The 121,896-nt window shown below is 34.3% G+C and overlaps 2 protein-coding genes across 5 annotated transcripts; one reads left to right on the forward strand and one right to left on the reverse strand.

Annotated features, from left to right (window-relative positions):
• Window positions 1-22,146: 22,146 nt before the first annotated feature.
• Window positions 22,147-39,728, forward strand: LOC143229991 (transmembrane protein 47-like). 2 transcript variants are annotated; one of them, XM_076462930.1, is made up of 4 exons: window positions 22,147-22,468; window positions 31,033-31,219; window positions 36,711-36,860; window positions 37,131-39,728. In XM_076462930.1, the coding sequence occupies exons 1-4, from the start codon at window positions 22,343-22,345 to the stop codon at window positions 37,346-37,348; spliced, it is 681 nt and encodes a 226-aa protein (XP_076319045.1). In that variant the 5' UTR covers window positions 22,147-22,342; the 3' UTR covers window positions 37,349-39,728. The 2 variants fall into 2 exon arrangements, with proteins under 2 accessions (XP_076319045.1, XP_076319046.1); XM_076462931.1 differs by having other exon boundaries at window positions 31,033-31,195.
• A 5,321-nt stretch (window positions 39,729-45,049) lies between these two features.
• LOC143229990 (tumor protein p63-regulated gene 1-like protein) lies at window positions 45,050-110,115 on the reverse strand. 3 transcript variants are annotated; one of them, XM_076462928.1, is made up of 6 exons: window positions 110,007-110,115; window positions 76,147-76,253; window positions 69,500-69,591; window positions 62,368-62,544; window positions 54,849-54,947; window positions 45,050-51,158 (listed from the first exon to the last, which is right to left on the reverse strand). In XM_076462928.1, exons 1-6 carry the CDS (start codon window positions 110,098-110,100, stop codon window positions 50,837-50,839), a joined length of 891 nt encoding a protein of 296 aa, XP_076319043.1. In that variant the 5' UTR covers window positions 110,101-110,115; the 3' UTR covers window positions 45,050-50,836. The 3 variants fall into 3 exon arrangements, with proteins under 3 accessions (XP_076319043.1, XP_076319042.1, XP_076319044.1); XM_076462927.1 differs by lacking the exon at window positions 110,007-110,115 and adding an exon at window positions 90,227-90,617; XM_076462929.1 differs by lacking the exons at window positions 54,849-54,947; window positions 110,007-110,115 and adding an exon at window positions 90,227-90,609.
• Window positions 110,116-121,896: the final 11,781 nt, after the last annotated feature.

Raw genomic sequence — 121,896 nt, forward strand, 5'->3', positions numbered from 1 at the left:
GTCCTCTTGTAACCAGACTAAACTATAAAGTTGTCTCGATATCACACATAATACCGTCCTCTTGTAACCAGACTAAACTATAAAGTTGTCTCGATATCACACATAATACCGTCCTCTTGTAACCAGACTAAACTATAAAGTTGTCTCGATATCACACATAATACCGTCCTCTTGTAACCAGACTAAACTATAAAGTTGTCTCGATATCACACATAATACCGTCCTCTTGTAACCAGACTAAACTATAAAGTTGTCTCGATATCACACATAATACCGTCCTCTTGTAACCAGACTAAACTATAAAGTTGTCTCGATATCACACATAATACCGTCCTCTTGTAACCAGACTAAACTATAAAGTTGTCTCGATATCACACATAATACCGTCCTCTTGTAACCAGACTAAACTATAAAGTTGTCTCGATATCACACATAATACCGTCCTCTTGTAACCAGACTAAACTATAAAGTTGTCTCGATATCACACATAATACCGTCCTCTTGTAACCAGACTAAACTATAAAGTTGTCTCGATATCACACATAATAATGTCCTCTTGTAACCAGACTAAACTATAAAGTTGTCTCGATATCACACATAATACCGTCCTCTTGTAACCAGACTAAACTATAAAGTTGTCTCGATATCACACATAATACCGTCCTCTTGTAACCTGACTAAACTATAAAGTTGTCTCGATATCACACATAATACCGTCCTCTTGTAACCAGACTAAACTATAAAGTTGTCTCGATATCACACATAATACCGTCCTCTTGTAACCAGACTAAACTATAAAGTTGTCTCGATATCACACATAATACCGTCCTCTTGTAACCAGACTAAACTATAAAGTTGTCTCGATATCACACATAATACCGTCCTCTTGTAACCTGACTAAACTATAAAGTTGTCTCGATATCACACATAATACCGTCCTCTTGTAACCAGACTAAACTATAAAGTTGTCTCGATATCACACATAATACCGTCCTCTTGTAACCAGACTAAACTATAAAGTTGTCTCGATATCACACATAATACCGTCCTCTTGTAACCAGACTAAACTATAAAGTTGTCTCGATATCACACATAATACCGTCCTCTTGTAACCAGACTAAACTATAAAGTTGTCTCGATATCACACATAATACCGTCCTCTTGTAACCAGACTAAACTATAAAGTTGTCTCGATATCACACATAATACCGTCCTCTTGTAACCAGACTAAACTATAAAGTTGTCTCGATATCACACATAATACCGTCCTCTTGTAACCAGACTAAACTATAAAGTTGTCTCGATATCACACATAATACCGTCCTCTTGTAACCAGACTAAACTATAAAGTTGTCTCGATATCACACATAATACCGTCCTCTTGTAACCAGACTAAACTATAAAGTTGTCTCGATATCACACATAATACCGTCCTCTTGTAACCTGACTAAACTATAAAGTTGTCTCGATATCACACATAATACCGTCCTCTTGTAACCTGACTAAACTATAAAGTTGTCTCGATATCACACATAATACCGTCCTCTTGTAACCTGACTAAACTATAAAGTTGTCTCGATATCACACATAATACCGTCCTCTTGTAACCTGACTAAACTATAAAGTTGTCTCGATATCACACATAATACCGTCCTCTTGTAACCAGACTAAACTATAAAGTATATCACACATAATACCGTCCTCTTGTAACCAGACTAAACTATAAAGTTGTCTCGATATCACACATAATACCGTCCTCTTGTAACCTGACTAAACTATAAAGTTGTCTCGATATCACACATAATACCGTCCTCTTGTAACCAGACTAAACTATAAAGTTGTCTCGATATCACACATAATACCGTCCTCTTGTAACCAGACTAAACTATAAAGTTGTCTCGATATCACACATAATACCGTCCTCTTGTAACCAGACTAAACTATAAAGTTGTCTCGATATCACACATAATACCGTCCTCTTGTAACCAGACTAAACTATAAAGTTGTCTCGATATCACACATAATACCGTCCTCTTGTAACCAGACTAAACTATAAAGTTGTCTCGATATCACACATAATACCGTCCTCTTGTAACCAGACTAAACTATAAAGTTGTCTCGATATCACACATAATACCGTCCTCTTGTAACCAGACTAAACTATAAAGTTGTCTCGATATCACACATAATACCGTCCTCTTGTAACCAGACTAAACTATAAAGTTGTCTCGATATCACACATAATACCGTCCTCTTGTAACCAGACTAAACTATAAAGTTGTCTCGATATCACACATAATACCGTCCTCTTGTAACCAGACTAAACTATAAAGTTGTCTCGATATCACACATAATACCGTCCTCTTGTAACCAGACTAAACTATAAAGTTGTCTCGATATCACACATAATACCGTCCTCTTGTAACCAGACTAAACTATAAAGTTGTCTCGATATCACACATAATACCGTCCTCTTGTAACCAGACTAAACTATAAAGTTGTCTCGATATCACACATAATACCGTCCTCTTGTAACCAGACTAAACTATAAAGTTGTCTCGATATCACACATAATACCGTCCTCTTGTAACCAGACTAAACTATAAAGTTGTCTCGATATCACACATAATACCGTCCTCTTGTAACCAGACTAAACTATAAAGTTGTCTCGATATCACACATAATACCGTCCTCTTGTAACCAGACTAAACTATAAAGTTGTCTCGATATCACACATAATACCGTCCTCTTGTAACCTGACTAAACTATAAAGTTGTCTCGATATCACACATAATACCGTCCTCTTGTAACCTGACTAAACTATAAAGTTGTCTCGATATCACACATAATACCGTCCTCTTGTAACCAGACTAAACTATAAAGTTGTCTCGATATCACACATAATACCGTCCTCTTGTAACCAGACTAAACTATAAAGTTGTCTCGATATCACACATAATACCGTCCTCTTGTAACCAGACTAAACTATAAAGTTGTCTCGATATCACACATAATACCGTCCTCTTGTAACCTGACTAAACTATAAAGTTGTCTCGATATCACACATAATACCGTCCTCTTGTAACCAGACTAAACTATAAAGTTGTCTCGATATCACACATAATACCGTCCTCTTGTAACCAGACTAAACTATAAAGTTGTCTCGATATCACACATAATACCGTCCTCTTGTAACCTGACTAAACTATAAAGTTGTCTCGATATCACACATAATACCGTCCTCTTGTAACCAGACTAAACTATAAAGTTGTCTCGATATCACACATAATACCGTCCTCTTGTAACCAGACTAAACTATAAAGTTGTCTCGATATCACACATAATACCGTCCTCTTGTAACCTGACTAAACTATAAAGTTGTCTCGATATCACACATAATACCGTCCTCTTGTAACCAGACTAAACTATAAAGTTGTCTCGATATCACACATAATACCGTCCTCTTGTAACCAGACTAAACTATAAAGTTGTCTCGATATCACACATAATACCGTCCTCTTGTAACCAGACTAAACTATAAAGTTGTCTCGATATCACACATAATACCGTCCTCTTGTAACCTGACTAAACTATAAAGTTGTCTCGATATCACACATAATACCGTCCTCTTGTAACCAGACTAAACTATAAAGTTGTCTCGATATCACACATAATACCGTCCTCTTGTAACCAGACTAAACTATAAAGTTGTCTCGATATCACACATAATACCGTCCTCTTGTAACCAGACTAAACTATAAAGTTGTCTCGATATCACACATAATACCGTCCTCTTGTAACCTGACTAAACTATAAAGTTGTCTCGATATCACACATAATACCGTCCTCTTGTAACCTGACTAAACTATAAAGTTGTCTCGATATCACACATAATACCGTCCTCTTGTAACCTGACTAAACTATAAAGTTGTCTCGATATCACACATAATACCGTCCTCTTGTAACCTGACTAAACTATAAAGTTGTCTCGATATCACACATAATACCGTCCTCTTGTAACCAGACTAAACTATAAAGTTGTCTCGATATCACACATAATACCGTCCTCTTGTAACCAGACTAAACTATAAAGTTGTCTCGATATCACACATAATACCGTCCTCTTGTAACCAGACTAAACTATAAAGTTGTCTCGATATCACACATAATACCGTCCTCTTGTAACCAGACTAAACTATAAAGTTGTCTCGATATCACACATAATACCGTCCTCTTGTAACCAGACTAAACTATAAAGTTGTCTCGATATCACACATAATACCGTCCTCTTGTAACCTGACTAAACTATAAAGTTGTCTCGATATCACACATAATACCGTCCTCTTGTAACCTGACTAAACTATAAAGTTGTCTCGATATCACACATAATACCGTCCTCTTGTAACCAGACTAAACTATAAAGTTGTCTCGATATCACACATAATACCGTCCTCTTGTAACCAGACTAAACTATAAAGTTGTCTCGATATCACACATAATACCGTCCTCTTGTAACCTGACTAAACTATAAAGTTGTCTCGATATCACACATAATACCGTCCTCTTGTAACCTGACTAAACTATAAAGTTGTCTCGATATCACACATAATACCGTCCTCTTGTAACCAGACTAAACTATAAAGTTGTCTCGATATCACACATAATACCGTCCTCTTGTAACCAGACTAAACTATAAAGTTGTCTCGATATCACACATAATACCGTCCTCTTGTAACCTGACTAAACTATAAAGTTGTCTCGATATCACACATAATACCGTCCTCTTGTAACCTGACTAAACTATAAAGTTGTCTCGATATCACACATAATACCGTCCTCTTGTAACCAGACTAAACTATAAAGTTGTCTCGATATCACACATAATACCGTCCTCTTGTAACCTGACTAAACTATAAAGTTGTCTCGATATCACACATAATACCGTCCTCTTGTAACCAGACTAAACTATAAAGTTGTCTCGATATCACACATAATACCGTCCTCTTGTAACCAGACTAAACTATAAAGTTGTCTCGATATCACACATAATACCGTCCTCTTGTAACCTGACTAAACTATAAAGTTGTCTCGATATCACACATAATACCGTCCTCTTGTAACCTGACTAAACTATAAAGTTGTCTCGATATCACACATAATACCGTCCTCTTGTAACCAGACTAAACTATAAAGTTGTCTCGATATCACACATAATACCGTCCTCTTGTAACCAGACTAAACTATAAAGTTGTCTCGATATCACACATAATACCGTCCTCTTGTAACCAGACTAAACTATAAAGTTGTCTCGATATCACACATAATACCGTCCTCTTGTAACCAGACTAAACTATAAAGTTGTCTCGATATCACACATAATACCGTCCTCTTGTAACCTGACTAAACTATAAAGTTGTCTCGATATCACACATAATACCGTCCTCTTGTAACCAGACTAAACTATAAAGTTGTCTCGATATCACACATAATACCGTCCTCTTGTAACCTGACTAAACTATAAAGTTGTCTCGATATCACACATAATACCGTCCTCTTGTAACCAGACTAAACTATAAAGTTGTCTCGATATCACACATAATACCGTCCTCTTGTAACCAGACTAAACTATAAAGTTGTCTCGATATCACACATAATACCGTCCTCTTGTAACCTGACTAAACTATAAAGTTGTCTCGATATCACACATAATACCGTCCTCTTGTAACCTGACTAAACTATAAAGTTGTCTCGATATCACACATAATACCGTCCTCTTGTAACCTGACTAAACTATAAAGTTGTCTCGATATCACACATAATACCGTCCTCTTGTAACCAGACTAAACTATAAAGTTGTCTCGATATCACACATAATACCGTCCTCTTGTAACCAGACTAAACTATAAAGTTGTCTCGATATCACACATAATACCGTCCTCTTGTAACCAGACTAAACTATAAAGTTGTCTCGATATCACACATAATACCGTCCTCTTGTAACCTGACTAAACTATAAAGTTGTCTCGATATCACACATAATACCGTCCTCTTGTAACCTGACTAAACTATAAAGTTGTCTCGATATCACACATAATACCGTCCTCTTGTAACCTGACTAAACTATAAAGTTGTCTCGATATCACACATAATACCGTCCTCTTGTAACCAGACTAAACTATAAAGTTGTCTCGATATCACACATAATACCGTCCTCTTGTAACCAGACTAAACTATAAAGTTGTCTCGATATCACACATAATACCGTCCTCTTGTAACCAGACTAAACTATAAAGTTGTCTCGATATCACACATAATACCGTCCTCTTGTAACCAGACTAAACTATAAAGTTGTCTCGATATCACACATAATACCGTCCTCTTGTAACCAGACTAAACTATAAAGTTGTCTCGATATCACACATAATACCGTCCTCTTGTAACCTGACTAAACTATAAAGTTGTCTCGATATCACACATAATACCGTCCTCTTGTAACCAGACTAAACTATAAAGTTGTCTCGATATCACACATAATACCGTCCTCTTGTAACCAGACTAAACTATAAAGTTGTCTCGATATCACACATAATACCGTCCTCTTGTACAGACCAGACTAAACTATAAAGTTGTCTCGATATCACACATAATACCGTCCTCTTGTAACCAGACTAAACTATAAAGTTGTCTCGATATCACACATAATACCGTCCTCTTGTAACCAGACTAAACTATAAAGTTGTCTCGATATCACACATAATACCGTCCTCTTGTAACCTGACTAAACTATAAAGTTGTCTCGATATCACACATAATACCGTCCTCTTGTAACCAGACTAAACTATAAAGTTGTCTCGATATCACACATAATACCGTCCTCTTGTAACCAGACTAAACTATAAAGTTGTCTCGATATCACACATAATACCGTCCTCTTGTAACCTGACTAAACTATAAAGTTGTCTCGATATCACACATAATACCGTCCTCTTGTAACCTGACTAAACTATAAAGTTGTCTCGATATCACACATAATACCGTCCTCTTGTAACCAGACTAAACTATAAAGTTGTCTCGATATCACACATAATACCGTCCTCTTGTAACCAGACTAAACTATAAAGTTGTCTCGATATCACACATAATACCGTCCTCTTGTAACCTGACTAAACTATAAAGTTGTCTCGATATCACACATAATACCGTCCTCTTGTAACCAGACTAAACTATAAAGTTGTCTCGATATCACACATAATACCGTCCTCTTGTAACCAGACTAAACTATAAAGTTGTCTCGATATCACACATAATACCGTCCTCTTGTAACCAGACTAAACTATAAAGTTGTCTCGATATCACACATAATACCGTCCTCTTGTAACCAGACTAAACTATAAAGTTGTCTCGATATCACACATAATACCGTCCTCTTGTAACCAGACTAAACTATAAAGTTGTCTCGATATCACACATAATACCGTCCTCTTGTAACCAGACTAAACTATAAAGTTGTCTCGATATCACACATAATACCGTCCTCTTGTAACCTGACTAAACTATAAAGTTGTCTCGATATCACACATAATACCGTCCTCTTGTAACCAGACTAAACTATAAAGTTGTCTCGATATCACACATAATACCGTCCTCTTGTAACCAGACTAAACTATAAAGTTGTCTCGATATCACACATAATACCGTCCTCTTGTAACCAGACTAAACTATAAAGTTGTCTCGATATCACACATAATACCGTCCTCTTGTAACCAGACTAAACTATAAAGTTGTCTCGATATCACACATAATACCGTCCTCTTGTAACCAGACTAAACTATAAAGTTGTCTCGATATCACACATAATACCGTCCTCTTGTAACCAGACTAAACTATAAAGTTGTCTCGATATCACACATAATACCGTCCTCTTGTAACCAGACTAAACTATAAAGTTGTCTCGATATCACACATAATACCGTCCTCTTGTAACCAGACTAAACTATAAAGTTGTCTCGATATCACACATAATACCGTCCTCTTGTAACCAGACTAAACTATAAAGTTGTCTCGATATCACACATAATACCGATATCACACATAATACCGTCCTCTTGTAACCAGACTAAACTATAAAGTTGTCTCGATATCACACATAATACCGTCCTCTTGTAACCAGACTAAACTATAAAGTTGTCTCGATATCACACATAATACCGTCCTCTTGTAACCAGACTAAACTATAAAGTTGTCTCGATATCACACATAATACCGTCCTCTTGTAACCAGACTAAACTATAAAGTTGTCTCGATATCACACATAATACCGTCCTCTTGTAACCAGACTAAACTATAAAGTTGTCTCGATATCACACATAATACCGTCCTCTTGTAACCAGACTAAACTATAAAGTTGTCTCGATATCACACATAATACCGTCCTCTTGTAACCTGACTAAACTATAAAGTTGTCTCGATATCACACATAATACCGTCCTCTTGTAACCAGACTAAACTATAAAGTTGTCTCGATATCACACATAATACCGTCCTCTTGTAACCAGACTAAACTATAAAGTTGTCTCGATATCACACATAATACCGTCCTCTTGTAACCAGACTAAACTATAAAGTTGTCTCGATATCACACATAATACCGTCCTCTTGTAACCAGACTAAACTATAAAGTTGTCTCGATATCACACATAATACCGTCCTCTTGTAACCTGACTAAACTATAAAGTTGTCTCGATATCACACATAATACCGTCCTCTTGTAACCAGACTAAACTATAAAGTTGTCTCGATATCACACATAATACCGTCCTCTTGTAACCTGACTAAACTATAAAGTTGTCTCGATATCACACATAATACCGTCCTCTTGTAACCTGACTAAACTATAAAGTTGTCTCGATATCACACATAATACCGTCCTCTTGTAACCTGACTAAACTATAAAGTTGTCTCGATATCACACATAATACCGTCCTCTTGTAACCTGACTAAACTATAAAGTTGTCTCGATATCACACATAATACCGTCCTCTTGTAACGTAAACTATAAAGTTGTCTTATCACACATAATACCGTCCTCTTGTAACCAGACTAAACTATAAAGTTGTCTCGATATCACACATAATACCGTCCTCTTGTAACCAGACTAAACTATAAAGTTGTCTCGATATCACACATAATACCGTCCTCTTGTAACCTGACTAAACTATAAAGTTGTCTCGATATCACACATAATACCGTCCTCTTGTAACCTGACTAAACTATAAAGTTGTCTCGATATCACACATAATACCGTCCTCTTGTAACCAGACTAAACTATAAAGTTGTCTCGATATCACACATAATACCGTCCTCTTGTAACCTGACTAAACTATAAAGTTGTCTCGATATCACACATAATACCGTCCTCTTGTAACCTGACTAAACTATAAAGTTGTCTCGATATCACACATAATACCGTCCTCTTGTAACCAGACTAAACTATAAAGTTGTCTCGATATCACACATAATACCGTCCTCTTGTAACCAGACTAAACTATAAAGTTGTCTCGATATCACACATAATACCGTCCTCTTGTAACCAGACTAAACTATAAAGTTGTCTCGATATCACACATAATACCGTCCTCTTGTAACCAGACTAAACTATAAAGTTGTCTCGATATCACACATAATACCGTCCTCTTGTAACCAGACTAAACTATAAAGTTGTCTCGATATCACACATAATACCGTCCTCTTGTAACCAGACTAAACTATAAAGTTGTCTCGATATCACACATAATACCGTCCTCTTGTAACCAGACTAAACTATAAAGTTGTCTCGATATCACACATAATACCGTCCTCTTGTAACCAGACTAAACTATAAAGTTGTCTCGATATCACACATAATACCGTCCTCTTGTAACCAGACTAAACTATAAAGTTGTCTCGATATCACACATAATACCGTCCTCTTGTAACCTGACTAAACTATAAAGTTGTCTCGATATCACACATAATACCGTCCTCTTGTAACCAGACTAAACTATAAAGTTGTCTCGATATCACACATAATACCGTCCTCTTGTAACCAGACTAAACTATAAAGTTGTCTCGATATCACACATAATACCGTCCTCTTGTAACCTGACTAAACTATAAAGTTGTCTCGATATCACACATAATACCGTCCTCTTGTAACCAGACTAAACTATAAAGTTGTCTCGATATCACACATAATACCGTCCTCTTGTAACCAGACTAAACTATAAAGTTGTCTCGATATCACACATAATACCGTCCTCTTGTAACCAGACTAAACTATAAAGTTGTCTCGATATCACACATAATACCGTCCTCTTGTAACCAGACTAAACTATAAAGTTGTCTCGATATCACACATAATACCGTCCTCTTGTAACCAGACTAAACTATAAAGTTGTCTCGATATCACACATAATACCGTCCTCTTGTAACCAGACTAAACTATAAAGTTGTCTCGATATCACACATAATACCGTCCTCTTGTAACCAGACTAAACTATAAAGTTGTCTCGATATCACACATAATACCGTCCTCTTGTAACCAGACTAAACTATAAAGTTGTCTCGATATCACACATAATACCGTCCTCTTGTAACCAGACTAAACTATAAAGTTGTCTCGATATCACACATAATACCGTCCTCTTGTAACCTGACTAAACTATAAAGTTGTCTCGATATCACACATAATACCGTCCTCTTGTAACCAGACTAAACTATAAAGTTGTCTCGATATCACACATAATACCGTCCTCTTGTAACCAGACTAAACTATAAAGTTGTCTCGATATCACACATAATACCGTCCTCTTGTAACCAGACTAAACTATAAAGTTGTCTCGATATCACACATAATACCGTCCTCTTGTAACCTGACTAAACTATAAAGTTGTCTCGATATCACACATAATACCGTCCTCTTGTAACCAGACTAAACTATAAAGTTGTCTCGATATCACACATAATACCGTCCTCTTGTAACCAGACTAAACTATAAAGTTGTCTCGATATCACACATAATACCGTCCTCTTGTAACCAGACTAAACTATAAAGTTGTCTCGATATCACACATAATACCGTCCTCTTGTAACCAGACTAAACTATAAAGTTGTCTCGATATCACACATAATACCGTCCTCTTGTAACCAGACTAAACTATAAAGTTGTCTCGATATCACACATAATACCGTCCTCTTGTAACCTGACTAAACTATAAAGTTGTCTCGATATCACACATAATACCGTCCTCTTGTAACCTGACTAAACTATAAAGTTGTCTCGATATCACACATAATACCGTCCTCTTGTAACCAGACTAAACTATAAAGTTGTCTCGATATCACACATAATACCGTCCTCTTGTAACCAGACTAAACTATAAAGTTGTCTCGATATCACACATAATACCGTCCTCTTGTAACCTGACTAAACTATAAAGTTGTCTCGATATCACACATAATACCGTCCTTTTGTAACCTGACTAAACTATAAAGTTGTCTCGATATCACACATAATACCGTCCTCTTGTAACCAGACTAATATATAAAGGTGTCTCGATATCACACATAATACCGTCCTCTTGTAACCTGACTAAACTATAAAGTTTTCTCGATACCACACATAATACCGTCCTCTTGTAACCAGACTAAACTATAAAGTTGTCTCGATATCACACATAATACCGTCGTCTTGTAACCAGACTAAACTATAAAGTTGTCTCGATATCACACATAATACCGTCGTCTTGTAACCAGACTAAACTATAAAGTTGTCTCGATACCACACATAATACCGTCCTCTTGTAACCAGACTAAACTACAAAGTTGTCTCGATTCCACACATAACACCGTCCTCTTGTAACCTGACTAAACTACAAAGTTGTCTCGATATCACACATAATACCGTCCTCTTTTAACCTGACTAAACTATAAAGTTGTCTCGATATCATACATAATACCGTCCTTTTGTAACCAGACTGAACTATAAAGTTGTTTCATGCATTCCTATCTTTATAATTCCCAAATTGTAACGTATTTATTAGTGAAACTTTTATTTTCGAATCTCATATCTGTTTAGAGTTTCAAAATTAATTTAGATGATACGTCTAACTTGTAAGTAAATCTATTGGATGAAGTTTTCATTGTCAAATGTTGAAAAGAAAAACACATCCCACGAATTCAGAAACTACTGTTTCTGTAGAGCTCTGAAACATTGTTTTTTGAACTGCTGAATGTTGCTATAAATGGAATTTTTCCAGTAATAGTTCATTATAGAACATTTTAAGATAAATGAGAAAATATTTCAAAGAGTAATTATATAAATGTAAATAAATAAATATATATACAACAATTCATCATCGCCTCTATATCTGCATCTTTTCCTTCAGAACACATTTCGTTCATAAACTATTCATAATTCTGATAAGCAACTTTTGCAAATTCACACCCTCAAAAAGCTTTAGATGAAAAATACCTTTTGATCAATCAACTCTTATGTGTTACGACTTTACTTGCAAGACAATTGATTGTATAATTAAACTCTTATGTCAGGAAAGATATAATTGTTTTAAATTATATTACAACTTTCAAATATGCTTATCTTCCATTTGTTTACAATCAATTTAATATGTGTGTTCAGAGAAAAACAACTGATTATCAACTGACGGTATGTAACATTCTTGATACAGAGAATGGAAATTATAACTAAATAAAGGAAAATTAAGTTAAAATTACATCGTTCTAGATCTGCAACTTATATTTACCGTTAACAACACATTTTTTTTTACCAAATTACAGTGAATTATCGAAACACTATTAATTATAACACAACTAATACCAACTCAATCTGACTTGTCTTTACGAATATGTTCAGCGTAATTTCTCAATTCGTTCTACATTCAGGGGCCCGGCATAGACAGGTGGTTAAGACACTCGACTCGTAATCCAAAGGTCAAGGGTTCAAATCCCCCGTCGCACCAAACATGCTCACCCTTTTAGCCGTGGGGGTGTTATAATATTCAGTCAATCCCACTATTCGTTAGTAAAAGAGTAGTCCAACAGTTGGCGGTGATGACTAGATGCCTTCCCTCTAGTTTTATACTGCTAAATTAGGGACGACTAGTACAGATAGCCCTGGAGTAGCTTTGCACGAAATTCAAAACGAACCAAACTTTCTTCTATACTTTCTGTTTCATCATTTATAGAAAAGTAGAAAAGTTTCAATTTCACTTCTTGGCCTGTTTGTTATCTTGGAATTTAGTCACAGCATTATATTATATTTTGCAAAATAATCTAATTTCTGAAAACAGTGTTGTAACGTATTGTCTAATTGGGCGGGTTCTTTTGGATTATTCGGTAAAAATAATGTCCATGTAACAAGTTACTTTATTTCTTCAATATCATTTGTTACAGACACTTGTAGAACCTAATTTCGAATACATAAAATTTCCAAAATAAACTCTGAAACGAGTGTAGGCCTAACTTGGTTATAAAATTATTTGTAGAATTCCACTGCTAATCGATGAAATAACTAAATAACAGAATAGCTTGATTATAACACTGAAATACTTTTCCCACTGAAATTTTACAATGCTAAAATCAGGGGTTCGATTCTCCTCGGTGGGCTGAGCAGATAGCCCTTTGTGGCTTTGCTATAAGAAAAACACACAAAAACTCAATAACTCGCTCATAAATGATTACTTATTGAATCCTTCACTGATACCTCATTCATTTCAATGATTATTCGTATTTACAATACATCTACTAATCGTGAGATGTAGAAACTTCCTACAGTAAGGGAACTTTCAACTTCAATTTTGATAGAGCTTTACATCTACCTGCTATTTGCATCAAGCCTTCTATTTTCTTCATCTTTCGAGACAAATTCCCACCCTTCATTAATTTATAAAGTCGAACAACTCTAGCTGCAGAACCATAGTGCAAGAGTTTCCATCAATAGATTCATGAACTTGTAGACGATCTTCCTCAATCATTAAGTGTAAAAAAGGTACTTACAACTATGTTTCGTCCCACAAATTCAGTTAGCTCATGTCTTTTTTATGTTTGGTTAGCTCTTTGTTGTTTCTTTGATTTGGATGTATTCTTAATCGGTATTGTTTCCTTGGTATATTAACAACCACTGATTCTTTAGGGTTAATAATGGTTGGGCTTCCTACATTTATAAAAGTTTCTTCTTTCTAGTATCCTTTAAGAAGAGCTTTTATTCCATACAGACTTTTGTCTGCAGTTGTGGACAATCTATAATTTCAAGTTATACTTTTAAACATCTATTGTTTTGTAGTTTGTTGGTTCCATTTTTTGTCATTAGTCATTTCAGCTCCTCTGTACTATTGTTAGAGGATGCTAATGTTTTAATACTGCTTCCTCTAGGCCCGGCATGGCCAAGCGTGTTAAGGCTTGCGACTTGTAATCTGAGGGTCGTGGGTTCGCATCCCTGTCGCGCCAAACATGCTCGCCCTTTCAGCGTGTCGGTCAATCCCACTATTCGTTGATAAAAGAGTAGCCCAAGAGTTGGCGGTGGGTGGTGATGACTAGCTGCCTTCCCACTAGTCTTACACTGCTAAATTAGGGACGGCTAGTACAGATAGCTCTAAAGTAGCTTTGTGCGAAATTCAAAAACAAACAAACAAACAATGCTTCCTCTAATGAACCCGTAACTTATAGATTAGTTATGTTCAGTTATTTGGCTGCAACTTAAATTAATTGACGTTCCATCACTATCTGGAGAGCTTCCTTATTTTACCTCACCATAATTATCGCATCCTCATCTATTGTGACATCTATAAACTGCTCAATGGCTTTGGATTCATCATTTCATGTAAAGAATGTGGTAAAATAACCGGGCAAGTCATTCCTAGTCTTCTACAAGTTCGGCCAAGATTTCTTCTTTCCTACATACTATGTTCTAGAACTTTGCTTTGGGTACTTCTTTCTGATGATCCTCTAGTGGAACAATAGTATATCTGGGGAACTACACTGCTAGAAACAAGGATTCGATATCCGTGGTGGGTAGAGCACAGGTAGCCTGTTGTGCAGTTTTGTGTTTAACTTAAGAAACAGAACAGTCTTTCTGATGTGCCACTCTGGATCATTTAGATGAGGCAAAAACAATGTTTTATAATTGCTGAAGTTATCATCTGAAAATTTGCTTCATGTAATTAAAGTTTGTCCTTTTAAATAGTCAGCAGGTTATTAATAGCTTTTTTACTATTCTTATAGTGTTTGCTCTGGAAAGTATTTCTGTTGCATATTGCAATTTAAGATAGTCTGAAATTGAGTTAAATGATAATTTAAATATATAAGTTAATTAAATGTGAATATGTATCAAATTTATTATATTTGCCAAGATTGATGTAGATAGTTTTCTTTCTTAAAACAAATATATTTTAATATGCAAATAATAATACAATTTATGATAACAGTTATTAAAACGTTTTTACAAACAATGATTTGTATACAACAGTTTTACAATCTTACAAACAATATCAAGTCTTCTATCCAATCCGAAACTTCCTCGATGTTTTATCGAGGGTTAATGATGAGCGAATTAATTCTGAATTGATATGTAGGTGAAATTCATTTAACGAGGAGCTATTTAATTCTTCGCTGATCACACGTGAGTTTTGAGCAGCTGAAGATATATAATGTCGTCTTTAAAATAGTAACGCTTGATGTTAATCCGCCAGAGTTAATTGGTTTCAAATGGCCTAAGCATGGGCAATTCAGTATCACCAGTTTTAACCAATATTTTTATGAAACAAGTTGAAACACAAGCAATTAACATCCACCACTATACTGGTACAGAAATGTAGACGACACGATTGCGGGATTCACATCTACAGAACACACACTTAATTTTTTCAATCACATTAACGCTATACATCCCAAGATCAACTTCATATGTGAACTAGAAGAAAGCAATCAAATATTATTTCTTAACCTCAAAATTACAAGAACCGATACACAATTTAAAACAGAAATCCACTGAAAAATCACCCATACTGGACTATACATTCCTTGGGACTCAGCACATGAAACAAAACAAAAACTCAACATACTAAGAAACCAAATAAACACAACCACAAAACTATGCTCACAGATAAAATTAACGATGAATTAGACAAAATAAAACAATACTTCATCAACATCAATAAGTTACCTCCACAAACCGTAGAAAACATTATACGCACACATCTAGACAGAAAGCAAAATCAACCAACTAAAGTAAATATATCTCACGAATCAAAAAATCACGAAACCATATACTGCTGCATACCATATATTCCTGACATCAGCAAACAAATAACCAACATTTGGCAAAAATTAGTAACAAAATATGACATTCCAGTTGATGCCAAATTTATTCAAAACCAGGCACAAAACTGACGTCTACACTATGTAAAAACTACACTGACAAACACCACACCAACATTATTTATAAAATACAATGTGATAACTGCCACGACTTCTATATTGGAGAAACAAGTAGAAAAATGGAAACCAGATTCAAAGAACATAAAAAGTCACCTTCACACGTTTTCGAACACTGCAAGTCAAATAAACACAACATAACCATAGAAAACACTCAAATACTAAATAAAGAAACAAACATAAACAAACGCAAAATTAAAGAAACCTTACTTATACAAAAACTCAAGCCCAAAATAAACCAATACAAAGGAACACCTTTATACCTATATTAAAATAATATAATAAATAATAATGATAAAAAATAATAATATAAAATTATATATTCAAACAACTCAGCACGCCCTTTACATTCCGACACTCAGTTACACAACCCTTTTCAAACATGTGGTCAGCTTTCGGTCAATTACCTCTTTCTTTCTTTGTGCACCTGACGGTGACCGAAGAAGGTCGAAACGTTGTTCGCTTCTCTACGTAAAAAAAATTCTCAACCCAAACGAGCCGTTTTATATATATATATTTTTCTCTACAAGTGGGTTTTCTCGACATCACTGATTATACAGTAATACTTTTTTTTTTTTTTTTTTGACAAACAGTAACTACAGCTTAAGTAAGTTATCATGTTATGAAAAGCCATCCAAGTTATCTTGTTATGATAAGGCATCTAGAGTTACTATAATAAGACATCAAAAGCTGTCATGTTATGTGATAAGGCCTTTAAATTTACTATGTTGTGATAAGACGTTTAAAGCTATACTATTATAATAATAGATCTAAAGGTATTGGACGATTCGTATAACCATTCTGCAGTCGTTAAAGAATCGCCTACGACGCACGAGACTCTTGTTGGTCACCCCTGGTCTGGAATGTTTAAATACAGGGTGTTCGGAAAGTCACTGTGCACTTATATATTTATTAACAGACATGTTTCAATATAGAATAGAGGAGGAAAATATGAATGACAATTATAAACAATGTTGAAAGTGACTCCCGTTGGCATCAATATAGGCCTGGATCCTTCTTATTTTGTTTCTAAACACCGCTGTCAGTTGCTGGCTTGAAATAGACTGAATAAAATATGAATACAAAACTGCACAGCGACTTTCCGAACACCCTGTAGTAACCATTTTTGTTTTCATTTGGTGCTTCAGTCCCAACTCAAACACAACACACCTTATTATTTTACTGTTGAAGCAATACATTTTGAGTTATATTAATCAGGAGATTCTCCCCACACGCAGGCAAGACCCGATGTTATTAAGTGTCATGACTCATCAGACTCTATCTAGTACGTTCTTTTCTATTATCACAGTATTAGAGTATTAGCAAACTTTTGTATCATTCTATTAGGTTTCAGAGGTTGTTCAAACGTCATCTTATACTTTTCTCGAATATTGGTTTTTCCAATGAAACATTTATTTCCACTGAAATATTAGTATCTCTAATCGTCCGTGTTTTATTTGCTAAACCTGTTTGTACTCTGTTACTGAGTCGCCTATAATAACGTTTTCTCCCAATACTTTCATACTGGCGTTACTCCAGCGTTGTTTCTGTAAACAAAGTCTTTGCTACACTGTAGACCCTACAAAAGGAATTTCATTTATATATATTTCCAAGCACTACATGGATATACACTGGTACAATTAATATTTGAAGTATGCACTGGTACAATTAATGCTTGAAGTCATTGCTGCTAGTTCATAACTTCGTAAATACAAAATTGTGGAAAACAAAGACAGTTGTACGTTTCGTAAATACTTAATTTAAACTACCATGGTTTCAGTAGTTAAAGAATCGTTAAATATACTATTAGTAATAAACGAAACTTTTTTGGTATCAATTAAATTTGATATTCTTCTTTGTATAGACTTTCTCTTTACAGAAACTTCCTTGATTTCGACATAAGCAGTCACTTACAATTAATTCGGTTTAGCTCTCTGGCTGAACTATAGATTTCGGAACTGTGTAGTCGGGTTCAAGTTCGTGTGATAACAAAAATCTTTGGGCTTGATATGGCCTGATGGTTAGCGTGTCCGGTTTTCAAGCTTCGGGCTTGAATCCCGTCATCGAACATTCCCGCTCTTTCAGTCATGGAAGAGTTATAATGTAACAATATATCGTATTTTCGATTTGGCGATAGATGATGTTGACTAACTGCCTTTCATCTAGTCTACCACCTCTAAATTGGAACGCCTACGGCAGATGATTTTCGCGTAGCTTTGCGCGAAATTTAAGAGACGTACAAACAAACTCAAAATTTTCTAATCGCTGTACAACTTGACGAATTGATTTTATGTATGAAAAATATACCTTTTCATTTTCTGACAGCGTAATTGATTAATCGAGATTTTTTGCTGCAGACGCCAAACTCCCATGGTTACGCATCAAACGACTGCAAGAGTCACGTTATGGTAATATGCCGTTATTACGATAATAATACACGCGATGCGTGTTTGAACAGAAAAGGGCACAAAGACCGAACTCGCTAGACTAATAAGATTACTAGTCGTCAGCTACTGCAATCTTCCCCACCAAATTACTAATTTGGTACAGAGCACTGTGTACCTGGAATATTGTTTGGAAAACAGAATTACCTCATACATGGATCACCGATGTCCTGTTTCTGTTTTGTTTAAGAAATATGGCGTCCACCCGTTGGGATAGCACTAAGTCTACGGATTTACAATATTAAAATCAGAGGTTTGATTATTTTCAGTGGTCACAGCAAATAGCAGAATGTGGCTTTGCTATAAGCCAAACGTACGATTAAAGATATTTGGCAGCTCAATAAAATAATGATATCAGTAATACTTTGTTTAAGTGGATTCACTGAAAACTGTTACAAATGTATATACACCATTACACCAACATCAGAAAACCGTTATAACAGCTGTATGTGTGTATGAAACATTTAAATAGTCCGAGATAGTGTGTCTGGTCATAGCCCAGTAAGTAGTTAAGGTGCCGGAGAGTAAAACCGAATATCCTTGAGTCGTGGCCCGTTGCCGCAAAACCGCGTTTTTCACCTTGCCATAGTGTGTGCATTAAAAGAGCTACTGTCGAATCCCGCTATTCGATTAGAGTAACACAATGGTTGGTTGTGGGTGTTGTTGACTAGCTGCCTTCACTCTGTGACCTTAAAATTAGGAAGAGCTGTAGCGTGGTTGGTCCTTGGGTAGTTCTGTAATAATATCACATACAAAAGTATATGCTTGAACAAAATCTGTTTCGCATTGTTAGCCTACTGGTAAGGCTTAGCTTTCAGCCAGAGTAAAGTATAATTAAACAAATACAAATTACATAGAGACATCCACGGGGGATCTTTAACTCATCGTAACTTGTCATGTTTGCTATGTATCTAGTATAATTTCACGATGTCAACAAAAGTAAACGAAGAAAGTAAAAACACGATGTCGTAGAAACACTTTCAGATGATGGTCTAGAGAAAAGCAGCCTAGAAGTTTATAAGACTAAAAATCTGGTTTCTATACCCTCAACTACACAGCACAAATTGCCCATTGTATAGCTTTGTGCTTAAAAACAAAATACTAATTAATTTATGAAGTACATATCGGTGTGTAGATATTAGTGTGAAGACATTAATACTAGAAATAAATGACTTTTTCAACTGAAAAGCGAAACGTTGTGTCGAATTAAATAAAAACATTTTGATGTTATAAAGTAGTTTATTTGTAGTGTTAAAAGCAAAACGAAAATTAACAGAACAATTGTGTAACAATTCCTTAAAATAATTTAGAATCCAAAAATAGAGAAATTGGGATCGTATCATCCTAAAAACATTCTAAATCTAAAGGTACTGTAAAATGTATAATGATAATTTAGAAACATTCTAAATCTAATGATACTTTAACTTGTATAGTGATAACTTAGAAATATTAAGTCTACGGGTAGTGTAACTTTTATAACAACTTATAAACATTCTAAGTTTAAAAGATTGTATAACTTGGATGATTGAAATTTATATATATTCTATTCCAAAAGGTAGTGTAACCTTTATAGTAAGGTCTTAGAAATATTTTAAACCAAAAGATCAGTAACTTTTGTAATGAGATGTTAGAAACATTTGTAATGAAAAAAAAAAGTTTATTTGAAAATTTACACAGTGGAAGGCATGTAACAATTGTGGTACAGTGTGGAAATATGTAACAGCTGCTTCACAATGTGAGAATATGTAGCAATTTTTACACAATCTAAAATGTGCAGTAATTATTACGCATTGTTAGATTTAAACGACTTTTTTATTTAAATACAGTACGAATGCTACGATGTAGATAGTTTTATGTTATTGTTAGAACCGATAGTTATATGAAGTTTGCTTATGTAAATAAATAATTTGTTGTGAATTAACTTCATGTTGCTCGAACCTTATGAAGATTTCTCGTTGAGTATTTTAAATTGTTTTGAAGTTAAGTTTGTTTGTTTTGGAATTTCGCACAAAGCTACTCGAGGGCTATCTGTGCTAGCCGTCCCTAATTTAGCAGTGTAAGACTAGATGGAAGGCAGCTAGTCATCACCACCCACCGCCAACTCTTGGGCTACTCTTTTACCAACGAATAGTGGGATTGACCGTCACATTATACACCCCCACGGCTGGGAGGGCGGCTTGTTTAGCGTGACGCGGGCGCGAACCCGCGACCCTCAGATTACGAGTCGCACGCCTTACGCGCTTGGCCATGCCAGGCCTTGAAGTTAAGCATAAACATCCAGAATGGTTATTAAAATCCACTTTCTAGTGTCGTAAGCAGCCACACCACTGTGCTACTGGAGAGCAAGAGTATGGTTGCATCATAATGTCTAGTAGTTTGTAGAAAGATCCAGGCCTCAGTCGGCGATTCTGACATATAGGCGACCAAGTTAGTGGAAGTAAGGACGTTATTAAAAGTGCAGTTATTTTGCATGTGAGTTTCGCCGTTACGGACGATTTTTAAAGTGAGTTTCAGAGCGTGTATTGTAATAACAGAAATATAAAAGAAGAATTTGTCTTAACACAGAGTGTTCTGAAGTGTTTGAACCCAGTTGTGTGGACTTCAACGTTAAATATATAATTATTGATAGCTCTGGATATAACTGTGATAATTGATAATGTAACGATTTTTTTTTACATACGTTTGACTTGTTATTAGTATATTGTTTTAATACAAATGGATTATGTGTTGTCTGTTTATTATTGAAATTTATCGCCAACTAGTCATAGGCACCTATCGTAAAAAGTCCCGGCTTTATAAAACCTGACACACGATGTTAGGATGTGTAGCGACTTTTACCTAACCTGGATTATTAAAATTTCTAGTGAATGTTACACAATATGAAAAATGTGTAGCACTTGTTAGACGGTGTGAGAATGTGTAGAAAATGCAGCACATCATTAATGTGGTCAAATTATTAATCTTGCAATTGTAGAAGTGTTTCAAGATTGTATTGTAGTTTACCGAAACCTTAGTTCATATTTTCGAACTTTACATTTTTGTAACTCTAAAAACATGGTTAAGTTATTTGATAATCATAACTTCATAGGTTAATAAAAAGCTTACAAAATGCAAACCGATGGTAACAAAAGAGAGAGGCCAAACTAAATCGATTTTCAGGTGCAATTTTACAGTTTTATTTCTCTACAAGTTTTCTACGGCTTCATTATGTGAGATGGATAAGTACAGTCTCATGAAGAGCTCTCAAGCACGATGTATCCTGTCAGCAAATACCAACATGTCAGACTGAACACGTTCCTCTAGACTACAAGGCTTCATGTATAGATGTGCATGAGTACACTGCTGGGACGAGAGATGGTGTGTAGTTGTTTGGCGGGAAAACCGAGAAAGAGTGCTGGCATAATCGGGGAATGATGACTGAACGAGGGCATCAAGACGCCAGAACGTCAATGATGACCACTGTCCACTATTTCCAAGAAGAAGAGTCGGAATGTTGTTTTACGTCGAAGCTGTGTCGTTACTGTGATCTCATTCAGGTATGCCTATTATTTACTACACGAACAGCAATCAGACAAGTGTTAAATCAAACTACAGCAGTCGTAGTGTGGATAAAATAACACCTTGCAGTTAGCTGATTTTGAATCACAATTAATTTTACTCTTATGTTCTAAGTTAAAACGCAGGGTGAAAACATTTAGACTTCAAATGTAATGATTATTTCTACAGGTAGAAATCATTGTACAGTGTGTTTTTCTTATAGCAAAGCCACATCGAGCTATCCGCTGAGTCCACCGAGATGAATCAATCCCCTGATTTTAGTGTTGTCCGTAGACATACCGCTGTACTAGCGAAGGGCTCGTTGTACAGAAATTGAGTTTTGTATTTTTTTTGTTAAAGATAGCCAAAATATTAATTGTACAGACAAAAATAAGCAACGTGCAGAGTAGAAAATTTCTCCAAAATTGATAATCGTACAGGTACGATTATTCTGAACATGATAATATTATCGTAACTTTTGGGATACAACATAAAACCACGCCATATTCCAAGTATGTTTTGCACAGACAATTATTACCTATACATTTAGTACTGAAATAAAATAGATAAAACATAAGGTGTTAGAGAAGTCTGGACCCATAGGAACAATACAGAATGTGTTTTTAATTCATTTGTTACTAGTTGGAGTACCGGGAGTTATGTAAATTCATGATTATTGAAAGGTTATTTTGGTCTTAGGACATGAAAAGTTGCTTCACTTATGTGTAATTGTAAAAAACAAACACCCATTACAACTGAGAAACATAAAATATGAAATTGCAAGTTTGCAATTTCCCCGTATGGAACCAACAAGTCGTTTTGCCAAATTTAGCGAAAATCCATCGAAAGGGAGCGAACTAATGGTAAATAACACAAAACCGTCTATAAAAACCGCAAAACTAAAAATTTGAATATACCCGGCATGAATCTAATAACACTTCATACCAATTGTGATGAAGATCCATCCACACCCTGTAAAGTAGTTATATGGACATACAACAGACAATACTATTATATTTATATAGATAAGTAGTTATATGGATATACAACATACAATACTATCGTACTTATATAGATAAAGATTCCAGTTGAATATTATTTATTGCTACACACATATTCTTGGTAACCTGTACAGTTTGTATGTTTGTAATTAAGCACAAAGCTACCAAAAGGGTTGTCTTTGCTTTGCCCACCACGGGTATCGAAACGCGGCTTCTATCGTTATAAGTCTGTAGTCATTTCTAACTAGCAGGTTTAATCGGTAAGCGTGTTTTAATATTTAGTGAAGTATTTGGATCTGTATCAGCTGTCGTGCATATTGAGTTCGTTTGCACAAATAAACCGATTTTTCACATTAGTGTAGTAAAGTTTGTTAGCCTATAAGCTAAGGCCTACATGTAACAAAGTATAAATGCCTGTAGAATCGCAAAGAAATAAATAAACTATATTGTTATCGTTTACATGGACTGGACTGAATTCTTTTCCTCAGATAATCTCAAAGTACGCGTCTAATAAAAGAACAACGATACATCACTGTTACAAGAAGTGAGAATGTTTCATTTAAAATACAACAGGGCATCAACTATGGAGATAGTGACCATGTGGTTGGTCGAGGGTTAACAGTGAAACGTTGCTTGAAATGATGAAGTTACTTAAAGATATGAAGAGAAGGCCAGAAAGAATAGGACAAAACCTTTGATGAAATAGATAGAAAACTAAAAGAAGAATAAGACAGAAAACTACAAGAATGGGAGAAAATATTAAGAGGAAACCAGGGAAGACTAAACGAAAGAGATAGAGAATCAAATATATCAGGAAGAGTGGGACAGAAAATTAGAAGTTAAAATAAAGAAACTTTATAAAAAATAATTAAAATAATAAATAAATATGATTGGTGACAACATCGTGAGACTATAGGGAACGTAAAGAGGAATTACTACAAATTCGAAGAAATGCAAAAGTAAAAAAGTCACACATAAAGTTAAGAGTGAATTATAAAAACACGATTGAAATACAGAAAGGCTGTGATGATAAAATTGATGAAGTAATGAAAGGCATCACTGAAGTAGAAAATAACATCAATGAGAGAATGAATAATTAAACTAGCCACATCTCTTTATGTATCAGCTCAGAAGTTCTATCCTGAAATGTCATCAGCTATAAAATATGGAATATGAGAACTTATTTGATCTACGCTCAGGATCGTTACTGCTAGTTCCCTGCTGGAGCAGCTGTAAGTCTACGGATTTACAACGTTAAAATGAAAGGTTCGAGTCCCCTCGGTGGACACAGGAGAGAGCCCGATGTGGCTTTGCTATAAGAAAACACATACATACTACTGCTATGTCATTTGTTGCTGAGAGATATTCCTCTAACTACGGAACTACCGCATAAAGTTCCAGAACTTATCTGGCCTAGGAATCTCGGAGATGACTGCTATTTTCGCTCATGTGATGTGCAAGGTTATAGCGCCCGAAATAAAAAAGAAATTTCCTATCCTAACCTGAAGATACAGTTTCATCTGATGTTAATATAAATGATGATAGGGATTGTTTTCAAACTGAAACGTCTGGTGAACCACATATTATCACCCATGGTGAATATAATGATTTGGTGAGAAATCTGGGACTCTGCAAATATGTTAGGACAAAGTAAAAAATAAGTTTTCAGGCTACTTTCAAAGAACAATAGTAAATTACAGGCGAAACATCAAATGTTATTAATATTCGTATTTGGAACAAGAGGAACTTAGTGGAAGTGCTTGATTTCAACCAACAGTTAATATTTTGAGATCGGAGCTTTGTAGGAGCCATTAGATCATTTGAATGACTTTAGCAGCTTCCTTCTAAGCTAAATAGCTTCTGCATAGGTTGGATAAGATTTAGGAGTCTTTATATTTTTTGGTAGTAGAATTCCTTACCAATAATATGCAAACTTAGGTATATCATGAAAGATCAGTACTTGTGCTGGTCAATTATTCCATCTATTTTGCAAATATCTCCTGTCGCTTCAGAAAAAAAAAAAAAACACCTTTAAACCATCATCACCATGCTTCACGGTGGGTACTATGCGTTGAGGTAAGTATCTTTCATCTTTCTTCAGCCAGATGTACAACCAGTGTTTCGAGCCAAATATTTCAAACTTGGAATCATCTATCCATAACACCCTTTTCCAATAATGAACAGTCTTGTAGATAATTTCAGTCTCTTGACAATATTTGGAAATCAAGGTAAAGGTTTTTAACTGCTGCACGACCAAATATTCTATTCTTGTTGATATTGTATATTTGGACATTTTCTGTCATTTGTTACATGGTCATTTATCTTATGCTTTAGATCAGTTGCAGTCTTCTTTCTGTCCCGGAGGCTGCATAAACGAAGATACTTAACATCAGTATCATTGAATTTAGGTGTTTTATCTCTTCCATTCCTATTTTCAGATTTACCTATCTTAGTCTCATGATTTAGGGTATATTTTTTAGTGTTTTGGGAGAGTTTCATATCCGCAGCAATTTGTTAGAGTCCAACCACCATCACGTAAAGCTTTTATGCAAACTCTAAGTTCTACTAACAATTCTCTACACTTTTTACCCGTGGAATGACAATGAAAGTTAATATATAGTGTTAAACTGTTTTTTAAATTAAAGTTTATTTGTGGAGTGCTATTAAATCGATTTCTTTTAGCATATACATACTAACTCTTTGCTAACTTCTTTCTGTGTAGTTAAGACACTTCATGGGGTTATTTCAGACCCTAGATTTGATTAGTGTGCTCATGCTTGTCAAGCAGAACCATTATGGCGTGCTCTCAGTACAAGTATATAGGAATTCTAGAAATAATAAGCATTCTCATCCTGGCTCATTCATTTATCAACAGGGATCAGTGAAACATTACCATAGTGTTGAGTTTTACATTTATCAACAGGGATCAGTGAAACATTACCACAGTGTTGAGTTTTACATTTATCAACAGGGATCAGTGAAACATTACCACAGTGTTGAGTTTTACATTTATCAACAGGGATCAGTGAAACATTACCACAGTGTTGAGTTTTACATTTATCAACAGGGATCAGTAAAACATTACCATAGTGTTGAGTTTTACATTTATCAACAGAGATCAGTGAAACATTACCATAGTGTTGAGTTTTACATTCACAATGGTACACATTTATCAACAGGGATCAGTGAAACATTACCACAGTGTTGAGTTTTACATTCACAATGGTACACATTTATCAACAGGGATCAGTGAAACATTACCACAGTGTTGAGTTTTACATTTATCAACAGGGATCAGTGAAACATTACCATAGTGTTGAGTTTTACATTTATCAACAGGGATCAGTGAAACATTACCATAGTGTTGAGTTTTACATTTATCAACAGGGATCAGTGAAACATTACCATAGTGTTGAGTTTTACATTTATCAACAGGGATCAGTGAAACATTACCATAGTGTTGAGTTTTACATTCACAATGGTACACATTTATCAACAGGGATCAGTGAAACATTACCATAGTGTTGAGTTTTACATTCACAATGGTACACATTTATCAACAGGGATCAGTGAAACATTACCACAGTGTTGAGTTTTACATTCACAATGGTACACATTTATCAACAGGGATCAGTGAAACATTACCATAGTGTTGAGTTTTACATTTATCAACAGGGATCAGTGAAACATTACCATAGTGTTGAGTTTTACATTCACAATGGTACACATTTATCAACAGGGATCAGTGAAACATTACCACAGTGTTGAGTTTTACATTCACAATGGTACACATTTATCAACAGGGATCAGTGAAACATTACCACAGTGTTGAGTTTTACATTTATCAACAGGGATCAGTGAAACATCACCATAGTGTTGAGTTTTACATTCACAATGGTACACATTTATCAACAGGGATCAGTGAAACATTACCATAGTGTTGAGTTTTACATTCACAATGGTACACATTTATCAACAGGGATCAGTGAAACATTACCATAGTGTTGAGTTTTACATTCACAATGGTACACATTTATCAACAGGGATCAGTGAAACATTACCACAGTGTTGAGTTTTACATTTATCAACAGGGATCAGTGAAACATTACCATAGTGTTGAGTTTTACATTCACAATGGTACACATTTATCAACAGGGATCAGTGAAACATTACCACAGTGTTGAGTTTTACATTCACAATGGTACACATTTATCAACAGGGATCAGTGAAACATTACCATAGTGTTGAGTTTTACATTCACAATGGTACACATTTATCAACAGGGATCAGTGAAACATTACCATAGTGTTGAGTTTTACATTCACAATGGTACACATTTATCAACAGGGATCAGTGAAACATTACCACAGTGTTGAGTTTTACATTTATCAACAGGGATCAGTGAAACATTACCATAGTGTTGAGTTTTACATTCACAATGGTACACATTTATCAACAGGGATCAGTGAAACATTACCACAGTGTTGAGTTTTACATTTATCAACAGGGATCAGTGAAACATTACCATAGTGTTGAGTTTTACATTCACAATGGTACACATTTATCAACAGGGATCAGTGAAACATTACCATAGTGTTGAGTTTTACATTCACAATGGTACACATTTATCAACAGGGATCAGTGAAACATTACCATAGTGTTGAGTTTTACATTCACAATGGTACACATTTATCAACAGGGATCAGTGAAACATTACCATAGTGTTGAGTTTTACATTTATCAACAGGGATCAGTGAAACATTACCATAGTGTTGAGTTTTACATTCACAATGGTACACATTTATCAACAGGGATCAGTGAAACATTACCATAGTGTTGAGTTTTACATTCACAATGGTACACATTTATCAACAGGGATCAGTGAAACATTACCATAGTGTTGAGTTTTACATTCACAATGGTACACATTTATCAACAGGGATCAGTGAAACATTACCATAGTGTTGAGTTTTACATTCACAATGGTACACATTTATCAACAGGGATCAGTGAAACATTACCATAGTGTTGAGTTTTACATTCACAATGGTACACATTTATCAACAGGGATCTGTGAAACATTACCACAGTGTTGAGTTTTACATTCACAATGGTACATAAGAATGAGCCCCATAAAATGAAAAGAATGACAAAATATTTTCATGTCTTAACACTTTTGCACAGTGCTGTATAAAGTTTATATGTTTCTTGTGTAAATGGGACAGCAGAACACAAAATCAGCACCAGAAAGAGAAGTAGTGGTCACACAATGTCAGCCTGATACCAAAATTGAATGTGAAAATGTAGTTGATACAAAGAAAGTCCTCCACTTCATATAAAACTGGGCTTGATGAAGCAGTTTGTAGAGGCCTTAGACAAAGACGGCAACTACTTAAAGTATCTATTTGGGCAATTCCCAGCTTTTCAGAAGCAAAACTTAAACAATGGATTTTTTGTTGGGCTTAAGATTAGGAAATTGATTACGGACGAACAGTTCAAAAGAACGAAAAAGAGGCATGGAATGCTTTGAGGGATGTTACAAGAGTCCAAATTATAAAAATATTGTCAATAATATGCTCAATAAGTTCAGAGTTAGTTTGTAATATGAACATAAATTTCATTTCCTACACTTATATACTGATAATTCCTTGAAATCTTTTTGTCTTCAGCATGGAACAAAGGGAAAGGTTTCATCAAGACATTAGGGAAACGAACAGGAGGTATCAGGAACAGTAGAACATCAGCATGATGACCGATTATTGCTGGTTATTAAAACGAGATGATCCAGACACGATGCATAAAAGAAAGACCACAACACTTAGTTTTGAATTTTAAAGACGTAGATTTCATACAAAAGGAGTCAGGATGAATGAGCATGCATATTTGTTTGACATGAATGTTTTTCCATTTTATTCTGTTTGTTTTTATTTCTGTTTACAAACATAATAATAATAAATGTTTATTGTGGTAAGCGAAATAGTAATTTGATGTAATTAATAGTTTCTCCTGCAGATTTGTAAAAATCTTTATGCGATAAAAATAATAATATTATTTTCGAAATCTGCGTAGCAAAATTATGGAAAATTCGTTATTAAAACCAAAATAACTTTTATGAAGTTTAAGTTCGCAGGCCTGTGAAATTATTTAGTGTATTACTACAATTAGTCTTAAAAGCGCGTTAGGCGTGCGACTCGTAATCCGAGGGTCGCGGGTTCGCGCCCGCGTCGCGCTAAACATGCTCGCCCTCCCAGCCGTGGGGGCATATAATGTGACGGTCAATCCCACTATTCGTTGGTAAAGAGTAGCCCAAGAGTTGGCGGTGGGTGGTGATGACTAGCTGCCTTCCCTCTAGTCTTACACTGCTAAATTAGGGACGGCTAGCACAGATAGCCCTCGAGTAGCTTTGTGCGAAATTCCAAAACAAACAAACAAACAAACTTAAAAGAATATGGATAAGATTATTCGACAACTAAAAAAAAAGATCTGGTGAAGTATTTTATTTCATGTTTATTCTTTATTTATTATTATAAAAGTACCTGAAACGTAAGAAAGCAAACAAACATGGATCTTTTAGGTTATTAAAGGTTAGATTAGATAAAATAAATGATAATAATAATTTAATTTAAATATTTCACGATCACGCACGTAAGTAGTTGGAGTAGCTCGTGAGTAATATAATTCGATAGCGTAACGTGACCTCATGACTTCCCTGATATAGTAATAAGGCACGGTTCAAAGGGCAATAAATTTCAAGTGTAAATATATGTATACTGTTACGACTTTAAAGCTAGTTAGGATAAATTATTGTAGTTTCATGTTACATTTTAAATACATTCTAGAAATAAAGAAAAACGGTAATTTAGATTTATTTCGATATCCGTTTGTGTCGTTATGAGATCTGTCAAATTGACCGACCTCGTATAGAGTTAGGGTAGAGAAAATAACAGATGAAATATAAAGTTTTACTGAATACAAACATTTAGAAGGTTTTAGAGATTACGCAAACGTTATTTGGGATTTAGGAGATGATGGAAAGTATTTTTAAGCTGAAGATGAAAATGACTTTGCACTCGGACTAGTAAAAAAATACTCGATATATTCATGGATAAATTTACAGTTTATTAAAAATACGTCACTAAAAATTTGAGTTTGTGTGTTAATGACTTATAATGTTTACAGAAGGTTCTAAACTTTGTGAAGATGTGCATATATTAAAAGTTAGTTGTATCAAACTATAAAGATTTCAAACGAGTATAAAGTAGTCACGTAGTCAGTCATATTCATGGTTTTGTCATTCATCTGTCGCTGAGTTGTGATAATGTTCATGATATGTTGTCTTCTTATCTTACTAGTAACATTTTTCTTTCGTCTATGACTTGATTTTATATTTGTTAATGGTGTATGTTGCCTTTTCTTACTACATATGGTTTTATCATTCATCTGTGGCTGTATTGCCATACTGTTCATGATATCACTCTCTTTTCTTATTGGCCAGGATTTTATTGTCTCCTAATTACAAACCTGGTCATGATATTATGTTGTTTTCTTTTCTTACTGTTCAGGTTATATCGTTCATCTGCGGCTTGATTGTGATCCTGTTGATGCTGTTATGTTTGGCATCATCTAACTGGTTAACAGCCGACAAATTTAGACAAGGACTTTGGGAACACTGTGTGGATGAAGATGCTCCTTTGCCCCTTCCATTTCATCTCAAGGCCAAACCAGGTTGTTATGCAGCACGTTCTGTTTGTAAGTTTGTTGTGGTGTAAATATTTCAGACTAAGTGAACAACAAATCGAAATGAGTAAAATACAGAATGGTCATAATGCATCTTATTAAACGCTGACTGGATCATTTATATTGATTTGTTTGTTTGTTTTTGAATTTCGCACAAAGCTACTCGAGGGCTATCTGTGCTAGCCGTCCCTAATTTAGTAGTGTAAGACTAGAGGGAAGGCAGCTAGTCATCACCACCCACCGCCAACTCTTGGGCTACTCTTTTACCAACGAATAGTGGGATTGACCATCACATTATAACGCTCACACAGCTAAAATGGTGAGCATATTTGGTGTGTCGGGGATTCAAACTATTGATTCTCGGATTAAGAGTCGAGTGCCTTCACCACTTGGCCGTGCCGGCCCTCAATCTAATAAGGTGAAGGGGTTAGAAACTGCTTCCTGAATTTTAGTCTTAGTTGTACGGTTGGTGATAAAACGGGATATCCAGCAAACCTAATGAATCGGTAGATAAATAGTAGGTAAATTACAAGTCGCACGCCTTAACGCGCTTGGCGATGCCGGGCCTGTATATTGATAGATAAAGGCTCATTATTGTGTGTATAAATATAATACTGGTTATTACATATTTAAATATATTGAGTGGTTATTAAGTAGCTAAATATAATGACTGGTTATTAAGTAGCTAAATATAATGACTGGTTATTGTGCATCTAGATATATTGACATGCTATTCCATATCTAAACATATATTGAATAGTTATTATGTATCTAAATATTTTGACTTGCTATTACATGAATTGACTTAACTTTGAAACTCTGAATGTAGCATAGGGATTCAACAACATTTTGCTAATTTGTAAAATAGCAACGTTTTTTTTCTACAACCTACTTATCTACTTGTTCACGTCGGCGGGGTTAACCCTCAGACAGCTCGAACTATCACGTCGGCGGGGTTAACCCTCAGACAGCTCGAACTATCACATCGGCGGGGTTAACCCTCAGACAGCTCGAACTATCACGTCGGCGGGGTTAACCCTCAGACAGCTCGAACTATCACGTCGGCGGGGTTAACCCTCAGACAGCTCGAACTATCACCACGATTCTTCAGCTCACTTGACTGATCTGTGGGTGCCTTGTTTTGATATTGAGATAAAAATCCATATATGTACAAGTATGACATAAATTATAAACATATCATGCATGTGTTTAAGTATCTTTTCAACACAATAGATGGCACTGTATATGAATCGATAGACGCGTGACAGTTTCTAAAGATAAAATACATACTTGATGGGGTCGGCATGGCCAGGTAATTAAAACGTTCGACTCGTAATCCAGGGTCACGGGTTCGAATCCCCGTCGCACCAAACATGCTTGCCCTTTCATCCGAAGAGGGTGTTATAATGTGACGGTCAATCCCACTATTCGTTGGTAAAAGAGTAGCCCAAGAGTTGGCGGTAGGTGATAATGGCTAGCTTCCTTCTCGCTAGTCTTTCACTGCTAAATTAGGGACGGATAACACAGATAGCCCTCGTGTAGCTTTGTGCGAAATTTAAAACAAACCAAACTCTCGTGTAGCTTCACGCGAAATTCAAAAACAAAGATACTTGACGCAGGTATAACATAAAAAGTAAACAAACAAGAGTATTAAAATTATGAATTTTACAATGAAATAAAAAGATGTCGCTACAAAAAGTGGTGAAAGAATTAAACTCCAATCACAAACTTGTCAAATTTAATCGTTACTTTATATTGTTATCTGTAGACCAAGTGAACGTTACAAATCTGTGATTGTAGTTTAAATTCTTGTTTTATTAGAACGGGATCCTTACTTCATTTTAAAATTCATAAAGGTAAATAACTGATTATTATTTCTCTATATAATGACCGATTATTACATATCTAAACATGATTATGGATTTTTATGTATAGGAATATCGTAACTGGTTTTTTGATATACAAATGTACTCGCTGTTTATTACATATATATTGACAGGTCTTTAAGCATCTAAACATACTGACTGGTTACCATATATATGAATATGAGTGATTATCACATATCTAAATATATAATAACAGGTTAATACGTATATAACTATACCTTTATTGATGATTGCATGACTAATTACACCATGTAACAAAATTTTTACTTTTTCCTGGACAGAAAGTGTTATTTTTCAACTGCTTATGTCTAAAGTAAATGGAAAAGACCTATTTTCCTCTTCAAACTTTGCTTTTGTGACCTAGGAGCGTTTTTTTGTGTGTTTTTTTTTTAATTTCGCTCAAAGCTACACGAAGGTTATCTGTGCTATCCATCCCTAATTTAGCAGTGTAAGATTAAACAGAAGGCAGGTAGTTATCACCACCCACCGCCGACTCTTGGGCTACTCTCTTACCAAAGATTTGTGGGATTGACCGTCACATTATAACGCCCCCTGGATGAAAGGGCAAGCATGTTTGGTGCGACGGGGATTCGAACCCGCGACCCTGGATTATGACTTGTACGACTTAACCCACTTGGCCATGCCGAGAAGCGTATAACGAAAACATGATGGGAGACTATATCTGGGGGCTAACGTGAAAGTGATTTACATTACAATCACAAACCTCAGAAAACTACTCACTTTAAACATTTTTGTATAACTTTAGTATAAATACATGTAAATCTTGATTCATATGTTGTTTTATTCAGATCTTATGTAAATGAAAATGTACAAATTTGCCCATTTTTACACAGAAAATAAGTTAATTTCTAAATTTCTTTATCCAGATTACGAAAGCAAAGTTTGAAGGGAATAATGGTCATTTTCTGTACTTTTACAACATAAGCAATTAAGAAATAACACATACTATCCAGAAACAAATTTGTGTTACATAGTGTTAATGCATAACTAAGTATATTGACTTTTTGTGTACACATATAAATACATATTGACTGGTTATTGTATGTATAAATATTAATTGGTTATTGTCTATAAAAATATATGTTGACTGTTTATTATCCATATAAATATAACGAATGGTTATTATATGCCCAAGTATACTGATTGTTTGTTAAGTATCTAACTATATTGCTTGGTTGTTACGTAACTTAAAATATTGATTGTTATTATGTACATAAATATAATTACTGGTTATTTTATGTTTGTTTATTTTAATTGTTTCTGGTTTGGTCAGAAAAAGTTGGCACAACTCTTTAATTTTACCAGTCACTCTTGAGGCCAGAACGAGAGAGAATTGTTGAAATACATTGTCCTATAATCTAAATACGTAGAGAACTAGTTTTTAAACTGATTTTATCCAATGAAACCAACTTTGAGTTCTTGATTAGATATCAGTTTGAGTTTTATTTAAATTGTATTTGCTTTTAACATTTCAAACAAATATGATGGTTTATGTTAGACAAAAATATACATTGATGTTGTTAGTTGTTATAAGTAAGAAAACCTTTCAGAAGGTTTAAATGGAGAAAACTTAACACATCACTGAAACGTGTTCTCAAGACGGCTGGTATGGGATTAAAACTTTAATTAAGATAAAGTACAGAACAACATTTCAACCTTCTTAAGTCATCTTCAGGTTAATTGGACATCATGACATCACTGATATGATATAATCTAAAGTTAACTAATATCACTGCAAAACAGGTTTTTTTTTTAAGTTTTTGAAAACTCCCAATTTTATGTGAAGAGGAGGCAAAAATATCTTTGGCGGGTCGACAAGCGGTTCATGCATCACATTTTTCTGTCCTGGAACTAACTTTTTACGGAGTGGCCAGCTCTGTCTAGAATAATATGACTCTTTGACACGACTGTCCCATTCACAGATGAAACAACAGTACTTTGTATAGCCGAGCTGCAGTCCCAGTAACAGAGCAACGACTTTCAGATCTCCACAGATATTCCAGTTGTACTTGCTGTATTGGATGTGCTTCAGCAACATTTCCATGCTTTCGTAGGTTTCTTTCATGTGTGCTGCATAGCCAACAGGCATTGAATGGTGAACGTTGTCATTGTGTAACAGAACAGCTTTGAGGCTTAACATTGAATCAATAAAGAGATGCCACTTTTGCGGGTCATGGTCACAACTCAAAGCAGAGAACAATTCTTCGATGTCAACACAGAAACAGAGACTGTCAACTTGTGCAAAGAATTTGGTTATATTATCTTGGTGGATTCGAAAAACAAAAATATTCGTACCTGGTGACAGCAAACACCATTCCTGCAGTCTCGAACCCAGCAATTCGGTTATTGCTTTTAACAGACCCAAATCTCTGACCAGATCGTTTAATTCTGTGTTATGAGATGTGGATTGCCTGAAGAGCACGGTTCCGGATCAATGTCACTGCCAGTTCCCTACATTGCAGTTTCTTCATCTGGTTCGTCTATGGTTCATTCCTCTGGTGGTTTCGGAATTGGAAGACTGTCGTCATGTGGCAAGGGTCTCATTGCTGAAGACAGATTAGGGTATTCAATTGACTTCTTTTTTTTGGCAGAGAAATCAGACACATTAGTCAAACAGAAGTAACAGTCCATCACATGGTCTTTCTGTTCTCGCCATATCATCGGGACAGCAAATGGCATTGTCTTTCGAGTGCCTCTGAGCCAAGCTCTCAGACAGACAGCACATGTCGCACAACAAATGTGAGGCGCCTATTCCTGGTCTTGATCACCAATTTTACAGCTGAAGTAGAGATGATATGCTTTCTTCACAAGAGCAGTCATTGAGCGTCTCTGATGAACAAGCGTATACTCGCCACAAATATAGTAGAATGTATAGCAGCCGTTACGACATTAACGAAACATATTAACCGACACCAGTCGTCCTGTAAAACGTCTATAACACCTAATTTAATTGTTACTGTGCTACTGAGGCAATGCTATATTCTGAAAAAATACGTACATACTAGAAGGTCTATATTAATCCAATGAGCAGCATCTGTGTATGGAAGCCACTTTTATAGCCAGCTGAGACAGTGTCAAGCTGGTTCCGGGCTGCATACTTCCACAGAACATCTTCCAACCTTGCCTGATTGTACATGCCCAGACTGCACAAAACATTGTTCATAGGTCTCTTATATAAACAAAAAAATTTTAGACACAAATATAAGAAGAAACGTGACAAAACTGAAGATTTCGATGAAACGGTACGTGATGGTTAAATTTCGATGTGATTTTCGTGATCAGCAGCCAAAAATCTATAACGAACATAAAAGTGTTCAAGAAGCAAAAACATTGTTGTGCAGGGTATTTATACAGAAAACACAAAGTAGCCTAGCTGTACATACATAGCTGAAGCAATGCATAATAAACCACATAATGAAACGTTAATAGAAATAGTAGATTAAACATACATTTATAAAAAAATGGATGAACTGATGATATTGTCTGAGGGTCATATAAGACCATAAGAATAGCTTATATGTTTATACACTACAAGTATTATAGTTAAAGTAATTTAGAATTAGTGTGCTTGGATTAATGCCCTTTCTCGTTATCAGTATACATCCAAGGGTCTGCTGCCCTGTGTGTAGTCACCCTTCTGTGTGACGTTTGTGCCACCATGCTGACTGGAATTGGCCTTTGTATCAAAGAACCTGCTCGCAAGTGCAAGTTGTATCGTGTGTCACTTTATGTTATGGTTTGTTCACGTAAGTTAGGAATATTGTATATTTCAACAGATGTTTCTTTTTAAATGGTATCTTAAATAATAATGCAATTTGTATCTGTGTCACAAAGTTTGTATTTAATGTAACATATTTTTTGCTGTTGCTTTGTTTCTCAGCTATATGTATTAAGAATTTTATTTTATAGTAATATTAATGTCTTACATTCATTGCATCGTGCAAAACATTAAGCTTTTGTTTTCTGATACTACAGTACAGCTTTCCTAGAATTATCTAGTTTCTATATTTTTGCAGTGTCTTGCATTCTTATTGCCTTGGTGGTCTATCCAGCATCTTTTGCATCAGAAATTGAAGAAAGTAATCGCCAGGTGTGGGAGTTTGGATGGGCGTACGGTGTTGGATGGGGAGCAGCTATATTCCTTTTTGGTACCATCATCTTGTTATTGTGTGATAAGGAAGCAGGAGGCATGTACCACATGCAGAGGAGTATCCACAACGAATCCAGGGCCTAGAGAGACTAACCACTGTATTTATGATTCACAATCATTATTTCATCATTACGTTTAAAATGATATGTTTGGTGCATCCTAAAGACCGCTCAGAATACAGCTTTACCCTTACATTTAGTTATTTAATAAAGATGCTGAGAGCCATTTATGATCAATGCTAATGAAAAGTTCAAATGTTTTGTTTAAATATTCGACTGAAGATCTTTGCTCAGGTTTATGATGGGAGATTTATTCATTAAGGCTATACTTTAATATCTCCATATGAGTGGTAACTGTTCTTCTTGACGGATATCATCCACCATTATACAGGTTACCTGGAATGATTCTAGCTAGTTCTCCAAAGTCCGGATTTATTTTATGGTTACACTAAAAACAAGTCAGTTCAGCTTATGTTGCACTATTCTTAAGACAATGGTTAATAGCTTTTAAGGAAAGAGTATTAATGATAGTGCAATCCATTTAAAGACCTTTAGAACCAAGTAGTCAGTAACACTAGATGTTGTATCAGAACAAAAACCCTGAATATGCTCATACTTTTTCTGGTAATGTGAGGAAATTTTAGTCTAAAATTACACATTTCAAAATACACTCAATGTTATACCATCTCCAAAAATGATTGTTTACCTACTGGAACATGTTTGTAAAGTATGTTTATAACCATGATCAACATAAGATGTCTGTTCAAAATATACGCAAACTGACGTCATAAAACAAAATGTACTTTATTTAGAAGTTACAGGTCTGGGACCTCTTCAAAGTACTCTCCTCCCCAACGCACACACTTATCCCAACGGCGTTTCCACTTGTTGAAACAGTCCTGGTACGCTTCTTTTGTAATGTCCTCCAGCTCCTTCGTCGCATTTGCCTTAATATCGGGAATCGTCTCAAATCTTCTTCCTTTCAAGGGTCTTTTGAGTTTAGGGAACAAGAAAAAATCGCAAGGAACAAGGTCAGGTGAGTAGGGGGAGTGGGGAAGAACAGTGATCGAGTGTTTGGCCAAAAACTCACGAGTTCTGAGGCACAAATTTCGCAGCAACGCGGTGCATCTTTAATTTTTCGGTCAAAATCTCGTAACAAGATCCAACTGATATCTCACACTCTTCAGCAAGCTCCCTGACAGTCAGACGTCGACTTGCCCGCACCAGGGTGTTGATTTTGTCGACGTGTGGGTCGTCAGTTGACGTGGAAGGACGTCCAGGACGCTCATCATCTTCAATGGACTGTCGACCATCCTTAAAACGTTCATGCCACTTGAAACATGCCGTACGCTTCATAGCAACATCACCATAAGCCGTGTTAAGCATAGTTAAAGTTTCAGTCGCAGCTTTTCCAAGTTTAACACAAAATTTTACAGCAAGTCGTTGCTCCTTCAGGTCATTCATTCTGAAATCCGCCAAACGAAAAAATCGCACTCCACTTAAAACCGCGTAGCTAATACACAAATAAGGATATCTGCAATCGGGAAATTGCGTCGTAATCAGCTGATCTGTGCAAACCTAACGACACCAAGCGGATTCCCCTGGAACCAAATGGAGCCGCGCAATTCAAATAGTCCGCGTATTTTTTGAACAGCCCTCGTATACTATTTTCGTTCTTATATGTTGCTCACATAGACAATTGCTACATTGCTAATGTACAGAGAAAATGCTGAAACTATGAGATAATGGTGTCTTTTCAATACAACAGTATTATTTAGCTTTTTTATATTTTGCTCATAGTTTTAATAAAATATAACATGCTGAAATTTAGGTGGACTAAATTTCAAAGGTTTAGCATTCTTGCAATTTGTTTATTTTTATCTATATACTATATTTAACAAAGAAGTTTTACTAAAGAATAGTGATTATTTAAAAAAGTACGTCAAGGTCACAAGAATGTCAGCATGTGATATTACATAGTTCTTCTAATTATTACTGTTAAAATAGTATTCTTATTTTTATGTCCAGTTATACCTTTTAGTTTCTAAATGTGGATATCAAGTATTTTTCTGCAGGTTTTGTCTTAAGCTTCACTATAAAGAGTTATCAGTCTTACATTTGTGTGAAAAAAATGTGTATATATATATATATATATATTTTAACGTTAAAGATTCTTTCTGTTGTCGTTTTGTGGGTACAGAGTATTTTTAACACAGTGGTAAGAAATATTGATAATAGTCTGTAAGCCTTAAGATGAGTAACCACAGTATGCAAATTAAATGTATATATTTATTTAATTTTGTTGTATTATACACCTTACAACACATTTCACTTATCTGAAAATTGAAGAAATTAAAAGTTCCAAATGAATACATGTTGAGGTTTAATTTTTTATATTTCAATTTGTCTATCTATGCTGACTTATCATTTGGATATAAAGAAATTAAAATATCTCTAAAACATTCATTTTAATGAGATCAAGTTATAAGTGCCAAAAAGATGTTAACTTCCAATGCTTTACTCACCTTACAACACATTCTATTTACCTGAAAAATAATTATTGTTTTAAATTTGTTTTGCATATTTGATTTTATCTATTATTGCTAACTTATTGCTTGGATGTCAAGAAATTAACAATTCCCTAAAAAAGTCATTTTAATAAGGTCAAATTAAAATGCAAAAAAAATGTTAATTTTAAAGAAGGTACTAATCGCATCATTTATCATTATATAAAGCTTTGAATAGAATCAGAAATGTGTCACCACTTAATGATTCAACTTAGCAACATAAGATATCTATGTATCATTAGATTAAACTCTCAGTAGAACAAGAAGTGTGATACTATTTGGTAAAGAAATATGACATATCTTGGTATTATTAGATTTAGATCTTGAAATTGTTTTAACAATTGTAGATTCCTTAAAAGCTTTAGTCACAAGAGGTCTATATTTTTTATCTTTAGATGTTTGTGCAGTCAACTTAGGTAAACAGTATAATGACAAAACAGTATGTATTCTGTTGTTGTGATTAGAGCAAATAAAATAATTAAGGTATTTTTCTTCTCTGAACAAAGAATGGTTGTTTCAGTATCAAAACACACTAATATGTAACTAAGCAAACACTGCATTGTTTCAGTATGAAAACGCACTAATGTGTAACTAAGCAAACACTGCATTGTTTCAGTATGAAAACACACTAATGTGTAACTAAGCAAACACTGCATTGTTTCAGTATGAAAACACACTAATGTGTAACTAAGCAAACACTGCATTGTTTCAGTATCAAAACACACTAATGTGTAACTAAGCAAACACTGCAAACCATTTTAGTTAAACGTTTTTTAAAAATGACAACATGTCTATACACACTCTCTCAAACTTGCAGGTTATGACGACTTTTAGGTTAAAAAACAAACAATTTCACAAGTAATTTGCACCCTATTTGAAAGTTAGTTAAATTTGTGGTTCTCAGTGGTATATTTATTTAAGTATATTGCTTTATAATGTAATATAAAAATATTGTCAAAGTTAATATTGTACTCATCTCTCTATGAAATTCTGGGATCAGACCTACCTTGTCCTCACTTGGGAACCAACAAGTTACAAAAACTGTTTGTTAATAAAACAGATGGTATTTCATGGTGTCCATTAATGTTGAATTCATTATAAAGTATCTCATATACAGAATGATTGCTTCAACTTTAGGGTGGTGTGGGATACTTTCCACTATATGTATACATGTGTGTTTCAGTTTTGAAGTCACATGTTGAGTTAGGGTGTCATATTACAGTCTGTGTTTTAAAGACTGTCTCTTCAAATGTTGCAATGACTGCTTTGAGATTTTCAAAACTGTTCTGAAATAGACTTGATAATGATTGTCTGTATGTACTTCTGATTACGCTGTCTTCAGTAATTTTTTGTTGTAATACTGCCTTCATGTGTTGATGACTGAAATATTATTTGGTATTTTATTTCACTATTGGGTCTTTTGTTTTCAAGATGAATGCATCTTGAAATACTTGATATTGTAGTATCTGGTATTTCATGTCCTAATTAGAGTGTTATCTGGTGTTTTGTTATAATTACTGTGTTAACTGGTGTTTTATGTCATAATTACAGAGCATTATCTTATATCATAATATTACTATGTAGAGTACAAATTAATATTTAATGTAATAATGTTAGGTTTAGAACCATTCTGTCAGGTGGCTATGACACTCTACTGAGTTATTCTAAGTCCATAATTTGCTACAGTAATATTATAAACTTCATCTTCATTGAGCTTTAAAACCACAAATTGACAAAACATGAGAACTATACAATATCAGAGATAATAGCTGAAGACCTTAGGAGTACAACTGTGTAAACAAAACAATGAGCTTGTATATCACTATTATTAATTTACATTCTTCTACAAACCGAGTCAAATCAGAAAACTGATATCATCAATGAGTACAATAATATATTAAATAATTTAAATACACTATTTTAAAACTACTAAATTATATACTACAGGCAAGAACTGACAAGAGAGCAAACAACTACTAAAGTTTGCATAGCAAACAGGTTCTGCTAGTAATTTTGGTGAAATAGTGAAGTCACTCTCACTCAAAGATTTACATGAACTATTAAAGAGTCTAACAAATGTAACACCTTTGTTTGATTTTTCAATTTTGATCAAAGCTATACAAGGGCTATCTGTCCTTAATTTAGCATTGAAAAATTAGGAAGGAAGCAGTTAGTCATCACTACCTACTGTCAACTATTTTACTAATGAATAGTGGAATTTAATTAACCATAAAAGTATAATGCTTCAACAGCTGAAAGGAGAGCATGTTTGATGTGATGGGATTTGAATCCTTTCTGCTCAGATCACAAATCAAGTGCCCCAACCACCAGTGTTAAGATCTCCTGTTTCGCAGTATAGTCAATTGTATGATAGTGTGGGAATTGATGTTAAAAAGCCACTTCAGTACAAACTGATAAACATCGAATTCTTGTCAGCACAATTCATTTATATTTATTTGACACACCTGACTGAATTATTCATAACATTGATGGAGGTGAAATGTCCTTATGATACAAGGAATGAAGATGTCACATCTTGTGTAAACTTAGGTCTGAAGAGTATATTACATTGTGGTTAGATCAGAACTATCGTTACTACTTCCAAGTTCAAGGTCAAATAGTGTGTTCCAAAATAACATCATACACTATTTTAGTGTCTACCACAAAAGATTTCTCCACTTTTATAAAAAAACAACAACAAACTATTTAGATCGTCTCTTCTTGCAGAGCAATTTTTCAAAAGATATGAGTATAATTTTGTCTTACATTAAATAAAGAAAAATTAATTATAATATCATTACACGGTGTGAAAGTTCAGAAAGAAATGTGAAAATTCCACCCAGTACTTCTCTTTTTCAAACTCATATTTTTAAGAATTTTTTCTGCCACAATACCCTAACTGTTGAAAATTACCTAACATTTATCATAATGTTAACATTTCAAGGTAAAGTTCAAATTCACAATTGTTTGGGAGTGCATTTTTCTTTCCCTTATCAAATGCTTCACATTTGAATCCAAAATTTCACTCATCTTTTGTTCAATCTTTGAAAAATTTGTCTACTGAAAGTGTACTTTTATGGATTCTTAATATTAATTAAATATAGTAACAATGCAATATATATATATATATATGAGCGTGTATGCAAGTCTATTCAACTCCTATGATTGGGCTTGGGGCAGATAAATCAACCCACTAATTGCCTGACCACAACAATACAAAATAATATCAACTTCAATACTCAAAGTTCAAAAGCTCAACAGTACAGGAAAAAATGCTTGTAATCTCAAATAACTCAATTGGATAGACTATCAACTCTGTTATCCAAAGGTTCAGGGGTATACTGGTAAAGAAGTAACTTTACTTGTCTTTTTTGTCAATTTCTACTTTTGAAATAACATTTATATTTTCAAACACTTTTACTCAACCAATTTTTCAGAGAATTTCTTGCACTTTTACTTCACTACCTTTCATGTTATACATTTTGTTATTATTCTTGAAACTCAAATTTGTGTCAGACAGTCAAAATGCAAGGCACAGGAACTTAAATCAGCCAATCATGTGTGTTGTATACATCAGTAGTTGCTATCCTCCAAGTGGCTGGCTAAGTCATAAACATCACTCTTTCCAGCAGTAGGTCATGTGTGCAGTATGTCCAATGTCATTTTTCTTTAAAATAATAGTTATCCTTGGCCACACTTTCATATGCTGTTTAATGTATTGTAATTCTGTGTCCATATATTGTATACTACGTTTCATTTCTAGGCCTCAACACATGTGGGATTTGAGAGAACTCTGATGTACGTTTTACTTCCGTTACCCGAGTATTTATTCAGTAGATACTTTTCGACTTTAACTTGATGCTGCAGTAACAACCTCTAAAAATAAGATGTCATCTGGTATCTGGTGTCACACTGGTTACTTTATTTGAATATTGTAGTGTCTAATAATATTGATGTTGTAGTAACTACCATTAAAAATAAGATGTCATCTGGTGTCACAGTGGTTACTTTATCTGAATGTTGGAGTGTCTAATAATATTGATGTTCTAGCAACTACTTTTAAACATGTCATCTGGTATTTCATGTCACAGTGATTATCTGAATGTTATAATGTCTACTAATATTAATGTTGCAGTAATGATCTTTAAAAGATATTTGATGGTTGTGCCATAAGAGTATTATCTGATATTTAACATTGTATTGACTATGATGTTGAAGATCGGGATATAGTTTGGTGTTTGATACTGTAATTACTATTTCTACATACTTGTTAAGCATAAAACCTAACAAAATTTTAATGTTTACAAATATTAAAATCTAGGTTTTTCATCTTCAAACCTTTGCTACAGATTTGTCTTCCATTAATTCCAAGTATACCAGTTATAATGTTAAACACTTTTCATACACAGATGTGCATTGTTTGATAGAACAGGTTTCACGATCAACAAGAAATATCTGAAATGGTTTTGTACACAGATTCTAATTAATTATGATGCTAATTCCTGCTTATAGGCAACTGGTTATATCAATTAAGTCAACAGGGTACTGAACAGAAAGCCACTTTTCAACCTCCTTCAAGCAGCCAGCTTCAACATGAGATGTTTGCATGTGTTGGGTACATCTTCTGAGATTGCTACTTAGTGCACATTGGACTCTACCCCTAATCCAATGGTGGTTTGAAATGGTTCAGATTTACTTTAACAACTCATAGTTCCAACCTGGATCAAAATAAACCATTACAGGACATTTTGATATGATATCTAAGTAGCAGAAAGAACAGATTACAGAATACCACTACATTTTAATATGTTCTGCATGGAAAGTTGCAGTCTGTTCCAAAACATGTACCGGCACTTATTTGTAAGTTTTAGTAACAATCTGAACAGCAACTAATCCAAAGATGAACTCATATGATTAGTAAAATGGGATCAGCAAAACTTTGAATGACTTATTTCAAGGTGTGATGTTCCCAAACTTCAGGTATGATCTCTTCTACATCATTTTAATTATGTATATCAATTAAAAGATTGTTTTAGCACAAAAAAAAAGTGCTTTATGTAGGTATATATTACTGAAGTCCTTTATATCATATATCTTCTTATGGAATGTTTTATGTCAAACACTTATTGAAAGATTGCTTTTAGAATTCAGTTACTAACACAGAACTATATAAAATGTTCTTACTAACTTCCAAATAGCTTGAAAACAATAAAACAAACTAGCATGAAGAAATTGGTTTTAATATCTTTTAATATACAGTAAGGGTTGCATCTATGGCTATTACAAGTTACTGGTTTCAAAAAATATGCATAATAAATTAACATTATGCTAGGAAGATCTCCAGTTTAAACATAAGCTAGATATGTGCATGCACTGTGTGCTATTTTATCGTAAGTAGAACAAGTTATACGTTAAACGAGAACAGGACCTTCATATTTATGTGATAAAACATAACATTTTCTTACTTCACTTATATTAACTACCTACCTATATATAATATATAGATATATAAGCTATAGATGAGTGCATGCTGTTTCAATATATGTTTGATTGTTTTGTTACATGGCTATATCTGATATCACATTTAATGCTATATAAATGATTGCCCTATCTGATGAACACAGATATAACACTAATGTCTAAGTTAAACTTTTGATAATTTTGGCAAATATGAGTCATACAGGCTTCTTGTCTTGTGGGTAAATATCCTTTTCTAAACCTTTTCAAAACAAAAAAAATTATTCCCTAATCTTCCCAAGAATTTCACTAAAAAGAAATAATTTCTCACACACTCATGTTCAATTCTACTGGTTTTCCCTTGCCATATTTATAGGTTTTTAGAACAATAAAAATACTAGGTAAAAGCTCAGTTCTAAAAATATACTACTTACTGGTGTTCAACCTTATTGCCATTACTGAAGCCCATCAAACTTTGAATGAACTCTCTATCCTACCTGTCACTAACTAAAATAAAATCCTGGCTTATTTTATATCAGTCACTCCACAGCCTTGTACTTACTAAAGAAAAACTCTGTCCTACATTAGTTCCTAGTATTTATACTCACTAAAGCTAGGCCTTATCCTATGTAAGGTTTAATGATATTTACACTTATTAGAGCAAAATCCTGTCTAATGCTAGGTTTTATAATATTTACACTTATTGGAGCAAATTCCTGTCTAATGTTAGGTATTATAATCTTTATAATTAGAATAGCAAAACCCCATTGAAGTTAAGTCCTTCCACAGTATTTATACTTACTAAAGTTAGGTCCTTCCACAGTATTTATACTTACTAAAGTTAGGTCCTTCCACAGTATTTATACTTACTAAAGTTAAGTTCTTCCACAGTATTTATACTTACTAAAGTTAGGTCCTTCCACAGTATTTATACTTACTAAAGTTAGGTCCTTTCACAGTATTTATACTTACTAAAGTTAGGTCCTTCCACAGTATTTATACTTACTAAAGTTAGGTCCTTCCACAGTATTTATACTTACTAAAGTTAGGTCCTTCCACAGTATTTATACTTACTAAAGTTAGGTCCTTCCACAGTATTTATACTTACTAAAGTTAGGTCCTTTCACAGTATTTATACTTACTAAAGTTAGGTCCTTCCACAGTATTTATACTTACTAAAGTTAGGTCCTTCCACAGTATTTATACTTACTAAAGTTAGGTCCTTCCACAGTATTTATACTTACTAAAGTTAGGTCCTTCCACAGTATTTATGCTTACTAAAGTTAAGTCCTTCCACAGTATTTATACTTACTAAAGTTAAGTTCTTCCATAGTATTTATACTTACTAAAGTTAAGTCCTTCCACAGTATTTATACTTACTAAAGTTAGGTCCTTCCACAGTATTTATACTTACTAAAGTTAAGTCCTTCCACAGTATTTATACTTACTAAAGTTAAGTCCTTCCACAGTATTTACACTTACTAAAGTTAAGTCCTTCCACAGTATTTATACTTACTAAAGTTAAGTCCTTCCACAGTATTTATACTTACTAAAGTTAGGTCCTTCCACAGTATTTATACTTACTAAAGTTAAGTCCTTCCACAGTATTTATACTTACTAAAGTTAAGTTCTTCCACAGTATTTATACTTACTAAAGTTAGGTCCTTCCACAGTATTTATACTTACTAAAGTTAGGTCCTTCCACAGTATTTATACTTACTAAAGTTAAGTCCTTCCACAGTATTTATGCTTACTAAAGTTAAGTCCTTCCACAGTATTTATACTTACTAAAGTTAGGTCCTTCCACAGTATTTATACTTACTAAAGGAAAACCTTGCCCCACTTCAGTTCACTTTGTAGTATTTACACTTAAAAGAAAATCCTATTTTACTTTACGTACTTCTACTGTCTTTATAGTTACTAAAGGAAAACCCTGTCCTACATTACGTTTTTCCAGTCTATATACTTACTAGAGCAAAACCCTGTTTTACTTTAGGTCCTTCCACAATCTTTATACCTATTACAGCAAAACCCTTTCCTACAATTTGTTATTCCATGGTTATTTATATGTAAGAAAGGGAAATCCTGTTCGATTTTGTCCTTCTATAAATTTTACATTTAGTGAAGGAGAATCTTAGTTTTACATTTAATATCTTAATGTCCTCTTCCTGTGAATAGTAAGTTACAAATGATTCACAAGAACGTTATGGTATTTTTCTCCAATGATATGATACAGGTACAGAAGTGCCCCATCATGATTCATTGAATACATTTCTGAGTAGAAAAAGAAAATAATCCTTTTTATAAAATTGTCAATTTTATATATATATATCCAGTGGACCAAAAGTTTAATTTCTATAATTCAAAGATGATTAATAAAACAATTAAAGACGTCTTGCTTGCACCAGTTGTACAAGCATACACTGAAGGTACAATTTTTATTGCAGAATTATTTTACCTATAACAGAGCTATACTGGTAATGGTAAACCACACTAGATTAAAAACAATCTTAAATTCTTAATAGTCTGATTATGTGTTACTTTAAGATTATAGAGGTTTGTTGTTGTGGAGTGTATCATTCTGTAAGTAATATATCATGGCCTACTCATATTGTGTCACTCCTAATAAAACATTTAAAAACTGTTATTGTCAACTGTTGCTAGTCCCTTTACTTTTAACTAAAGAAAGCTGTCCAAATTAGTAATTTTAAGTTTTTTTATATTTACCTTAGTCAAAATAAACAGTGTCCCACCTACTGATTTTCAGTACTTATAATCTTCATATTTACTGATAAAAAAATAAAACTCCACTTGTTCATGACAAGCTTTTCTTGTTTTCATAATTACCATCCCATCATACTTAGTGAAGTTCAGTTTATATTCCTCTTAATAATTACTAATGAAACAGTCAGAAGTACATAACTGTATTGTCTTCCTTTTGTTTATCTTGTGTAACATAACAAGTCCTTCAACCATTTGTTCTAATTTCCCTGATCTAAAGTATTTTAGATCATCCATATTTCTTGCTCTTCATAATTTTAACTTAAAATTGAATCTTACTACATATTTAGTAAACTTTAAATCACAAATACTTCAGAGTCACAGTTATGAAACCTAAAATAATTAGCACTCTGTGGTCACTACAACAGTTATAAAACCTAACATAACTAACACTCTGGTCACAATGTCAGTTATACATTTCCACATGACTGGCACTCTGTGGTCACTACAACAGTTATAAAACCTAACATAACTAACACTCTGGTCACAATGTCAGTTATACATTTCCACATGACTAACACTTTGTGGTCACAATGTCAGTTATACATTTCCACATGACTAACACTTTGTGGTCATTATAGCAGTTATAAATTCCAACATGACTAACACTTTGTGGTCACTATAGCAGTTATAAATTCCAACATGACTAACACTTTGTGGTCACTATAGCAGTTATACATTTCCACATGACTAACACTTTGTGGTCACTATAGCAGTTATAAATTCCAACATGACTAACACTTTGTGGTCATTATAGCAGTTATAAATTCCAACATGACTAACACTTTGTGGTCATTATAGCAGTTATAAATTCCAACATGACTAACACTTTGTGGTCATTATAGCAGTTATAAATTCCAACATGACTAACACTTTGTGGTCACTATAGCAGTTATAAATTCCAACATGACTAACACTTTGTGGTCACTATAGCAGTTATACATTTCCACATGACTAACACTTTGTGGTCATTATAGCAGTTATAAATTCCAACATGACTAACACTTTGTGGTCATTATAGCAGTTATAAATTCCAACATGACTAACACTTTGTGATCATTATAGCAGTTATACATTTCCACATGACTAACACTTTGTGGTCACTATAGCAGTTATAAATTCCAACATGACTAACACTTTGTGGTCACTATAGCAGTTATAAATTCCAACATGACTAACACTTTGTGGTCATTATAGCAGTTATACATTTCCACATGACTAACACTTTGTGGTCACTATAGCAGTTATAAATTCCAACATAACTAACACTTTGTGGTCACTATAGCAGTTATAAATTCCAACATGACTAACACTTTGTGGTCATTATAGCAGTTATACATTTCCACATGACTAACACTTTGTGTTCACTATAATAGTTATAAATTCCAACATGACTAACACTTTGTGGTCATTATAACAGTTATAAAACCTAACATAACTAACACTTTGTGGTCACTATAGCGATTATAAAATCTAACACAACTAACATTCTGTGGTCACTAGTTATTATTGTTTGCTATTTAATTTTCATGCAAAACTATAAGAGAGCTATCTGCACTAGCCATCCCTAACTTAGCAGTGTAAGATTAGATAGAAAGGAGCTAGTCATCATCATCCACTTCCAACTCTCGGACCACTATTTCACCAATGAACAGTGGAATTGACCATGACATTATAGTGCCCCCAGATTACAAGTCAAGTGCCATAACCAACAGACCATGCTGGGCTTTGTGGTCACTGTAACAGTTGAAAATCCCAACATATCTAACACTTTGAAGTTACTATAACAATTGTAATGCATCAGATCATTAATATTTACAAGACCTAAGATTACAAAACTGCTTGGTCAAAATACAATGTTGAAGCCTATAACATTCTTTAAGACATTAAACTTTTACTTTATTTCAGGTAAATAATATTCCTGTTCAACACATATTTACCAATTCTCAGACAACTAGCTCCCCCTGCCTCTCAGTCTCTAAACTAGTATTACACTTTTAGTTACTAATGTTCCTGTTCAACATATATTCACGAAACTCCCTAGTTGCTAAACCATTACCACATCTAAAGTTAATGTTCCTGTTCAATACATTTATACCAAACTCAGACCACTAATCCCACCCAGTCTTTGCACTTTAAACAAATCTTAGATTATTAACATTTCTAGTTATTAGGTATTCAACACAATTTTATTTTGTAATCAATAATACGTCACAGTCAGTATTCAATCACAAAACTCAGATAACCAATATTTCCTGTTCACTATCTATTTTCCAATCTTTATGTTTTTTTGTTTAATCAAACTTGAGTTCATTAACAGTTAAAACAGGTAATCTTGGTTTAACCACATACCTTTAATTAACATCACTTGTAAATAACTTCTGTTTATTGAATAATGATGTGGATAAACTGAATTGTAACTAACTAATAAAGTACCATGAATTTCTTTAACAGGAAACTAACAGTTCACAAGTGTTTACTGTTTTGTTTACCTATACTTTAATCTTCAGCAGTTACTGGTTCCATTGCAAGAAAGTACATACTTAAAACATTCATAGTTTTTATCATCTTACAATGATAATTTACTATATACATGAATACGGACCATAAACATTCCATGTGGTTCAAGCTAGATACTTTTCATAAAAGCATGCACACTATTAGAAATTCCAAAACTGGTACAGGTTTGACACTTATACTTACTGAACAACACAGTGACTACGTGCATGACTGTCTACACAGGTGAACAACTACATTTAATAAAGTGCTTAGAAACTAACTTTTCCATGGGACTTAAAGTAACCAAAATGATTTGCATTGTGAAAAGCAGAGACAAGGCCGAGGTAATTTTCAATAATCACGGGCTGATACTTTATCTCGCACATTTTCTTACTCTCCAGAAGCTCCACTAAGGTTTTAGAAAAGTTATCAATGTCGTAGTTAGTCTTTCTGTGACCATCTTGCTGAACAAGAGGATGTGAAGTTAAAGTAATCCAGGGGATATCTCGAGACCAAGGATTCCACTTCTTCAGGAAAGGCAACTGTTCTCTCGAATTCCAAAAACAGCACACTCCATTCTGGTTTCTTTTACTGAAAAAAAAATTACTTAGAAACGATATCATAAAACAACAAATAGAGGATGTAATAGTGCCCTCCAAGAAAACAGTTTTACTTTGTCTTACCTAAAACAATACAATATAACAAGAGACTACAACAGTGTCCCCCAAGAAAACAGATTTACTCTGTCACAGTTAAAACAACATAAGACACTGTAACAGTCTTTAAAAAAAAAAAAAAATTTTTTTTTACTTAGTCACATGCTGTCATTAGCACGTTTTGTGAGGCTGCACCATTGTTCATATGCACTTATGGGCATAGTTCATGACATAAGGAAAACCCACTGTCATGAATATGTGTTATGACATTGTAAGACTATTTAGGTTCACCTGATGGCTGTAGTTCATGACACCAAAAACACAAACTGTCACAAGTCTCATATGTGGTTCATCTATAGCAGAATACAAACTGTATAATTTATTTGTATAACTATAGGTCTAAATTGTATTTCCTTGTGGTACTGTTTAGTGTAATACTGAATCACTTTAGTATCTACCTATTATTTTTTCAATTTTACTAAAACCTAATTACTTAGCACTGTCCCATAATATACTTAGCTTACATCTACATGTAGACCTTTAAAATTTAACATTTCTTTGAAAATTTTGTTCTCATTTTAAAAATCAATGATTAATCATCAAGATTTAGAAATGGTTAATTTTTAAAATGTAACAACTCATTATTAGTATGGTCACATGTGAGAAAACACATCTGTTTAGTTTCAAAGTGCTGGAAAAATTTCTAATGTTGTTTGTAAATTAGGTCTAAATGAAATGATTTTTTTTATTGTGAAGCAAATACTATCTTCAGCAAGGTTCTTCTGATTAAAAGACTGCAACTTTTCATCTGTAAGGAACTGAAATCTACACCATACATCCATATCATAATTAAGCCTAACTAAATCAGCACGTTTTAACTATGCTGAAAAAAAAAATTGTTTTTAGTTATGCTGTGGCATCATGCATGCATGGCAATGCCTTTGATAAATGAGTAACATTAATGCAATCTGTTGACCAGTTTCTCAAGGTAGCATGAAACCTTAAATACCACATGATGAAAACTCAGCCAATCACAGCATAAAGTTCATACTAGGGTAGAATATTTAACTTCCTGTAGTCAGCTCAATCTGTTTATTAGAGGTTAGTTAGAGTGCTAGTGTTAGATGCATTATATATTTTCCTCAACATGTTGTTGTTCTCTGTATTTCATTTTTTTATTTCTCACTTTGTATCTTTTTACACATTATGTTTGGTTATATTTTAATAATAAGGAGAATGTGAGAAAAATCAGGCACATGATACTAAGGTTCAAATATAGTTATGTCTAAAACAGTAGCTGAAACCCACAGCTAATGTTCTGTTACATAAATAAGATATACTATATCTTTTATTTATTGTTACTTTCATTAAAAGTTTTCTGTAAACAGTTAAAATATACTGAATGTTATTATTGTTATTGTACTTTTATTATAAAATTAGATTGGCATTGTTATTTAATATATGTAATCAGAACAATCTTAAATTTCCTAAACTGGTTGAACCTCATGTTCTTGAGATTATGATAGAAAATGTTGTCAACGGATGTCCACTTGAATAAATAATGCTTTCTATTCATTATCACTAGAAATAAGACAAATATGTTCAAGTAGTTATACTGACTGCTAAGTTAATTTATAGTTTTATTCTAAGTACGTAGCTTCTTCTAATTGGAAATTAATTTCTACTATTTACTACTATTAGCGATGGTGGTGGTAGTAGTAGTACCAGTAATATCTAAAAATAGAAATACCTGCAGCTAAATTACAATTATTCTTAAGTGTTCTGTATTTTGATTCAATAGTTCAGAAGCTAATAAAAATATGGGTCACTGTTGTGTTGGAAAGCAAGAGGATGATTATTCACATGGTAATAGAGTTGTGGAATAAACCAATGTAATGTGAAGGAAGGGAGAAAGTAAAAAACTCTCACTGTATAATACCAGTGAGACTAAAAAACTCTCACTGTATAATGCGACTTCAGAGAGATAAGTGACATCTTCAGGAAAATGAAAAACATTTAACATATCAGAGTAAAAAAGTAAGACACCACAAAACCTATGATACCAAAATTCAAAAGTTATGACCAACAAAGTGATCTTATTTTACTTAAAATAAACAAATCATACTTATTTATGTACAGTGCAATACCAATAACATGAAAACCAAGGAAAAGGCAACAACATTGTATTATGTAGTATGCCAGGGTTTACCTAGATAACTTTTAGAACTATCAAAACAGTCACCATTTTATCTAGAGTTGGTTTTCATTACACTTCCAAGAACATTATTGTAATTAATGTGTAGAGGTAAAAACATTCCATTTAAAAATCATCACAAGTTTATGTGTTAAAGTTAATACTTAATCCTGACATTATTTAACAGCACTTGATGGTTTGGTATTACAGCAGAAACAGCACACATCAGTGCAATTTTAACAGTTTACTAATCTGAAAATGTATTTCAGATTAGTACTTCTTAGGTTTACTGCACATTAGGTATGTGTTGTCCTCTGATTGGTGGAGAACTACAGTCATAACACCATAGGCTGGTGCAATCCATATTAATACATGTAGAGATGGGAGTTTTCTTTAAAACTTACAAAATTTTCAAAGATATTATCAGCAGTTAGCAGTGCAAGCTTGTTGTTCTGCTGTGAGGTGAGTCATGTTCCTGAATTTTAGAAATTAATTATCAGTAATGACATAATAACATGTTAAGAGTTTGGATACGAGATCTAGTAATAATATTAATGTAGTTCTCACTTGTAATACACAGCTTTCTAACCTTTTTATTTCTGCATAGTTTCAGCATATCTTATATATCTTCAACAGTTATAGCTTTTAAACTACATTTAGTACTTGGGGTTTGTTCAACTTGTGACAAAATTGTGACACATAAACATGTTCTCTTGTTTAATAACAAATCCTACACTAATTTTAAGCAAACATTTCATATTACCATTCATGTCGCAATAACATAAAAGAAACTTTCAGTTAAATGTAGCTAAACATACAAACATGCTGGTCCAATTATAAACTGTAGAAACTAAAAATATATTACCTTTTCTAATGATACAAAACATTGTCAAATAACATTTCATAACTGTCAACACAAGACCTAATACTGATTAGAACTGGAGATTTCATTCACTGTCTTGTACTGTTATTGGAAGACCATTGTCTTGTACTGTTATTGGAAGACCATTGTCTTGTACTGTTATTGGAAGACCATTGTCTTGTACTGTTATTGGAAGACCACTGTCTTGTACTGTTATTGGAAGACCACTGTCTTGTACTGTTATTGGAAGACCACTGTCTTGTACTGTTATTGGAAGACCACTGTCTTGTACTGTTATTGGAAGACTACTGCCTTACTCCATAGTATAAAAGTTCAGTCCAAGTTTAACATAACATTTTTGTACTACTGTGGCTCTAAGAGTTTCAATTTGAGAGCAAAATTTCTCAGACCAGTTTGGAAAACAAAGATGGAAGTCCTTCATAATACGAGAGTAAATTTAGAATAATAAATGTACATATCAGAATAACCTAGAAGAAAACTGTTTTTTTACAGTGCTGTTACACCAAATCATCACAATATTTGAATATATTTACAGCACATTTTCACACCTGAACATGTCTGTATCTGCCTGGCTTTCAGCTTGTGGTGAAGATCGGAAATGATAACTGAATCTGTCACGCAGGTAGTGAACTGCCTTGTGTATCTTCCTATAGGAGGCAACCACAGATTGACAGAGAAAGGGAACCATTACAATGTAAACATCAGCAGTTGCTTACTAGTTTGCCAAAAAATTATATTTACAAAATACTCTTATTTTCTTAAAATATAAGCAACAGTAAGAAGTACCTTACATAATAGAGGATAAATGTGAAGACTTTTGGAAACGGTAATAATAACAATAAGACTGTTTGTTATTCAAATATTCCCATGGAGTTAAAACAACACCATACAGATGTATTTAAGATACACAGCAAGAAGCATGTGAAATGGTTTATTCTAAAACTTGTTGAAGAAACAGTCTTCAAACCATATAACTAATAACAACAGCTTTCAACTTATATTAAGACCTTGATAGATTTATGTGAACCACTTTACAAATATGAAGTCAAAAAAATGGATCAATCGGCCCTTGAATCCAACACTAAATGAATCAACTCTGGTGCTACTTTAATATATATCTTACCTGACTTACATGGACTTATTCTACAATCTACTACAAAATGATGGTGTTTGTTTTCTGATCTCACATCAATGATCCAACCAAACAACTTGTTTATGATGTTTTGGTAATCCAATATTAAATAGATCAGTCATTTTGACCTAATACCAGATGTGTTAATCATGGTAATTATTCATTACAACAACACTGAGTGAGACAGTAACAGTGGTTGTTATTTGATATATACTTACCAGACTTGATCTAATACTATATATATTTCATAGAGCAAAAAATTTAAAGTTTGATTATACATATGCATAAATAGAAAACATTCTGAAACTATGATATTCTTTTTTTATAGAAAATAATGAATATTAAAGATTAATACTGTTTTGGATGTGTTTAAAACTCTAGAATATTCATAACACTAGACAACATACTGTATCATAAGGGGCTAAGAACTCTGAAGTACACAAGAATTATAGATGATGGTCATAAAAAAACAAAGTTGATTTTAATATCTGTTTTATCCTGTTGTCAAAACCCTTTGGTATCCTCCCATAATTCCCAAATGTAAAAAGAGTAGAGTATTGAATTCCAATTTAATACCATGGTTATGATTCCAAAAATGACACTACACATTGCTTGAGAAAAGGTTTAGATAGAGGGAAGGAAACTTATGGCATTTGAGCTATTTACTGAGTCTACAGTAGATAACTGAACCCCAAGTTTTAGCATTGCAGATCCAATGACTTACTGCTGTCCCACAGGTGGATGCATTGTTATTGGACTTCATACGTTTAAAATGTTTTGGATATGCTTTGAGCAAACAATGATTTGTGCTAGCAGCTTGAAATATCATCCAAAACTTCCTAGACAGATACAATCCATTAATGATGCATATCAAGGATGCTATACACATACCACAGTGTTTAGGTTGTATCTCAATACTGAGGTGAAAACCAAGTCATCTCATACCCCTCATCAACCTGGGTCTCATTCCCTTCTGCTCAATACCCACCTTGGATTGAAGTTTACACAGAATGGGCCTAATCCCATATTGCCAACTTTGTGTTGGAGCTCACATAGCCCAGGCCTAGATGCATGCTGCCCTTGTCTACCTTGAATTGGAGCATGCACAACCTGGGCCTAGTCCTATACTGGTCACCTCAGGTTTCAGCTGTAATTATAAAGTTCATCTCACACCCCTGCAAACTCTACAAAAACAAGGTTGGTAGTTTGAGACCTGACACAAAGATATATCCTCAATACCTGCTATAAGCATGACACTTTCAGCAATCCAGATCTAAATTCAGACCATAAAGAAAGTAAAAACATGCAGTGAGAATTACAAACTTGAAAGATAATCACACGATATACTAAATTTTATTATCAACCACATCTAAACTACTGAAAGATCTGTCCATAAATTGTGACCCTCTCTCTTGGTATGCACGTATTCTAATATAAACCAGGAACACTTTTTAATGTAGTTATACCACTTGAAAATGAATTTCTGTATTGAATGAGCAAACATATGTGATTAAAGTTGGTGGGAATAATGATGAGTGACTGACAAGACAAAATATTCAGCAGATAATGAATATAACAGAAAATGAAAGTACAATGTGAGGATATTTTCTAAATTTTGATCTATAGAATACATTACACAACTTCAACATGTAAGTGGCACATCTGGCAAAAGAAAGTTTGGAAAATAAGAGAATCAACATCAAGAGAAACACCAAGAACATGTGGAACAACATAATATTAATGTAGTCAAATCTAGGAAAGATGGAAATAAAGATTCCCTTTAGGCTTTTCAGTCATTTGCAGAATGAACTTTTTTCATGTGCACCACTATCAAGACAATGTACAGATGTGTACTACCAGTTTTTTTCTTTTTTCAGGGTGGTGTTTTTCTTAGACCAACAACCTTACTGGATCATTAGGCTGCTTTGCAATGCTACCAGTTGGTTATTTGAGCTTTAAGCCTATAAATTACCAGGGTCATTAAGGCCATGAATGTGTTGAGATTCCTCACCATTACTGAGAATGTGTGCAGCACTTAACTAGTTGTTGTGTGACCATGCAACTTATAGGGAAAACTGACAGAAATATTTATTCTCTCCATCTCAAGTACCATGTCTGGATAGAATGCTAGGGATCATGTCCTTCCACAGGTTCTTACCCTTTGTGTTTTTCAATACTTTTGCTATTAACAAATACTGAAAAAGTTTGAGATAAAGTAATATAGCACTTTCTGGTCCTCATCATGAACAAGAGATGATCAGGACCTGAAAAATGGTGAGGTAAAACAATAGGAGGAAACCAACATTATCCTCCTCCAGTGAAGAAAGTCTTTAACATAAAACAAACAAAACACTTACACATGAATATCCTAATACACCAGTGAGATGAAACATACAACAGTAAAAAAATAAGTATTTTGTGAAATAAATCATAAGACAGAAGAGTTTCAAAATTCCTTGGTGTAATGTTACAGTTTAAGATAAAAAAACATAAAACATTGTATAAAAGAAAAGATTTTAGAATGTTCTATTACAGGTAGAAGGTATGTATATCTCAGGATGGCTGGTATAGGTATTAATACTTTTACCAAAATAAAGCAGAGAACAACATTTTGACCTTCTTAGGTCATCTTCACGTGAAGACAGAGCACCCAAAAAGAGACAAATCCCATTTTTACAACAAGTTCAATGTCTCAAAGATGTAAAGACTAAGACCCACTCCCACAAATGAATCGATAAAGAAACCCCCAGATGAATAAGATATGTGATGGGTGGGGATTGAGACTAAAAAAATACATTTCCATAACTAACCCAAAGAGAAGAGATGTGAACAGAATATTCCTCCATCATATGTGAATTGAAGAGAAAGATGAACATACAAATTAAGATGTATAAACTACATCAATCTTGGGACAATACTCTTCTCAGTGTGTTTGAAAACTGATCACCTTAAAATGAGAAAAAAACAAAGTTGGTTCAAGTAGAAGAGATATATAACAAGTTACTCACCACTTGTTTTTGTGGTATGGAAAAAAGTATGAGCAAAACCCCAGACTGAGGTTGAGATATTATTCAATGGTATTATAATCAAATAAGATGGAGAGTGGAAAGCCAAGAAGAACCTCTGAGAAAGTACACAAGTAATCCAGTAGTCTGCAGCAAAAGGATTCCACTGGTATATTAATAAAAGGGGGGAGTTCAGCTCCAACAAGGCTGAAGCAGTGAAATGGGTTCACAAACAAGTTGCTTCCAAGACCAAAGATGGCCCACAAGCCTTTGAAGGAAGATAAACCTGGTGGTCCCTTGGTCCAAAAGAGCAAAAAAACCAGTCCAAAGAAATAACCACTGAGAAGATGTATCAGTATAAGATTTCAAAGTAAAAGAAACAACATAAAAAATGTGTCATAAAGAAAGAATGAAAGAGACCTCTGGGGACCTCTGTGAAAGGAGCAAATGTCAGCAAATAAGACATCTCAATGAAATTCATCCCAGAAACAAAGGAATGAAGTAAACTGGAACAAAGTGAAAGAAGAAAAATTGATGACATGATGAAAAACAAGCATGTGCAAGTTTCTCTAAAAAAGCTGAATGGGTCATGATGTAAAGCATCTAAAAGGATGAGAGGAATAGATAGATAAAGAAGCTGAGTAAGTAAAAAATGAATATAAGCAAGATACAAAAAAAATATCTAAATAGACAGAAAAGATTAAAGTGAGTGAGAATCATGCAAAAAGGTTGACAGCAAAATAGAACTGGTGAAACAGAAAACAGAACATGAATACCTGAGTAATCTAAGAAATGAAGAATAAAGATGAGGCTGCTTGATCATTGTTGGGAAGATGGACCCAGAAGCACAATTAACCAAGAAAACATCAGCCAAACTCAAACAAGTAGGGGAACACTCAGCTGTTGCAACAGAAGTAGGTATGAAAGATGAATGGAACAAACCATCTGGTAATAAATGGTAGTATTATCACAGATCATCAGAGTACCTCCAGTTGGCCTTAGACTACTGCGTGACTTCTGTTCAGGAGTGTCAGAACCTCAAGAGATGGCAGAAATGTGGAAACATGAAGTGCTGATCTATATAATCTACAAAAGTTGGTCATAGTAACTGGTGTAGTGACAAAATTGAAACACATTGAACAAAACCCATACACTGGTTTATAATGACAGGTAAACATACTTTGAAAGAAACCTTATCAGAGACACTGGAACACATTCCAAAATTAAAGATTTGAATAAAAGAAAAATTCAATTTGGAGATAATTCAAATCAAAGTTCTCATTTTGTTTAAAATTTGGTATATTTCATTCTTAAAGTAAATTTCAACAAATAAAAGGAAGGACTACATCACAAGTGGTAATGAAAGTTTAGTATGATATGTGAAAATGTAACATTAATTCTGAAATAAATAAATAAAAACATTAAAACAAAGCAATTGCAAAGAAAAGACAGTTTTTGTGGGGTTCACTGTGCATGGAGCATGTGACACTGTCATACTAGTGGAGGGCTCTGTAGCAATAATTGCATTATGGATTTGCACAGTGTACATTAATATAGGTAAGAGTGAGAGATTTATTCAAGGTATGTGGCATGTACAAAAATATTCTTGGCAAATGCAAAAGATAGTAGCTGTTAGTTCTTTGAAAAAGAGTCTAGTATTTCTGAATTGGACTATTTATTTTAGTGTGTGAAAGTTAGTGTTAAAATAAATAAATAATTTGATGTTAATAAAAATCATACACTTAATTTTGGTGTTTAAAAATTTCAATAAAATTGATAAAAAAGACTAACATTTACCAACTAAACCTAGTTCACACCAAAACAGTTAAATAATTGGTGATATCAATAGTGTCTCAAACACTAATATATCTGTCTTATCCCAGCTGGCAGATATGGTGTTGTTAATGTACTAATTATTACCTTTGTCTTTACTTTTTAAAAGTTTTTATAATTAACTGTGATCATCAGTACAGTACGAGGTCTGTTAAAAAAATACGTGGACTGTTTGAATTGCGCAGCTCTAGTCAGTTCCAGGGGAATCTGCTTGGTGTCACTAGGTTCGCACAGATCAGCTGATTATGACGCCATGTCCCGACTGCAGCTATCTTCATTTGTGTATTAGCTACGCGGTCTTAAGTAAAGTGCGATTTTTTCGTTTGGCGAATTTCAGAATGAATGACCTGAAGGAGCAACGACTTGCTGTGAAATTTTGTGTTAAACTTGGAAAATCTGCGACTGAAACTTTTGCTATGCTTAACACGGCTTATGGTGATGTTGCTATGAATCATACGGCATGTTTCAAGTGGCATGAATGTTTTAAGGATGGTCGACAGTCCATTGAAGATGATGAGCGTCCTGGATGTCCTTCCACGTCGACAAAATCAACACTCTGGTGCGGGCAAATCAACGTCTGACTGTCAGGGAGCTTGCTGAAGAGTGTGGGATATCAGTTTGATCTTGTTACGAGATTTTGACCGAAAAATTGAAGATGCACCGCGTTGCTGCGAAATTTGTGCCACGCCTGATGACGGATGAACACAAAGCCCATCACGTCCAGGTTTGTCAGGAACTGCTTGATTGTTCAGAAGAAGATGAAAACTTCTTGTCAAGGATCATAACAGGTGATGAATCATGGGTTTATGGTTATGACATTGAAACGAAGGTCCAATCATCCCAGTGGATGGGTGAAATCCCCCAGACCCAAAAAAGCTTGCCAAGTTCGATCCAAGGTCAAGGTGATGCTGATAGTTTTCTTCGATGCTAAGGGTGTTGTTCACCATGAGTACCTCCCTGAAGGCTCCATAGGGAACCAGACTTACTACATTAAAGTTCTGACAGGTCTGAGGGACGCCATCCATCGCAAAAGGCCAGAAATGTGGAGGAGTGGCGACTGGTTTTTCCACTACCACAACGCTCGTGAGTTTTTGGTCAAACACTCGATCACTGTTCTTCCCCACCCCCCCTACTCACCTGACCTTGCTCCTTGTGATTTTTTCTTGTTCCCCAAACTCAAAAGACCCTTGAAAGAAAGAAGATTTGAGACGATTCCCGAGATTAAGGCAAATGCGACGAAGGAGCTGGAGGACATTACAAAAGAAGCGTACCAGGACTGTTTCAACAAGTGGAAACACCGTTGGGATAAGTGTGTGCATTGGGGAGGAGACCTGTAACTTCTAAATAAAGTACATTTTGTTTTATGACGTCAGTCTGCGTATTTTTTTAACAGGCCTCGTATATAACAACTTGTAGATTTATAAAAACAAAACAAAAACCATTTCTTAGCCATGATGATGAAGCACTATTATGAATCTCTTAAATGTTTATGTGGTATCTTGGTAACACACTAATTTTAATAAATGCTATTGAAAGAACTGACTTGTATACAGTGACATTAAGTTTCATAGCAAACTGTGTACTTTATTCATACAGTTAAAGATACAAATTCTGCTCTCTGAAAACAGTAATTTTTTCAGAATTTTACAAATAATTAAAACAGGGATACTTCTCCACACACAGTGAGAGACCAAATATTTTCAATTCATGTATATATTTTAGGTTGTTCTCTAACAGTGGAGATAAACTTCATTTCAGTTTCCATTAAAATTCACTCAAAATTTCATAATATACAAACAACTCAACACTAAAACCATCACTCTCACAAACTCAGCTAACAATTTCTACTAAAATTCAATGAAAGTGGTGCCTGAACAACCAAGCACTAAAATATTCTAGTTTCTGGGACATGGTAGCTATATTTGGTACTTATGTATAACTTGATGTGCCATTTACATATCTCACAACAAATGTAGTAATAAAAACTATGTTCTATATCACAGGAGTAAGAAAAAGAAATCCCTTGCCCCTGAAATTTCATGTAAAAACATTTACACTCATAAAAAAATATAAGGATATAATTACCAAGATACTTACGGCATGAAAGAATTTTCAGGGTATTCAATCTTTCCAGTAATAACACCATCAAGTTGTTTAAGAGAAATCCGACAGTAGTCCAGTAGGCGAAGAGAAATGAAATCATACTTCAAACTAATGATGCTGTGTTCAGTTAGGAAAATCAAACGTTCCTTCTCACTGTCCCAGTGATCAATTCTGATCAACAAATAGAAATAAAATACGAGTAATTACATTATTTTAAATTAAGTTTAAATGGTTGTTAGCCACAACTGTGTTAATATTAAGTAGGTTGGATGTTTTACATTTCACTAATAAAACAGTTTGATGCATTCTGAAACCAAAACTTAAAAGCTTATTTTTAAACTGTACTTTATATAGTTTTGTTTACTGTTAGATAGCATACTACACTGTTTTAAATTGAAAATTATGGCAAAATGGAAGAAAGATAAAAACAGGCAAGCTGGAAGCATTTTACTCTGCACATTTTTAAGAAACAAAATATTACACAAAAATACATTAACAATGAACAAAGTAGTGTCATATTCACATTGTTCTGTGAGATAAAAAAATAAGGCACACATATCACAACAGATTGATTGATTCATTTTTTTCCAATATTTATTTTAGTTTGTTTTTTTTCCAACTTTTGTCTACTGTTGGCAGACCACTTGTTGTCCCTTATATGAGGTACATGTGGTCAGTCATTTAAAGAGCTCTGTATTACTAAATCATCAGAATTATGCAAAAGATAATGGGTTCAAATAAAGGGCAAATGAAGTATCTTTCCTCTCCACAAACTAACAAGAACATTTCAGTTCAGTCAATTCTTAAAGGTGAATTTTACAGAAAAAAGAAAACTTTGCAGTCAAAAGAACTACTCATACTGATTAATTTTGCAGATTCATATTTTTTATAAAAAATATGTGCTAATAAATGAAACATAGAACTTGGAGCAGAAAGAGCCCTTTCTGAGCGGCAATCTGAACGTTTTAGTTTTTACATTTGCTGCTAGGAAAAGTACTGTGACGTAATAGTTACCAAAAAAACCGCCAACGCTAGCGCGTTGAATGAAACATAAACATGACCAGTGGATACGGAGAAACAGAGGTGGAGTCTGTTTTGACTCTGTGTTCTGAACAATGTCGAGTAGCCCCATATCAATTCAAACCTACTCTGAACGAACCTAAAACAGTTACTGTTGACACAGATCTGACAAGTTCTAGTGATGAGGACAGTTCCACGAGCGAGAGTAGCAAAACTGTGAGTGATACTGATAGCACCCAGGCTAGTTATGAGTCGGTCATACATCCATTGGAAGAATGGTAAGCCTAAATCACGACAACATATATGGTCTGTATTATTTCACATGCAATTTTAAGCATCTTGAAACCTGTCTGGTGTTTATAAATTATTGGTATCACAGACTGGGTTTTATTTGTTTATACTTTGCTGACTATGGTAACTAATACTCGGCCCTTCCACAAACATTGTACTGGGTATTTATGACTCATAACAAAATTAATTTCAATTATAAGTCATACTTTTGTCTATAAAATCAAACTAGATGTAGCAGTCTGGATAGTTAATTTAATATTTACTATAAATGTATAATTTATATGATATATTCCGTATGTTTCTGCAAGGTGTAGGGGTGGTTTATGCGAGCAGATGCCAACCAGGAGAGAGTGCGTTTGTTGTCGCTCACACGACAAGGTGTCAAACCGATTCAAAGATGAAGAGTGCATTACCCAGACTTAAGGCTTTGATGTAAATTGCCTAAATATCGATGTATTGGAAGCATCATACTATGAATTTGTTGACCAGTAACCATGTTATGATAAAACAAACATAAAGTAGCAATATCAGGACAAAAAATAGTCTCACAAAGTATGTAATTCAAAAAAAGCACCAATAGATTTACATAAAACATCAGCACTGTAAGGAACAAAATGGTTGTCACGCAACAAAGCGTGTTTGGCAACTATTATGTCATAGTTGTAAAGCATCACGGAAACAGCCGAACAACAGAGAGGAACATGAGTTTGAGGACTCGCATATTTTGTTTCATTTTTACTCAAAAACTAAAAATGTTTAAAAATATGGCAACCACACAGGAATTATACCTAACCAAAGTACAGTTTCTAAGGCAATTATTAAATCTGTTGAAAATTCACCTTTAAAGTACCACATGATGGTAGCATACAATTACCGAAACAGTCTTTTACGTTTGGTCAGTGACCTTGAGAAAAATTTTTATTGAGCATATTAAACACTTATCTTATTTTCAATTTTAAAAAATGTTGAGAGTATTATTTGTAATTCTTATCAATTGTACAATTTACCATCCATGTTTTAACAATCACAAATCCTCTATTAACACCAACACACTCATTCCATTAATAATGTTGCTCTCACTGGCATTAAAACAGGATTCAAAACTAAAGCAGACACAGAAGTAAAAGAAACATATTGAATTACCAAGCTAAACACTGTTCAACATGTTTGAATTAATCTAGATCCAGGAATCAGTGATCTCCGGCCATTAGTTTCATCTCTGTCAGAAACGTAACTTTATTCTTCACTTTCTTTTTCATAAAATAATTCTTGTTTTTAAATTGATTTACATAACATCTTTCTTTATCACTCTTCAGGTGTTACACATTTGACACGAAGTTGCATGATATGGGAAATAAAGTTTAATTTACAATCAAATATAAGACCTAAGAACTCTGCCTCAGGGATGACAGGAAGTACATCATCATAAATACGAATTTCTGGATCTGGATGAATACCCTGTTGGTAGCAGAAATGTACACAAACAGTTTTAGGGAGAGAAAGTTGAAAACCATTTGCTGTAGTCCACTTAAGTATATGACTGATTGCAGTTTGTAGCTGCTACTCGATAAACCTTATGTTTGATGACTGATATGAGATATGAAAGTCATCAACAAAGAGACCATTTTCAACTGTAGAAATGAGCTGTTCACTGATGGCATTAATCTTTATAATGAAAAGTGTGACTCATAACACAGCCCTGAAGGACTCCAAGTCCCTGTGGGAAAAAATGGGAAAGTGTTGAGCCCACACAGACCTGGAATTGGCAGTTCATTAAAAAATGCTTAATAAAAAGTGGCAAATTGCTATGCAATACATATGAATGAAGGTTTTGCAAGATGCCATATCTCCATGTTGTATCATAAGCTTTCTCTAAATAAAAAAATAGAAACAAGATGTTGTCACTTCAAAAAGACTTCTCTGACTGATGTTTCAAGGCTAATTAAGTGGTCTATCGTGGAGGGTTGACTGATGTTTCAAGGCTAATTAAGTGGTCTATCGTGGAGGGTTGTCTTTGGAACCCACACTAAGTGGGTGAGAGATTGATTGATTGATTCCTTGAACCAAACAAGATGAGCATTAATCATCCTCTCTAAGGTCTTACTGAGACAACTCATTAAAGCAACTGGACAGTAATTTGAAGGAATCTTTGGATCCTTCCCAGGGTAAAGAATAGGGAGTACAATAGCTTGGCACCAAGCATCCAGAAAGACATTCTCCTGCCATATCCGGTTAAAGACAGCCAGGAAAATAGTAAGAGAGGCAGGAGAAAGGTGGCATAGCATCTCATAATGTATATCATCAGGTCCAACTGGTATATTGCCAGACCAATGAAGTGCAAGTTTGAGTTCCACCAGTGTAAGAGGGCGATTGTTGTCATAGGGATTATCAGCCGAAAAGGAAAGAAGCAGATGTCCAACTCGTATTTTAATAGCTAAGAAGAAAGGGGATGAGTTTGAAGAGCAAGATACATGAGAGAAACATTCCCCAAGAGTACTGGCAATGTTCTGAGCACCAGCAACTTCATGGGCATTGAATATTAAGATAGAGAGGGGGCAGAAGTATACCGTCCACTCACCTTCCGGATCTTGTTCCATATGACTTTTGAATTGGTGGTTGAAGAAATGCTAGAGGTGTATTTAGTCCAAGATTCCTTCTGGCTTTGATGTCTAACTCACCAAGCCTGTGCATGGGCTTGGTGAATTGCAATGCAGTTTGAAAGCATGGGATACCTAAGAAATTTATCCCAAGCACGTTTCTGAGGTTTCAATGTTACAGAAATAGAAGAATTTCACCAAGGGCAAGGATGCCATGTGAAGATGTTGAGATTTTGGGAATGCGCTAAGCAGCTGCTTGGACAATACAGTTAGTTACTATTGCTACACAATTATCTATCGATGATTTACATAAGATGGTAGGATCAAGTTCCAAGGGATCAGCGAAAGAGGGCCAGTTGGCCTGGTCCAACTTCTACTGAGGCACATGGGTCAGGTGGCACTGATCACAAGCCAATCTCTCTTAATATGATAGGAAAATTATCACTACACCGTGGATTGATGTCAACCTTCCACGAAATGCAAGTGAAAAGTAAAGGGGAGCAGATAGAAAGATTTATAGCAGTAAATGACTGACTGGGTGCAAGAAAATAAGTGTAAGAGCCAGTATTGAAGAGAGACAGGTTGTGATTCAGGAGAATATGCTCCATAGCATGACCTCTCACATCAATACTAGAACCACCCTAGAAGGGATTATGTCCATTAAGATCCCCCAAAATTAAAAAAGGGGTTGGCAGTTGCTCAATGAGGGCATCAAGGTCTGATGGATAATAATTTTTTCCAGGGGTACAGAGAACAAACAGTGATGGTACGACCCAAGGATATACAGATGGCTACAGCCTCCAAGGGCATATTCAATGACAAGGACTGGGTGGGCACATGTTGATCAACCAGCAGCGCTACTCCTCTATTTCCTTGTCCTACACATGACCTGTCATTTCAGTATAAGAAGTATTGTCGAATTGTGACTTTTAGTAGGTTTTAAAAATGTTTCCTGTAAAGAAAGACATTTGGGATGATAAAAGTCAATCAAATCCTTGATGTAATTCACATCTGATTGAAAACCTTGACAGTTCCATTGGATTAGCATGGCCATTTTTATTTATTTTGGAGGAGAATATGGCAAGGAGACCTTCTGCTTGTGATTGGTTGTGGGTTAGTCACTCTCTAGTGATCCTGCTCTGGATCAACCAGACAGGTTGATGTTTGTAGACATATGTTCCAGTGACTGAGGACATGAATGAATGATTTGTTCAATTTTTTGGGGGGTCAAGAGAGAAAGACCCCATGGAAACACCTGGACTTGAACAAGATGAAGTTGGACAATGACTGGAAAATGTGGTAGGGACAGAGAAAAAAGTAGATACTGATTCATTAACTTTGCTGATTTTGGAGGGTACTAGATTAAGATGCGCTGTTAAGAATTCTGTTGGAGGCACAGAAAGGTCTGTCTGGACTCCTACTGTAGTAGTGGAATGGATTACAGTAGTACAAGTCTGAGATGGAATTGGGAATAGTAATTTCCGAGCCTCTGGGTAAGTAATATTGTGAACTGTCTTTAGACATTGTACTTCTTTCTCTTCCACCCATTTAGGGTAAGAAATAAAACAGGAAGGATGTAGACCATTACAGTTAATACAATGCAGTTCTAGTTGGCATTCAAAAGCATCAGGGTTTTTACTAGCACAGCAGGCACATGTCGATGAATCACGACAAGATGTTTTCAAATGACCAAATTGTTGGCAATGAAAACATCTAACAGAGTTAGGAATATAAGTCAGTACCTTACAATTCAGATATCCTGCCTTGATTGTGGTAGGAAGATGTGATGTTGAAAATGTTAATATTAGAAGATTTGTCGGCTCCATAATCCCATCTCTATAAGTACAAATTCAGCACACAGCTGTAACACCTTGGCTCGTGAAACTTGCGAGGATCTTTGACTCAAGAATGGTCTTTAAATTCCTCTCAACTATAACTCCTCTGGAAAAATTTAAAGTAGAATTATGAGTAACCTCAATGGGTATATCCCCAATGGCTTTTGATTTCAAGTGGAGTTTGGAATGTTGTGATGAAGATGTTTCCACTAAAATGTCCCCAGAACATAATTATTTTAACCGATTTAGAAGAGCCAGCAAGCCCTTCTAATTCCTTGTGAAAAAAAAATTTTTTAAATGGAAACATCTGCCCTAAGGGTTTTTCAGTTAAAGAATGTATAATTAAAAATCATGGGACAGATTCATATTGTGAGTTTGACCATACAGAGTTATCAATGCACGGTCGTTTGCCAGCAGTCAGATATTTCTCTATGCTATCATGCTTGTTGTTGTTTTTTTTGAGGGGGGTGGGGTCCATAATGAAAAAATAATATTTTAGTGCTAACAGCTGTTGTTCATGGTACCTTCCCTGAATCCCCATTACCTCCCACTTGTATCTCAGCCACATTGAAACCAACACATATTCTGTAGTTACTTCAGCATACAAACATCCCACAGTACTAAATCAAGGTGCATTTCTGTGAAAGCCTTTATTTATTGGTTCATTTAACATTTCTACAAGTAGCTTGTATTGAACATGAAGGAATTTTTGCCTCAACAATATCTTTTCTTTAAAGGAAATTTTGAGGTCTTTATGTTAAGGATGGACAGTGGGAAGAGTTATGTTCATAATGTTTTTATTCAAAATAACTTGTAAGAAGATCTTTACTTAAAAACATATTTACTTTAGTTTTGAAATGATATTTTATATTTGCTAAATATGAACAACTGTTTCTGTAATAAGTTCATTGTTTCTCTATTAAAATTACGAACACTTTAAAAATCAGCAAAATGTTATGGAGTCAATCACAAGAAACTTGACTTACAAATATACATATTTATATAATAATAATAAATCACATTTATATTTTTGTTTTGAGTAGAATGCAACCCAATCCATGATACTAATACTGTCTGGAAAACCAATGGTACTAACATAAGATTAAGACCATTCATTGTAAGTGTCTGTGCAAAAAACAGCCACTTTCACAGAGAGCAACACTAGTTCATACTGCAGTATATCAGTGATGTTAGATCTGTAACTTATGTGCAAAATAAATTATAGTTATGTCTTCAAAACACTAATTTACACATACACAGTAGTTATCTATAGCACTGATTCTACTAAATAAAATAATTATTACCAGATTATATATGTAAAAAGAATATGGTAAAGTAAGAAGTATCCATATATATATAGACATGATAAATGTTGAAACTAACTGAGCTAATAACCACACTCCCTTCATTTCTCCATCTATGTTTTGAAGTAAGACTGGGCGGCATTGTTCCACTGCCTTTTCTATCATTCCTTCCTGAAAGGAAAGAGTACTTGACTTACAGAATAAACAAAAATTCTATAATACGGCAGAATACAAGAGTAGTATACAACTTAATTAATAGTATAGGTAATTAATAAAAATATAATCTACAAAAATCATCATAAAACTGCTATTTACTAAAATATTTGTCAAGCCAATTCTGAAATGTTTACATTATGAATACCCATAAATAAATTACACTGTATGTTGTATTAAATACATTACACTGCATGTTGTATTAAATACATTACACTGCATGTTGTATTAAATAAATTACACTGCATGTTGTATCAAACAAATTACACTGCATGTTGTATCAAACAAATTACACTGCATGTTGTATTAAATACATTACACTGCATTTCGTATTAAACAAATTACACTGCATGTTGTATTAAATACATTACACTGCATGTTGTATTAAATAAATTACACTGCATGTTGTATTAAATAAATTACACTGCATGTTGTATTAAATACATTACACTATATGTTGTATTAAATACATTACACTGTATGTTGTATTAAACAAATTACACTGCATGTTGTATTAAATAAATTACACTGTATGTTGTATTAAATACATTACACTATATGTTGCATTAAATACATTACACTGTATGTTGCATTAAATAAATTACACTATGTTGTATTAAATAAATTACACTGCATGTTGTATTAAATACATTACACTGCATGTTGTATTAAATAAATTACACTGCATGTTGTATTAAATAAATTACACTGCATGTTGTATTAAATAAATTACACTGCATGTTGTATTAAATACATTACACTATATGTTGTATTAAATACATTACACTGCATGTTGTATTAAATAAATTACACTGCATGTTGTATTAAATAAATTACACTGCATGTTGTATTAAATAAATTACACTGCATGTTGTATTAAATACATTACACTGCATGTTGTATTAAATACATTACACTGTATGTTGTATTAAATAAATTACACTGCATGTTGTATTAAATACATTACACTGCATGTTGTATTAAATACATTACACTGCATGTTGTATTAAATACATTACACTGCATGTTGTATTAAATACATTACACTGCATGTTGTATTAAATACATTACACTGTATGTTGTATTAAATACATTACACTGTATGTTGTATTAAATAAATTACACTGTATGTTGTATTAAATACATTACACTATATGTTGTATTAAATACATTACACTGTATGTTGTATTAAATACATTACACTGTATGTTGTATTAAATACATTACACTGTATGTTGTATTAAATAAATTACACTGTATGTTGTATTAAATAAATTACACTGTATGTTGTATTAAATAAATTACACTGTATGTTGTATTAAATAAATTACACTGTATGTTGTATTAAATACATTACACTATATGTTGTATTAAATACATTACACTGTATGTTGTATTAAATACATTGGTGTTAAAGTTTCCAACATTAAAACATTTGCAAAAACAACAAAAAGAACCTTCATAAAAACTAAAATCAAAATTAAATAAGTTTAAGTTTCTTAACAAACGTTTACATTTTCTAATACTGAAAATGTATTTCCAATAAGAACTCGCTTTACTCAGCTTTCAAAATTTAGTGCTGCCCTCTATATAGGAACTTCTTGCTTACTGCAAGCCTTGAGACTCCCAGACAATTTTACATATTTTCACACACTACTGCTATGTTTTTGCATGCAAGTAAACACGAGATAATTCTCCACCAATACAAGTGTGACACCTAGTGCAGGTGGCTCTCACTATACCGATTGTTCAATCATCACTTAGAGACTAGTAAAGATAGTAAAATGCACCAGACGTGGGAAGGCAGGGTAGGAAGTACAAGGGGAGGGAAGCATATATCAGAAATACATGTTGGAAAATGTTAATTTTCAATAGGATATGCAACCTCTTCTTGCACATTAACCTTCTTGCTATTGTTGTCCTTCACTGCAAGACACAAAGTTTTTGTGTCTTATATTCAAAATTTTATAGAACTAGGTTTATTTATGTGATATCAGTTAGTACAGTATAAAACCTTAGCTAATAATCCATATGTTAATTGTAAAGAAATTTTACATTCTTAATTCTAGAAAACAATATTTAAAAAATTGTGACATGTGGCATGTTCTCTATTTTATCTACCATCCCTCTAAAAAAGTCCACATTTAAACATAAGTTACTCACTATAAATTCATTATTGCTCAAATATGCCATAATGTTTATAACCTTATATTTTGTTTGGTAGCATTCTTTCTTTCAGGATTTCTTTCTCTCATTTTTAATTACACATGACCTATAACTAATAAAAAGCCAAGGTTTTCATCCATTAAACGATGTATAACGTGTTCTAAACGACTAATTGCATTTCACTAACAGTACAATCTCAATTCCCATGGGAAAGTTAAAATGGGCAATAAAAACAACATTAAAACAAAATTTAATTATAGATGTTTACCATTACAACTCAGAGCTACTTGGAGTAAACAATTTCATATTACAATTTAAAATCATTCTAGAAGAAAACAAAATGATAATTTAGATTTATTTAGTTGTTTTTCTTGGCAGTTATGAGGATGGTCAAATTGACCAATCCCTTATAGAGGTAGGGAAGAGAAAATAACAGATCAAATATAAAGTTTTACAAAAAAAAAAGTTTGAAATATGATCAGGAGAGTTTTAAGGATAACAAAAAAGTGATATTTTTGAGATGGGAAAAATTATTTTCAATCTTAACTATTTTCAATTATGTACTATTCAAAACAAATGCTCAATAAATTTGTGGACAAGACTTTATTTTAGTTTATTAAGAATGCTTTGCTAAAAAAAATATTTTGTATATGAAAGACATATAATTTAAACCAAAAGGCTACCTATATATTGAAAGTTAGAAGTATTAAATCTAATGAAAGTTTAAATGAGTACAAAGAGATAATTTGGCTGGTCAAATTGACCAAGCCCAGGTTGAGAAGTTAACCACGATATAACATTAAAGTGGTGGTGGAACTAATTCAAAACTTACCTAGGATGAGCCCTTTCAGGAAGAGCTCAAAGCAAACCCAAAGAGTTCAACATCTTGTACAGGAAACAGCATAAGGTCACACCCATGGAAAACCACATCTGGTCTGTACTACAGTACACTTTTTACCCAGAAAGGAGGGGAAATATGTGCAGCAAGAATGGGCAACATAAACACAAGCATGGTCAAGATTATGCATTAGGTTTACAAAAGTGCTGTACTTGTAGTGTGGTTAGTGTGCATCAGACCATACATGTTGGGTCAACTCTAGTCCCAAATCAGGTGGTGCCAAGAATTTAACACCCAGGTTGTTGTTGGAACAGGGTCTCTACCATTTTCACATCAAACCCAGTGAGGCAGAATGGGGAAGTAACATCCAAACTGCAACAGAGTGAGAACTTGTGTTGGCTGGTTCTGTGCCAACCCAAGATCTGACCACCTCTACTTAGGGTTTAGTTACAACACAACTTGCTTCAAATTCCATGAGCTTCAAAGAAGGAACTTCTACATATTCTCCTCTTCAACAGTAACCAATTTTCTGAATTAGAAAGAAGGATGCTAAGCAACAGTTTAGATTTGAATGAAATGCATATAACCAATAAAAATAGGTGATTTTAAACTATAATTTCTCAAAGTTACCTTGAAACTGTCGTGGATTATACATCCATAACAATTCAAACCACTGAATACATTGATGAAGGCCATGGTCCCCTAACACATTTTTTTTTTCTTATATAAATGTATATTAGTTTGATAGACAGTTAAACAGTTTTACTTAATATAATGGTACCATCAGAAAAGATACTTTAGGCTCTGGCAAAATGTTTTTCAGGTTTTGATTTATATAAACCTCATAAAGTGAAGCAAAGCTTTGGTTATACTAAAAATGGGAATCCACTGGCCTGTGTCAGCATAAAAAAATCAATGGTAAAGAACATAAAAGGAAAATAAAACATTGAAAATAAACAATAAGTGAAAAGGTAAAGATGTGATATTAAACATATGACTCAAAGAAGGTATTTTAAGATTATCTGATGAATAATTAAAAAGGTATATACATATTTTCATTTTTTAATTTTAAAAATTTCATTACACTGTACATTGATAATAATAAGTACATTTAATAAAATGACAGAGAAAATAAAAAAAATAAAAAATTAATATTTACCTTAAAAACTTTATATTCATTTAGGAGCTTCTATAAATTATGGAAATAAACTCTGAAAACTGCACAATAAAGAAAGAGTATTTTTTCTGAAGATGAAAATCACCTTACATGTAAAATGCACAGAGTCTGCATAACTACAATAAATAACAAATTTGTTAGAAATAGTAGAAAAATCCAAAATGAAATGCTTTGTCTTAAAGGTTTGTGGAAGTACATACCTTTAGGTATGTCATGTTTCAAACAAGTTCATCAACTAGTTTTATTTCATGTTAATTCACTGTAAGAACTCAGTAGTCATAGGGTAAACAGAAGGCCAGCACTAGGTTTTAAACTAGGCATGGATTCTGTACCTACTTGACTCAAGACAGCCCAGCATGGAGCACCATCTTGATAAAGATTAATGATTAAACTGACGTTCCTTATATTTTTCACTCATCTTTTACAACCATAATATATTTTTTGTTGAAGAAAGTTTAATTAAACAAACAGATTCTTGGGCAACTATTGCCTACAATATCTGCTTTGAGCCTCAGTTCTTAGAATGCCCTTATATAATTTTACCAACTACTTCAGCCACTTAAAATGCATACAACAATACACTTTTCATCTGGCATCAAGAGACAATACACAAGTGAGCAAAACTGCCAGATATTTCTTAATGCCCACTTTTCTTAATATTTAAAAATATTTCAACTGCTTACTAGGAAAAATATTTCTATACATATATGTGTGACGAGGTATTATAATCAAATTAAACTTATTTTACACAAGCTGTTGTCATATCAAGGCATCGTACGGTGATGAAATGTGCCAATGTACCCTGTACTAAAGCTATTGATTACAGATTCTATGTACAATATAAATAATGATTACTTACTTGTAGGTAATACTTCATAAACACCAGTTGAACTTACAGTTCCCTGATGAATAATCTGCTTCTAAAGTGATTAGCAAGAAGGCTAAGTTAGAAATACAAGCTAAACCAAAATAGACCATATTTATCTTACTGGAAATTAAGCATTTATTGGTTAATGGGTAAGTATGGTAAAATAGGAAACAGGATGTTCATAAGCTCTGACACACTTTAACACCTATACTTCTAAATTCCAAAAACACCCTAGAAGTATAGTTAACATTCAAATACCTAACAAGTTTATTGAAGCAGATCAGGCTTTGTATACAGCCATATCATAAATTTTTTCTCTCACTTTTATAAAGCATTTTATACATTGCTTGTTGTAATCACTGTACTACAAACTGTACTGTGGGAAAATTCTGAAAATTGCATTGCATGAGCTTATTTGTATTGATGGTGTCATTTTTGAGAAGTTTCTACTTCAAATGCTAACAGTAAAATAAATAAGTATCAAAGGATTAGGAACAGAAATGTTCAGGATATTTATTTTGGAATTTCACAGTCCATACTCAAAAAGATCCAACAGTACTATTCATTTTGTTTTGCTGAGTTTCTAAATCAGCTGCTAACACTATAATAACAATAGAAAATAAGTGTAAAAATGTGAAAACTATAAACTCTGACCACAAGTTGCTTGGAACTTTGTGATCAACACTAAAAGAACTAAACATTTTGCAATCTTTGCTTTCATTATATAATACTTTGATTACTTGTTTATAACCTGAATGGAAGGGTTAAAGATTTATTCTATTCTTTCTTCTGGAGGTGGGAAAAAACCTCATAAAGTTAAATATATGTAAGGTCAAATTTGTTTGAAATAATGAGCAAATGGCATTCTGGCTAAAAAAGTAAAGGAATGCCATTCTCACACCACTGGATAAAGTTTATTAAAAGAAGCCTGTCATCAATGATCAAAAAGTAATGTTGGGATACTGAGGAGACGGGAGCATGAAGATGAGAAGACACCAACCTTGAACATTTAAAGCCCTAGAAACAAAAGTCACCAGAAGTGTGCCAGGAAATGACAAATAGTGGGAAACACTTGATAGCATCCTAGGCCAAAAGGTCTGACACCATCTCAGAAAGATGCTGGTGGGAGACATAATCCTCTAATGAAGAGAAAGAAATGAGAACAAGAACAAAACAGGTAAGATAGGAAAAATGTAGTATAAGGTTAATGGACAAAACTTGTAGACCAAAACCACCTGCTGCAACATATTGGGAGAATGGGAAAGAGAACAACTTGAGTAGAGGGAGCTTGTGAAAGATGGTATGCAAAGATGGTATGATATTAACTGTACAGTTTAACAGTTTTTATCTATTACTTTCAATATATAATGTAACAGACTACCCTTAAAACAGAAAATAAAACCAAAAAACAAACTGTCACTGCTCTGCTTTCATATCATTCAAACAAATAGGAGACAAACATACCCGAACTGCAAAGAAACTCTGTATTTCCTCTTCTGTTAGAGGCCGACTAGAAGAATATCTTGAAGCCACAGACCTGTCAGCATTCATTGGTAGCTGAGAGTTACACACTGAAAAAAAAAAAAAAAAAATCAGACTAACAATTGATTATTACTCATTTTGTATTCCTTAACAAAACAGTCAACATCCAAAAATATGCTGACTGAAAAAATCTAGAATTTTCTGTCTGACAAAAAAAAGTCTTACCAAAGTATCAATTGTTAGAAATACAAATATGAAACATAGTCCAACCTGTTCTCTTCTATCTTATTAATGAGAAGATAATTATAATTTATGTCTCTGTTATTCTTCAAAGTGATAGTTTATTATATGCTTGTTTACATAACTGTTTAAAAATTATAGATTGTGTAGTTCAATTCTAGTTACTGGCATTGGTTATACTATTGTGTGATGTTAGAACCTTCCACATTTTTATCATTGTTTTAATTGAGTTTTATTGCATCATAATATTTAGTGTGCAAGATGTTCTAGCTCTCTGTTGGAGTATAAATATGCATCAATAGCAAAGATAGCTATATCTAGATTGTGTGATTTTAGTTTAGCAATAAAGAGCATATAGTGGTGATTTTTAGAATAAAATTATCATAAACTGTATTGTAATAACAGAACAGGAAGAATAATTGATCTTGTCGAATTATGTTCTAAAAGTAACTACGCTGATCTCTGTGAATTTTGATGGGAAAAAAAAAGAAAGATTTGCATTTAAAGCTCTGAGTACATTTGTGGAAAACAAACAATATAACAAACATTTTTACAATTGTTTGACTTGTTTTAATATATTATTTTAAGATAACTGGACTGCGTGCTGTTGTTTATTGTTGACATTTATCAACAAAAAGTCATAGACCCCTACAATAATGAGTCCAGCCCATACATAAAAAGTGAATCTGAATCTATTCCAGTCAAAAACTTTAATATAATAAAACACAGGTTTATCTATCAAAAGAGTTTTAAAATTTGATATAATCTATGATATAAGAAATATGAAATTCACCATAGCCTAAAATATAAAAAAGAATGACAAAGTTAGCACAACCTAAAATTAAAATGCAGGAAAGATTCTGAAAATGATTTAACTATTTTTAGTTCATAAGAAAAAATTGGAAAACACTTGGGAGAGGACAAATATCTAGAAAATACTACTCTACAACTTCAAATGTCTTTAAGTACTGAAATATAAGTTTGAAGAATCTAAATGACACTAAGTAACCAAATTAGGTAAATCCAATGCTACATTTCAAAGATATACCAGGAATAATAACTGTTACACAATAGCAAAAAAGAATATTCCATATTTCAAAGTCTCATAAAGAACAAAAACTGATAAACTTTCAGTGATAATACAACTGTGTGAAGTCTTTTTAACTTCACTTTTTATTTTTTCACAGTGATAAAATTTGAGTTGCCTTTATTTCTCAGTTCAGTCAATCACCTGCTGTACCAAAGGAGACAAACAGAATCATGATATGATACACTTGCTTTCCTAACTCTCTCCAAGCTAATCATATCACTGAGACATGACACACTCATACTCTCCCAGTTTGTCACAGATAATATAGCCATAAGCTAACCTGCATGCTCACTCTGACCTTCCCACATACAATATGTCAATACCAACTACACTGGCTGTTTCCAAAAGTTTGTGTTGAAACAAAAATAAAGAGTGATTGTATATTGTATGGTATTAAATTGTTTGAATATCTCAGGCAAACTGGTTGAGCATAAAACTTCTGGAAAATTCCAAGTCAACTTCTGGTCATACACAAATTTAGAAAATAGTATTATATTATTTTTAATGAAGACAACATTTTGAAATTTAAAAAAATATTTACAAAGACACTCAGGATAAAATACATAAACATAAATGTAATGGAAATATTAAACACCTAAGTAACAAAAGCACTTATCATGTTTTCACAGAATGAGTGCGTTGACACAGAAATGCTACTTTTAAAACCTGCTCGCTGCTGATATCTGGAGGGAGTATTGATTTCTTCGTGTTTCAGATGTCTGATATCACCCCTACAGATGTTACACATTACTGGCAGTCATTAATCCATATTTCAAAGATCGATTAGGCTAAGGAATGCTAGCACACAATAATTCACATTTCATAGGTTCATTAGAACTACAGAATGGTGCATGATACTGGCAGACACGAGTCCACACAGAGGGGTGCTACAGGTAAAAACACTCTTCACCAAGGTCACACACCCATTTTCTTGGATTGCACCCCTCCTTAATAATGTTAATTAACATATATACATGCATTGTTAACACCCATTAAATACAGAAATCTTTGACTCAAGAATTAAACTTCATAACAAGAATGACAAGTTAGATTACTGCACTTTATAAGATTAGTATGTAATAGTAGGTGTGACTGGTTGACTATCACACAATGAGTGTGATGTCAAGGCAAAGATACATTCATTAAAATTTTCCTCTGAAAGTGTTTATGTGTGGATACTTTAGGTTAGCATAAATGGACACATGGCAAAAAACACAACAAATGCACTGCTGATATTTGTGACAAGATAGTGGCAGTGTAAGATGACAGATTCTACATAAGAAATCAAGCTAGGCTTACAAAACATTAACAGATATATAGTAACATAAGATGTATATTGTTACATGAGGTCATCATGTCTACTAAGCACCTTACAAATGGTTGCCTCCATAAAAACAAACTCAGCAAACTTCTCCACATGTCAACCAGATCTCTAGGGCCTAGATTTACAAATCTAGAGCTTGAGAATATTGTATCTAAATCTCTAATGCTAGGTTAGATTATTTAGATTTACATCTAGGCCTATAGTATATATCTACTAGAATGTAAACTAGGCAGCCTAGCTAGATCTAACCTAATAGACCAACTTTCCTCAATCTAATTTGGACTATATTGCTGACTTGCTGATACAATATTGACTGAGTACACATGGTTTCCTTAATAGTTATGATACAAAAAGTAGTCTTACATGGAAACTACATAACTGTTTTTAAATAATGATTCTTTTTTTTTTTAAGAAGCATAAAAAAATCTTTAGAAAGTTGATTTGTGAAGACAGATAAAATTGTATCTCAATTTTCATCCATGCAGGATTGAGCTGGATAACATATCTTCAGTAAATGAACAGTCAAGGTCACTGAAAATAAAACATAAAGTTTACATTTTTAGCCCTATTCTTGCCTATTTTCCAATGGATGTCACTGAAATTTTATACAGATATCACTGTCAGTGAAATACTAACAATTATGTAACAACAGGTGAGGTCAAGGTCACAGAAAAATAAAATTATACATTTGTGGCTATTTTCTGACATAGTTCTGATCACAAAATTTTAAAAATTTACAGGTAGCATTGCTGTGTTTGGTGGCTAGAACACAATTTGTAAAAATTTCAAGTTTACAACATCCTCCCAAAACACCCTCTGGATGAGCCTGTATAGATTAATTAGGATGACAGAATAGTACATAATAGAATAGTACCAGCTCACATTTCAAAGATTCATTATGTATGGAGAATGGTACATGATAATGGCTGACACTAATGCACATTTCCTAATTTCTTTATACTTTGGGAATGGTACATGATTCTGGCAGACACTAGTCTATGTTTCACAGGGTTAATAACAGTATCACTTGTGGCATGATTATTTCAGTACAAACTTTAAAATTTCATTATGAATGTTATTCAAGATTGGTAAAATTAATTTTAAACTCAATGATTCAGACACAATTCATATTAGTAACAGTCACAAGCTGAACAGTTCCTGCTCGACACTTGGCAGATAGATATTCCTCCACCTTCAAAGGCTCATCAGGAATGGAAGACAACTGGAGGTTCTGTTCTTCAACAGTTCATTAGAAAAATGATGCTCAAAGCTAGCAGATTATCCTTGGTGATTAGACTATTTAACAGTTCAAAATCTAATTATGAAAGTGATTAGAGGCTGGTGGTTAACACAAACAATCAATTTTCTATGAGCAACAAATAATGATTCTACAATGAATAAGATATTTATACACAAAGAGTGCACATTACACCAACTGTTCAGATACGTAAGCATACATCTGGTTTTACTTACCATCTACTCATCTCATATAGTTATGAATCCTAATTAGGCACCAATATAATGAATTATGTTTTAAGAAATATACCCTGACCAGAGCATGAACTAGTATTTTGTGACCATTGCTCTCTCAAATCATCAGAACTCAAGCTTGAAGCAGACAATTTCTCATTGTGACCACTATAATACCACTATTCAGTTATGGATTAACCTTAAACCTAGAATGCAATTCAACACAGTATAATGTGGAACCATCAACACACAACACATTCAGGTTTACAACACAATAAAACAGAACAATTTTTAGAATAATTTTACCAGCATCTTATATATATTGAGAACTATGATGTCTGTCTATGCATTCATCTGTCTCCCATCTAGAAAGCTGTGCATGCAGGCAAAACATAACATTCACTTTTGAAATGACAGTAAAACAAGTTTGAACAATGTTGACCACAAATTTTATCCCATAAACAGGATATTATACACTAAACTGTTAGGAATTAATCACAATATCATTACATTTCAAAATATCATGTAACCTGAAGAATGACAATGTAGATTTACCATGTGTTATTCTTGAGTGGTTCTGAGCATGAATGAAATACTCAACAATTACTTTGTGTTGGGCAGTGCAAGCAGCTTAGAACTTTGACTCTGACTAAAAGTATAACATAATTAACTTTTTTAAACTACATGAAATAATTTAAATTGATAGATCAACATAAACTTTTCACACCACTTAGGACAGATACTCTTGCATGTAAAACATCAAGTTACAATGTCGGAACACGTCTAGGATACAAGTCTACTAGTACAAATGGACAGAAACTGAACAAACTATACGTATGTATAAATCATAGCACTGAAATCAAAAACAAATCCTTTGCTAATCATATCATACAATTTCCTATTACTCCACAAAACCAGAAAAGAAATAACAGTGCAGTGATTTCAAAGATATTCTTTATTTCCAGTTGTACATCATTTTATTTCAGAGATGTGCTTTATCTGACAAAATAAATATTATGTTGGTCTCATTTAGAGCTTGTAGTAATTAATCTTTTCTATTTTGTAAAAATGGTTGGAATTAAACCTTTTCCAGCTTTATTCCTGTGGATACAGTTAAACCTAAAATTGCAATATTAGATCTAGTAGTAAACTGAGAGTTTTAGGCTAGTTTTAATAAGTTAGTTGTTTATAAATATTTATCACATTTATTTAATGTTATTAAATTAAAGGATTAAAATAGATGGAAATTTAAATAAGGTTTGAAGTTCTTTCCAGCATCATTTAATTTACATAAATTATTTAGAATTACAAATCAGTTCAATGTAGTTCTGGTATGAACTGTTAGTTTATAGTATCATTAATTATGAACAGGGAACTTTAGATGTATCTAAAACAACCAATAAACTGTAAAACCACTGTATTATGGTTAAATTTATATATCAGGCTATCCCATTTAATACAGAAAGTGCATCATCATTTCTGTCTTTGTAGAAGGCTTTAATGACTATGATATGTAATAGGACGTGTATAAAAATGTTCAGACAAATAAAATAAACTAACCCAACTCCACTTTTTCAGATCATTAATCAAATAAACCCTTTATGAAGATGGATATGTCTGAGGAGCACATTTAGCATACAATGTTTTATGAGTTTAAAAAAGGTAATAGTGCAGCAGAAACTACATGAAACATTCAAGGTGTTTATGGTGCAGAGTCTCTCAATGAAAGAAAATGTTGAAGGTGGTTTCTGAAGTTCAAAGCAGGTGACTACAGCTTAAGTGATGCACCACATTCAGGATGTCCTGTTAAGTTTAAAAATGACTTGCTGCTAGTTGCACTTGATGAAGATTGTGCTGTAATAATTGAAGAAATAGCACAGAAGCTTAATTCAACTTATTCAACAGTTCACCGTCATCTGCAACAGCTTGGAAAGGGGTCAAAACTTGGAAAATGGATCCCCCATGATTTGAAAGAAGACAACCTCAGAGCAAGAGTAGACATTTGCACTTCTTTGCACTTTCGTGGATGTAACACCTTTTGTGGACAGCTTAGTGACTGGAAATGAAAAATGGATATATTACAAAAATGTTAAGTGCTATAGACAATGGCTAAAGTACGATCCAAAATGGACCTCCACCCTAGGAAAGTCTTGTTAAGCATTTGGTGGGATATTATTGGTGTGATCTACTTTGAGTTGCTTCCACTCAATGTAACAATTACATCAGACTTCTGTTGTCAACAGTTAAACTGCTTGAATGTTGCATTGAAAGAAAAGAGGCCTGCTTTGATCAGTCGTAAAGGTGTTGTGTTACACCAGAATATTGCATACAGCAAGGATCACATTTATAAAGACTAAAGAGCTAGACTGGAAAAAACTTCCACATCCTCCTTATTCTCCAGAACTTGCCTCATCTGATTTCACCATGTAACAAAATGTTCTCTTACTTTTTCTTGTTCCTGGACAAAAAGTGTTATTTCCCAATTGCTCATGCCTAAAGTAAATGGTAAAGACCTATTTTTCTCTCTTCAAACTTTGCTTTTGTAACCTGGGTAATGAAATTTTCAAATTTACCCATTTTCCACAATATTCCAGGAAGATTCAGTGCTGAGTAACTGATAGAGAATTTTCTCAAACTTTCAAGAATTTTCTAGAATGTTGTAGAACTTACGAGAATATTCAAGAACATTTTAGAATTTTATAGATCTTTCTATAGTAATATATATATACAGGGACTCACCAGTTCAGTTTAGTTCTAGCTGCCTAAGTGAACACATAAACCTATCTGTAAGAATATGGCTGAGAGGTTATCAGAGACTTCAAAATAGTGGCATTCCTGATGGGTCTCCAAGGAGGCTTTACCAAGTTTCCCTGTTATCTTTGCCTTTGGAACAGTTGGGGCACTGCAGTGCACTACAACAGGAAGCACTGGTCACAATGAACCGAGTCCTCTGTGGAGAGGCACAATGTCAAATGTGAGCCACTAGTTGACCTCCAGAAGGTGTGGCTCCCACCACTGCACATAAAATTTGGTCTTATGAAACAATTTGTCACAGCTCTTGATAAGGAGTCTGCAGTCTTCAAGTACCTTCGAGACTTGTACCCTAAGCTGTCTGAGGCAAAGGTCAAAGCTGGTGTCTTCATTGGACCACAAATAAAGAAGATCCTACAGTGTGTAGAATTTCCTAAGAAGCTCAAACATAGAGAGTCTGAGTGCTTAGAGTTTGCACCTGTGCAAAGATTAAGAGCTATAGAAGATTATGCATTAGATTAGATACTGGATGGTTCCATGTTTGTGTCAAGCAATAAAAAAAATTTAATAAGCAAATCTCGTTAATGCATGGGCATTTAATCATTGGTGCAATGATGTAATATTTCTGTAATTACAAAATCTTGTGTTCCAATTGTTCTTCAAGATTTACTTACAAGCCCTATTTTGATATTATTTCGTAACAACAATGGCAGCTAATCGTAAAAGAAAAGTTGACAACGAAAATTGGCAGTTGCATGATGATTGGACTGTGCAATACTATTTTGTTCAACAACAGAAGAATGTGATTTGTCTGCTGTGTCATTCAACAGTAGCAGTGGTGAAGGTATCCAATATAAAGTGTCATTACGAGTCGAAGCATAAAGATTTCCACAACATTATCGGTGATGAATGAACAGCTCGAATTGAATCTCTGTGGCAATCGCTGAATCACCAGCAGAACGTTTTCTCAAAGCAGTCAGCAGATTTAGGTGCAGCAAGTGAGGTCCGTTATGATATTTTGTTGATGATAGGGAAATCGGGCTGACCATTCACTGATGGTGATTTTGTGAAGCAATGAATGATTACTGCATCAAAAAAGTTGTGTCCGGAAGCAGTTCGCAAGCTACAGATGGTGGCTTTGAATCGTATGACAGTTCAATGAAGAATTTCACACCTCTCAGCAGACATAACAAGGTAGCTTACAAATAAAGCAGCCAACTTTGTCTACTTCTCTTTGGCAGCAGACGAATCAACTGACATCAGTTCAACAGCACAGCTACTAGTTTTTTGTTCTTGGTGTGTCGTCATCATTTGATATCACATAAGAACTATTTGGCATGGGTTCCATGAAGGTTCAGACAACTGGGTCTGCTCTATTCATGGAGACAGTATGACTGTGCAGTAGTGTTTCATTGGATTTCACGAAACTGGCAGGTGTGACAACTGATGGAGCACCAGCCATGACCGGAGAAAGTAGCGGGCTGGTAACACTGTTGATGAAGCATCGAGGAAAGCAGAACAGACAGTTGGTGAAGCTGCACTGTATTATTCACCAACAGAATCTGTGCAGTAAAGAACTTGATTTTCAGGCACTGATGGCATTAGTGACAAAAACCATTAATTTCATCAAATCATGAGGGCTCAATCACCATCAGTTTTGAAGTCTTCTTGAAGAAATTGATTCAGACTATGGTGACCTTGTGTATCACTGTGAAGTATGCTGGCTAATTCGAGGGAAGATGCCCAGAAGATTCTGGGAGTTGATTGATGAGGTGAGATAGAATTCCTCAGAAGCAAGAACAAAGACACAGAAGTGATTTCCATGACTGATCCAGCATGGCAAGCTGATTTGACCTTTCTGGTCGACATGACACAACACTTGAGTGATCTGAATTTGAAGTTGCAAGGCAAAAATCAGCTTGTCTGTCAGCTTGAAAATCATGTCTCAGCTTTCAGGACAAAGTTGCAGTTGTTCTGGCAGCAAGCAGCATCAGGAAACTTTGTGCATTTTCCCACTTTTCAGTCACAACTACAGAAGAATCAGGACATTGACACACAAGTTTAGGTTGGGAAGCTAGATACCTTGATTCAATCCTTCAACTCACAGTTTCATGATTTTGACCAATGCAGATTGTTGATGAAACTTTCTGCTGATCCGTTCAGTGTGTCAGTGAATGACTTGTCAGCAGAATATCAGCTCAAACTTATTGATCTCCAGGCATCTGATGAACTGCGTGCTATTTACCGAGAAAACAGTTTTCTTTACTTCTACAAAATGTTGCCTGATACATTTGCTAATCTGAAAGAGAACGCACTTGTCCAACCAGCATATTTAGCAGCATGTACTGCTGCAAACAGGCATTCTCACATATGAAACTGAACAAAAACAACACTCGCAATCAGCTGACTGATGATCATCTGGAAGCAATCTTGTGTCTTTCAACGTCAAACATCAAGCCGGACATTTCTAAGCTCATAGATGATATGCAGCACCATCCATTGCACTGACTTTGTGACAGTTAACATATCATAACATTTCTTAGAATAATGTGGAAACTCTTTGATGTAATAGTTATTTGTGTGTTCTTAAATGTGATGTCCATCTTGTATGAAACAACTGTGGGACGATTTTAATCTTCACTTTTTTGTGGCCCCCAATGGTTACAAGAAGTCTGTTTGTGGCCCCTGACTCAAAAAGTTTGTGCACCACTGCTTTACTTGTACCATAATTAAATGATCATTTATCAAATATTTGTATAACTTACCCATAAATTCAAGTAATTCTGTAACATGTTAAGATGATCAACACAGCTGAAAATACCAGTTTAATGTAACTGGCAAAATGTCCTATACGTAAACCCATGCTGACTTTCGTTTCTACTCTAACATTTCAGTTGTGTAAAGCATTTATCATTAGACTATAATTTTCTAACTATACAAATAAGACTAACTTTCCTATAATGTGCAGGGCAATTCCCATACCCCCTTTAAAAATAAAACATAACTCTCCAACCCTCAGCCATTTGCCCATTCTCTAACCTACCAAAAAATATGAAATTTCAAAGTCTCAAATAGTGACCCATGAAGTAATTCACTAGTAACTAGTTTTCTCATCCAACTATCCTATAAATTAATAGCCTTTCCACAACCTCCACCAATGTGCTTAACTAATATTTTGTGCGACACCTTATCAAAAACTCAACATAGAAACATCAGACTTCATCCTTTCCACTATCCAGTTAATAAAAAAAAAATTCATGAAAAATGTTAGAGAGATTAGTTTGGGCAATTTCCTCTGTGGTGATGTAATTTTGTATCAAAGTTCACTCAGTGATTTTATGAAGTCCATCTCATCAAACTCAAGAATTTTTTCCCACTACAGAAGAAAGTCTAACTTGCCTATAATTTCAAGGGCAACTCTTTATCAATCCTTATATAGGATTAACAACTCTCCAGTCATCAAGCAATTCTGAACTGTCTATTGGCCCACCAAAAATGAAAATAAGACAGGCACACAAGTTTGTTTGTAGCTAAGCACAAAGCTACAGAATGGGTTATCTGTGTTACATCCACAAGGAGTATTAAAACCCAGCAATTAACGTTATAAGCTTTCTGATGTACCACTAACTTACTATGGAGCAAGCACACAAGTTATTAAGGTACTACAAAATAAACTGGATCAAACATCTACTGAACAAATATTTGGTAAATGAGGTTTAACCTCTTCACTACAGCTGGAACATACATTTCCCAGTATTCCCACCCTCTCTTACTGAGACCAGGACAAATGTTTCCCACTGTCAATGCTGTTTACACCTTCCTCTGCTGGGTCCAGGTTCATCACTCCTGGCTATCATCACTAGATGAAGAGCTAGCATCCTCTGATCTCACTGTCTCTTCATCATCACATCTGAACACCACTTGACTCACTATCTCCTAAACTAAGCATATTTACATAGTAATTAGGGTTACTGCTCTCCACTATAACAATGCAGACATGGTGAGCATGCAGTTGTCTTACATTCTGAGTGGGCATCTTGTTGGTTACTGAAGGACTGAGTAGAAAACAGAGAGGGAAACCATATATAAAAATTAGGTGGGATGTCAATAAATACTTTCCAACTCATTGTACTCCTATATGTAATGCATGGCAATATTGAAATGACAATGGAATATGTTTGTCCTAGTTGCAGTGAAAGGATTAATTACATAAATGCAAAATAATGTATTTGGATCATACATTTAATCCAGATTGGAGTCCATTCATATATGTATAACTGTGTTACTGAAAAAGAAAAAAAAATTTGGGAAAGTAACTGATAAGTCAATTAAGCCATCAAATCAGTTCTCTGTTGCTAGTACTAAAGTTAATACAATTTTAGGGTCTATTTGTAAACACATTAATAATAAATCCAAACTAGTAACTATACAAGTCAAAAGAGGTGATTACCTCATTATGACAGTCATTATTTATGCCTCAATTCAAGACTGCATAAAGTTGTTTTTTTTAAAGAAAGGACAGGAACTTACTTTAAAGAGTTTAAAGGCCTACTACTCAGAATATTAGAAGACTGAAATGGTTATCTATATGAAAAGATTAAAATTTCTATTCTCTTGACTAAAAAAGAACAAGAGGTGGAATTAATGGAATTTACAAGGTTATTAAGATGATTTATTGGATAAAGGCTTCTGGTTTATTTTTGCCACATTCTGAAGATAACAGGATGAAGGAATACAGCTTTAAGATTGTAAAACAAGCTAAGCACCAAAATAAACAAGTTATTTTTCTAATAGGGTGACTGAATTATGGAATTAATTGATATCAGTAATAGTGAAATCTAACATTTAAAAACAAAACTTAAGGATAATTAATAACTTCCTAAAAAATAATGTAACAAAAAGTAGCTTATAAGTCCATCAAGGTTGTCCCTTCCAGCTTCCAACTATAACCACCTCTTACTCCTTATGCATTCATCCAGCCTTTTCTCAAATTCAGTTAAATTTTCTGGTTTGGATTATTACTCAAGGGTTGATGTGTTGGGACAGATTTGAAGTTCCAAATGATGCCTCATTGTCTGCGTGTTATATCACATGACACGTGGTGACTGACAGTTTGTCATCAAGTGCTGACACAACTATTAAAACATACATCCAATAACTTCAAGTTACAAGGCTGGAAGAATGTGAAACAAAAATAGATCTACCAAAAAATTTCCTAAACCTAACCTCAACTTTCAAACACTAAAAATAGTTTCTACACAGACAAAAGCTTATTACATTTGTTAACACTACATTCTTTTGTCTCTTATGGATTTTTAAGAAGAATAAATTTATAATAACACTTCCATTACAGTACGTTTGCCATATCCAATGCTTAGGATATTTCACTCATTGCAAAATTTATTTGGCCAGCTGGAATAGAACAAGCACAGTAGCAGTTGGTACACTTTTTATATAAGGGTGGATTTACTTCTTTATTTAGTATGGGAACAACTTTGATGGACCAAGTGGTTGACCATTGTCCATGTTATATAAATTTATAGCAGAGGTTCCAATAATTCACAATTAAAAGCAACTATGGAGCCACACAATAAGAGTTTAATCAGAGTGATACTTCCAATAATAGCAGCCATTAAAAACAACTACAAACTTTCATAATGAAAAACACTGAACATATAGTAGAAAAAATAGTTCCAACGATGGATTAAGAAATCACATAAATGTATCAAAACTAATTATCCTCAACACATAATGCTTTCCTGGAAACTCAAAATATTAGGCCTTGAAGTATTTAAAATTTCAATTAGTCACAACTACTAATTATCTCGGGAGGGGAGGGCTGCAAACTCACCATAATCATGAAATTCCAAGTACTGTACAAGAAATTCCAAGTGCTGTACAAAAGGCTAAAAATACCACCAATACTGTTGGTCTTAGTTCTTTATAGGCAGAAAGATGGTTTTCAAGAATGAATATCCTATATTCTGATAAAAGAATCCATCTTACAGTTGCAAATATGTGGCAAACCTAATGACAATTAATTTGATTAGCCTTCCACTGGATTCATGGGATCCCATTTCTTCAGTTCAAATGTTGCAATGAAAACAACTACACAGCTGGTGACAGCATGGCCAAACATGGAAAGAATATAGATTTTGATGACAATCAAGTGGCAATTTGGAAATATTTAAAGCATGTTAAATAAATTATTTCAGTAAGATATTTTTGTTATTATTTTTGTTGCTTTACACACACCCATTTTCTGCAATGAAAAATAATAACAAAAATATCTTACTGAAATAATTTATTTAACATGCTTTAAATATTTCCAAATTGCCACTTGATTGTCATCAAAATCTTTATTCCTTCCATGCTTGGCCATGTTGTCATCAACTGTGTGAGTTTTCTTTTCTTTGCCACGTTTGAACTGAGAAAGTGGGATCCCACGAATCTAATGGGAGACTAATCAAATTAAGTATTAACAGTTTGCTACATTTTCAACTGTAAGGTGACTTCTTTTATCTGAATATATGTTTATTCTTGAAAACCCTTTTTCTGCCTCTGTGGAACTAAAAGCAACAGTACTGGTGATATTTTACCCTTTTGTATAGTTCTTGGAATCTCATGATTATGGTAATTCTATAAAACCTCCCCTGGGATAATTAGTAGGTGTGATTAAATGAAATTTTAAATACTTCAAGGCTTAGTATTTAGTGTTTCCAGGAAAGCATAGTGTGTTGAGGATAATATGGAAACTAGTTTTGAAACATTTATGCTATTTCTTAATTCATCATTGGAACTATTTTTATACATAGATAAGAAAACTCCACAATAAATTACAATGGTAAAAATACTTTATAATTTTCATTCATAATCAAAGCTAGATGATACATCATCTATCTACACTATCCTTTGCATTTATACTACATTCTACCCCAACTTACAGAAAACTCTTACTCTTATTACAGTATAATTATACATATAAATTGTTACAAAATAAGTTTCTCGCTCTGTAATAAATTAATAATAGTATATGAACACAAAGTTTAAACTGTTCGTACTACCATATTAATTATTATCATAATTACATGTTTTCCATAACATTAACAACTTGCTGTCAAAGATAATCAATACTACGCCATAATTGTTTAATAATGAAGAGGTTTGATAACTAAAATCTGAATCACCTTGATCAGATTGTGGTGTATTATTGACTCTCTGTTGTTCACTACCCTCATCTTCGTTTCTGAGATTGATGGTAGTTTCGTTTGCTCCATCATCGGTCAACTTTACCCCAGTAAACATTGCTTCAGTTTCTGCCATACTCCGTTGTTGACCAGCAGTAGCATTGACACTCATATTATACTTTGGCAAAATGTTAATAACTATTAAATTTCTCAAGTTATTTATTCTTTTAGAAGTTTAACACATTTGCCTAATATATATTAATAGCACAGATAATTTTGTACCACTGATACAAGCATATGTTATGGCTAAACCATACACTTGACAAGCAAACGTAAGTCACATGCTACTATTTTCATATGTTGATTGGTGATTACTAACGCGACGCTTATAACGTCACATCCAAAACAAAAACTGCAGCACCTATCTTCACACGACCACAGGAGTAATGTGTCACAAAAATAATCTTGAGAGGTTCTGATGACATATCATTTAACTAAAATAACCAGGAATAAAAAATCAACGATTTCAGTTAATATTGAAATATTGTTGGTCAGTAACATATGATTTAAAAGTAAAAGTTTCGTATGGTTGTTGTGTTCTGTGCGGAAAAAAAATCAAAACATTCAATTGTTGCAACGTTATTCTTTTGTTAGGCAGATTTGTTTAAATTATGATGAAAATAATTACAATTTTTGTCTACCTGATGATGGTAAATTAGTTTTAAAGTTAGGAGAACTGAAATGTGCCATGTTGCATATTGTAGGTCTATGTTTACAAATAGGATTCAAACAGAAATATCTCTTTAATGGTACTACAACTAACCTAAATATATATATTTATTGGTAATTGTAAACGCTCACAGAATCAAGTAACTGAATATACATGGTGACTAATGTCAGTACAAAAACATCATTAAAATGAAATACTTTTCTGGATGATTGATGTATCATCAATTGAAAAATAACTGATTGATTCTAACATTTTCAATTTAACCTCGTTTCTTGGAATTTTCCAAACTAACTTTATTTTAACGTTATAAGTCTTTTACCTAATATCCAAATTAAAACACCGAATATAGAGAGGGTTATTTGAAAAGAGAAGACCTAAGAAAGCTAAGATCTTGTACGATTGTGAATTTTGAACGCTTTTTGGTTTTATTAATTTTATCTTTAGAAATTAGAGTTCAAGAACAAAGCGGGATTTAGTAAGATTTAGAACTAAAATAGCGGGATAAGCTTTTAATTTAGATTTTAGTAGTGTAACTAAATTAAACGTAGTATATGCCAGGTGGTCAAGGCACTCTACTTGTAATCTGAGGGTCACGGGTTCGAATCCCCGTCACACCAAACATGCTCACCCTTTCAGCCGTGGGGGCGTTATAATGTGACGGTCAACCCCACTATTCGTTGGTAAAAGAGTAGCCCAAGAGTTGGCAGTGGGTGGTGATGACTAGCTGTCTTCCCTCTGGTCTTAAACTGCTAAATTAGGGACGGCTAGCGCAGATAGCCCTTGAGTAGCTTTACGCGAAATTCAAAACGAAACAAACCAGACTATATGTTACGGCTCTTTAGGCTTAGTTATAATTACACTTGCAGTGAAATTTTAAGACAAAGTAAATACATTGTTTTGTTCAATAAATACAGTCTAAATACTAAGTAATAGTTATACTTAGGATTAACAGTGTTAACAACAGGCTACTGAGATTTATTCATAGTATCGAGTGTACATTTTAATTTTACAAATGATGCAATGGTTAAGACTAGTTTGGAGATTAAGCGTTCCCAGTTTGTCAGATGCGATAGGTGCAGTGAATGGTTTATGTGGGAGCTTTGGACTACTATGTACTCTTAACACTTCTACGAAAATTGGGGCCCTAATAGGCCCCAGTGCAACTTGAAAGGTTATTAATATTAGGCTAATAATTTTGTATTTAAATGAAATTGCCATTAACTGACCCTATCTCTTTATATTTTAGGGAGCAATAATATTTTGACTTTTCAGACATTTGCGAAATAATATTTTAAAATTTTTTAAAACATCCACTAAGGGTATTTTGGGGCCTATTAGGCCCCAGATCAAAAAACATAAAAATGACTTTATTTATTTCCTGATAATTCTAGAACAGGCCTGGGCAACCGAAAAAAGCAAATTATAGTAAAAATATATTAATTTTACAACTTCTTTTCAAAAGATGGATATTTAGGATAATAACTCTACTCCAACAATAATTTTAGACGGTTTTGATTATTGCCTAGTTTGCCCACGCCTGTTCTAGAACATTCTAGAAACTTTACAGAAGTATTTAGAATAATCTAGAATATTCTTGAAGCTTCTAGAAAATTCTAGAAGAATCCACAAATCCTATATATATAGGAGCTGAAATCTTCAAACCGTGTCAAAAATGATATCTCTTGATGAAGCTGTACATTTATTGACAAAACCATCCGACGATGAAAGTGAACATGATAATGTCGAAGTAGTCTTTACTACTCTGAAAGTTGTGATGATGATCCTTCTGAAGCCGAAAATGATGAACAAATCGCGCCGTACCCTTCTGAAAGTGAAGAAAGTAATCAAGAAGATCTTACTACGATGCCAGTGAACGAACTTTTGTCCAAAGATAAGAATTTTAGTTATTCAACAACACCTTCAAGGATCAACAGGAGAACCGCAGCTCTCAATATACTCAATGGGAACCCAGGCATTACAAGGCAAGCTGCTCCAAGAGTCTCTACACCATTCGAAACATTCAAAATTTTCATTTCTGATAATATGATGGAACAGATCATTCACTCAACAAACATCGTCATGAAAGAACCAATTTTTGAAGAAGACCTCTGGAAATGGATCGCAGCTAATCTTTTCCTTGGAATAAGCAAATCCAAAAATGCATCGATAGACGAAATGTTTCCAACCGAATTCGGTTTTCCATTTTTGCGAAAACTGATTACACAAGACAAATTCAAAAAAATGTACTCAAAAATCAGATTTGACATCCACTCTCAAAGAAATAGAGAAATCAAAGATGCCGCCATCTCTGGAGTCTGGAATTTTTTCATTGAAAATTGCAAAACAGTTACAACCCAAGCGAATACCTGACAGTGGATGAACAACTATGTAACTTCAAAGGAAGAGTTGGCTTCAGAACATACATTCCGACAAAGCCAGGCAAATACGGAATAAAGATTTGGTGCCTACCAGATGCAAAGACAAGTTACCTCCTCAACGCTCAAATTTATACTGGAAAGGTTGGAAATACGACAGAAACAAATCAAGGTGAAAGAATAGTCAGAGAACTGAGTCAGCCATTTCTTGGAAAAGGAAGGACAATAACGACAGATAATTTCTTCACAACAATGACACTTGCCAAGTACCTACGAACAAAAAGAACAGGACTTGTTGGAACCATACGGAAATCAAGAACCTTCCTGCCTCCTGAAATAAATGCAAAATCTAGAGAGTTATCACCAAAGTTTTTCTACCATGACAACATCACTCTTCTCAGGCACTCAGACAAACCAGGAAAATATGTGCTACTACTGAGTTCTCAGCATCAGTCTGGTGAAGTAGAAGAGAATGGAAAGCCCGAAATCGTCAATCTTTACAATACAACGAAGGCAGGTGTCGACACTCTCGATCAACTGGTGAGATATTATACAACAAAGAGGCGATCAAAGCCCTGGTCAGTCTGCATATTCTATAACATTCTAGATCTTGCTGCGTACAATGCTTTCGTTCTATACTCGACAAAACATTCAGAATTTCTTCGTCAACATAAATCAAGAGCCAGAAGAGAAGTTATACGGCAATTGGTGCTTGAAATCAAAGAAATTTACTGCAAAGATAATGACAAAACAACCTCATGTGAACCGCCTGCAAAGAGAGCAAAAAGAGGACGATGCCATTTGTGTGGCAGATCAAAAGATAGACAGTCGAAAATTGTTTGCTCAAATTGTAAAAAAAAAAAATGTTTCTCAGAGCCATTCTAAAGTTGTTTGTAATGAATGTTGCTAAATCACTGTGTTTCTATTGGAAAAATATATGGGGCCTGATAGGCCGCAAAATCACTTTAGTGGATGTAAATATTTTTTTCGTAGGAGTGTTAAGGAAAGTTAAAATGAGGATGCTCAATTTATATGTAGAGTTTGCAGGTTGGTGTAAAAGTTGAAGGCTATTCTAACTACAACTGAGGAAATAGTAAAAAGAGAAGTATAAACTGTGAGAAATGACAGCTTGATTTTAGGGGGAGCTTAAGCTTTTGCATACAAGAAAGGCATCAACTAAGATTAACAATGACATTCAGGAAGTTAGAAAAGGTAGTATTAAGACTGAAAATAGTGAACGTAATTATAAATACCCTATTTTATTGAGTAACAGGTTTCAGCCCTTGTGTTATGTAGACGAGGAACTATTGGAGAGGGGAATAAAGAAGGATATGGATTATGATTTTAAAGAGATTACAGTTATAGGTGATTCCTTGACATGGTATTTGGATAAAATAGTCTATGAAGTAAATAGTAGGACTTGGTTTCATTGAATTTCGCTCAAAGCTACTTGAGGGCTATCTGCGCTAGCCGTCCTTAATTTAGCAGGGTAAGACTAGAGGGAAATCACCTAGTCATCACCACCCACCGCTAACTCTTAGGCTACTCTATTACCAATGAATAGTGGGATCGACCATCACATTATGACAACCCCACGACTGAACGGCGAGCATGTTTGGTGTGACGGGAATTCGAACTCGCGACCCTCGGACTACGAGTTCAGTGCCTTAACTATCTGGCCATGCTGAACCAAATAGTAAGAAAGAGTTACATTATGCTACCATTTGGCATAGGTGAAAGACATAAGTGACAGAGCAAGAGATATAATGAAAGTGACTAGGAACAATGCGTTTTTGTTGTATATGTAGGGGCTAATGGTACAGGGAAGAGTAGGTCAAATTGAGATCCATAAAATTATTTTCTCTCAAAAAAGAGAGTTAGAGGGAATCTGATTAAAATGTTTAAGATTGTTTAATGAACTGACAATGTTGATGTAACAACTCTTTTCATACTTAACAGCGAGAATTATAGAACTGAGAAACTAAAATATAGATGTAGGCAAGATAGAAGCCGTCTTCAGCTAATACAGTTCAATTTTCCAAATAAGGTGGTTGGCCTAAGGAATGGATTGCCGTTGGATGTTGTGAAGGCAGTAAATTTCAATTAGTTTAAAAGAAAGCTTGATTGATATGTTAATGATAAAGGCTGACTTTAAATTTATTTATTTAATAGTTTCAGTTTGCTTTAGAAGATGGGCTTTTTTTTTACTACCACGAAATTTTGCATTGTTCAGACGCTTTTTTTCTCGACTCTTATAGAGCTATATCTTTATTTTGTAAAACGTTCCTACAAGGACTACGCTTATATACTTGTATACCACTACCTACAATAACACATCATTTTATAAAGCAAGTATCCATACCTAATGCGAGAAATAAATATCACTAATAAGTTTCTGAACTCAAACGCAAGTCAGGGAAAGGTATTTAACTTTTGACTAACAGAAGCAGATCCAGAACATGTCCACCCATTCTTCTGGTGAGCTACTGTTAATGGCTATCCAATATCAACTTTTTGCTGAAGCCTAAGAATGCTGGTCACTTATCAAACAAGAACTGGTGAAACTCTCCGCTTCCTCCAGTGACGAAGATAAGAATATTACAAGCCAACTAAATCTATAAAAACCATAAATCCAGTGTCTACCCAGGATCAGACCACTACCAAAACTATATTCCCAGTTGGTGACCATTTGAACAATGATCCTTGCCAGAACTCTGACACCACCACTCTAAAAATATCTCTAGTCTAATTTTTGTTGAAGGCATTCCAAGCACAGTAAGATACCCATAGATAGCCAATAAACTTTGCCGTCTCTTCCCTGCAACGATATTCACCCATTTACACTATCTACCAAGAGGAGGAATGGCCGTTAAAGGTCAACATCCCCAAGGGTTGAGTCTGTAAGCTGTGGCCTAGCTCAGCCTTCATTGGAGCCAAGCTAACCATTCATGTAGCTGGAAACTGATTACCAGGTAAAGACCTCATAATTCACAGAGTACCAAAGAATCAATGCAATCAAGCTAGACCAGATCAAGTCTTTTCTTACTGACTTTCCCACAACACTTGTCAAATTCACAGTCACCAACATGAAGAAAGCCAACAAAATTCTCTCTCTGGTATTTCGTTTTTCTTCAAACACCATCAAATAGAAGCAGCCAAACTTCACGGACCACGAATAATACAATGCAATAACTTGTACCACTATGATTCGATGTGTCAGGTGTGGTGAGTCACGCCCAGTCAGCAAGTGTAAATACCCTCGGGAGCAAACAAGATGTGTCAAACTGCAATAGTTCTCATGCCACTTCATATCGTGGATGTATGAGTTCAAGTCTCTAATCTGAACTCAACCTATCCAAGCCACAACCATCAATCTAAAGAAACAGTTCCAGGACCCTGCACCTCCATAACTTAGCAGCCCATCTACTATTCGCATCAAAAGCAGGAAATCTCTAGATCAGAACCCAATGACGTATGTCGATGCTGTTAAATCTACACCAAGGACTGCCAACCCTCCATTTGAACTTGAAGTCTTCTATACCAGAATAACAGCTTTTATCACCAACGTCCTTATGATCCTTTGTGGAAACCAACTCACTAAGGATTACTTAGCAACTGAAGTCTGTGCTGCTGATTCATATTACTTCGAGTACCTTGAGATACGTAATTCCATTCTGCTAGCGCTGATATCATTACTGTAATGAAACTTCACTTAAGGAACAGGGTAATTTTAAAATGGTTCATAAACCTTGTATACATGGACGACGAAGTATCGCGATGTTGTAAAAACCTTACATTCTCCAGTTGTCATTACTCAATAATAACGAAATAATAATTTGTCAAATTCACCCCATCAAAGCGCCATCTCTAACAATTGCCAATAAATATGTTTTCACCGAATAACAAACCCAAAATTAACATATTCCAAAGGTATACACAATCATTACAGCCGTCTTATGAATTCAACCATTACTGCAATATATTTTAGAGGACAACAACCTCGTAACACTAAGCATCAACAACATGACATATGCGCACCATAATGCCACTGAAGTCATCGTGGATGTTGCAATAGCTTCCATCTCTCTAGTCAGACATACTAGTAATTTCAAAGTCCACGACAATATCGATAGGACTCACTATCTCATATCCTTGTCCATTTGTCCTGATCACAGAAACATAACACAGCACAAATCACTAATATGCGAATATTTTCACACCAGCCAGTTACTTCTCAACGAAACCATTTCTAAACGCTTATCCTCAATTAGACCTAGAGCTGCTCGCAAAAGCGACATAGATAATTACACCAACGAAATCACCAACGCTGTGGCTTAGGCATTTAAAGATACCATACCTAGTAAAACATGTAATCCCGACCTCAATGCACGGAGGCTCGATCCCGAAATCCGCCGACTAACTATCAATAGGAAGCATCTTAGACTAGAATTCATTTGCGCATGCGACCCTGCCACTAAAACTGTAATTCATAGCACCAGTAACCACATCAAAAACTCATTAAACTACCACAGGATAAAACTGGAACAATCGATACAAATATATCGATAATTTTCACCCTGACTCTACCTCATTCTGGCACAAGGTCAAATCCCTCACTAATGCTCATCCAGTAGTAGCATACCACCAATCAAATACAAGATACCACAGCCATTACGAATAGGTTGAAGTATTTGCTGAATACTTTGAAAACACGTATGTAACACGGAATCTCACATCATTCGACTCAGTTCACTTTCACTACGTCAACCACTATGTAATTAGCAACCTTGATGTCTTTATATTAAGGTTTCCAATGAAAATCAATCAAACCAACCAACCTTCTTAGCTATACACACGCTTAATATCACTGAGAGAAATTAAAATCAATTTAAAAATGGAAAGCACCAGGTAAAGACGATATCAGTAACATAGTTTTAAAATACCAACTCAAATCTAAGCCACGTAGTCACAATATCCAATCTGTCGTTTTTATTAGGATATTACCCTAAAATATGGAAACTAGCTCTTGTCAAAGCGAAAGCTAAGAAATATAATGACAGTGGTAACCCTGGTAACTATAAACCTGTTGGTATATTTAACTCCTTAAGTAACTAATAGAAAAAGTGATAACCAATAGGATTAACTTTAAAACTAATAGAATTTTGAACAACAACAAAAATGCAGGCCTGACAAACAGGCAAACAACAGATCACCTAGTGAAGCTTATTGTATCCGAATACCGAGGCTTCAATCGTAAGCAATCCACCATTGCTGCTTTTCTTGATGTACAAAAACATATTTGATTCAGTATGGCACGACGGCCTTACGTTTAAAACACACACTATTTATCTACCGATTCATTAGGTTTGCTGGATATCCCGTTTTATCACCAACCGTACAACTAAGATTAAAATTCAGGAAGCAGTTTCTAACCCCTTAACCTTATTAGATCGAGGGCCGGCACGGCCAAGTGGTGAAGGTACTCGACTCTTAATCCGAGGATCAAGAGTTTGAATCTCCGACACACCAAATATGCTCACCATTTTAGCTGTGTGAGCGTTATAATGTGATGGTCAATCCCACTATTCGTTGGTAAAAGAGTAGCCCAAGAGTTGGCGGTGGGGGGTGATGACTAGCTGCCTTCCCTCTAGTCTTACACTGCTAAATTAGGGACGGCTAGCGCAGATAGCCGTCGTGTAACTTTGCGCGAAATTAAAAAAGAAAACAAACCTTATTAGCTCTAGCATTCAAATATGCCGACGACAGAAATACACGTGGTGCTTAAAGCAACCCAAATTCCGCTATCTCTAGAGTCCAACCAATACTTTACATTGTATCACTGCGGTACAACAAATGGAACGTTGCCCTCAACGTATTAAAACATACCTGAGTGCATTCCATAAAAAAATGTTTTAAAAATCAGGAAAAATCTCAATAACCTGAAACTAAAGTTAAGTAACACAAACATTAAAAAACACAAAGTTAAGTAACACAAAGTTAAGTCACACACACATTAACACAAAGTTATGTAACACAAACATTAAGTAACACAAAGTTAAGTAACACAAGCATTAAGTAACACAAAGATAAGTAACACAAACTTAAGTAACACAAACTTAAGTAACACAAGCATTAAGTAACACAAAGTTAAGTAACACAAACATTAAGTAACACAGAGTTAAGGAACACAAACATTAAGTAACACAAAGTTAAGTAACATAAGCATTAAGTAACACAGAGTTAAGTAACACAAGCATTAAGTAACATAAAGTTAAGTAACACAAACATTAAGTAACACAAATATTAAGTAACACAAAGTTAAGTAACACAAACATTAAGTAACACAAACATTAAGTAACACAAAGTTATTAACACAAAGTAACACAAAGTTAAGTAACACAAACATTAAGTAACACAAAGTTAAGTAACACAAACATTAAGTAACACAAATTTAAGTAACACAAGCATTAAGTAACACAAAGTTAAGTAACACAAACATTAAGTAACACAAAGTTAAGTAACATAAGCATTAAGTAACACAATGTTAAGTAACACAAACATTAAGTAACACAGAGTTAAGTAACACAAAGTTAAGTAACACAAGCATTATGTAACACAAAGTTAAGTAACACAAACATTAAGTAACACAAACATTAAGTAACACAAACATTAAGTAAAACAAACATTAAGTAACACAAACATTAAGTAACACAAAGTTAAGTAACACAAACATTAAATAACACAAACATTAAGTAACACAAACATTAAGTAACACAAAGTTAAGTAACACAAACATTAAGTAACACAAATTTAAGTAACACAAGCATTAAGTAACACAAAGTTAAGTAACACAAGCATTAAGTAACACAAAGTTACGTAACACAAACATTAAGTAACACAAAGTTACGTAACACAAACATTAAGTAACACAAGCATTAAGTAACACAAAGTTAAGTGACACAAACATTAAGTAACACAAAGTTAAGTAACACAAACATTAAGTAACATAAATTTAAGTAACACAAACATTAAGTAACACAAACATCTTACAAAAACCATTAATTTGTTAATTTTATGCCGAATCTGTCATGGAAGAAACTTTTTAATAATATTATTAGCAAAACCAATACAAGAATTAACTTTCTGAAACTCAACAAAAGATGCACATTTAGACACACTCTGACAATCTGCAGAGCATACATAGTGAGTCCTGGTCATAGACTGAGTTTGAAACTAAATTAACTTTGGGTCCTTGTCTCTGCATGAAATCAGTTTTCAGTATTTACTCTTCCTTGGTGCCAATTATCTACAAATCATTAGACATAAAGAAGTTTCCTACAGTTCTGATAACTTCCATTTTGCTAGAATTTTATATTAACCTGCTGATCTCCTCTCCTCTCTCTCCATCTCTAGGGGTGACTTCCAACTTTTCGTCAACAAATTAATTAGAGCAGTTAAGGTGTTTGAATCACTCAACATACAGCAATGTTTTCTATCAATCGGCCAATGGACGACTTTCCTCAAATGATGAACTTATTTTCTGATTTGATGTAGTTCCCAATTTAATTTTGTACCATAAATCCACCTCAATCCTGTCTGTTTGATGTGTGGTTAACTCATGCTTTTTCCTTCGATCTAGGTGAGCTCAAAGGCACATCCTCAAGATATGGTCTTCTTGTCTTGATAACAGTTGTTGGTTATTTACAGCCTACACCGTAATGACTGCTATAATATTCCTCTTATTTTTCTAGTAAGCTCTGAAATAAATTCTTATTTCATACAGGTTATAATCTATAGTTTTTCAGAGCGTGTCTTTTAAGATGCTTTCTCCATTATGTGCAATTAGTTGCTTGATTAATTCTTTATTTAAGATTTTTGTTAGGAGTCACTGATGTTTCAATATTACAGGATCTGATAATCCCACAACTTCTAAATGGAGACTTTAACATTTATCTGAAACCATAGATAGATTTAAGATTCATCACCAACTGGAATGCTTTCGTTAAAGATTGCTCTAACCAAATTCTCATATCCTCGTCTGTTGTGGCATGTATAGATTGGTCATGTGCAAACAAATTCATCATTCTGCGAGAAACATTTGGGTAAGGCAATTGTACAAGTCTTTGTAAATCTTCTAAATCTTTAGATCAAGTCTTTTCTTTCTTCTATACCCTCTTTGACAATTTTTCTCTGGATACTTCCTTCTGACATGTCATTATGAAACTGTTGGATAAGGCAGTTAATAATGTTTGGTTGTTGTTACTGCACTTGTTTTTAAGTCATAGTCCTTTAAAATTCACATCAAGATGCTAATTGTGTTATTCTCTATTACATCCATTGACTCTGTAAATGGTTTTGAGTTTAACCTAATTCCACTCATAGTCAGATGATTTCTCGATTGACCAATATTTAAAGAATTTAACTAACTAACAAACATAATTTTTGTCACAAAAGGTTTTATGGAATGTGTAAAATAAAGCTCCTATCAGTGGCACACTGATGTGAATGTCCGTTGGCTCACATTACTAAAAACCAGCGTTAGATACCTGTGGTTGGTAGCGCACAGATAGCTTACTGTGTAGCTTTGTGCTTAAATCCAAACAAACCAAATGTGCAGATTTTTTTTTTTTTTACAATGCTCCAACAGGTACGCCTATCATCGTTAGGTGAGAAACAGGAACTGAGACTAACAGAATATAATTTAAGAGTTTTTGTTGTTAAATACGAAGCCGTACAATGGTCTCTCTGTATTATGCTCATTATGAATATTGAAACCCTATTTTCAACCTTATAAGTGTTAAAAATGACTGTCACTTGGAGGCTTAAATAGGAGAGTCACACGAGTATCTGTAATAATGCTTCAGCAGTTTTAAATTAAGAATAAAAGTACTTAATAAAATATTTTGTCATTGAATTTTCAAATTAATAAATATTTAAATTAATTTAAAACCTCCACCTCGTGTTTCTGAGTGCCTGCTTAGGATGAAGTATTCTTTTGATTCTTCTAAAGTAAAAATTCTCAGCGGAGAAGATACCATTAACAGATGTAAAATAAAATAAGTCCTGTTAATAAAAACCACTGTTCTTATCAAATAAATATGTGTTCATTTTTATTTATTTTAATCACTTCCTTCTTTCTTATGTATTGAACAAGTTTAATATAAGTTTTCTATAGTTATATACTTGATAGTACATCACTAAAATTCTTTATTAAAATTTCAAGTTTTGTAGATTAGTGTTGTGATAGAAATTCACGTGATTCTCTTTTTTTTTTCAATTAGATTCTGTTAGCTTCAGTCCTTGTATCATACCTGACGATGGGAGGTAAACATGGTAAAACATTGTCAATAAAATACACAAACGTTTTACTTTGTACAACCAATAAAACCTTTTGCGGTAATAGCTATATAGACAGAATACCCTTGTGTGTTGGATATTTCGTTAGTAGATGGTTTTTAGGTTGAAACTGTTTCGCCAATGCTTCACAGTCCATGATTTGGAAATCACTGAGCACTGCATGACAACAAGGAGAGCGAAAACTGTGCCATCAGGAAGTTAAATACATGTACCAGGCCTTGTTAAAAATAGATTTACATGTTGTGGTTGGTCATAATAGAACCAAACACTCCAGCATGTTCTGGTAGATTAATGATTGGTAGAGTTCTTGTGAATTTGAATAATAAAAATATCATAATTAGCGCCATGAAGACAACAACCAATAAAATTGAAGTCAAATCTGATTGTAAATTATAAGATACAACACTGTGCAGGTGGTGGCACTTCAACATCAAAGAATATAAGAAGTAGTCACATTCGAATGTCAAGTTCTTATGTAAGGACACTTACAATTCATAAGACCTCTTTGGATGGAGCTGTGGAGGTAGATAATGCCAGAGATTACATTACTTTCTTATGATATTTCAAGACGTTTTCTCCAATGGATTTCATGTCTTATATGAAACAAATAAAATATTTCCACAGGATGGATCCACAGGGATCTGCGTGAACTTCTGTTAAGTAAATGAAATCACAAACAAGGATACCTATTCACTGCTAAGGATTTACTCAATCTTAGATGCCCAAAATGGTTTTCAACACTTGATTTTAAGAGTGGATATTGGCAAGTAGAAGTCAACAAAGCAAATAAAGAGAAGACAGCCTTTACTGTATGAAACAGATTATAACAAACTGTTATGTGATTATATGGATTATAGTTTCGTTTGTTTTAAATTTCGCGCAAAGCTAAACGAGGGCTATCTACGCTAGCAGTCCCTAATTTAGCAGTGTAAGACTAGAGGGAAAGCAGCTAGTCATCATTACCCACCGTCAACTCTTGGGCTACTCTTTTACCAACGAATAGTGGGATTGACCGTCACATTATAACGCCCCAAAACTGAAAGGCGAACATGTTTGGTGTGACAGAGATACGTACCCGCGACCCTCAGATTACGAGTCGAGTGTCGTAACCACCTGACCATGGATTATATAGTTCGTCTGCTACATTTCAATGAGTAACGGAGCGTACTTTTTGAACTATCCTGGAACATTGTACTCACCTACTTGGGTGATATATGTATATATTGGAAGCCTTTTGTAATGCTCGTATTTGCTAAAGCATGTTCTAAACTGTTTGAATGAAGAAAACTTTAGACTGAATCCCGAAAAGTGTGAATTATTCTTTCCATGATGAGTTTCTTGGGACAAAATAGTCAGCAGTGAGTAAGTGTCCAGAGATCAATAGAATATTGACTGTGACCAAAATTAACCAATATCAGAGAACCTACGTAAAGTACAGGACTTCTTGGACTGTGCTCTCACCACCCTTATTTTGTAAAATATTTCTCAACATAAATTATTTGAAAAATCAGGTAAGGTTTCTTGGATTTCTTACTGTAATCGAGCATTTAAGAAACTAAAGGAATTGACCAATACCAGGGCTGTTCAAAAAATACGCGGACTGACGTCATAAAACAAAATGTACTTTATTTAAAAGTTACAGGTCTGGGACCCCTTCAAAGTACTCTCCTCCCCAACGCACACACTTATCCCAACGGTGTTTCCACTTGTTGAAACAGTCCTGGTACGCTTCTTTTGTAATGTCCTCCAGCTCCTTCGTCGCATTTGCCTTAATATCGGGAATCGTCTCAAATCTTCTTCCTTTCAAGGGTCTTTTGAGTTTGGGAAACAAGAACAAATCGCAAGGAGCAAGGTCAGGTGAGTAGGGGGGTGGGGAAGAACAGTGATCGAGTGTTTGGCCAAAAACTCACGAGTTCTGAGGCACAAATTTCGCAGCAACGCGGTGCATCTTCAATTTTTCTGTCAAAATCTCGTAACAAGATCCAACTGATATCCCACACTTTTCAGCAAGCTCCCTGACAGTCAGACGTCGAGTTGCCCGCACCTGGGTGTTGATTTTGTCTACGTGTGGGTCGTCAGTTGATGTGGAAGGACGTCCAGGACGCTCATCATCTTCAATGGACTGTCGACCATCTTTAAAACGTTCATGCCACTTGAAACATGCCGTACGATTCATAGCAACATCACCATAAGCCGTGTTAAGCATAGCAAAAGTTTCAGTCGCAGATTTCCCAAGTTTAACACAAAATTTTACAGCAAGTCGTTGCTCCTTCAGGTCATTCATTCTGAAATCCGCTAAACGAAAAAATTGCACTTCACTTAAAACCGCGTAGCTATTACACAATTTAAGATATTTGCAATCGGGAAATGGCGTCGTAATCAGCTGATCTGTGCGAACCTAGCGACACCAAGCGGATTCCCCTGGAACCAACTGGAGCCGCGCAATTCAAACAGTCCGCGTATTTTTTGAACAGACCTCGTAATACTGCATAACCAACACTGGAAGATCCATTAATTTTTAATACAGATGTCAGTGATTATGCAGCAGCTTTATTGCAAGTGCAACACGAAAATATCACGTGATTGCCCACCGTAGCAAGATAAATAAATGCTGCTAAAAGCCACCCTATGTTATTTAAGCCTTAAGTCATTTTCTTCATTATCTTTACAGACAAATGTTTAAACTACAGACATATTATGCAGTACAAGAGTTGTTGGTGAAGTTTCACATCGCAGAAGGCCAGAGAACAGGATCGTTCCAAAAACTCCTCAAGTATAACTTTAATATTGTGCATCACTCTAGATGGTACCATAGAAATATATTATCTTGAAGTCCATGTATTGTTGAAGAATGCAAACACTGTGAAAATAAAAAGGTATAAGATAGTAAAGACTATTAACCTAAAGTACACCAGAGTATAAGCCTAGATATGGCATATACAAATGATGGTGAATAACTAGTGTGGTGTAACACTGAAAGGTGCTCAGACAAAAGAACTTCAAACCAATTTCGTAATGGCTGAGAAATAGTTTGGCGCGCTGCGGGCGCGAACCCGCGACCCTCGGATTACGAGTCGCACGCTTTACGCGCTAGACCATGCCAGGCCAGAAATAAAGCTACAGCCACACATTTAAAAAATGTAATCCTTACTTTGGCCTACAGACAAGAGTATAAGACAGCCAAAGTAGAGATTGAATGTCATAAATGTGTGATTGTGGTTTTAATTCTTGTTTAATTATTTCTTGTAGCAGAATCTCCATTTTCTTTTACATTTAATAATTAGTTAATACTCTTTTTTGTTTACTTTTTTATTTTATATCTCTATAAAGTTTGTACTTTACCTTCAGAAACTATCACGCGTCTATCCATTCACATGTACTGCTGTCAGTATTGGGTTGAACTGGATTTAAAAATATTTAAGTTCGTGTATGACATGTTCATCATTTATAACAAATCTGTATATATTAATTGGAATATCGAAAGTGGATACGCCAAGACAAATCAAATAAGATGGAGAAATCTTGTAATAATAGTCCAAGCCCTCTAGGTGTTATCCCCGCTGACGCGGCAAGGTTGGTAACAGACGAAACAGTTGCTCTTTTAGAGGTTTTGAAATGTTATACTGAAAGTGATAACAACATTTTTGGGCATATTATTAGTATATATGCGCATAATATATCGTAACCAATATTCTGAATTGTCGCTTCTTTTACTTAGGAATTCAAGATGGTGGTTTATTGTTTAATATATCGTAAACAATATTCTGAATTGTCGCTTTTTTTACTTAGGAATTTAAAATGGTAGTTTATTGTTTAATATATCGTAACCAATATTCTGAATTGTCGCTTTTTATACTTAGGAATTCAAGATGGTGGTTTATTGTTTAATATATCGTAATCAATATCCTGAATTGTTGCTTTTTTACTTAGGAATTCAAGATGGTGGTTTATTGTTTAATATATCGTAACCAATATTCTGAATTGTTGCTTTTTTACTTAGGAATTCAAGATGGTGGTTTATTGTTTAATGTATCGTAACCAATATTTTGAATTGTCGCTTTTTTACTTAGGAATTCAAGATGGTGGTTTATTGTTTAATATATCGTAACCAATATTCTGAATTGTCGCTTTTTTACTTAGGAATTCAAGATGGTGATTTATTGTTTAATGTATCGTAACCAATATTTTGAATTGTTGCCTTTTTTATTTAGGAATTCAATATGATGGTTTATTGTTTAATATATTGTAACCAATAACGTTCGTGCACGTTATGTAGAAACCTAGCAGAAACGCGCCCAATGGGCAATTGTTTTTGCCGGTAATTAGTATTCGTAGTATTCATACCTAGTTATAAAAATGTTGTAAATAAATTACCAATACTTCTCAAGAATAATTATTTTTTCTGGTAGGTACTGCGCGGGAAAAATGTTCGGATTGCACTCTTTACTCAAAATGATTCATTATACAGAGTTCAAACTTTTCATAACTTTTGCTAATATAAAGAGGCCCGATATGGCCAGGAGGGTTAAGGCGTTTGACTCGTAATCTGAGTGGGCGTGGGAGCGTTATAATGTGACGGTCAATCCCACTATTCGTTGTTAAAAGAGTAGCCCAAGAGTTGGCGGTGGATGGTGATGACTAGCTGCCTTCCTTCTAGTCTTACACTGATAAATTAGGGACGGCTAGCGCAGATAGCCCTTGTGAAGCTTTACGCAAAATTCAAAAACAAACAGCTAATATAAAATCCATTATTTTTATATATTAAAATTGATACAGTTTATTAAAGAAATATTTTTGTAAGATCTCCAGTTTTTAGTACAAAAATATAATGACCCATCATGCGCACTTCTATTTAAAGTTGTAAAGACAGTAATTATATTGAAAAATATATTCTCTTGTAAAGAAATTGTTATTATATATATATTTATATGTTACATGTTCCTAGTTATGTTCCTAATTGTTGAATCTTGAATACTCAGTGTGAATTTTTAAAAGGTGTTTGTTTGTGATGTAACTTAATAGATGGCGCAACATTTCATAGCCTCTTACATATCTTGTGGTTGCACAATAGATGGCACTATTATATTTAGTTGTTTGTTGTTGTTGTTTTTTGGAATTTCGCTCAAAGCAACTCGAGGGCTATCTGTGCTAGCCGTCCCTAATTTAGTAGTGTAAGACTAGAAGGAAGGCAGCTAGTCATCACCACCCACCGCCAACTCTTGAGCTATTCTTTTACCAACGAATAGTGGGATTGACCGTTACATTATAACGCCCCCACGGCTGGAAGGGCGAGCATGTTTTGGCGCGACTCGGGCGCGAACTCGCGACCCTCAGATTACGAAGCGCACGCCTTAACGCGCTAGGCCATGCCAGGCCATTATATTTAGTATTTAATCACATAGATGGATAGGTAGATAGCCACCGTGCCATCGCTTCATTACGGTAAGAACCATTGAAGACAGAAACTTCCTCTTAAATACATGTGACAACTTAATATTTTATTGAAAAATTGTAAACAGGTCGGTGAGAATTTCTGTTACACCAACAGCCCAGGCACCACTGTGCCTCTTCTTGATATTACAAGGATAGTTGTCGTGGAGCTGCTTTAACCTTTTGCACTTACCAGGTCATCTACAACCATCTGGGCAACTGAAAATATGAGTAATCTATTTGTTTACCGTATTTATCCAGAACAAAATTCTCTAGTGCTTTATGTGAGGGGAATGATGGCTGTTCCTGCTACCATTGACCAAAACTCGTGTGCAAGTAACAAATGGGTTATTTCTTGGGTCCTTATTTTATCTATTCATGTTTAAAGTATTATATTATTTTTAAAATTGATATTAAAGGTTTGTTCTAATTCAAATAAATCTTGTAATTTTCTGCTCAACATTCGTACGAATTCACAGAGTAATCTAAATATATGTTAGTTAAGAACACATAGAGTAATCCAAATGTATGTTAGTTAAGAACACATAGAGTAATCTAAATGTATGTTAGTTAAGAACACACAGAGTAATCTAAATGTATGTTAGTTAAGAACACACAGAGTAATCCAAATGTATGTTAGTTAAGAACACACTCTTATATATTTATTTGATCCTCAACTATGTATCAGCTATAGAGGACAAGACCATCACCATTGATATGATTAAATTTTCACATCAGTATACTTTGATAATGAACAGTGACATCACACATAAATCTATATTGTTCATTCCTCCTACTAGCACATCAATGTATGTACGAAAAAACAGCGCTAGAAGTGGAATCTCGGTACTTATGTTGACCAGAACACAGCTATTCCATTGTGCAGTTTTCTGCTTAGTTAAAAACAAACAAACCTTTATATTAGTGAAACATATTTTCTGTTTTAACTTTTTTATTTCGTATATCTGTTTATTTTAAGCAATAGCAGAACATTTAATTATATAATTTCTATTCACCCTTCTGATTGATTGTTTGTTTTAAAATTTCGCGCAAAGCTACCCGAGGGCTATCTGCGCTAGCCGTCCCTAATTTAGAGGGAAGGCAGCTAGTCATCACCACCCACCGCCAAATCTTAGGTTACTCTTTTAACAACGAATAGTGGGGTTGACCGTCACGCTGTAACACCTCCACGGCTTAAAGGGCGAGCATGTTTGGTGCGACTGGGATTCGAACACGAGATCCTCGGATTATGAGTCGAGTGTCTTAACAATCTGGCCATGCCGGGCCTCCATTATCGAAACTCTAGTTCTTTAATTCCCTAATAATGTTTATTTTACCTGCCTTTCAGCCACAATAATATACCATTGAGGTTCTTTAGTATCTGTGATCAGGCACCTAAACCTTCTAAATGTTTTATGTATTACTACATACACACGATAGGTTTCAGTTTCGAGTTCTTATCACGTGAAGTTCAAGAAACTGAATTTTATAAAAAAGAAACATTTTAATGTATATTATCGAGACCGATGTTGAACATCACAAAACTGAATAATAATACCTTGCATTAATTATGATAATCGAAGACTGAGCGAATAACTATTGGTTGAAACTATCTCTGTCTCAACAAAGTTATGCGAAAAAAATGCTCTTTTGCTGTTAACATATTGACATAACAAACACTTTCGACGCTTGTAACTTATTGAATTATGAACAATTCTCGTCAAATACCATTAACTGACATATAGAACACCTTCTTCGTTTCAAAGCTGTTGATACACGAAACACTTTCTTCGCACGTGAGTTGTTATTGTATAAAAAGTTTCGTCCCCTGTAACGTACTGACATACTTATTCTGTTTGTAATAATTATTGATTTAAGGAATACTGACCTTGCTCGCAGTTCTTGTAAATGTAACCCACTTTCAACCGTTCTCTGTCTGTAACGTTGTTCCTTTTCATGTAAAGCAGTGCCAGCTCACTCATAGTACACCACGTGAATCTTTATGTAAACGCACGTAACGGATCAGATAGCATGCATTTTTTAACGCGTGTCTTAAGAGAACGTAGGTGTATTTCACTCATATCTTTAAACATTCAGGAACCTATCACATTCTCACAACTTATTTACTTAGAAACATTATTTACGTACGAGTGAAAAACTCACGATCGTGCATTTTAGTTTTTACAAAAGCAATTCAAGTCCCAAGATCGATTACTCTGTATTTTAAGGTATGACATCTTGTACTTCACCATTATACCAACCTTCATGACCCGGCATGGCCAGGTGTGTAATGTACAACATTCGTCATCCGAGGTTCACGGGTTCGAATCCACATCGCACCAAACATGCTCATCCTTTTGAACAATTAATAGAAGTTATAATATTGAAGAGAGTATGAAAATAAAATGAAAAATATACTTTAACACAAAATATTCAATCTTCGTGACAACTTGTTTCTGACCAATTTGGTATCAAGGTGCTTGAAGCACATAAAAACTCAGTAAGTTGATAATAGTGAGAGATGTTTGAAACAGATGTACAGAATTAAATTTGAATATTATTTTTATGTAAACAGAACATCAAAATATGAGCAGAATAAAAATTATAGTATGCAAACAAGAAAACTGTATTACTTTTAAAGAAGCGAGGTAGTCGGGAAAGTGAACCTCGTGGAATGTACGTATTAAACCCGATGTCTTCCGTCAACTGTCCTCCCTGTGAGGAAAATACCGTGACCCTACAGTTTCCTTCCCGGTCATGCAGATACTCTTGAGAAGAGAAAAATGACGTACTGATAAAAAGCTTGGATTTAAGAATGTCCCTGTTGGTGATACAGAAATTAGTACTGGATCAATGTTAACATTTCATTTGTCAAATATTGAAATTTAAAAAAGATACCTGTATAAATAATATTCATAAAATGTAGACTGAATAAATCATGTTTGTACTATGATTAAATTAAGATCAAGGCTAGGCATAGCCAGGTGGGTTAAGGCGTTTGACTCCCCGTCGCACCAAACATGCTCGCCCTTTCAGCCGTGGGGATATTATAATGTGACGCTCAATCCCACTATTCGTTGGTAAAAAAAGTAGCCCAAGGGTTGGCGGTGGCTGGTGACGACTAGCTGCCTTCCCTCTAGTCTTACACTGCTAAATTAGGGACGGCTAGCGCAGATAGCCCTCGAGTAGCTTTGTGCGAAATTCAAACCAAGATTTTTTCTTCTTATATATCCTCAAGTTTAATAAGCATTTCAGAACCTGATAACGAGGTTATATTATGAAGTAATTAATACAGACAGTGGTAGTTGTAAGTTTAGCATAAAAAACTCAATCAGTGCAGACTAGAAATAAATATGTACGTTCACACAGTATACTATTTTATTGCTGTCGTTACTGCTACGACAGTTTAGAATTACACACTGTAATTTAATACGAATTATAATGTTTCTTCTGATATTCATATATTCTGAAGTAACATGAATGTACAGTCTTGGCCAAAATGTCTGCATGCTGTTCTTCAGTGACGTTGTTGCCTAGGTGCACCGGGTATTAACATAAACGATTGAATACGATCGAACAAACATGCACGAGTTTTTATTCTGTTGTTAAGTTGTTTTCAGCACTTGTTCGTCAAAACACACATACACCCCTGTTTTGTATGAAACGATGCGGTTTTGGCTTGTTTCCCGCTGGGAAAGCGGAAAGACTTCGGATTTACAACTCTAAAATCATGGGTTTGCTTCACACCATTCCTGGACAGTTGGACTTTTAGCACGTGACGAGGCCCGACTCTACAAAAGTACAGAGAACAGGCCGCTTATCTGTTTCGAAAAAGATTATAACAAAAGCGTGTGCGTTTATGTGTTTTTCTTATAGCAAAAGCCACATGAGGCTATCTGCTGTGTCTACCGAGGTGAAACGAACCCCTGATTTTAGAGCTGTAAGTCCGAAGTCTTACTGCTTTCCCAAAATCCTGAAACGTCATCAGTCTACTGACAGACGCCGAAAAATTCTGCCTGAGATGATCATGTTTTGGTCAGGTTAACACGTAAAGGTCGAAAGAAGTCGTACAACACCTTATGACAGGAATGACTCGGACACTTTTATTTCATAATATTCAGAAGAACAGTGAATAGGATACTGACTAAACAAGGTTATTTTGCAAGAACGGCTATCTAAATGCCACCACTAATCAGAACTCACTATGTTACAGCGTGTCAACTTACAGTTAGGACACTGGTGACATGTCATCTTTTAACATGAGTCTTGTTTCCGGTTTTGCCTGAAGAACAGATGAGAAAAGACTGTCTTTCGAACGGGGAACACCCAGAAGGTAGTGCAGTACATGTTTGGGCAGCTATACATCATGGTGAAAACAAATGTTCTTAATATCCTTCAGGAAATGTCAATTACACTTCTTACAGACATTATATGGGGAATTTATTGCTGCCATATGCTTGGGCAAGGTTTGTTAATAACTTTGTGTTCCAGGATGACAATGCCACTTGTTACAGCTCACGTATGTTAGAGTATTATCTCGACCAGGAGGACGTTATAAGAATGCCATATTTAGCAAAGTCTCCAGGTAGTAATTGCACTGAGAACAGTTAAATAAAGCTGAGCCATAAAACTGCTAGGCTCTAAAAGAGCTTATGTAGCTGAGTTGCAGATCCAGCTATTGATAAGTTAGGATGAAATCACAGCTGATTACATCAATAACCTTATCAACAGCATGCTACGTCTTTTTGCGGAAATTATTACAGCATGAGAAGGATAAACAATTATCAAATGTTTTATATGAAGTGATATAAGATTACAGACGTTATTTGTATTAATTTTGGTGTTAAAGCGATATAAGATTACGAACGTTATTTGTATTAATTTTGGTGTTAAAGTGATATAAGATTACAGACGTTATTAGTATTAATGTTGGTGTTATATATCGTCATTACGTATGTACGGTGTTGTTATGATAAGTGCAATACTGAATTATTCATCCGATAAAAGTGTTTGTTGTTGTAACAAATAGTTCATGACGTCCACAGAACTTGTCTCATTATAGGAATCACATAATTTAATTAGTATAACACGCATTTCTCAGTTTGACTAAACTAAGTGTATTTGTGTTCCACCTCATTATTTGTTAAGAAATATCCGAATGTCTGAGACAAGACTGTGTATTATCGCTGTAAAGTTACATACTATTATTATGCATATATATACCAATATATTATGCTTCTTCTATAACCAGACAGACGTGAAGTATCGGTTATTCTGAAAGCACAGTGTTTGTGACCAATGTTGCTTGGTTGCAAGTCAAAAATATCATAGAAACAGGCGGCTTGATGTTGGAAACTAGATACAAAAGTACAAGTACGTACCCTTGTATTCAGGGGTGTACAGGGAGAATATCCCCTATGTAAAAAATTATTATTGAAATTTTTTTTTAATTTTGCAAAAAGACATTAACAGCCGAATTAAAGTCGTGATGCACGAATCATGATTTACTATTATTGTCATGACGCATGAGTCAAGATTTATTATTATTTCATCGAACACCTGAACCCCATGATTAAATGTACAAACAGTTTATTCACTTACTTGTTTTGTTTTTTTAATTTCGCGTAAAGTACACAAGGGCTATCCGCACTAGCCGTCCCTAATTCAGCAATGTAAGTCTAAAGAGAAGGCAGGTAGCTATCACAACCTCTTTTACCAACGAATAGTAGGATTGACCTAACATTATAGTGTCCTCTCCACTGAAAGGGCGAACATGTTCGGAACAGGGATTCGAACTCGCGACCTTCCTAACCACAGGGACATGCCAGGCCGTACAAACAAAATAATGCATAATTCTGGTGACTTGTGAAGAAAGGCGTGTTTGATCTTAACAACCAACCAATGTGTGTCGTGAAAAGGAGTTTGTGTGAAAGAATAGAGAATATGATTGGCTTGTATGAGCTAAATACAGACTTATTACTGAACATTTTTCAAATCTCTCGAAGTCTGTATACACTGTAAGACGTGTGGACGTTCCTAGCAAATCAGTTCATGTTTTATAAGCCCACGTGGAAACTATTTGTACTGTAGATTTTAAACTGTGGTCAAACTTTGTGACTTGAACTTGTGTGTGGTGAGGTATGTTACAGAAATCAGTTTTACAGTTTGTTACAAAGAAACCAAGACTACAGTAGTGGTGCTGATACTGAGCCTCTGGCTCGAAATAAAGTTTAAGAAGTCGATGGAAGTAGTAATGTTGACTTATCCAACTTCTTCATCCTGTTCATCTACTTCGGTTAAATACCAGATGAAAAAGGAAGAGAAATATGAATGATTGTTTGTATTTATATGTACCCTGTGCGTACTCATGAGAATTTCCGACAAATTATTTACATGCACTACATAGAACAGGAGGTGTTTTAAAAACAGCCCCATTTACCAAAGCAATACCAGGAACCTCAATAAACATTCCAAATCCGAGAAATATGTTCATGCAGAAGCAGTGAATGGGGGTCTTAAAAGACCCTTACTTGTTCAATAATTAACTTCAGAAAGCAGTAGCAACAGGGAAGCGATGGTTGGATTTGTGAGAAGCATCTACTTCTTAGCAAAAGAAGAAATCCCAGATACTACGAAGTATGAACATTTCATTTCTCATTTTCTTATGCTACACTCTCTGAAACAGTAGGTGAAAAGCTTGCAAAGTGACCATTCGACATATGTAAGCAAAGCTACAGTTTGATTTCTCACGAACTGTGACGGAACTGAGTAACAAATGTTGCTCTTTAATAGTTAACGAATCGTCAGATATCAACAATGCGAGTCAGTTTTGATTTACTTTATGACTTACGGCAGTGAAGTAAAGAAAAACTTTGAGCATTACTAATCTAGCAATCACTAATTCCGAAACCATTATGAGTTTACTTGACAGAGAGCTGATGCTGAATTACAATAGAATAATTTCTTATGAGTTTACCTGACAGAGAGCTGATGCTGGATTACATTAGGATAATTTCTTATGAGTTCACCTGACAGAGAACGGATGCTGGATTACAATAGGATAATTTCTTATGAGTTTACTTGACAGAGAACGGATGCTGGATTACAATAGGATAATTTCTTATGAGTTCACATGACAGAGAGCTGACGCTGGATTACAATAGGATAATTTCTTATGAGTTCACATGACAGAGAGCTGATGCTGGATTACAATAGGATAATTTCTTGCAGTTTCAGTGATGCCGTCAGTTTTTCATAAACAATGAATGAGTGTTGCGTGTTTAAGCGGTTTTCACACAAAACAACAATTAAATATATGTAGTATAGGATCCATCTTTAGTCTTAACCAACGCTATAAATGAAATCGTGTATGTGAAGAGGGTTCTTCATGTCATCAAAGACATGCATTCATTCATCCACGAGTTATCAAATCGTGAATGCATGTTGCACGAGTTTCAGAGGTGATTGAAAGAACCTGAGGTAAAAATTCTAGAATCAATCGAAGTGCTCAGTAATTACAAATATGTTCACATCGTCCTGAGGGAACGGGTTTGAATCCCCGTCACACCAAGGAAGCTCGCCCTTTCAGCCGTGGGGACGTTATAATGTCACGGTCAATCCCATTATTCGTTGGTAAAAGAGTAGCCCCAGAGTTGGGGGTAGGCAGTGATGACTATTTTCCTTTCAGTCTAGTCTTACACTGCTAAATTAGGGACGGCTCGCGCAGATAGCCCTCGTGTAGCTTTGCGCGAAATTTAATAAATAAACAAACAATCATGTCGTCCTAATTTGTTACTGCTCAATTATACCATGTGTGGGCACCTACGTAAAGTTGGTACAAAATTACATCCTGAGGAGAAAATATCTTATTGAAGTTGGAAATTTCAGCAAAGTTTTGAAAAAGGACAAACAAACCTAAGCCTGTCATCAGTTTTCCGCAGCTTGTGATGTCGATGATAGCACATATGAGAGACATAGGGACTTAGTATGCCTTCTTAAGTAAACAAAAACAAGGAACTATATTGCTGGTGTGCAGTCGATTCTTGAAAATAAGCCAGAACGTCAAATCTTCAAAAATGTTTTAAAAGTTGTTTACACTGTGATTGAAAATATTTGTTTGTTTGTTTTTTAATTTCACGCAAAGCTACACGAGAGCTGTCTTCGTTAGTCATCCCTATTTTAGCAGTGTAAGACTAAAAGGAAGGCAGCTAGTCATCACTACCCATCGCAAACTCTTGGGCTACTATTTTACCAACGAAGAGTGAGATTGATCGTCACTTTATAACACTCCCAAGGTTGAAAGGGCAAGCATATTTGGTGTGACCGGGATTCGAACCCACGATCCTCAGATTACCAGTCGAGCGCCTTAACCACCTGACAATGTTAGGCCCTTGGAAAAATAAAGACTGCCGATTCAATGATCAAACTCATGAGTGACATCAACGTAAGTGTGCTTCCTTTTAAACTGTCCAATCAACGTGCTGTGTTCTGTGTTCCAAGTGGAACTTTAGACATCAACACACCTTTGTTCTGTGTTCCAAATGGACCATAAGACATCAACACATCTTTGTTCTGTGTTCCAAATGGAACGTAAGGCATGAACACATCTTTGTGAATGATGTGATGATGTGATGATGTGAAGAGAGGATGCAGCTTCTTTGATGGACTGTAAACTGCCTTGAACAAAAAGATCAAGATAAACATGTTGTGTTACTTGTGGAAGACAATCATTGGTTACGACGAAAACAATACTATCTGAAAGCCTGATGGCGGTGCCAGTTTCGACTGCTGAAGTTAATTGTTCTTTCAGAAGCATAAGCCGTATTTTAAAATAAGCTAAGAAACCGGATAGGACAAGACAAGTTTCAAAGATGCATCAATAGTAGCATCTAAGAGTCTGATGTACTTTCGGAGACCTTGTTATCGAAGATTATCGTCTTATACGTACGTAAAAAAAACAAGACGAGTTTGATTTCTCGAAGAGTGGCTACAGGGAACTGTCTGAACGTGGACTTTTTTTGCAAATTTTAAAAATTATATTAACGTATCTTACCCAATCACATTAAGATACGTCATTGTAAAATTCTGGAGCCAAGTATTATAATTATAACAGAGTATTTTCCATTTTGTCGAATTTTAATTCGTTCTCCCAGCTTCACATCCCTCCTCTGGTGAAAAGTTCTGGATTCAGACACTGAAGGGAATGTCTGAGATATTAAGTCGTTGATACTGTCGTAACATAAATTTACAATTTTGCTTTCTTACAATTTAACTTTCCCCCATTGTCACAGCGGTATGTCTGCGGATTTACCACGCTGAAAAGCGTTTTGATACCCGTGATGAGCAGAACACAGAGTTTTATACTTAGACGTTGTTTTATACTTAGACTACGAACATTATTTTCTGTGAAGTAAATTTAAATTGTTGACAAAATCTTATTTTTGTTAATGGTAATCACGTTTAACATTTATAAAAGCTAGTGGATAATAATTTAATATTTATTAAAATAAAATTATTTAAGTTAGAAGATAAAATGAATAAATAGAAGATGACGTCCATCAAAGTTATGATGTCAGTACGATATTTTTAACGTTAATTTAAACTAAACATATTTAACGAAAATAATTGTTTATTTGTTGTTAAGCATAATGATACACAATTGGAGGAGGAATCTCGGTGGTTCAATGATAAGTTTACGGACTTACAGCGCTAAAATTCAAGGTTCGATTTCCTGCGGTGAAATCAGCAAATCGTCAATCGTCGTTTTCCTTTAAATCAAACAACGACTACACAATGGGGTACCTGTGTTATGCCCTCCGTGGCTATTGAAACGCAATTTTTAGAGTTACAAGCCCTTAGACTTACTACTGAGAAAAGAAATACGTAAATGAAACTGAAAGAAAAACAAGCACATAACTGGAACTGAAAGGAAATAAACAATGAAAAAACAAAGAAATCAAACAATGTGTAAAAAAGCACATAACTGGAACTGAAAGGAAATAAACAATGTGTAAAGAAGCACATACCTGGAACTGAAAGAAATCAAACAATGTGTAAAAAAGCACATAACTGGAACTGAAAGAAATCAAACAATGTGTAAAGAAGCACATACCTGGAACTGAAAGAAATCAAACAATGTGTAAAGAAGCACATACCTGGAACTGAAAGAAATCAAACAATGTGTAAAAAAGCACATAACTGAAGCACATAAACCTGGAACTGAAAGAAATCAAACAATGTGTAAAACTGAAGCACATACCTGGAACTGAAAGAAATCAAACAATGTGTAAAGAAGCACATAAACTGGAACTGAAAGAAATCAAACAATGTGTAAAGAAGCACATACCTGGAACTAAAAGAAATCAAACAATGTGTAAAGAAGCACATAACTGGAACTGAAAGAAATCAAACAATGTGTAAAGGAACTGAAAGAAATCAAACAATGTGCACATAACTGGAACTGAAAGAAATCAAACAATGTGTAAAGAAGCACATACCTGGAACTGAAAGAAATCAAACAATGTGTAAAGAAGCACATAACTGGAACTGAAAGAAATCAAACAATGTGTAAAGAAGCACATGGAACTGGAAAACAATGTGTAGAAGCACATAACTGGAACTGAAAGAAATCAAACAATGTGTAAAGAAGCACATACCTGGAACTGAAAGAAATCAAACAATGTGTAAAGAAGCACATACCTGGAACTGAAAGAAATCAAACAATGTGTAAAGAAGCACATACCTGGAACTGAAAGAAATCAAACAATGTGTAAAGAAGCACATAACTGGAACTGAAAAGAAATCAAACAATGTGTAAAACTGAAGCACATAAAGAAGCACTGGAACTGAAAGAAATCAAACAATGTGTAAAGAAGCACATAACTGGAACTGAAAGAAATCAAACAATGTGTAAAGAAGCACATACCTGGAACTGAAAGAAATCAAACAATGTGTAATAGAAGCACATACATGGAACTGAAAGAACAAACAATGTGTAAAGAAGCACATACCTGGAACTGAAAGAAATCAAACAATGTAAAGAAGCACATAACTGGAACTGAAAGAAATCAAACAATGTGTAAAGAAGCACATACCTGGAACTGAAAGAAATCAAACAATGTGTAAAGAAGCACTGGAACTGAAAGAAATCAAACAATGTGTAAAGAAGCACATAACTGGAACTGAAAGAAATCAAACAATGTGTAAAGAAGCACATACCTGGAACTGAAAGAAATCAAACAATGTGTAAAGAAGCACATAACTGGAACTGAAAGAAATCAAACAATGTGTAAAGAAGCACATACCTGGAACTGAAAGAAATCAAACAATGTGTAAAGAAGCACATACCTGGAACTGAAAGAAATCAAACAATGTGTAAAGAAGCACATACCTGGAACTGAAAGAAATCAAACAATGTGTAAAGAAGCACATAACTGGAACTGAAAGAAATCAAACAATGTGTAAAGAAGCACATACCTGGAACTGAAAGAAATCAAACAATGTGTAAAGAAGCACATACCTGGAACTGAAAGAAATCAAACAATGTGTAAAGAAGCACATAACTGGAACTGAAAGAAATCAAACAATGTGTAAAGAAGCACATACCTGGAACTGAAAGAAATCAAACAATGTGTAAAGAAGCACATAACTGGAACTGAAAGAAAAAACAATGTGTAAAGAAGCACATACAACTGTCAAACAATGTGTAAAGAAGCACATAACTGGAACTGAAAGAAATCAAACAATGTGTAAAGAAGCACATACCTGGAACTGAAAGAAATCAAACAATGTGTAAAGAAGCACATACCTGGAACTGAAAGAAATCAAACAATGTGTAAAGAAATCAAACAATGTGTAAAGAAGCACATAACTGGAACTGAAAGAAATCAAACAATGTGTAAAGAAGCACATACCTGGAACTGAAAGAAATCAAACAATGTGTAAAGAAGCACATAACTGGAACTGAAAGAAATCAAACAATGTGTAAAGAAGCACATAACTGGAACTGAAAGAAATCAAACAATGTGTAAAGAAGCACATAACTGGAACTGAAAGAAATCAAACAATGTGTAAAGAAGCACATAACTGGAACTGAAAGAAATCAAACAATGTGTAAAGAAGCACATACCTGGAACTGAAAGAAATCAAACAATGTGTAAAGAAGCACATACCTGGAACTGAAAGAAATCAAACAATGTGTACACATAACTGGAACTGAAAGAAATCAAATAAAAAGAAGCACATAACTGGAACTGAAATCAAACAATGTGTAAAGAATACCTGGAACATCAAACAATGTGTAAAGAAGCTACCTGAACTGAAAGAAATCAAACAATGTGTAAAGAAGCACATAACTGGAACTGAAAGAAATCAAACAATGTGTAAAGAAGCACATACCTGGAACTGAAAGAAATCAAACAATGTGTAAAGAAGCACATACCTGGAACTGAAAGAAATCAAACAATGTGTAAAGAAGCACATAACTGGAACTGAAAGAAATCAAACAATGTGTAAAGAAGCACATACCTGGAACTGAAAGAAATCAAACAATGTGTAAAGAAGCACATACCTGGAACTGAAAGAAATCAAACAATGTGTAAAGAAGCACATAACTGGAACTGAAAGAAATCAAACAATGTGTAAAAAAGCACATACCTGGAACTGCAAACATAAAAAGCACTGGAACTGAAAGAAATCAAACAATGTGTAAAGAAGCACATAACTGGAACTGAAAGAAATCAAACAATGTGTAAAGAAGCACATACCTGGAACTGAAAGAAATCAAACAATGTGTAAAGGAATCAAACAATGTGTACACATAACTGGAACTGAAAGAAATCAAACAATGTGTAAAGAAGCACATAACTGGAACTGAAAGAAATCAAACAATGTGTAAAGAAGCACATACCTGGAACTGAAAGAAATCAAACAATGTGTAAAGAAGCACATACCTGGAACTGAAAGAAATCAAACAATGTGTAAAGAAGCACATACCTGGAACTGAAAGAAATCAAACAATGTGTAAAGAAGCACATACCTGGAACTGAAAGAAATCAAACAATGTGTAAAAGCACATACCTGGAACTGAAAGAAAACAATGTGTAGAAATCAAACAATGTGTAAAGAAGCACATACCTGGAACTGAAAGAAATCAAACAATGTGTAAAGAAGCACATAACTGGAACTGAAAGAAATCAAACAATGTGTAAAGAAGCACATACCTGGAACTGAAAGAAATCAAACAATGTGTAAAGAAGCACATACCTGGAACTGAAAGAAATCAAACAATGTGTAAAGAAGCACATACCTGGAACTGAAAGAAATCAAACAATGTGTAAAGAAGCACATAAACTGGAACTGAAAGAAATCAAACAATGTGTAAAAGCACATACCTGGAACTGAAAGAAATCAAACAATGTGTAAAGAAGCACATACCTGGAACTGAAAGAAATCAAACAATGTGTAAAGAAGCACATAACTGGAACTGAAAGAAATCAAACAATGTGTAAAGAAGCACATACCTGGAACTGAAAGAAATCAAACAATGTGTAAAGAAGCACATACCTGGAAAGAAATCAAACAATGAAAGAAGCACATACCTGGAACTGAAAGAAATCAAACAATGTGTAAAGAAGCACATAACTGGAACTGAAAGAAATCAAACAATGTGTAAAGAAGCACATACCTGGAACTGAAAGAAATCAAACAATGTGTAAAGAAGCACATAACTGGAACTGAAAGAAATCAAACAATGTGTAAAGCACATAACTGGAACTGAA

The sequence above is a fragment of the Tachypleus tridentatus genome, chromosome 10, assembly GCF_004210375.1.
Source record: "Tachypleus tridentatus isolate NWPU-2018 chromosome 10, ASM421037v1, whole genome shotgun sequence".
Lineage (NCBI taxonomy): Eukaryota > Metazoa > Arthropoda > Merostomata > Xiphosura > Limulidae > Tachypleus > Tachypleus tridentatus.

Excerpts from the sequence above, each read along its gene's own strand:
- LOC143229991 (XM_076462930.1), top strand. The coding sequence starts at position 22,343 with ATGATGACTGAACGAGGGCATCAAGACGCCAGAACGTCAATGATGACC. Across the intron at positions 22,469-31,032 it reads GTTACTGTGATCTCATTCAG|GTTATATCGTTCATCTGCGG; the intron begins GTATGCCTATTA and ends CTTACTGTTCAG. Across the intron at positions 31,220-36,710 it reads TTATGCAGCACGTTCTGTTT|TATACATCCAAGGGTCTGCT; the intron begins GTAAGTTTGTTG and ends TCTCGTTATCAG.
- LOC143229990 (XM_076462927.1), bottom strand. The coding sequence starts at position 90,398 with ATGAGTGTCAATGCTACTGCTGGTCAACAACGGAGTATGGCAGAAACT. Across the intron at positions 69,592-76,146 it reads AGAGTTTCTTTGCAGTTCGG|GAAGGAATGATAGAAAAGGC; the intron begins GTATGTTTGTCT and ends CTTTCCTTTCAG. Across the intron at positions 62,545-69,499 it reads GGAGTGTGGTTATTAGCTCA|AATTGATCACTGGGACAGTG; the intron begins GTTAGTTTCAAC and ends TTTGTTGATCAG.